This window comes from Nicotiana tomentosiformis, chromosome 7 (assembly GCF_000390325.3).
Source record: "Nicotiana tomentosiformis chromosome 7, ASM39032v3, whole genome shotgun sequence".
NCBI classification, from domain to species: Eukaryota; Viridiplantae; Streptophyta; class Magnoliopsida; order Solanales; family Solanaceae; genus Nicotiana; species Nicotiana tomentosiformis.
In genome coordinates, this window is record NC_090818.1 from 26,558,974 (window position 1) to 26,703,152 (window position 144,179).

Genomic DNA, 144,179 nt, shown 5'->3' on the forward strand with positions numbered 1-144,179 from the left:
GGTTCATTTGGCTCTTGCTTGAATGCCAAAATCTCATCCTGAAGTGTAGCCATGTGCCTCGGAGAGAAGAACTTAGAAATAAACTTTTCTGCCAACTCATACCAAGTGTGAATGGAATGGTTTGGCAAACGTTCTAACCAATCTAAAGCTTTCTCCCATAGAGAGAAGGGAAAAATCCTCAGTCTCAATGCATCCTCGGAGGCATTTGTTTGTTTTCTCCCCCAACAAGTGTCCACAAACCCCTCCAAATATTTGTATGCATTTTGACTTGGATCACCGGTGAAGAAACCTCGTTGCTCTAGCAAAGTGAGCATCATATTGGTGATTTGAAAGTTGCCACCCCTAATACGGGGAGGGACTATTGCACTGCATATCCTTCATTGGGTAACACCCTGTGTGGAGCCGCTCGTGGTGGAGATGGGGGTAGAACGGGGGCATTGTCATGAGGCACTTGGCCTCTTCTATTGGTTTGAGGTTCAAGAGGAACCTCATTAACTTGCTCATCCTCGACGTCCACACCCCCCAAAGTAATATTTTTCGAGCTCATTGTTTGCCATGATTGTACATACGATTTCTCAAACAAGTTAGTAACATGGAAGGAAAAGAATATATTCCAAAAACACACCCAAATATATAGCTAATACCTTTTTTAACTCCCCTACAATGACGCCAAAAATTAATCAAGTCCAAAGCACACCTCAAAAGAGATATGAAACGGTCGTATGCAATAATAGAAACTCAACTAAGAGTCGAGGTCAAATCCACAGGGAGCTAAGATAGGAGTTAGGGGTATATATTTCAATTTAAGCAATTGGATTATCTAGATTGCACTTGCACAACAAGGATTTGTTTTCTTTTTCTAATGTTACTCTAATGATTGCAAAAATAAATAAAGAAGACTAGAGATAATTATTTTTAAGGTTTTTCCAAATGGATAAAAAGCCTAGGGTTGTGACCATGACCTAGGTGTTTGCCTAATGGGCTAAAAACTTTAATACTTATATTTTCGATTGGGGTGTGTTATAGCTATCAACTCTAAATTACCCACTCAATACCTCTCGGGTAGAGAGTAGTTTTACCCAATTTGGCTTTCTCAAGACCAAATGGGTATCACCCAAAACAGTTGATAAGAGATCAAGTCGGGTTACTATTATCTCTAGGTTGAACTCTTTAATTGGGTTAATCAATCTCTCGATTGATCCAATTCCTTGTTAGCCTAATTATCCTACACTAGGTCCCTCTTTCTCAAGTAGAAACTAAGTTAAATAGGCATGAATTAATGTTTGCAACCATTAATTCTATAATTAAAGGATGAACTAAGCTAAATAATCAACGTCCAATCATAAACAATCATTAAATTAGATATCCATAAGGTTTACACACTAGGGTTGGGTCACAACCCCAATAAAAGTCTAGCTACTCATAATGGAGTTTAAAGAAAATAAGGAAGAAAAATTAATTAAACTCATAATCGAAGCTTAAAATGATTAAATCTATTGTAAATACACCAAAGCAATGTAAAACTTTCTAAAGTAATAAAGAAAAACGGCTATAGCAACTTCAGAAGTTCAAACTTGACCTAATTTTGTGAAACTAGTCTATTTATACAAGGCTGAAAATCTCTGACGAAATTGCCCCTCGGGAGGTTTTGCGGCCGCACAATTCCATGTGCGGTCCCCAGATTTCTTCATCTGGCAGGAACTGGAGTTCTGCAGCCGCACTTTTCTGAACTGCGGCCGCGAGGCATTCTTCCGAGGCCTCACATTTCTGGACTGCGGCAGCAAAGCAACTCTTCTCCGGCCCGCACAATTAGGACTGCGGCCGCAAAGCACTCTTCTGCGGCCGCACAATTCTTGTGCGGTCCGCAATTCACAGAGGCTCCTAGACTTGGTCTTTTTGCATACTCTCTCATCTTCGACTCTTAGCCCAGACTCGCGGCAACATAATTCATGTGCGGTCCGCACTTTGCGCAAATGTCTGTTAAATTCATCCTCCTGGTTTGCGGCCGCAGATTTTCATCTGCGGCCGCAATTTTTCCTACGGACCACACATTTGTGCTTCTGCGCCCTTTATTGCCTTGTGTTTCGGATTACTCCTTTTTAAGTCGGATTTCATCTCGGGAGACCAATTTGCATAATTTCATTAGTTTCGGAAATACAATTCAATACTTTTAGAGTAAAACAAAAGGTAAAAGGCGCTAATAAGCCGCCAAAATCCTCACTTATCATCAATCCGAATCCGTAGATTTGAGTAGCCGCTAAAAATCGCCCTAGTTCGATGCACTAAAATTTCTGTTATTTTTCTCTTGTCTTTCTTTTAGATTTGGCATGTTTTAGATGAATCTATGTTTCAGTGTGTGCTTGCGAAAATGTCCGCTTTCGCTTTTATTTTTTCTTTTATGTTTTAGACAGCATGACTTTAAGTTTTCGACATGCTTTGTTAAACTGTTAACTCAAGTTTGTCATTCTGTGTTAATTGCTTTTTATTTAAAATCGTGTGTTAAGAAATTAATTTTATAAAAGAGATCATGTTCTACTTATAGCAGAAACCATGTGATAAGAATCTTTTTCCTTTGCTAGTTGAAGGTTGAACTTTAGCTATTATTTGTATGGTAGAAAACGTGTTTTCTTAGGACAAGTTATGAACTATGAGATAATGTATACGGAAAGTAAGATCCAGAATTTCTTTTAATTATTTTAAAGTCTCACAACCACAATTTTATCACCTCATTTATTAAGCATGGAAATTGTATAGCTAAAAATAATTTCTGTAGTAAAGAATGAAAGTAGGAATATATAGTTCGGAGTTTCTTTCAAATATATCCATTGCTTCCTATAATATCATGTGCAGTTAAGTGTTAGTTTAATATTACACTACTAAAAAACTGTCAGAAAGCGTTCACAAAAACCGACCGAAGTCGGTCGGAATCGAACAAAAATCGACCGATTTCAATTCATCGAAACAAGAATGGTCGCAATAGGGTAGCGACTGCAGTCGGTCGATATTCGTCAACGCACTTTGACCAAATTATTTGACAAAAATAATCATACCGACCGACTTCGGTCGGTAGTTTTAGTTTTAAAAATAATTTTAAATTATTTTCAAATTAGCGACCGACGTCGGTCGAAACTTTAATTATTAATTTTTTTAAAAAATTGTTCAATTCTGACCGAATTTGGTTGGAATGTTTAAAATATTTAAAATGTAAAATTAAAAATTTCGACCGCAGTCGGTCGGAATTGTTAAAATATTTAATATTTAAATTCAACAATTCCGACTGAGGTCGGTCGGTAACTTTGAATTTCTGGGAAATTCAAATGAACAGTTCCGACCGACTTCGGTCGGTAGGCGGCCGGTTTTCTAGGTATTGTTTTGGCAGAATACAACTGTTTTATAGTTGCACCACCTGCCAACAACCAATCACCTATAATGGCAGCATTACATTGCTGCCATTCAACCAATATCAACAACAATAACAACAATAATAACAACAATAACAACAACAATAACAAATATCAAAACTATATTATTAACAAAACATTATCTCCATCTCCACTAAATTATATTAACAAAACATAATACTCAACGACAAAACATTTCACACGTTAATAGTTCAAACATCATTCAATGAGTGATTTGTATTGCATCACCTCTATCTTCACTACTAGAAGCTTCATCGTCGGCATGATTCGAAGGATCACTATGAGAAGGACAAGCATCTAGGGAAGACTGTAAGGCCACATGAAATTTTAACTAAAAATCGGGGTTCCGTGATGCCGGGGTAGGCGTAAAGGTCCGCGATTCGGACTTTTTGGATTGAACAATACGCTGGGGAATTGAAAGAAAATATTTTGCAGGGTTGGGCATTTCTGTGACCCATTATGCAGCCGCATAATCACTCTGCGGACCACAGAATGGCCAAAAAGTGAAGCAACTACTTGGGCCATTTTGATGTCAATTTCGCGGCCAATTATGCGACGACATAACCATTTCGCGGGCCGCACTTTTGTCGCACAATCAACCTTGGAATTCTTGCGGAGGGAGGTTCTGCAATGCATTATGCGACCGCAGAACAGGTCTGCGGGCCGCATATCTACCGCAGACCTATGCAAATTTTTTCCAATTTTTGGCACCATATTGTGCGGCCATAATGCGGACCGCATATCCATTTTGCGGTCGCATATGAGACTGCATATCTTGTTCCGTAGATTCATTTTTGGATTTTTAAACCCGACCCTATTTCGTTAAAACATATGCCATAGTCCATTTTTGAATATATTTCTAATATTTTTAGAGTGAGAAAGAGTTCTTAGAGTGGGGAAGTAACCTTCAACCTAATATCCAAAAATTTTTGCTCAATCCTTGAAGATTATCAAGGAAAGTTATCATTCTAAAGGTAAGATTCTACACCCTAACCCTCAATTCCGAGTTTTTTCTAGAATTGGGTAATTAGTAAGATATGTTTTAGGCATGGGAGTTGTTATCTTGCATGCATGTGTTATCAAAGAATGTGGGAGGTTGTGAGCTAAAAATGGTAGATAATGGGTTGGGAAATATTGTAATCCTTCACAAAAGGGCCTTAAAAATATTAATGTGCACCTAGTGTTCGATAAAATACTCAAATGAGCTAGAACCATGATCATCTTCTTAATTTTAGTCCAACTTGTTATATTTCTAAAATAGATCGAAATGCTAAGAATTCTGGAATGTTTTAAAGTTTAAAGGAAGCTCAGTTGAGGTATGTTGGCTAAACCCCCTTCTTCTTAGAATCGAACCCCACGGTGTTCATGTAATTGGTGTAAGTCCCAAATTGATCATAATAGAATTGGCTATTCCGAATGTGCTTATGTTGAAGGATATATGCTCAATATGTATTGTAAATGCTTTATCATGTCATCTTATCATTTGAGGATGTGTTTAAAATATGGAATATGTGTTAACAATGTTAAGACTTCAAGTCAAGATCGAATAAATGATGTTATGCTAAATTGTATGAAAAGCCTATATGTACCTAAGATTCCCTAATTGTTCATATGTGTATTTAATGTCTTGAATGGAAAGCCTTATTGTTGTTGATGATGTTAATGATGTTTGAATGTGGAAAGGGGAAACTGGAATTATGAAAAACGGCCAAGTGCCGAGAATGAATTTATAATTGTGGCCACTTGTGCCAATGAATTGAAAAAAGGTGAAATATGTATGAAGTGAGATGATTGACTGAAAAAGGTAATGTCTCGGGTGAGACGGGCTAGCCGATTAGGCCATGATCGGACGCCATGCCGCACACATAGTGGTAATTGTGCTGGAAATTATAATGAAATTGTGGTTATGGTTGATGTCTCAAATGAGACGACCTAGCCGATAGGGTCGAGATCTGATTCTGTGTAAGAATACAGATGTATTGTGAATCATGGTATATCGGCTATAAAGATCACCCAACCTAATAACATGGAAATTGACTTGAGAACTTATGTGAGCCTCACTTGATGTTTTAGTATTGTTTGAAGCTCTTATTGAACTCATGACTATTTCCCCCTTGTATTATTATTCATTCTATTGATATGGTGTTTAGTTTTACATACTAGTACTATTCGACAGTACTAACATCCCTTTTGTCGGGGGTGCTACATCTTTAAATAGATGCAGGTGGTTTCATAGCAGGCAGTGTTGATCAGCGATAGTGGTACATCCTCTTCCCAATAGATTTGGTGAGCCCCACTTCATCTCGGGGTCATGTATTGTATCTTTTGTTCATATTATTATCACGTTTGAGGTATAGTCGGGGCCTTGTTGCCGTCACTATCATAACACTCTTTTGTATCTTTTAGAGGCTCCATAGACACTATGTAGGTTGTATATGGGTGCTAGAAAAGTCAAACAGATAATGTTGTGTGTTTGATCTCGTGTTCCACTCGAATCATAAGAATGTGTGTATCTTGAAACTTAAAAATGATGTAACCAATGAGACAATTTAGTATTGTATATATGATCGCCATACTGTCTAAATTAATGAAATCATATCTTCTCTTCATCATGGGTGAGTTGGGTAAAAAGTATCTAACAGGCTTGCTCGACCGAGTTCACTCGGTTGTGCGTCGGTCGCGCTCCGCGAGGTTGGGACGTGACAAACTTGGTATCAAAGCCTAAGGTTTTAAAGTGTCATAGGATGTCTAAGAGTCGTTTATAGTAGAGTCCTCTTTATCGGTGTGTTGTCGACCACATCTATAAGTTGGAGGCTACTTGGACATTTAGGAATAATACCCTTTTTTGATATTCTGGATCGTACGATGAAACTGATTGTGAAACTGTTCCTTCTCTAATTCGTGCATTACTTTAACTTTGAGTACATGGCACCTAAGAAGAAAGCAAGAACTGGTCAAAGAGCCAATGCCGCCTCAGAAGTGGCAGTTGATCCTTTATTTGGTGATGCGGGTGAATACTCGAGGGGTGAGGATAATCCCCTGATTGCTACACTGCCTGATTCCACTATACCTGACTAGGCCATACGAGTTCCTGCACCTACTGAGGGTGCGGTGGTTCTTCCAACTGATATTTCGGTTCTACCTCCAGCCCCATCTTCCGATTTTGGTATTTCCGACGGGGATCTTAGGGGATCTATCCAGATGTTGACACAAATAGTGGTTTTTCAAGCCCATAGATCAAATGTTGCACCCACTTCTTCTAGCCAACAAGGGGATTCTAGTAGTTCCAAGGTGAACAGGTTTCTTTTGTTGGATCCTCCGGTGTTCACGGGTGCTAATCCCGAGGAGGACCCATAGGACTTCATTGATGAGATGCATAAGACTCTCCGGGTTATGCGTGCTATTGAGACGGAGGGAGTGGAGTTGGCTGCCTACCACCTGAAAGGGGTGGCTTATTCTTAGTTTGAGCTATAGGAGGACTTTCGGGAGGAGGGGAGCGGGAGCCCTTCAGCGAGGTGGAGTGAGTTTGTTGACGCTTTCATAGACCATTTCTAGCCGGTCGAGACTAGGACAGCCCTTGTCGTAAAGTTTGAGAACCTTAAGCAAGGAAGTATGAGCGTGTGGGATTAACACATGGAGTTCGCGCGTCTGTCCAAATATTCCATTCTCATGTTGCCTGCTATGGAGGCTAGAGTGTGTCGGTTTGTACAGGGCCTTAGCCCGTTGGTTATCAATGAGGTCGCTACAACTGCCTTGAATTCATATATGAACTATGGGATGATGGTAACATTTGATCAAGCTACAGAGAACCGTAAGTTGAAGAACAGAATGGAGGGAGAGGGTACCAACAAGGCCCGGTCTGCGGGCAACTTTGAGGAGTCATTTGGTGGGGGAAGATCAGCTTTTAGGGGAGGGTTATCAGGGCCATCCTAGTCTTTTACTCAGTCTTCAGTCAGTGCACCGCCAGCAGGGCCCAGTCAGCAGCAGGGGGGTCTTTTCAGGCCCAATCAGGGCAGCATGGGACCCCACCAGCAAGGCCGATCAGGAGGGAGATTCCAGCAGCAGCGGAGGCTCCCATGCCCCAGGTGTGGGAAGATGGACTCGGGGATCTGCTACATGGACCTACCCATATGTTATGGGTGCAGATTGATGGGTCATATTCAGAAGAAGTATCGTTCATCTCGCCAGGGTGCGGGCAGGGGCACAACACATCCATCTAGTTCTACAGCTGCTACATCTTCAGCACCCCCTCCAGCTCGAGGTACTCCAGCACCAACATGGTGTGGTGCAGCTAGGGGTGGTGTGCATAGTTCAGGAGGACCCAACCGATTCTATGTTATGAGTGGTTGCCAGAGTGCAGAGGCTTCTCCAGATGTTGTCACAAGTATATTGACTGTCCAATCTCATGATGTATATTCTCTTATTGATCCCGGTTCCACCTTGTCCTATGTTACCCCTTATGTTGCTATGGAATTTGGGATAGAACCGGAATAGCTTCCTGAGTCGTTCTCTGTATCTACCTCGATTGGCGAGTCTATTATGGCCGCATGAGTTTATAGGGGTTGTGTTGTCACGGTGCGTGGTCGGTACCATGGCCGATCTCATTGAATTGGGGATGGTCTATTTTGATGTAATTATGGGAATGGATTGGCTTTATTCATGTTTTGCCAAGCACAATTGCCAAACTAAAACTGTGAGGTTTAAATTTCCAAATGAGTCAGTTGTTGAATGGAAGGGGGATAATGTGATGCCAAATGGTAGGTTTATTTCTTACCTTAAGACCACGAAGATGATTAACAAGGGGTGTATCTATAATTTGGTCCGGATTACGAATACCGATGCTGAGGCACCTACACTCGAGTCTGTGCCGGTGGTGAATGAATTTTCAGAGGTCTTTCCTGATGAGCTACCTGGGATTCCACCAGACAAGGAGATTGATTTTAGGATTGATGTTATGCCAGGCACGCAACCTATATCTATTTCGCCCTACAGGATGGCACCAGCAGAATTGAAGAAGCTGAAGGAACAATTGAAGGATTTCTTAGAGAAGGGTTTCATCCGATCGAGTGTGTCAACATGGGGCGCACTGATTCTCTTTGTGAGGAAGAAAAATGGATCACTAAGGATGTGTATTGACTTCCAGCAGCTCAACAATGTCACAATAAAAAATAAGTACCCATTAACAAGAATAAATGATTTGTTTGATCAGTTACAGGGTGCTAGATACTTCTCCAAAATCGATTTACGGTCCGGGTACAACCAATTGAAGATCAAGGAGCACGATATTCTAAAAATATCTTTCAGGACCCGGTATGGGCACTTTGAATTTCTGGTAATGTCTTTTGGGCTAACAAATGCCCCGACGGCTTTCATGGATCTTATGAATCGGGTTTTCAAGCCTTTTCTTGATTCCTTTGTCATAGTATTCATTGACGATATTCTTGTATATTCACGAGTTCAAGAGGACCATGCCGATCATCTCAGGGCAGTTTTGCAGACTCTTCATCAACACCAATTGTACGCGAAATTTCAAAATGTGAATTTTGGCTCGAATCTGTCACATTTTTGGGTCATGTTGTCTCCAGAGAAGGAATTAAGGTTGACCCTCAAAAGATTTCAGCGGTGAAGAATTGGCCTAGACCTACAACGCCAATCGAGATACGTAATTTTTTGGGCTTAGCAGGGGATTACAGAAAGCTTGTGGAAGGGTTTTCTACTCTTGCCTCTCCGTTTACTAAATTGGCGCGAAAGGCAATTAAGTTCCAATGGTCAGATGCTTGTGAAAAGAGCTTCCAGGAGTTGAAACTGAGATTGACTACAGCACCAGTGTTGACTCTACCAGATCGTACAAATGGGTTCATAGTATATTGTGATACTTCGAGAATCGGGCTTGGGTGTGTATTAATGCAACACGGCAAGGTTATAGCTTATGCTTCTAGGAAACTCAAGAATCATGAAAAGAACTATCCAACACATGACTTAGAACTTGCGGTTGTGGTTTTTGCATTGAAGATTTGGCGTCATTATTTGTATGGGGTCCATGTGGATGTATTCACGGACCACAAGAGCCTTCAATATATTTTCAAATAAAAGGAGCTGAATGTGAGGCAGAGAAAATGGCTTGAGTTACTCAAAGATTATGACATCGATATTCTATATCACCCGGGAAAATCCAATGTGGTGGCGGCTGCTCTTAGCCGGAAAATCTATGGGTAGTTTAGCTCACTTGGAGGCATGTCGAAGGCCATTGGCCAAGGAAGTTCACCGATTGGCTAGTTTGAGAGTTCATTTTACGGACTCTAGTGAAGGAAGGGTAATTGTGTAAAATAAGGCTGAATCATTGCTTGTTGTGGAAGTCAAAGAGAAGGCTTACGACAAACCATTTTTGGTGCAATTGGAGGAGGGGATTCATAAGCATAAGACTATAAATATTTCTCTCGGCTTAGATGATGGTACGCTAAGTTACCAAGGGAGTTATGTGTTTCGAATATGGATGGTCTCCGAGAAAGAATCATGATCGAGGCTCACACTTCTAGGTATTCCGTTCACCCAGGTTCTACAAAAATATATCATGATCTTGAAGTCTATTGGTGGAATGATATGAAGAGAAAGGCGGCAGACTTTGTGGTAAGGTGTCCGAATTGTCAGCAAGTAAAGTCCAAATACCAACAGCCTAGTGGGTATGCACAGAACATAGAAATTCCAATGTGGAAGTGGGAAATGATTAATATGGATTTTGTAGTAGGATTACCACGTACTCCGTGCAAGTTTGACTCAATTTGGATGATTGTGGATCGACTCACGAAATCAGCACACTTCTTGCCAGTTAAATCTATCGACATAGCAGAACAATATGCTCCGTTGTATATCAAGTAAATAGTCATGCTGCATGACACTCCGGTTTCTATCATTTCCGATCGAGGGGCTCAGTTCACGACAAATTTTTGGAAGAAATTTCAACAAGGTTTGGGTACTCAGGTGAATTTTAGTACAACATTCCATCCACAGACCGACGGGCAGGCAGAGCGAACTATTCAGACACTTGAGGACATATTACGTGCTTGTGTTCATGACTTCAAGGGTAGATGGGATGACTATTTGCCACTCATAGAGTTTGATTATAACAACAACTTTCATGTTAGTATTCAAATGGCACCATTTAAGGTATTATATTGTAGGAGATGTAGATCTCCCATTGGGTGGTTCGAAATTGGGGAAGCTGAGTTTATAGGACCAGACCTCGTGCATCAGGCTATGGAAAAAGTTAAAATCATCAAGGAGCGGTTGAAGACTACTCAGAGTCGTCAGACGTCCTTTTCAGATATTCGTCGTAGGGATTTAGAGTACAAAGAAGATGATTAGGTATTCTTGAAGATTTCCCCATAAAGGGTATAATGTGGTTTGGAAGGAAAGGAAAATTGAGTTTGAGGTATGTCGGGCCGTACAAAATCATTCAAAGGATTAGTCAGGTGGCGTACAAGCTTGAGCTACCACCTGAGATGTCATTAGTTCACCCGATGTTCTATGTGTCTATGTTGAAGAAGGTAGTTGGAGATCTGTCAGCTATTGTGCCGGTTAAGACCATTGAGATTAATGAAGAACTGTCATATGAAGAAATTCCAGTTGCCATTCTTGATAGGCAAGTCCGAAAGTTGAGAAATAAAGAAATTACCTCTGTGAAGGTGTTATGGCGAAATCAGGAGGTTGAAGAGCTTACTTGTGAGGTCGAGGAAGAGATAAAAAAGAAGTATCCTTACTTGTTTGTATAAGCTATGTAACCTTTTTATAAAACTGCCGCCAATGAATTTTTTTTGTATCACTTGTTAAGTTAATGTAAAGGTACTTATTTATAAATATATTGTATGTGAGGCCACAGTTGGTGTTGTTATGAGTTATGTTACGTCATTGGTTTATGTATATGTTTTAAGGATATGTTTCTGGGGCTCTCTGACAGGTGGATAGACCTAGTTACAGGGGAAACTTTGGCAAAAGTTTTGAAAATTTAGGGAGTTAGTCAAATTTGGGGTTGCTGGTGTGTGGTATGAAAACTGAGTTGCATAAGATGCTAATAGTGAACCTTGACCTTCATTCGAGAACGAATGATTTTAAGTAGGGGAGGATGTAAGGCCCCGTGAAATTTTTCCTAAAAATCGGGGTTCAGTGAAGTCGGGGTAGGCGTAAAGGTTAATAATAGTAGACTGCGGCCGCGAGGCATTCTTCTGCAGCCGTACATTTCTAGACTGCGACCGCAAGGCAACTCTTCTGTGGTCCGCACAATTAGGACTACAACCACAAGGCACTCTTTTGCGGCCGCATAATTCTTGTGTGGTCCGCAATTTACAGAGGCTGCTAGACTTTGTCTTTTTGCATACTCTCTCATCTTCAACTCTTAGCCTAGCTTCGCGACAGCACAATTCTCTGCGGTCCGCACTTTGCGCAAATGTCTGTTAAATTCTTCCTCCTGGTTTGCGGCCGCAGATGAAATTCTGTGGTCCTCAATTTTTTCTGCGGGCCACACATTTTTGCTTTTGCGCCCTTTATTGCCTTATGTTTCGGATTACTCATTTTTTAATCGGATTTCATCTCGGGAGACCAACTTCCAGTATTCCTGCAATTTTGCAAAATTGTATTAGTTTTGGGAACACAAGTCAATGCTTTTAGACTAAAACAAAAGATAAAAGGCGCTAATAAGCCGTCAAAAATCCCACTTATCATCAATCCGAATCCGGAGATTTGAGTAACCGCTAAAAATCGCCCTAATTCGCTGCACTAAAAGTTCGGTTATTTTTCTCCTGTCTTTCTTTTAGATTTGACATGTTTCAGATGAATCTATGTTTCAGTGTGTGCTTGTGAAAATGTCCGCTTTCGCTTTTATTTTTTCTTTATGCTTTAGACAGCATGACTTTAAGTTTTCAACATGCTTTGTTAAACTGTTAACTCAAGTTTGTCATTCTGTGTTAATTGCTTTTTATTTAAAAATCGTGTGTTAAGAAATTAATTTTATAAAAGAGATCATGTTCTAGTTATAGCAGAAACCATGTGATAAGAATCTTTTTCCTTTGCTAGTTGAAGGTTGAACTTTAGCTATTATTTGTGTTGTAGAAAACGTGTTTTCTTAGGACTAGTTATGAACTATGAGAAAATGTATACGCAAAGTAAGATCCAGAATTTCTTTTAATTATTTTAAAGTCTCACAACCACAATTTTATCACCTCATTTATTAAGCATGAAAATTGTATAGCTAAAAATAATTTATGTAGTAAAGAATGAAAGTAGGAATATATAGTTCAGAGTTTCTTTCAGAGATATCCATTACTTCCTATAATATCATGTGCAGTTAAGTGTTAGTTTAATAATACACTACAAAACAAACTGTCAAAAAGCATCCACAAAAATCGATCGAAGTAGGTCAGAATTGAACAAAAATCGACCGATTTTAATTCATCGAAAAAAGAATAATCGCAATAGGGTAGCGACCGCAGTCGGTCGATATTACTGACCGATTTCGGTCGGTATTCGTCAACGCATTTTGACCAAATTATCTCACAAAAATAACCATACCGACCGACTTCGGTCGGTAGTTTTGAAAATAATTTTAAATTATTTTTAAATTAGCGACCGACGTCGGTCGGAACTTTAATTTTTTTTTTTTAAATTGTTCAATTCCGACCGAATTTGGTCGGAATGTTTAAAATATTTAAAATGTAAAATTAAAAATTCTGACCTCAGTTGGTCGGAATTGATAAAATATTTAATATTTAAATTCAACAATTCCAACCGAAGTCGGTCGGAAACTTTGAATTTCTGGAAAATTCAAATGAATAGTTCCGACCGACTTCGGTCGGTAGGCGATCGGTTTTCTAGGTATTGTTTTGGCAGAATACATCTATTCTATAGTTGCACCACCTGCCAACAACCAATCACCTATAATGGCAGCATTACATTGCTGTCATTTAACCAATATCAACAACAATAACAATAATAATAACAACAATAACAACTGTCAAAACTATATTATTAACAAAACATCATCTCCATCTCCACTAAACTATATTAACAAAACATAATACCCAACAACAAAACGTTTCACAAGTTAAATGTTCAAACATCATTCAATGAGTGTTTTATATTGCATCACCTCCATCTTCACTACTAGAAGCTTCATCGTCGACATGGTTCGAATGATCACGACGAGAAGGACTAGCATCTAGGGAAGGCTGTAAGGCCCCGTAAAAGTTTTACTAAAAATTGGGGTTTCGTGATGCCGGGGTAGGCGCAGAGGTTCGCAGTTCGAACTTTTTGGATTGAACAGTGCGCTGGGGAGTTGAAGGAAAATATTTTGCAGGGTTGGGCATTTCTGCGTCCCATTATGCAGCCGCATAATCATTCCGCGGGCCGCAGAGTGAAGCAACTACTTGGGCCATTTTGATGTCAATTTCGCGGCCAATTATGCAACCGCATAACCATTTTGCGGGCCGCATTTTTGTCGCACAATCAGCCTTAGAATATTTTTGGAGGGAGGTTATGCGGTGCATTATATGACCGCAGAAGAGGTTTGCGGGCCGCATAACTACTGCAGACCCACACACATTTTTTCTAATTTTTGGCACCAAATTGTGCGTCCAATATGCGGACCGCATATCCATTTGGCCGTCACATATGCGACCGCATATCCTGTTCCGAAACTTCATTTTTGGGTTTTTAAACCCGACCCTATTTCATTAAAACATATGCCATAGTCTATTTTTCAGCATATTTTTGATATTTTTAGAGTGAGAAAGAGTTCTTAGAATGGGGAAGTAACCTTCAACCTAATATCCAATAATTCTTGCTCAATCCTTGAAGATTATCAAGGAATGTCTTCATTCTAAAGGTAAGATTCTACACCCTAACCCTCAATTTTGAATTTTATCTAGAATTGGGTAATTAGTAAGATAAGTTTTAGGCATGGGAGTTGTTATCTTGCATGCATGTGTTATCAAAGAATGTGGGGAGGTTGTGAGCTAATAATGGTAGAAAATGGGTTGGGGAATGTTGGAATCTTACACAAAAAGGCCTTAAAAACATTAATGCACACCTAATATTCGATAAAATGCTCAAATAAGCTAGAACCATGATCATCTTCCTAATTTTGGTCCAACTTGTTATATTTCTAAAATAGATCGAAGTGCTAAGAATTTTGGAACATTTTAAAGTTTAAAGGAATCTCAATTGAGGTATGTTGGCTAAACCCCCTTCTTCTTACAATCGAACCCCACGGTGTTCATGTAATTGGTGTGAGTCCCAAATTGATCATAATAGAATTGGCTATTTCGAATGTTCTTATGTTGAAGGATATATGCTCAATATGTATTGTAAATGCTTCATCATGTTATCTTATCATTTGAGGATGTGTTCAAAATATGAAATATGCGTTAACAATGTTAAGACTTCAAGTCAAGATCGAATAAAGGATGTTATGCCAAATTGTATGAAAAGCCTCTATGTACCTAAGATTCCCTAATTGTTCATATGTGTATTTAATGTCTTGAATGGAAAGCCTTATTATTGTTGATGATGTTAATGATGTTTGAATGTGGAAAGGGGAAACTGGAATTATGAAATACGGCCAAGTGACGAGAATGACTTTATAATTGTGGCCACTTGTGCCAATGATTTGAAAAGAGGTGAAAGAGATATGAAGTGAGATGATTGACAAAAAAAGGTAATGTCTCGGGTGAGACGGGCTAGCCGATCGGGCCGCGATCGGACACCAAGTCGCACACATGGTGGTAACTGTACTAGAAATTATAATGAAATTGTGGTTATGGTTGATGTCTCAAATGAGACGACCTAGCCGATCGGGTCGAGATCGGATTCTGTGTAAGAATACAGATGTATTGTGAATTATGGTATATCGGCTATAAAGATCACCCAACCTAATAACATGAAAATTGACTTGAGAACTTATGTGAGCCTTACTTGATGTTTTAGTATTGTTTGAAGCTCTTATTGAACTCATGACTGTTTCCCCCTAGTATTATTATTTATTCTATTGAGATGGTGTTTAGTTTTACATACTAGTACTATTCGACAGTACTAACGTCCCTTTTGCCGGGAGCGCTGCATCTTTAAATAGATGCAGGTGGTTTCATAGCAGGAAATGTTGATCAGTGATAGTAGTACATCCTCTTCCCAACAAACTTGGTGAGCCCCACTTCATCCCGGGGTCATGTATTGTATCTTTTGTTCATATTTTATCATATTTTGAGGTATAGCCGAGGCCTTGTTGCCGACACTATCATAACACTCTTTTGTATCTTTTAGAGGCTCCGTAGACACTATATGGGTTGTACATGGGTTCTAGAAAAGTCAAACAGATTATGTTATATTTTGATCTCTTGTTCCACTCGAATCATAAGAATGTGTGTATCTTGAAACTTAAAAATGATGTAACCAATGAGACGATTTAGTATTGTATATATGATCTTTCTACTGTCTAAATTAATAAGATCATGTCTTCTCTTGATCATGGGTGAGTTGGATAGAAAGTATCTAACATGCTTGCTCGGCCGGATTCACTCGGTTGAGCGCCGGTCGCGCTCCCCGAGGTTGCGACGTGGCAAAGGCTCACGAGACCGAGAAATGGGGAAAGCACCTCTAGCAAGAAGATTGTTCAGCTAACCTTGAAGGGGATTGAATTGTTGGTCCTTCTTTTCTAGATGAACTTGAAGGGTATCAAATTGTTTATTTCTCTTTTGTTCTCTAGCCTTTGTCTCTTCAAGCTCTGTTGTTAGCTTTGCGATCTTCTTCTCCATAGACGAGATAGCCGACCAATCAATTGCCTCGCCTTGGGCGGAAGTCCATATTCCTTGCATTCCAGCCCTGTAGCGCCGAAATGATCCCTCTGGAAAGCCGTATGCTATCCCCTTTTTAGGACCACCGATAACATCCAACCATATCTTCTGCGCTTATTCGTCGGAAACGGGTGGTCGCTCACCTTGCTCATTCGGTGGCAAGCTCGATTGTACTTCTCCACATTAATCTTGTAGCAACTCTTTATTTAGAAGATAGAAAATTATTAACTATATAATATTGTAAACATTAATTTCAAGTTATAGTAGTTACTAAACTTACATATATAGTCTCCGCCCGGTCTCTAGTTGAATATGTCGGTGCCTTCTTCTTCCAGATGTGAGTCTCCATAAAAAATTCATCATGAGTCATCTTCCACCCATATATTTTTCCTACAAATATAATAAAACATGTTAACTAAATTAAAATATATAAATATAGTTTGATATTTATAGAATTAAATGTTTTAAGGAATTACCAGTAGTCTGCTCGCAATCCTCATGCTCCTTGCACCCACATAGTGCAAGGAGCCACCCTTCTCAGATACTCGAGCCTTCTTTCCTTATTCACTCTTCTTCTCAAACTTCTCAGTGGTCCACTGCCTCAGAAGATCCTCCCATATGTTCGGTAGAACCCATGAAGGCTTCTTGGCCTTCTTCTGAGCAGAATAGAAGGAATCAGATAGTCTCGTATTTGAACTCAAAATTTGCAAGAATGACACTGTTATGCCGGTCCTCCCAAGCACACTTAGTCTACAAATGAAGTGTGTAACGTTAGATGAAAATATTAATAATATAATACTTAAATATATAAGAATTGTATTAAAACCTTAAATTGGTTGAAAATTTGCTCCACGAGCTTCGGTGGAGAGTCACTCCAAGTCGCATAGGCTGCATCATACAACCGGCCAAGAGCTTCAGTGATTATCTTTGTAGTCTGCTGATTAGGTATGAACTTGCAACATAGCAATTACATTAGATAAACAAGAGTAGCTATTATAATTCAGCAAAAACAAAGAAGTAATAAATAAATCTTACCCATTGCCCTCGGGCTTGATGATCATCCTATGATAACGATCATAACGCATTTCCTCTGGATCATCTTCCTCCGATTAATCGGAAGCGTGCGCATAAGGGGAGGCATCAGGCTCAGCACTACAATCCCGAAGGCGAAGTCTAGAAATGCTAGGAGACGAACTCCATGGAGAGAGAGACAGGGTCGCTGATGAAGATGGTTGTGATCCACACCCCTGCTGTGATCCGGCTGGCTGAAATCTAGATGGATGAGATCCAGCTGGTGATGAAGCAAATGGAGCAAATGACGGGCGTATCACCACATGGCCCTGTGATTGATGACTCGATGGACCAATGAAACTATATGCAGGATCATGTGGAGGAAGCTGGGTATATCCCTGTGGTGGAGAATGGTAAGAATACTACTGGGAGGGCGAATGGTAGATAGTCTGATGAGTAGATGGATGTGGTGGAAAAGATGTGTTCCTAGAAGATTGTTTTCGGCCATCAGCAGCGGAGTGATGCAAGTGTGGAGTGGAAGTAAGCAAGGGTGTAGCACCGTCATCATGATCAATAGGCCTCTTATCCTTCCTAAACCTACCTCGACCCCTACTGATCATCTGCATAAATTAAAGAAAATGTTAGAATTGAGAATATAAATCTATATAAGTTGAGAGCACTTGAAAAAACTAGCATGCTATTCGTCTTCGAAGTATCCTTCCTCGTCCGAAAATTCTTCCTCTTTACTTATTTCATTTTCATTAGATGATTCTTCATCCTCATTTTCTGTGATTGTTATTTCCTCTATAGCAACTTCTTCTAATATGCGTTGAGGATGCTCCAAGTTATTTTCTAACTGATCATCCACTATTTGGTTAACACTTGAAGTATCGTTTTGGTAAGTAACATCTAGCACATTCTCAACTTCCACCCTATCAACATGCTTAGTTTTGATTACAACCAACCAATCAGCCTTATCCCTCCGCAGTGGATATGGAACATAATACACTTGCCTAAATTTTTCTGCAATTATAAAAGGATCATAGCGATCACACTCCCTCTTTTTATTAACCTCAATTATGTTGTACTGTGAGTGTACATTTGTACCTCTTCTAGGTGTTGGGTCAAACCACTTGCATTGAAAAAGTATGATCTTTTTATTTGGTCAACCTGAATATGATAATTCTAGAATCTCTTTGACTACACTATAATAATTATTTTTCCCATCCTGGTTGCCTTCACCACCTTTGACACACACCCCACTGTTATTGCTTTTTTTAATACTTGGAGCATTCCTCAGTGTGAAATTTGTAACCATTCACAAAATACTTAGACATAGTTGTAATCGTAGGTACAGGTCCCCAAGATATATCTTTCAAAAATTGATTAACACTATTGTTTGGATTATTGACCTACATGTAGTGTTAAATAAATCACAAGTGAGCAAGTATATTCACAAGTGACCAAGTATGTATATTCACATGTGAGAAAGTATGTAAGATGCACTTACACACTCTTTAAACCATGCCTCAAATGTAGAATATACAACATCATGGCCAAATTGACTCACGAAGTCACTGAGCGACACATTAAAAAATTTGTTAGTCCCATCAACCAAATTAAATAGTAGTGCGTGCAAATTAATCTTACGTCAACACTTACTTAAGAAAGGGTTGAACTTTCGGACAATTTAGCAACACATGATTTGAAGTTGATTTGTACTCCATACTACTTAGGTCCATTTTTGTTCGATCTTTAGAACCTCAGCCTGATTGATTGAATATGGACATTGGTGGATATAATGGATCAATATCAATCACGACATTGTGCCAATTGTGCTTATTTCTAGCACATGGCACATTACTGTCGAAGTAGGAAGAACAAAAATGGGCAGTTTCCTTTGCAAGATAGGCTTCGCATATGGATCTTTCAATCATATTTGTCTGTTTAACAAATCGTTTACACTTGCCGATAGTCCTACACATTGTCACATATTAAATTATTATGTTAAAGAAAATTACAGGAATAAATCAAAGTTTGATCATTACCTCTCGAATGGATACATCCACCTGCATTAAACCGGCCCTCCAAGTCGCGCCTCGTGTACAAGGTGAATTGGAAGGTGTTCCATCACATCAAAGAAACCATATGGAAGAATCCTTTCCAGCTTATTACTGATTACAGGAATGTTCTGATTCATTTGAAATAGGTTTCTTCCCTTAATATGGTAGAACATAAGTCTTTGAAGAGCAAACTTATCTCTGTGATGGGTTTTCAGATATTTTCAGGAACACCACAAAATGCAATAGGGATTAAGGTTTCCATGAAGATATGACAGTCATGACTTTTCATATGAGTGAGCTTTCCTTCAACAATATCGGTACATTTTCCCAGGTTTGAAGCATAGCCCTCGGGCATCTTTAGGTTTGAAACCCACTCACAAATATGTCGTCTTTGTTCTAAAGTGAATGTGTAGCTGGCCTTGGGCTTGAACAACTTACCATTATTCATAGACTGCAAATGTAATTCAGGCCGCCTACAATATTGTTGTAAGTCCAGTCAAGCCTTCGGGTTATCTTTTGTCTTATTCTTATCATCCATCACTATGTTGAATAAATTGTCAAAATAGTTTTTCTCAATATGCATGACATCAAGATTGTGTCGGAGAAGATTATCCTTCCAATATGGAAACTCCCAAAATATGCTCTATTTTGTCCAGTTATGAGTAACACCATATCCAGGAAATCTAGAAGGTGGGGCCTCGGTAACTTTAGTGAAGTTCTGAACCCTCTCCCACATTCCCCACCGGACAAAATTGGAGGTGGCAAATCACGTTCAACTGTATTATTTTTGAATGCGTTCTTCATCCTTCTGAACTCATGATCAAATGGCAAGAACTGATGATGACAATCAAACCATGTCTGCTTTCGACCATGTCTTAAAGTGAACGCTTTACCATTTTCCATGCAGTAAGGACATGCTAACTTTTCAGCAGTCATCCACCCAGACAACATTCTATACGTAGGAAAATCATTAATGGTCCATATTAAGTTAGCACGCAAGTTAAAATTTTGCTTAGCTGATATGTCATATGTCTCAACTCCATCATACCATAACTGTTTTAGCTCATCAATCAGAGGTTGCAAATATACATCAATCAAACTCTTTGGATTGCGAGGACCGGGAATAACACAATTTAAGAAAATATATGGACTAGTCATACACATTTCAGGCGGAAGATTATACGGCATAATAAAGACTGGCCAACATGAATATGGTGTTGCATAAACATAAAATGGCGTGAAACCATCAGCACACAAACCCAACCGAACATTCCTCGGTTCACTAGCATAATCCGGATACGTCCTATCAAAATCCTTCCAAGCTTTCCCATATGAAGGATGACACATAACACCAGGCAGCCTTCTATTTTCATAGTGTCATCTCATATGAGGAGCGGAACTCATCGATGCGTACAACCTCTTTAATCTAGGAATAAGAGGTAAGTAATGCATCGACTTCACAGTAACCTTCTTCCCACTGGAAACCCGCTTAAAACGAGTTTTTTTCACAAAATTTACAACTTTCTAAATCTGCATCACCCTTATAATACAACATGCAACCATCCTCACAACAATCGATTCTCATAGACGAGAGTCCTAACTTAGAAACCAATCTTTTAGCCTTATAGAAATCTTCAGGTATGTTGAAAGTTGGGTCAACTAGTTCATTATAAGGCCAATGAAAGAATCCATTCCCACTTGAGAAATATTGGTATATGATTTGATACTTAATAGTCTAACCGCAACAGACAATTGAGAGTGCATACTCCCTTCACTTAATGGACGACTCGTGGCCTCTAATTGTTCATAAAAATTATTTTGCCTCTTCGTTAGGAGCTTGTTCAACACTTTTACAGGATTCAAACTAGAAGTGCATCCCAAAAGCATCCGCAACCATTTCATGGTATCTAGAATGTTGAACGTTATTCCCCACCGACCTACCACTTTCACCAACAACTATGCTATGAAATACACCATCACTACCATCAACCTCTCCATGACTAGTCCACACAAAATAATTATCCATAAACCCTATTTTATAAAGATGAGTCTTAACATCCTCCGAACCAAAATAAATGCAAACACTTGCACTTCACACAAGGACACCTAATCATCCCTTCGATTTGAAATGGTTCAAGTGACATTGCATGCCTAATAAATTCATTAACTCCTTCTATAAATTCCTCCCTAAAAATCGACGATTAGGATAATTCCTATTGCACATCCAACTACGATATTTCATCTACACAGAGAACAAATAAATTGAATGTTATATTAATTTGAAAGTTCATATATATCTATAAATGAATTCAATTAGCTTAGATTGTATCATTACACTTAGTATTAGATTGAGAACTAACTTAATATATCCTTGTAATTTATTTTAAGTTTGATATAATTTATTTAAAAGTCCATATAATAAGATTGATATATCCTTGCAATTTATTGTTCAAACTCTATCATTAATCATATAATTAGACTCGCTAGACAATGAATTAGTTAAGCCATTCAATTATACTAATTCGATTAGACTAACTCAATTAGATTAATTGATATTATAGCTAATAATTTATATATTAAATAATTTAAATGCATTAATTTGAGTTCTATTAAGAACTATAAGTTCATAACCTAAGGTAGTGCGTTATTTAATCCTTAAGTCCATAATTTATACCTTAAATTAATTTATACATTAAATAATTTAAATGCATTAATTTGAATTCTATTAAGAATCATAAGTTCATAATTTAAAGTAGTTCGTAATTTATACCTTAATTCTAAATCTAAAGTAGTTCAAACCAAAAACCCTAAAAAATTATAATTTTAGGTAGTTCAATTCTAAATCTAAATCTAATGTAGTTCAAAACCCCTATTTAGTGACAAAAATCCTAAATAGACAAAACCCTAAATAATTGTATAAAATTATATTTCAAAAACTAAAAATTAAAAAGCTAATAAGGTAGATTACTAACCTTGAACAACAATGGCAGTGGTGGTGCCACCGAGGAGGCAAAATGGTGGTGGTGGTGGCAGAGCAGCAGTGGTGGTGGTGGAGTCGCGGAACAGTGGTGGCGGCGGCTGGGGGCTTAGGCGTGAGAGAGAAGAGGTGGGGCTTCATTGTTTGGGGGTGGGTGGCTTGATTTTGGGTGGGCTTATGCCAAAAATCCCTAGGGAAGGGAGATAAAAGAGAGAGAGAGAGAGAGAGAGAGAGTGAAAAGATGAAAAGGGGGAAGAAAACCGTCTGGTCTGGTCTAATTAATAGATTTCCGACCATAATTCGACCGATTTCGGTCGGTATTATTAAAATAATGTTTGACCGTTTGACCTCACAAATACAGACCGAATTCGGTCGATATTTCAATTTTCTTTAAAAAAAATATTAATTTAATGAACATACCGACAAAAGTTGGTCGGTTTTAGTCAAGTTATATAAATAGTTTTTAAATAAATAATATTTAATACTTAATCGATATGTGTGTGTATTTAAATTACTTTTATATAGACACTATACATATATGTATATAATATTTAATTGATTTAACATCCTATATTATAGTATTTAATATTTAATTAATTTTGTATTTATACATACACACACACACATCACCTTATTAGTAATTAATTGAAAATTCAATTATATTCGATTAAAACTTACTATAACACATTTAAAAATAAAGTGTATAGTTCTATAAGATGTAGTGCTATATTAATATTTAATTTTTAGCAACAACATATGAATATATCATATATTAATATAGCATATGTTAATATAGCATTAATATGTATACATATGTTGTTGTTGCTACAGCTTAAGTATTAAGTTATAACAACAACAACATATTAATACAATATATATATATACTAGTTTTTCGCACGCGTGTTGCACGTGTATGTCGTGTCTTATAGTGTACGATTTTGTATTGGCAAAATAGTTATGCGTGAAAAAATAAAGTATAGAATATGTGGTTGATTAACGTGGATTGTCATATGGTGACTTGTTTGTCGAGATCAAGATGATTGGTTATTGTCTAAACTTACAAAGATAAATAATCAAAGTTTTATTAGATACATGTGATTTATTTTTTTTATTTTGATTTTTATGAGGTACGAACGTACAAGAAAATGCTTCTCACCTAATACTTCCTTATAGACGACATTTCTAGTGTATGTTCTTTTTATAAATTTAAGTTACTCTATAGTAACCAAGACATAGAGTAAAAATTATTTATGTTCACACCTCGATTGCCTTTTGTTTAATCGAGCAATATTTTGCTTCAAATAAATTATTAAATTCAATAGTTAATACTCAGGACAGGGACTCTGAGAAGAAGCACTTGCACCGGAAGCAGACCCGATGACACTCGTTTGGGTGAAAGCCTCCTGCAGCAACCTCGCCACATCAGCAGGATCAGCCAAAACGTCCTCCTTGGGGACGGTAACAGAGCCCTGCGGAAGACCTGAATTTAACAGGAAAGAAAATTTAACCAATTTTTCTATACGAAAAGAAAAAACAAGATAAGTTCAACCTACTATGATTTTTTATCTTCCACCCATATTTAAGGGTCAGTTCTTTCCACTTGCGGGTCTCAAGCATAGTGACATCCAAATTCTTCTGGACCCACTGGTCCAAGCTTTCAACCCTTGGTGGTGTCCACCGAATTTCTAAAATAGTGAAATAAGAAGGATTAGTAATAGCATGGGACGATCTTTAACTAGAAGAGAAGATAGTACGGTTTCATGATTCAGGAAAGGATGGATTTGTTGCCGGGATGATGTCCCGGGTGGCAATTGCAATGAACCGTTCCATCCATCCATGGTCGTTTTCATCGTCCATGCTGCTGAGTAAAGCATGGTGAACACGTTTTCTAAAGTTTATCATTCCCCCACGAAAAATCTTGGGGGAATAATGGTTCATCAGTCTAGCTAGGGATAGCTCTTCCCCTATCTTCTGACATAGATGCTGAAGACATGCGACCGTTCGCCACACAGAAGGGATCACCTGTGCCAAGCAGACTTAGTAATGGAAGCAAAACTCCAAGATAACGGAGTCAAGTTCCCCGATCAATGAGAACGGGCCCGAAGTGAAGGGGTACGTATAAACATACGTAAAAATCCTTCTTGGAGAAAGTTACCCGCTTCGCTAGGTCAGGAGCGATGATGTTCAAATCTTGTCAACCACGGTCTTCCTTCACAGCAGGGATTCTAGAAGGACGGATAAAAGAACGATATATACCAACACCCATGTGCGGGGGTTAGCAGAAGGGTACTTCTCTTCGAAATCTTTAGTTGTAGTAAGCCTTCTGGGGATAATGATGATCACCGTAGGAAGAGCAACATCATCAGTGTTTTCTTTGTTCTTTGAAGCACTGGAATTTCTTGAAGAGGAGGCCATTGTTATCAGAAAGAAGTAAGGGTTTTTTCTCTGAAGAAGAAGATTAAAGGAAGTTGAAAACAAGTGTGAGTTGAGTAAAGAGAGTTTAAAAAGTTATGAAGTGTAAAATGAGAAGATTGATGCGTATAAGTAAAGGAATAGGCGGCTAAAATCATGGCCATAATTACCTCGAGAACCAGTGAAATTATTGCTGAATCATGAGATGATGCGTGTTCGAGACATTAAATGCAGAGAGACATATGTCTAATCAACCGTCAGAAACTTTTGAGAGGGGGTTAGAGAATTTTCCGCCAAGAAAGGTATCTTCACCAACTTTCCGATGACACAAAGATGTGTCACCGTAAAGCAGGGGGACTATCTGTATATGGTAAAATATGTTCATATTAAATGCTCGCATAATAAAGCGACACGTTAAGCCGAAGGCAAACGGAAAGCGAGACAAATGGCAATAAGGTCTGAGAGCAGCAATCTTGTTTGTCCCCAAAGGGAATGTTGTTCATAAAGACAAAATAATTGTCTATCACCCTGTAGTATTTAATTGAGAATATTTTATACCATTAAGTACGTAGTCCGTTACAGAGAATTTGGAATTCATTACCTACCGTTACACATTCTTCAATGGCCTCCATTATTATCATTTAAGAGGGGCTTGATCCTAGAACCTTGCTCCCTAGGAAGAACTATAAATAATGACCTCAACAACCATTGTAGGACACGAATTTTCTAACAAGCTTATGTTATATACTGTTCAAAGCTCAATAATATTTAATCTTATTGCTTATTAATATTGTTACTACTGCCTCCGGAAGCTCTGCTCCCGGAACCAAGATTTATGTTGTCTTATCTCAATCTTTACGCTAAGTCTTATATTTTTATTTAATTTATTTATCATTATGGGATCAAATTGATTCACTTATATATAAATCACGTATAAATTCAACTGTATCGTTTTACGGGTAAACAATTGTAGCGCTTGAAAGATGGGCATACCATGTCCCATGCATACCTTGTTCATTGATTGGCTTAGAAGGTCTTTGGTTATTACTTGAGTTGAAGAAAAAAATATATATGTACGTGAAGTTGAATTAAGTTGAAAGTTTTGGAAATAGATTTTTTATGTTTTTACAATAAAGAATAAATTGTGTTGCAAAAAAGAGAAAAACAAAAATATTCGCCGTAACTTTTTCGTTATATAAACGAAATGTAAATACCACTTTTAAACGGACTAACAATGAGATTATTTTTTTCAAAACAGAAACAGACAAGTACTTTAGGAAAACATTTTTCAAGAAGTGTTAATTTGACAGCATGAGATATTCTCTCAGATTATCAACATATTCCCAAGTGTAATAATTTGAAGTGTCATATCTACATATCCATTCTGATCAACAACTATTCACTATTTTTTTAAATTTTAGATATGATTTATTAGTAAGAAAATCTTGCCACATGGCCACTGGCCACAACTATTGTTATATGTTGTTCCCTTGTGTTTCCAGAAAAGCTCTTATCATGATCATTATGTTGAATCATTTGAAAAAAATTATTGAAGACATATTATTGCTAGAAATATTTTTGCTAGGTAGAAGAATATTAGGAAATATACAAAGAAAAACAAAGGTTATATCTTCAACGAAATTTGAACTTGAACTCCCTTAATCCTAACATCTCCAGCTAGACAGAGATAGTAAGCCATGTTAGCTCCACATGAGAGCCTTTTAAATAGAAGCTAAAAAACACTCACCAGTCAATTCGGCCCTTTTCTATTTGTATTAAAATGCGTATTATATTTGCGCCTATTAAAGGTATAGGTAAAAATAAAATAAAAATAGTAAGCCGACTCATTGATCTTCCAAAGGCCAAAAATAAGAGTTGACAAAAGCCAGCAAAAATATAGTTTAAAATCTCCATTTGTGTATAGACCAGTTTGATCTGCAAGGGCTAGTTTGGTACTAGAAATAAGGGATAATTAATTTCGGGATTAAATTTGAAATAAATTTATTCCACGTTTGATTGAGATAAAATCATGGTATAACTAATCATGATTCCGGGATTGTAGTATTTTTTATTCTCGTTGGAGGGTAGAATAACTAATCCCCGAATAACTAATCACGAGATAATTAATCATGCATTAACTTGTTTCTCAATCAAACGACCTGTAAGTCTAAACCAGGGGCGTATCTATGTGTTGAGCATGGGGTAGGTGAACCTATGCTCCTCTCTCGATACTATTTATGATAATATTATACTTCTTAAAAATTCTTTAAATACACGTGTGTGCACCCAAGTTCAAAGAGATAATTATTGAATATACCTTTACAAGTGAAATTAGAGGTTCAAACATACAGTTTGTAGGCATCTTCAGTGTCCCTCTTGTATTTTAATTAAGTATTTCTTTTTTTCTTCTTTCTTTTTTAGTTGATTTATTCATTCAAAATTCCCATATCTAACACATTATCGCAATCATTGATCTCCTTTTGTCATCGCAAAAGTTTATATACTTAAAAGTAACAACAGTAGATGATATAGCATGGTTCAATGATTCCAACATTTTTGATATGGAGTATAAGTGTTTATATTAAAAAGGGGAAAGGCTCAAAATTGCCATCGTGGTCTTCGAAATGGCTTATATGTACCCTTCGTTTGAAAATAAGGTTACGTGTAACCTTGCCAGTAAACAAGTGGTCCACTGATATCCTTCTTGACAAATGGTTGGACCTTTTGTTTTTCCTCAAAAAATTCACATCACGGCATGTGTCCTCCAAAATCACCCTCAATTTTTTTTTACATGCCCCCTCACTTATTTTACCCCATTTTCCCACCCATTTAGCCCATCCGCATCATACCCCAAACAATACTTCACCACAAAAATTACTATTCATTAGTCTTTCATTTTTGTCGAAGCAGAGTCACTTTCAATGGCGAAGCCACATTGAACCAAGGGGTGTCAAGCGATAGCCCTTCGTCGAAAAATTACACTATATTGCTAGATAATTTTTTTTATTTTATATATATTTACTATACGTTGACTCCCTTTGATTTTTTAATATATCTAATTATTTATATTTTGACACTCTTGATGAAAAATTCGGGCTCTGGCACTGGTTACTTTATCTTGATAATTAATGAGACCTAAATATTTGCAAGTGAAATTGCATGTAATATAATTCAACGGGGCATAATGGACATAAATGGGGGAGGGGGGTATAATCAACGGAAGGTGGGTAACATTTTTCAAGAAGTATTATTTTGGAGGACACGTGCCGTGATGTGGATTTTTTGAGAAAAAAACAAATGGCCCAAAACGGAGCCGTTAGTCGAGAAGGATATCAGTGGACCACTTATTTAACGGCAAGGTTACACGTGACCTCATTTTCAAACAGAGGGTACATATATGTCATTTCAAAGACCACGAGGGCAATTTTGAGCTTTTTCCCTATTAAAAATTACTAAAATTGCAGGAAATTATTTTAAATTTTAACCTATAATTTTAAATGATAATAGATTCATGGTAAGAACCTAAGGTTGAACTGGTCAAATATAGATTCTAAATTCACATCTTTGTAATAGTGCACCCATTTTGTTGAAATTCGGGATCCGCAAACAATGACTTCCAAGTTCATGGCCCTCTCATGTACCAACTAAACCAAATAATGACATTTTTTAGTTCTCCAAGTTAAGGCTGCGTGTGATTTTCTTTTAAATCAAAACATGTTTGTCAATATTTGATAGAGAAAAATCAAGATATTTCAAAGCATTATATTCCCACCCTCCACCACCTAAAAGTAAAAAAGAAATGGATAACAAATAAATAAAATAATAAAACCAAACACAGCTGTATTTTCAAGAGTGTGTACAACTGTAATACTTATATGAAGAAGAAATTACAGCACAAAAGAATGAAATAAAATTGACAAACAACAATCAAACTTGAAGAAGATAAAGAAAAAGAGGAAGATACAAATGGCAAGAATGAATTTTATAAGCAAATAAAATATAAAAGATATAGTTTGCCCTCAAGAAAGTGCTCCCATGCAAAACAAGAAAACTCCAGAAACCAAACCAAAAGCTCCAACATTAATCCTCTTAGCACCATTTGGAGCAGGAGATGGTACTTTAGCTTTGGTTTTGTCAGCAGTAGAACCACTTTTAGCAGAATCATTACTAGGAGCAGGTGCATTATCAGAAGATGGAGTCTTAGCATCAGTAAATTCCAAAGGAATCAAAACCTTATCCAATTGGTAAACAGCCAAAGGAGGGTCTTTTCTTATAGCATTATAAATATTTGTTTCCACAGCTCCAGATGAGACATTCACTTGATTATTCTGTCCAGTAAAGTTAAGTCCAAAAGGCTCACCTTTTTGTCCTGTTGCTTGTGTTCTAACAGGATTGCTAACTGTTTGTAAATCATCAAAGCTGTAAAATTTAGGTAGTACATGGTACTGAATAAGTTGTACTTTTTGTTGGTCATTGAGTTTGTTGAGAGTACCACCTGGGAGATTGGTAAATGCATTGTCTGATGGTGCAAAAACAGTCATACCTTGGTTTGAATTGTTGACTTGGTTGTTGATTTGCATTCCTACTTGTGTTTCGTTAAGGAATTTAATGAATGTGTTGTATTGTCCTGGTTTTTTGAGAATTGCAAAAATGTCTATTGGTCCCGTGGGTGCTGGAGCTGGAGCTGTTGGAGATTGAGCTTGAATTTGTGGAAAAAGAATAAAGAAAAGTGGGATTAAAGATAGAAAAATGAGAGGAAGAGATCTTTGTGCCATTGTTTGGAGGAGAAGTGTGAGATAGAGAATATGGGAAATGGAAGTGTTGATTAGATGAATGGAAGTGGGAATTTATGGGATAAGCTTTGTGGGGTAAGCCTTGGTGGAATGAGCTGGCTATGGACTTGAAAACGAAAATATAACAACCAATAAAAAGACTATAAGAATAAAATATGCTATCACTAATAAAACCCCAAAACATACTTTGCCTTTTCCATAATGCTAACGTTAAGAAAATAGACGTTGGGCAGACTGCCGATGATACAAGGAGAAACCAACTCATTCTTTTAATCAATATAGAAACTTTAACACTCCTTAACCTGGACAAATAAAGTGTGAATAACATAATATTTGGGTCCAACGTTAAGAAAATATAACGACATGATCTAGCTCTGATGTTACGTAAAGAAAAAATAGACTTTGGACCTAACTTAATTTTAAAAATTAACTAATGTAAAATTGTCAAAGATCTTATAAGAGACAATATCTCATTCCCTCCTACTTTAATTGTTAATCTAGTAGTTAAAGTGTACAAATCGAATCTCTGTCAACTGATTAAGACTACGAGCAATTGGAATTAGTGTGGTAATGCAATAAAAGATATGGCTGACTCTAGGAGCAAAAAAAAATTTAAAAAGAGGCCAGGCTAGAGCTGAAAAGAACAGATTCAATTAACCCAAGTTGCATTACCAACTACAGAGCTGAAATGTGAATTTTATAATATGAAGATGAGATAATAAAGATATTTTGACAGAGTGGCATAACATGACATGCGACATAGGTGCTAAAACGTACTGGATGTCAACTAAGAAACAGAGCAACTTAGTTTGTCATCCTTTAGGTAGGTCCATATTCTATGTGGAATGTCTTTATCACTTCTCATCATTTATTAGTACAGAAAGGAGCCAGTAACACTTTTGTAATTTCCAGTATGGTTTCCCACTTAGAAATACTTTTACAGACAAGATGCCACTATGGCAAGTCTTAGGGCCAGCCATTTGGGATTTGAAAAATACAGTGCATAAGCTATCTCACGTTCACGCGGGACGGTATTCGAAGAAGGGCCGCACCAAACTTTGATATATTAACTTCGGATATCAGTAGAGTGATTTTAACTGTTATAGTTTATAGTCAAAATTCCACTATTCTTAACCAATCAAAACAATGAAAGTAGATTGACAGAACAGAGATCACACCCTCAACGAAGAAATAAGGTTACCAGCCGGAAGCCTTTGAATTCCTAACAATATTTTATATAAAAAAAATCCGGAAAGCTATCAAGCTTTAAAAGAACAGGGAAAATACTATTTTGGGTTAGTGCTTACCAACATAACAAAAGTTAACCTTTTGAACTTCTCTCTTCTCTTCATTTCTCTCATATGAATAGATATATCTCATTAATAGAAATAAAGATAACAAGTTGTCGCTCAGTTCCTTCCTATTCTAAAGCTGAGGTTTGTAGTCCAGCTCTTGCAATAGTCATTACACTAATAAATCCAATCATCAAACAAGTCCTCAATTAGTGTTAAAGTCTTGCACTTTTTGTAGTTAAAGAAGGTGGTAGGACAATTGCTTTGGCCCATACATTAAACCATGTACCATTGGGAACTGATAAGCCCAATTTTGTTGGTCTCCCACTTTTCAAGGGCTAAATAGGGTAGTGCACTACTATAATTTCGATACCTACGGCCCAAGATTGAACTGGAGATCAGGTTGCTCCATTAAGTGTTTTATGTCATTGTTGCAATTGATGGAATCAAGCATAGAAGGAAAGTCCTGGAGCAACGATAAACTTGTTTATGCGTGATCTATAGGTCATGGGTTCGAATCATGTAAGTAGCCAATAATGTTTGAATTAGGGTAAATTATTTATATCACACTTCCTAGGAGCGTGACCATTTCCTGGGCCCTACATAAATACGGGATATTTTGTACACCGGTCACCGGGCTATAAAAACATGAAAACAAAACTGAGACATAGGGAGTTCCAAGTTTAGACATTTCATATAACTATACTCGTATAACAATAATTTAGCTATTAAGTTATGTGAAAGATATTTGACGAAGCATCTATACTTATATTTGCCATAGGGAGTCCAATAGCTCTGAAAGCACCTCAGTCATCTTTCATTGATTAGTAATGGCGAAATACATAAATCGCCCTTTTAAGTTGTTCCCAATGATCATTTGAACACCTCAACTGAGGCCTTTTTCATTTAAACGTTTCACGTGACTAAAAAGTAAACTCAATAAACACCCGACCTCACCAGCCCCCGTCGCGTGGGTTACACCTCCGGTGTCTATTATAAGAACGAATAAGAAGCTGACACGTGGATAAACAATAAGAAATAAAGAATCAAAAGGCATCTAATTAAAAACATAAAATATAATGGTTAATTTCATCGTTTCTTCCGTCTAACTCTCTCTCTCTCTCTCTCTCTCTCTCTCTCTCTCTCTCCGAATTCCACCCATCTTTATGTCTTCGATTAAACTTGGTTCAATCGGCATTTTTATTGCAAAATTCAACATCTCTTTCACTTACTAAGTAGGATTAGTTGCGTTTTGTTCGAATTGATTATTGGTTCAAGATTTATCACCTGAAGGAAGGTCGTCCTAGGGTTTTCACAGTGGAGTTTTTGTGAAAAGGGGAGTCAGATGTCAAGTGGCTTTGATTATTGCATAAAGATATGTTTGGATTATATATTTTTATATTTTATTGCTATATGTCTGTTATGGTGTTATTAGATGAGGGTTTTTTTTCTTCTAGAAAATTGAAAAGGTCATGGAATATTGACTGATTTTCTTTTGTTATTTTCAGTACCGAGTCACATGGACGAATATATTGGTGTTGTTTTTCGTCATGAAGGTCACTTTATTGATGGAAAGTATGTGGGGGAGGGTGAAAAAACAGGGCATGTGGTGGACAAAGACCATTTCTCTTTGCCCGAGCTTCTGTCGTATACAAAAGAAACCCCTGAAATGCGCTACAACTCAGTTTGTGGGTTCTTTGTTCAATGTCCTAAAACTCATAAGTTCTTTCCAATTGAAAATGACTATCAACTACTAAATTTGATTAAAGACCTGAAGGATGGGGATTTCTTTGATGTCTATGTGAGTCATGTAATAAATAATTTAGAGGTTGTGGAGGAGGATGTACCTGTGGGATATTTACCTTCCTCACATGTTGGTGATAGTGACCAAGCTACAACTAATATAGAAATTAGGGGTGGTCCAAGGGTTAGTGTACATGTTGATGATGGCATTGATCTAAATGTTGATGAGGGCATGGGTGTAAATGGTGATGAGAATATTCAAGTAAATACTGATGAGGGTATTAATGTAATGGTTGATGAGGGTATTGGAGTAAATGTTGATGAGGGTATTGGTATAAGTGTGGTTGAGGATATAGAAGTAAATACTGCGGAGGGTAGTGCTGTAAATGCAGAACAAACTAGGGCTATATTTTCAAATGAGGATATAAATATTGAAGAGAGTGCAGCTGCAGAGCATGACAACACAAATGAAACAGATACAAATCTGTCTGAAGATGAAAATTTTAGTGAAGATGACCTTAAAGATATTCCAGAAGAAGATGACAGCGAGATAGATGATGAGTTAAGATCTGTGAGGAATACTGCCAGGGAAGTAAAGAGAAACAGGCTGAAGAAGAATGTGAATGATGTTGGATCACAAAGTAAGAGGAAGCAGAGGAAAAAACATATTTTTACAGAAGAGGTAATTCTTGATGTGGCTAGAATTGATAAAGGGTTTGAAGATATAGGGATAAATAAGAAGAATAAATATGTTGGAAAACTAGGTGGGGATGAAGAGTATTTGGACATCTCAGATGTTGGGAGTGTAGACAGTGATGAAGAGTTAGACCTACTTGTTGGACCTAGTGTTGATCTTCCTCCTAGAAGAAGAAGTCAAAATATCAGGTATGACTTTGATGCTAAAATTCCTCTGTTTGAGTTGGGCATGATCTTTGATAATGCAGAAGATTTTAGGAAAGCTATTGCTGACTATGCTATTCAATATAACGTGTCTTTAAATCTTAGACCTAATGAGAAAGATAGAGTAAGAGTTAAGTGTAAGCATGAAAAGTATAAGTGACAAATATTTGCTAGTAAGGATAAGGATTCATGGAACTTTACTGTGAAGACTTATATACCTGTCCATAAATGCCCAACAAAGAATAAGAACAAACTTTGCACAACCAAGTACATTGCAAGAAAGCTCCAAGATAGAATCATTTCAACTCTGAACATCACAGTGCATGAGTTGCACGAGGTTATAAGGGTTAAATGGGGTTTGTATGTAGGAAGATCATTTGTATGTAAAGCCAATATGAAGGTAATTAGTCATTTTATGGGTGACTGAAACCTTGAATTTTCAAGGTTGCTGGACTATACTGACATGATTAAGTCTACCAATCTTGGAAGTTCATGTTGGATGAGAACTGATACAGAAACAGTTCCTGGGAGACATCTGTTTAAATATTTTTATGTATGCTTTGAGGCTATGAAGAAGGGATGGATGGTTGGTTGTAGAAGAATCATAGGTTGTTTCCTAAAGGAAACTTGCAAAGGTGAATTATTAGTGGCTATTGGGAAAAATAGAAATAATGAGATGTATCACATTGCTTGGGATTTGGTAGATCAAGAGACTACAAATTCATGGAGTTGGTTCATCAACTATCTCAAAACAGGCTTAGAGTTGAGGAATGGTGAGGATTTAATAATCATGTCTGACATGCAAAAGGTACTGCAATCCATTTATTATGTTATTTGTTTGTATCATTATTATTTCCAGATCACTCGATGTTGTATCTCACTAATATTGCATGTTGTTGCTGTTATTATTAGGGTCTGTCATCTGTTGTTGCTAATTTGCTACCTCTTGCTGAAAGTAGAATGTGTGCAAGACACATTTGGGCAAACTGGCAGAAATCTTAAAGGGGAGAGGAGAGAAGAGAGAAAGAAGAAGTTTTGGAGATGTGCTAAGGCTCCTTTTCAGGTAAAGTTAAAAGAAGAAATGAAGAAATTGGATGAATTAGAAAATGATATTTGTGAAAGTTTACTGTCCTATGATAAAGAATACTGGTGTAGGGCATATTTCAATGAGAAGGTTAGATGTAATATTGTAGAAATCATGTGTGAAACATTTAATTCATGGATATTGAGTTTCTAGGCATAAATCTGTCATCACTATGCTTGAAGAAATTAGCCACAAAATTATGAGTAGGAAAGTTGATATGATCAAGTTTGTTGAAATATGGGCCTCTGATATATCACCTATGGCAAGACTAGTTTTAGAGGAAAACAAAGAAATAGGAAGGAAGTTGAAAGTACAGTGGAATGATGACACTAGATTTGAAGTGAATGAAGGCATGTATAGATACATTGTTGATATACAAAAAAGAGAATGCAGCTGCAGATTATGGCAGTTAAGAGGTATATCATGTCAACATAAAATATGTGCCTTTTATAAGATTGGGAAGGAAATAGAAGACTATGTTGAACACTAGTATAGGAAAGACACTTTCCTGGCTGCTTACCAATACTATATTCAGCTAATTCCAAGAATGCAAATGTGGATTGAGTCTACCAATACATCAATTGAGCCTCCTAAAGTTGAACCAATGCCTGGTAGGCAAAAAAAATGCAAAAAAAAAGGACAAGAATGAACCAAATAAGTGGGGAAAACTGTCAAAGAACGGTGCTAAGATGTCATGTTCAATTTGCCATCAAGTTGGTCACAATAAGTCAGTATGCAGTTTAAGGGTAAGTTTGATGACTTCCAATTCAATTTGTTTTTATTGTTTTAATAGTACTTGATTAATGACATAGCAATCATATACTAGGGACAAACAAACACATAATCAAGAAGGTCAAATAGAACAACACAATCAAGCACACAAGCTAGTAGTCAAAGTAATACAACCCAAGCTACAGGTACATCAACTACCACAACCCAAACTCCAAGGTCCCCATCTTCCATGTGTGCTGAAATATCAAAGATAAGAAGGAACACCACCATCAGTAAGAGGTAGATGAACTATAGGAAGTGGTGGTAGGGAAAGAAGTGGAGGAGATGGTAGGGGAAGAGGTGGAAGATCAGTTGTTGCTTCTGTTACATCTGGTGCATCTATTTCTGCTACTGCCAGATTACTTGCTGCTTCTGTTGAAAAGAAAAGAACCAGAAATTCTGGTTTTGGTTTGTACACAGACACACAAACAGGAACTAGTATCCTTAATGTGAGTGTAAGAAGTATTATTCAATATTAGTTAACTGTATTTTCTATCCTTATGCTTATGCATGATTCATTACTGACTAAGTGTATTTTCTAGCCTGGTAGGCCAAGTGAAAGATTTATTTCAACCGGTGCAAACTTGATGAATGCTGCACAAACTAATGTAGATCTTAGATTTAGACCAAATAGTCTCAAGTGGAAAGGGAATAGAACTGTGACATGGAATCAACTTCAAAAGCAAAGGGATGCTGCAGTTTCCAACAAAAAGATGAAAGTCGGAACCTCCACTTCATCTACACCAATTGACTCTTGTCAAAGTCAAATTTAGGAAGAAGTTTCTTGTATTTTGTTGGTCATGTGTATGAACCATATTTTTTGAAGTATTTTGAACCTACTTATGTTGGTCATTTGGTCATATGTATGAACCTTACTTTCGTATGAGATGTATATGGACCTGCTTTTGTTAGTTCAGTTTTTAAGATTATTCAACCCTTGGTATTATGATATTGGCAGTATAGTTTTTTGCTATTATGAGATCGGATTATTCCACCTTTGCTTTAGCAGTCTAATTTTTTTGCAGAAACTAAAACACATTTGATCATTGAAAATTTCATCATACACATTATAAATTTCAACTACATTGAATAGGCAATATTGGCCATAAATCAAAAACAATATTGCAGTAAAATAAATGGGGTTACATGCCCATATACATATACCATACACCTAAATAATAGAAGATTCCCTCAAAAACCAAGTCAGAATTACAATTACAAGCAACCACACCAAAATCCTGTGTTTCTTCATCAACTTCGACGTTTCTTCTTCATGATTTTTTACCCTCTTTAATAATCCATACATGACTTTGGTATAGTGTTCGGACAATTCAACATCATACCAACGGAAAAAATCCCATCTACCATCGACAGCTTTCCCAAATTTACAGCCATAGAATCTTCTACCCAGATTAAATGGTGACCACGAAAGTTTTAAAGGAGCAATTTGGCCACATTTGTAATTAACAACATGTTCCATTGAAATAGAAGAAGTAGAGAGAGAGAGAGAGAGAGAGAGAGAGAGAGAGAGAGAGAGAAGAAAAGAAATTTTGCTGCTTTGCTAGGGAAGAAGAAGATATACGCGGCCGGAGAGGTGAGATAAGTGAAATAAATTTTTAGGGTTGGTTTTGGGAATTTAAATTAGGGACTTCATTAAGTTTTTTTTTTTTTTTTTGGAATTTCACAAAAAATCCGCTACATTACCATTGGGATTACTTACACACGCGCGAATCCGGAGGTGTAAACACGTGACGGGGGCTGGTGAGGTCGGGTGTTTATTGAGTTCACTTTTTAGTCACGTAAAACGTTTAACTGAAAAAGGCCTCAGTTTAGGTGTTCAGATGATCGTTGGGGACAACTTAAAGGGGCGCTTTATATATTTCGCCATTAGTAAAATTAACTCCATATCTACATTTAATCTGAGCTTTTTTCATTTTCCATAATTTCATTACCACACTCTTGAATCATTAACTATTATTTATGTTGATTGTTTGACTTAGATTGTTTATTTACGAAATTATTGATTCGAAGTGGACCCTAATTCATCGAATTTTATACTGATGAGTCACAATATTTTGCCAAAATACACTCAATACTCAGATTTAAGGTTACTGTTCATAGGTCAACATTTAAAAAACAAAGCCCCAATTAATCAAGTTAATTCAAACTGGTTAAACTTCAAGTAATTGAAACCTTATCCATTAGCTCTGGTGCAAGAAGTTATGTTGTCTTTGGCAAATTGTTTATCTTTATAAAAAGAAACTAGTAAATATGTTCGCGCTTCGCGCGGTTGAATACTTGTTGAATTTATGGTTTAATTTCTTTGTGACATCTGAATATTAAAAATAATTAAAATATACTTTGTGTAAACAAAAAGTCACCTTTAATTTTTCTTTCAAAAGCTAACATGGGCATACAAGATTACATTTCAATCCATTGCATTCTGCATAAAATGTAAACCAACTTAAAGAATACACGAGAAACAAAAAATGTAGTTTTACAGGTCCAAATAAAAAATACATAATCAACCTCACAAGTACAATCCCCGGCTAAAAACTTATTTTGAGTATTAAAGGAAGTAATGTCAGACATCTCTATAACATCGCTATATAACAATAATTCACTATAAAAGTCAAGTTATTTATAAACTTAATTTTCATGCTATGTTATAATATATATATATATATATATATATATATATATATATATATATATATATAAATATAAAATATCACTTCGCTATAATAGCTAAAAATATTCTGAACAAATAAATATGTTATAGAGATGTTGAACTGTAAAACGAAAATCAATCCGAAAAAGAATACTTATAAAGATAAATGAGCAAGTTTAAGAGATTTCATATTAGAATACTGTGGCAAACTTAAAATACAAAACTACTTGCAGATAATTGAAATAGGAATAGATCTTTAAAATTTTAGTTGGTATTTAAACTGCGCTAAACTCCTAGTAAAGGTAAATTGAATACACTAATTTCCAAGTATGGCCTACCTTTTTCCTAAGCAAGTAGCTCAAAAGCTATGGAAAAAAATAAAAGACCAAATCCAAGTAGGAGTCACTTTAAACAGAAGATACTCCAACTTGAAAGTTGCTAAATAATTTATCCTTATAAATCATAGAAATAAATTGAGCAAGTAAAATATCTATGTTTTTTTTTTTTGGGATCAAAATTTAGAGCCAAACGCACAGACTCCTCCTTCCCTACAACAATTGGCCCCTATCATTCGATCAAAATAACTTCTTTGACCATTGTTGAGGGGGAGTTGGAGAACATATTATCAATCTTCTGCTATGATTAACGAAGAATATGTCTCTTTATATAGAGGAAATGTTATCCTGACCCTTAATATTCTTCTATACTTTCATCCGTTTTTTGGCAAATTAAGGACTTTAAATACGTACTAAAATACAATAATAATTTTATCAGTTTCTTGGCAAATTAAGTAATTCAAAAGGAACTAATATAATTAGAGATCTTTGGGCAACGGGGAAGAAAATTAAGAAGCAAAATTGACAAAAGAAAAAAAAAAGGAAAAAAGAAATAAATACAATTGTTGGACATAGAAAGATGTCATATATTCCCAACTTTATATTTATATATAAATATAGGTATAGATTATAGATATTAGTCACCCTAAACATATCAATATAATACCAAAAGGAATCTTGACCAACGCCTAGTGAACTAAATACATACGCCTCTTACTGTTGCCAAACTATAGGATCAAGTTTGTTATGAATTGAATTGCAAGGAAAAAGAACAAAAAAGTCAACTAAAACGATCAAAGGACTCCAAGTGTTCCTAACCAAAAACAGTTTCTAAAAAACAAAAGAAACCAAAAAAAAAAGGGGGAGAAGAGAAGAACAAGATTGCCACAAACACCCAAAAGAAAAGAAGTGCAAAGTGGCATAAGATCTAGACCCTGTAATCAACCAATCAACGTCAAAGGAATATTTTCGAATTTTTAAGAGTGTTTTGTTCAGATTTTATCTTTACAATAAAAAGTGATTAAATTTCAATTACTTTTAAAACTGTGACTATTTTTCAATTACGAATAGTAAATTTGACTATTTTTGAATTTCACCCGAAACCTAAACCATTGGGGATATTAAGCCCAACTTTGTTGGTCTCTCACTTGTCAAAGGGCTATGGCCCAAGATTGAACTGGAGATCGAGGTTGCTCCATTAACTGTTTTATGTCATTGTTGCAAATAATGGAATCAAGCATCTATTATGCACTACTTCATCGCTAAGTTTCATTTGTTTTCCTCTCACTTGTCAATGGCTAAATGAGTAGTGGACTACTTTGATGTAATATTTGAATATTTAAATTTTAATTTAAAATGAAAGTATGGTGCAATTAGCTTTCAAACTTCGATATATTAACTTTGGATACAAAAATAAAAACAAAACTGAGACTAAGGGAGTACCAATTTTGGACATTTCATATAACTATACCCGTATAAAAATAATTTAGCTATTAAGCTATGTGAAAGACATTTAAGTGAGTGTATACATAGCTATGAAGACACCTCTGTCATCTTTCATTAATTAATAATATTAACTCCATATCCACATTTGATGTGAGCTTTTCTCATTTTCCATTACAAACACTCTTGAATCCTTAACTATTGTTTGACTTGAATTGTTTATTTATGAAAAATTATCAATTCGAAATGGACCCTAATTTATCGAATTTTATACTGATGAGTCACTATGTTTTGCCAAAATACACTCAATATTCAGGTTTAAGGTTGCTGTTCATAAGTCAACATTTAAGAAAAAGACCCCAATAAATCAAAAAATTTCAGACTAGTTAAACTTCAAGTAATGGAAACCTTATCCATTAGCTCTAGTGCAAGAAGTTATGTTGTCTTTGGCAAATTGTTTATTTTTATATATAAAAAAAAAGAATATTAGTCATCCTAAACATATCAATATAATACCAAAAGGAATCTTCACCAATGCCTAGTGAACTAAATACATACGCTTCTTACTGTTGCCAAACTTTAGGATCAAGGTTGTTTTGAATTGAATTGTAAGGAAAGGAACAATAAAGTCAACTAAAACTAGATAAATGACTCCAAGTGTTCCTAACCAAAAACAGTTTCTAAAAAAAAACAAGAAGAAGAAGAGAAGAACAAGATTGCCACAAACACCCAAAAAGAAAAGAAAAGTGCCAAGTGGCATAAGATCTAGACACTTAAATCCAGACCAATCAACGTCAAAGTTATTGCCACGTCAGAAATTGTCCATAACAAGCAACGTCCTCACCGACTCCACAAATTTAACGTGCACGTCCCCACACTTTATTCCGCCTTCCTCCACTCACAGATCCAAAAGACTCGATCGTAAATATCAATTTCACACAATATTCCCCACTTTCCCAGCATCTCTTTTCAACTGCATTTCATTTTCCGATCACCGGACGTGACATTTCTCCACCCTAATTTCCTCCTACTACGGCGGAACGCGGCGGTCGGTGGATGGCAAGAACCAATAAATATACCTCCCTTAACTTCAACGACATCTACGAAAAGAAAACCACTAGCAGCAGCTCCGCCACCTCCGGTAGACCGCACTCTTCTTCATCATCTTCTTTTAATGGTCCCAATAAGACTATTATCTCTAACTCTCGTATCCATGGCCACATGCTTGTCCTGAGCCGGCCCACTCCCAAGCCCATCTCCATTCCGCAACCCCAGCCTCAGCCTCAGCCTCTTCCGATCCAGCAACAGCCCAAGTTACAAAGCCCACCGGATCAAACCCGAGCTGAATCGGACTCCATTTCGCTTCGTCCACAGGGTCGTACTGGTTCCGGGCCCACTACAACACTTTCTTCGTCTCCTGTGAACCCGCCGTCACCTTTGCAATCGCCTTTGCCGAAGTCGAACAGGTTCGTGCCGCCACATCTTAGACCGGGATTTGTAGGCCGGGAGGAGAAACCGGTCCCGGATGGTCAGGGGTTGAGAGCTAAACAGGACGTTGGGCCTGGGCCGCATCGTCAGGGGGCACATCTTGGGTCGTCACCTAATCGGTTCGGAGAGAACGGTAGGCCCAAATCGGGAGGTGGGTATGAACGAATGAGGAGAGGATTTGGTGAGGCTGATGCGGTGGACTTCATGAACCGGCCTGGTTCTAGCGGGGCTCGGCCCAGCTCTAGTGGATGATGTCATCATGGTAAGATGCCTCATTTTCTACATCTCTCGTATTCATGTGGATTTAAGTTATATGCACGGATGATGTAATCCATTTTTAATTTTTATACTGATAGTGTAATTTAATTTATCAATCAATGTTTATTAAATATAGGTACTTGAAATTACCTTTTAAATGATCTCATATTGCAACTTAAACTTCATATTCATAATTACTTAAGGGCCTGGTCGTTTAGCTTTTCCGTTTATATGCTCGTAGGAATTTCTCTAGAAATGTGGTACTAATGACTGAACTTTGCTTCCTTATCCAAAAAAATAAAAATAATAAAGTAAAAATCTTCTCAAAATGAATGAACTTTGCTTTCTTTTTGTGGACTATGCTTGAAATTTCCATGTTTTTGGTGCTAGTTTCTTTTTGGAGTTCCCTTGGATTTACGTTCAAAATTTGTTTCATAAGTGTGTGATTTTGTTTATTATGAGCGTTGTGACTAGCTAGAGCTGCCCAGTTGAAATGAACTTTTGTGTGATGGATGGTGCTGCTTTCCTAATCATTTGAGATTGTTTGGTGAAAAGAGTATCTAAGCTTGGTTTGTTTTGTGCCTATGTTTGGAGTTATCTTTGTTATTGCCTTATTGGTTGGCAAGTACCAGTTCCATGCTCGTAAGACCATGCATGTCTTGTTGCATGCGAATTCAGGCCTTTGTCATGTTCTTGAGATGCTTGTAATAAGATTTTTTCGAGTTATATTCTGCTCATGTACAACTTCTCTCTTATGCCCGATCCATTCTTGAGCATTGAGTTGATCTATAATTCCAGGCTTCCAGCCATATCATTTATTACTCATGTAGTTTGACCATTCTCCCAGAAGGTGAAGAGTACTTGACGAGTGGCTGTCATTTTATCATCGCCTGTTTTTTGAGCAGCATGCAAAACATATTCTTTTTTACTATTTTTGAGCAGCATGCAAAATATATTCTTTTTTATTATGTTTGGTTGGAGAGAAGCACAACCATATAATTGTTAACAAGACCGTTTACTTTTTCATCACAATTTTCATAAAAGCGTGCAGGTTCAATTTGATTGTTGTTGGTTTATGTGGTGCCTGATACCAAACTCTAGTCTGTAAATGTAAAAGAAGATTTTTTTTTTCTGCAATAGGAGGAATGCTAGCCGCTGAACAAGCTGAAATGTTCTCTGAAGAACGTTTTGTACAGTGTAATACAAACCATTGAGGTTGCTCATCATCCTGCATTTTTCTGTGTGTGATTGGGGGGGGGGGGTATGCAATGTATTTCAGTTAGCTCATGTGTGTCAGCACGAAAGAATATGGTGTTCTATTCTTCTGTTTGCATTATGCAATTTCTAGAAGCGTCTCTCTTAGAAAACTCCAATTTGATGCAGTTAGTTCATAAACATCACCACTAGAAGTATAGTATTTTATTCTGCCATTTGCATCCTGCAATTGCTAGTAATATCACCTGCAACCTTTCAGCATTTTGTAATATGATCATTTGTCATATGATATTGAGGGAAGAACAAATACATTTTGTTGCTCCTCCCATAGGGAGAGTTGAACCAAATCCTTAGGGACTGCAATCTTGCCACTTAAGTTGTCATCTGCAGTTGATTTTGCATGTGTAAGTTAGAGGTTGTCAAACATTAAGTGTGTTGTATAATGATGGGAGTCAATGATAACTGTGTCAGTTTCACCACTTCCCCTGGACTGTTAGGAAACAGATGGAAGATAATATAATAGTGAGAGGGCTGTTTTTCTGATCCATATTTTGATTTTGGTATACAGATCTTGATGGAGCTTTGGGCTCCACTTTGCCGATGAGGGTGGGAAGGTCTTTTCAGAGGCAAAAATATGCTTGCAAGATCAGCAGCGGATGGATGTTACTTACTTTCAGGAATGCAGTGGTTATTGAAGTCATGGAAGTTGGATTATGACCAGGTTGCTCCTTTAGTCTGCAGTAACTCCAGTAACCAAATAATGTCTTGCTGGTGTTAAAAGAAGACTCTCAAGGATCAAAGCTCGATCGAATTGTTTCTTTCATTTCTTGCCTTGTAATTTTCTTTTGCTTTCCACTACCTACTCTCTGAGAAAGAGAGAAGGTTTAAATGGAATTTAGTGTACTGTATGTTTTTCTTTACACGTTATATTGTGCAAATACCATAAATTGGTGTATTCTGATGGTTTGCTACCACGATCACCATATTGCACTTTCATACTGTCTGTATTACAGTGGATATGAATTTGTTTCTATTTTCAGGGTTTCTTCTCTTTCTAAGTGCTTTTTGCCGGTTGGCCATGCCCCTACCCATTTTTGTTGTCTAATTTACACCTAGTAGGTGAATATAATCAAGCTCGGGTCTAAGAGGTTCAGGATCACTTTCATACATTGAGTCAATCACTTCTTTAGTCTGTATGTTCTTTTGATAACTCAATGATTTCACTAATATAAAACACAAAGTTACTCAGAAATTGAATCCTTAATCTTTTAGTCTTTTACTTTTTACTTGTTTTCCCACTTAATTCCGTTACACTTATTGAAAGTGAGTCTGCTCTTTTTCTTTGTAATGAATCTCAAAAATTTCGTTTTGACAAGCAGTGCCAGACGCTGTGGCTGAGATAATCTTCTACAATATATAGACACAACTTTGTGATGTTGGTGCTCTTGTCCTATTCATCACTCAATGCAGGAAGAAAGTTATTTCAGTCCTAGAAAGCTGAGGTAAAAAATTAAACAGTTAAACATATTGTTGGATAAACATTCGGTTTAATAAAAAATATTTATAGTGTACAATTAAATTTGCAACTCCCATTTCTAAGTTAACATTCAATTAAAAAGAAATGCAAAAATTTCTGTTAAAAAATAAAAAAATTTAACCCAAATAGCGGCCTGCCTTTATAAAAAAAGAAAAAAAAGAAGAAGAGAATTTACATACTTTAATTTCATTAATTTTGGATTCTTTAAAACATTAAAAAGGTCTACATAAAAGCAATGATATCTGTCAGTTTGTGTGACAACAAGATCCAAGTGGACTTCAATCATTTGCGTGCAAGCAAAATCTTAGTTTTAAAGAAAATTAAAGTCAAAGTCAATTTTATTACTATGAATTACACACAACATTATCATATTTTTTATATCTTCATTTAGTAAAACAATTTGCTTAATTTTAGAACAAAATTTTCTGTCTAGATATTGCTAATATACTTTTCAGTGCATAAACTATATACAATATGCTAATCAATTGTTCGATTAATGATATAGAATTTTATACTGATACAGTTCTTATACTATTTGCGACTCAGAGAGGAACTGCAGGAGGATGGTGTAAAAATCTAAAATTGTTATAAAATAAAGGTCGTAAAGTAAAGACAAGTATAGAGAGAAATTGATATATTATTCAACTTCAAACTTATGTACATAATGAACTGAAATCTTCTCTATTTATAGAAGAAAGCAAGTTGTTGTGTAAGATGCTTCTGCAAGCTGTTGTGTAAGCTCCTATTGTACCAGATATAGATAATCTTCTACCGGGGAAATGTTTATCCATAACGAAATACCAAAAAGATAAGCTCATTGTACCAGATATAAATAATCTCTACCGTGGGTACAGTTTATCCATAATGGGGTACCGAAAGGATAAGCTCATTGTACCATATATAGATAATCTTCTATCGGGTGTGATGTTTATCCATACCGGGGTACTGAAAGGATAAGCTCATTGTACCATATATAGATTATCTTCTACCGGGGTGATGTTTATCCATAACGGGGTACTGAAAGAATAAGCTCATTGTACCAGATATAGATAATCTTCTACCGGATGATGTTTATCCATAACGGGGTACCGAAAGGATAAGTTTCTTCAGGAGACTAATTTCCAATAGAGTACTAAATAGATAAACATATTTACGACGGAGTCTCATATAGATAAACTTCTCCAGGAAGCTTATTTACAACGGAGTACTAAATAAACATCCATACTATAATATATTTATAACACTCCCCCTTGGATGTTCATTAAAAGATAATGTGCCTCATTACAACCTTATTAGGAAAAATATCGTGGAAAAAAATTATAGTGAAGGAAAAAGAGTACACATATTTAGTAATACACATAACTTGTTGTCTCATTAAAAACCTTATAAGGAAACCTCTGTGGGAAAAATCTTAGTAAGGGAAAAAGAGTATAGCGCGTATTTTACTCCCCCCAATAAAAATTATATTTCAAATATTTGAGTCTCCGCATTCCAATCTTGTATAGCATCTTCTCAAAAGTTGAAGTTGGCAAAGATTTAGTGAATAAATATGCCGGATTGACTTGAACGGATTTGTTGCACATCAATGTCACCATTTTTCTGAATATCATGTGTGTAGAATAATTTTGGTGAAATGTGCTTCGTTCTATCTCTTTTTATAAATTCTCCCTTTAATTGGGTTATGCATGCAGCATTGTCTTCGTATAAAATTATAGATCTTTTATCACATTCCAAACCACATTTTTCTTGAATAAAATGAATCACTAATCTCAATCATACACATTCCCTACTTGCTTCATGAATAGCTATTATCTCAGTATGATTTGAAGAAGTAGCAATAATAGATTGCTTTGTGGAGCGTCATGATATGACAGTACCTCCACATGTAAACACGTACCTAGTTTGAGATCGACCTTTATGTGGATCAGATAAATAACCTGCATCTGTATAACCAACAAGATCTGCACTACCTTTGTTAGAATAAAATAAACCCATATCAAGTATTCCCTTTAAATATCGCAAATATATGTTTAATCCCGTTCTAATGTCTCCGTATAGGAGAAGAGCTATATCTTGCTAGTAAATTAATAAAAAATATTATATCAGGCCTTGTAGCATTAGCAAGATACATAAGTGCACCAATTGTACTAAGATAAGGTATTTCAGGACCAAGGAGTTCATCATCCTCTTCTGGAGGTCGGAACAAATCCTTATTCACTTGCGCTTTGTCCATGTAAAAGTATTTTAAGACCCTTTCTGCATAGTCAGATAGATGGATAAAGATCTCGTCTACTAAATGTTCAATTTGCAGACCAACACAAAGTTTTGTCTTTCCAAGATCTTTCATCTCAAATTCTTTATTAAGATATTCAATTGCCTTTTGGAGCTCTTGTGGAGTTCCAACAAGATTTATGTCATCAACATAAACAGCAAGTACAACAAATTCTGATGCCATTTTCTTTATAAAAATACATGGACAAATAATATCATTTATGTAACCCTCTTTCAGCAAATATTTACTAAGGCGATTATACCACATACATCTAGATTGCTTTAAACCGTACAAAGATCTTTGTAATCTGATTGAATATATTTTCCGAGATTTTGGATTTGCTTCAGGCATTTTAAGTCCTTCGGGAGATTTTTATATAAAATTCATTATCAAGTGAACCGTACAGATAAGCTGTAACTACATCCATTAGATGTATTTCAAGCTTTTCATGTAGTGCTAAACTGATGAGATATCGAAATGTTATAGCATCTATAACAGGTGAATATGTTTCATCAAAATCGACTCCATGTCGTTGCGAGAATCCTTGTGCAACAAGGCGAGCTTTGAATCTTTCAATTTCATTTTTATCATTCCTTTTTTCGCACAAAAACCCATTTATGATCAACTGGTTTTACACCAGTAGGTGTTTGGACTACTTGTCCAAAGACCTCTATTTTAGCAAGTGCGTTCAATTCTGATTGAATTGCCTCTTGCCATTTTAGCTAATCAGATCTTTGTCGACATTCTTCGACAGATCGGGGTTCAAGATCCTCACTATCTTTCATAATGTTAAGTTCAACATTATATGAAAAAATATTATCCACCTCTATTTCAGATCGATTTAAATTAATCCCTTCGCCAGTAGAACTTATTAAAAGCTTCTCACTCACTTGAGTCTCAGGTTCATTGATTTCTTCAAGAATCTCAGAACTAATCAGATCTTGGGTCTCCTTAGGGGATCCCTTCATCGTATCGTTTTGATCATTTGTCGATTTTCTTTTTCGAGGATTTCGATCCTTAGAACCCAAAGGTCTACCATGCTTCAGGCGTGCTTTAGGTTCACTAGCTTTCATGCTAGTAGATGGTCCTGTTGGAACATCAATTCGGATATGCACATTCTCTGCAGGGATATGTGACTTAGTTATCCTTTTCAAATCAGTAAACGTATCTGGCATTTGATTTGCTATATTTTGTAAATGGATGATCTTCTCGTCCTCCTTATTACATATAGGGGTACGTGGGTCAAAATGAGATAATGATAAAAATTTTCACACAATTTCTCTTTTGATTTCCTTTTTCTCTCCCCCTAATTGTGGGAAATTTATTTCATCAAACCGACAATCTACAAATCGAGCAGTAAATAAATCTTCCGTCAATGATTCAAGATAGCGAATAATAGAGGGTGATTCAAACCCAACATATATTTCTAACCTTCTATGTGTGCCCATCTTACAGCGATGTGGTGGTGCTACTAGCACATATACAGTACATCTAAAATTTTGTAGATGGGCAATATCTGGTTCATGACCAAAAACTAATTGTGATGGAGAATATTTATTATAATGTATCGGTCTGAGACGAATAAGTGATGATGCATGCAAGATAGCATGGCCCCAAACAGTAGTGGACAATTTTATTTTCATAAGTAGTGGTCTTGCTATCAATTGCAGGCGTTTAATAAATGGCTCTGCAAGGCCATTTTGAGTATGAACATAAGATACAAGATGTTTAACATTTATCCCAACTGATAGACAATAATCATCAAAAGTTTGAGATGAGAATTCTCCAGCATTATCTAGGCGAATAGCCTTTATAGGATAATCTGGGAATTGTGCCCTTAATCGAATTATTTGGGCTAATAGGTTGCGAGATGATAGTAGACACACATGAAACTATCTTAAAGATGCATCTATTAGGACCATAAAATATCTAAACAACCTACTTGGTGGGTGAATAGGTCCACATATATCCCCATGTATACGTTCTAAAAAGGAAGGGGATTCAATGCCAACCTTCATTGGTGATGGTCTAGTGATCATTTTGCCTTGATAACAAGCATCACAAGAAAATTCATTATTTGTAAGAATCTTCAGGTTCTTTAATGGATGCCCACTCGAATTTTCAGTAATTCATCTCATCATTATTGATCCAGGATGGCCCATACATACATGCCAAAGCACAAAAATATTTGAATCAGTAAACTTCTGATTTACGATAGAGTGTGCTTCAACTGTACTAATCTTTGAATAGTATAAGACAGAAGATAAAGTTAGTAATTTTTCTACAATGCACTTATGGCCAAAAACATTCTTTGTAATACAGAGATATTCTATATTTATTTCATCTATCGTCTCAACATGATATCCATTTCGACGGATATCTATAAAACTCAACAAGTTTCTTCGGGACTTGGAGGAGAATAATGCATTGTCTATTATAAATTTTGTTCCCTTAGACAGAAATATAGTGGCTCTTCTGGAGCCTTCAATCAAACTTATATTATCAGAAATTGTTGAAACATTTGCTTTTTCCTTATGCAAATAAGAAAAGCATTTATGATCTTTGAATATGGCATGAGTTGTTCCACTATCAATTACACAAATGTCTTCATGATTGGTCTTTGATCCAAACATAATTTGAGGATTATCCATAATCTTCAAAATGACATAAACAAAATAAATATGATAGTAAACATCATTATCAAAATATAAATTTTTATTTATGTACAACAATTACATAACCATACTATCTACTACAAACAATAAAAATTTAAATATTTACATTTCTACAAATTCATCACCGATCGCATAACTTGTTTCCCCTTCTAGGAGTGCAAAGTAATCAGTTACATCCAAATGCATGAAGTCTAAATTATCTTCGAAAATAAAATTTATTTCAGCATTTTTCTCTGTCTTCTTCAGGGAGGCTTGATAAAGCTCAACCAGGTGCTTTGGCGTACGACGTGTACGTGACCAGTGCCCTTTTTCTTCACATCTATAGCATGCATTTTCTGCATTTGTTGCTTGCACCGCTTCATGCTTTTGTTCTTTTTCCACTGCTGGTGGTGAGAAAGGTTCTTTGGTGCATTATTATTACCATGATTAAAGTTTCTTCCCTAACCACGACGATGACCACGACTGGTTTCACGACCTCTTCCACGCTTAGCTTGGTGGAAGTTCATCTCATTTACTTTAGGGAATGGATAAGAACCAGTAGGTTGGCTTTCATGGTTTTTCATTAATAGCCCATTATGTTGCTCGGCTATAAGAAGATGTGAGATAAGTTCAGAATATTTTTTGAATCCCATCTCTCGATATTGCTGTTGCATGAGCATATTCGAGGCATGAAAAGTGGTGAAAGTTTTCTCTAACATATCATGATCAGTAATATTATCACCACATAATTTTAATTGGAAAATAATTCTGAACATAGCAGAATTATACTCACTAATAGATTTAAAATCTTGTAACATTAGATGAGTTCAATCATAACGTGCATGTGGAAGAACGACCATCTTTAGGTGGTCATATCTATCTTTTAAATTATTTCTCAATATGACTGGATCTTTAACATTGAGATATTTCATTTTCAAGCCTTCATCAAGTTGATTGTGTAAGAATATCATTGCTTTGGCACGATATTGGTTTGATACTTGATTTTTGTCATTAATGGTGTCTGCCAGACCCATCGCATCATGATGAATTTCAGCATCAAACACCCAAGACATGTAACTTTTGCCCAATATATCTAGGGTTACAAATTCAAGTTTAGAGAGATTTGACATTATTTAGAAAAAGAAAGTTCGTACCTCTAATACTTTCAAGGTATTTGCTCGAGATGGCAGAGTTTTGTGTTGATAACGTGTTATAAAATAAAGACTATAAAGTAAAGACAAGTATAGAGAGAAACTGATATATTATTCAACTTTAAAATTATGTACATAATGAACTGAAATCTCCTCTATTTATAGAAGAAAATAAGGTATTGTGTAAGTTGGTTCTGCAAGCTGTTGTGTAAGTTGCTTCTGCAAGCTGCTGTGTAAGTTTTTACTGTACCAAATAGAGATAATCTTCTACCGAGGGTAATGTTTATCTATAAGGAGTACCGAAAGGATAAGCTCATTGTACCAGATATAGATAATCTTCTACCGGGGGTAATGTTTATCCATAACGGGGTACCGAAAGGATAAACTCATTGTACCAGATATAGATAATGTTCTATCGGGTGTGATGTTTATCCATAATGGGGTACCAAAAGGATAAGCGCATTGTACCAGATATAAACAATCTTCTACCGGGTGTGATGTTTATCCATAATGGGGTACTGAAAGGATAAGTTCATTGTACCAGATATAGATAATCTTCTACCGGGGGTGATATTTATCCATAACGGAGTACCGAAAGGATAAGTATCTTGAGGAGACTTATTTCCAATAAAGTACTAAATAGATAAACATATTTACGGCGAAATCTCATATAGATAAGTTTCTTCAGAAAATTTATTTACAACGGAGTACTAAATGAACATCTATAATATAATATATTTATAACAAAAATATCCTATATTTTCAACGCCTAGCAGTGGAATAAATCTACGCAGTATGGTATTTATTTAGAGTTTGGTTTTAAATGTTAATTGCTCACATAATTTGTATATTTCCCTTGAAATTTTCCATCTAAAGTTTAGTTTTTCTGCTCACGTAATTTGTATGTTTCTCTTGAAAATTTTCCATCTAAGGTTTAGTTTTTCAAATTTGTTATAATTTATTTTAACAAATTTATGATTCAACATTATTTTTAAAAATAGTAAATACTAAATAATTTGTGATGTCTGCTAAGCTAATTATAAATAAGCAAGTTTGATAATGCAATCAGCGAAAGACAAAAAGGGATTGTGATTTATGAATGTTTAATAACATTAGCTAATTTTTTATAATGGGTTGCCAACATATCATTTATTTGAGTAAGGAAAATTATTTTGATTGTTAAAGTAGCAATAAAATATTAGTTAGAAATAGAGAGTAGATAATAGGCAAGAGAGAAGTTAATTCTATCAGTACAACCACGTGTCCACCATAAAAGCAAATCATAATGAGGTGTGAATGTAAGTGCAGATGGGGTCCACTGTCCAGGGCTAAAATGTCTGCCTGCTACAGTAACATTTTATGTGGACCAATTAAAATAAGGAATTCAATTTAGTTACCAAAACTACCCTCGTCAACAAGCAGACATGTTGACGGAGAGCTCTCTGCTAACTAGTAGAAATATCCTATATTTTCTTAATTTTCTTTTGGACAAAAGGCACATTAAAGATTTATTTAAAAAATTTATTAAATCCAGTAATCAAATCTCGCATTAGCAGAAAAAGAAAAAAAGTGAAAAAGGAAAGAAGTCTTGCTGTAAGCCTTTTACCCGCAGATTACTTTTTCTACAAGCCACGACCAATATCTATACTTCCCTTCATTTCCTTCAATGATTGAGAGATTGCCCGCCACAGACTCATCATTCATCAAAACCCTTGTGTTTCCATCAATTTCTTCACTTCTTTTACAACTTTTACAGAAATCTATTTTCTATTTTGGGGAAGATATAGTAAGTAAGTAAGAATGATACTACCAGTGTTTAAGCTAGGGGCACTTGCCCTCAAATCTTTCTGCAAACCCATCGGCCGTCGCATTAAGAAAGAGGCTGGCTATCACCCTAGGTTCCGAAATTTCATCATCAACATTGCCCAGGTTTTGTTTCTATTTCAATTTCTTCAATTTTACCAAATGGTCAATGGTAAATAATGTAAAAGTGAGCAATCGTGAAAGAGCTGGAGTTTTCATTAGAGGAGGATTTTCAGAAATTAAACGTAATAAGTAGTCAAGTTTTCTGAGATAACAGTAGCCCCTTTTAAAATTTAGTGAGATCGCTGTGAGTTTAAGCAGTTACTTATGTGGTGAAACTACATAGCTTCTCCACATGTGGTTACTTGATCGGAAAGTTCTCTTGACTGAGCTCATTTCCTGAATTGGAAGATCAATATCGTAGGTGGATGAATAATTGACCGTAGGTTGGAATTACCTAATAGATTTGAATCGGTGAAATGAAAAATGGTTATGCTAAAAAAATTAGAGGGAATATTTTCTTGATAACAGACAAATCCCCAAGGACCAGTGGTGCACAGTTGGATCAAGGGGCCACCTCTATTCTACCCTTATCCACTTAACTACAAACTATTGTATGTCCCAGGGTTCAAACTCGTGACGTGTAGGGGTGAGCGTTCGGGCAATTCGGATTGAATATAGAAATTTCGGTTTTCGGATTAAAAAAATGACAATTCAAATCCAATCCAAATAAACTTGGATTGGATCGGATTTTTTAAGTTTGGATTCGGATTAATCGGTTTGGATATTTTGGATTTTCGGTTTTGAGTTTATAAGTTGTGATGTTCTTCTTTCTACGATAATGAACATCCAAATAAGGTATTCATGTTAAATTGCCTAAAAAGTTCTTCATTTTCACCGCAATCATCCAAATAAAGTATTCAAGTAATGAAATCATCATCAAGGAAATACAATAAAGATATTAGTAAGGCCGATAAGAAGTAGCAATAGTAAGATCATGTCCAGATAGAAAGTATTATGATAGTAACTTAATAATTAGTATTGAATATATGAGATTATGTCTCATGGTTAGGATATTGGACTTGTTACTATTGGCATATGGAATAATGGACTAAATATAAAATATAAAAATTTCGGATTTTTGGATATCCAGAAATCTGAAGTACCAAATCCAAAATCCAATCCATAATCCGAAAATCCAAACAATTTGAATTTCGGGTTTGCCCAAACTATGCCCACCCCTAGTGACGTGCGGCTAACTACAAGGACCATTACTCATATGATCACTCAACTATCCAAAATTATGGACTAAGCTCAACAGGAAAGTCACTCAACTATTCCTATTGTACACAGATGGTCACTCAACCGGAATTGTCAAACTTTTCGGTGGAAAAATGTGACGTGGCAGTCCACATGGACTTTTTATATTTTGGATCAAATAAAATAATTAACACCCAAACAAAACATAGAAAATTCACTTATACTCCCAACCTGACCCACAAAAAATAAAAATCCACTACTAAATAAAACCATACGCTAAAATGCATCCCTGTTGTAAATGCATCTCTTTTCTTCTTATAAAAAGTAGATTTCTTCTTTTTTTTTCCATGGTTTTTCTCTAGTTTTATAAAATAATAATGGGTACGAGATTAAGAACTAAGAACTAGAGTGACCCGTGTTCTTCTTTTCTCAATAACATGTATTCTTCTTTTGACGGTTTTTCTTCTACTTTTTATAAAATAATAATGGGTACGAGATTAAGACTAGAGTGAAAGCATGAAAAAAATGTGCTTTTTTAAAGAATAAGAGAGATGCATTTGTAATAGAGATGCGTTTTAGCATTTGATTTTATTTAGGGGGTGAATTTTTATTTTTAGCGAGTTAGGTTGGGTGTATGGTGGATTTTCTATGTTTTGTTTGGGTGTTAATTATTTTATTTGGTCCAAAAAAATAAAAAATAAATATGGACTGTCATGTCACATTTTTTCACATGAAAGTTAGATAATTTCAATTGAGTGACCATTGTGTGTAATAGGAATAGTTGAGTGACTTTCTTGTTACAAATGATAGAAAAGTGACTTTAGTCCATAATTTTGGATAGTTGAGGGCTCTTACCACTAGGGCCTAAAAGAATAGCAAATAGAAAAGCATTCTAAGTGTATTTAGTTAAGTACAAAAACTGTAATATGGATAGATACATTTTTATTCATCATGTTTGACTAGGGAAAGGGATTATGATTCTATAGGAAATTGAAAACGTCAATGTAAGTTATGGTTTATAAATTAGAAGACAAGGAGATAAGTGTCGAAGGCTGATCATGATAGTATTTTTTGATAAAGAGGCTGATCATGATAGTATTAAGAAATTCTTGTTTGCAGTATTCTTCGATACACTCAAAGTAAAACAACTATTTAGCTTCCATATACTTGTTAAGTCACATTTAAAATTGCATCACATGGGTAGCCTAGTAGTCAATGAGGTGGATGTTGATCTTGGAAACCACGTTGCAAATCCCAACAGAGAGAAAAAATACTTGGTGATTTCTTCCCATATGCCTAAACCTTTCCGGCAAAGTTACCCATTACCTGTGTTGGTGGGAGGTAGCAGGTACTCGGTGGAATAGTCGAGGTGCTCGCAAGATAAGCCTAGATACGGTTGTTTAGAGGAAAAGAGAGAAAAAAATACATGCAGACACACACTCAAAATTTGTCACATCCATGGAACTTAATTTCCTTGAGCTTGTGTTTCAGTCTCGCATTATTTTTCCGGGATGTGTGATCTAAGTTGATATATTCCCTCCTCTTGTCCATTAGAACTGAAGGTTACTGGAAATGGTAATTCATGGAAAATATGCATATTTGATATCTTTCTTTCTTTTTTCTTTTTTAATGCAGGCAAACCATAGATTCTCAACGAAATTGCAAAGACGTATATATGGTCATGCAACTGATGTTGCAATTCGCCCTCTAAATGAAGAAAAGGCAGTTCAAGCTGCTGCTGATCTTCTAGGTGAACTCTTTGTGTTCTCGGTAATGTTGTCTCTATGTCCTTAATTTGTTATATTGCACATATATTTTCTCGTATGGGATAATGATTATTGATCGTCATGATAATGTGGTTGGAGAAGCTGATTTATTTATTGATGAGAGCACCCTTGTTTATGTCCTATTCCACTTGTGATGCAACCCACAAATTCTTTTACATATTTTCATAGTGGACCATAGCCAGGATGTTAGTAATCCATAACTTAATCCAATATTCTAGGTGTAATGGAGAAGGCATGACATCTTTTGCTACAGAATGCGGGTTTGTCATATATCAAACGGCTAATTTTTAAAATTGAAATTTGAACACGGATGTCTTCTGCAATCGGTATCACTAAATAATCCAAAATCACTGAATTCTTAAGTACCTGATATATTAATTTGTTGTAACAACCGAGTTGCCTCTTTTATACATGTGCACCAAAACGTAAAAGATGTTGACTATATTCTATGGTCATGTTACTGGCAGTATGTATGTTTCAATTATGTTTTTTTTAAGAAAGAACAGCACAAAGATTGTGCAGTTAGAAGTGACAATACTTACTCCAAGGAAAAAACAAAAAGATAAGAATCCCCCTACAACAAAAACTTACATATTCTATGATGTCAAGTATGGAGTCACTATCATTTACAGGGCATTCTTTACACCAAAAAAGAAAAAGTACCAAGCAATTCATTTTTATTCTCTGGATGGAGTTCCTTTCTCCCTCAAAACATCTGGAGATCCTTTCATTCCAGACAGTCCACCAAATACAGGCTGGGATCATCTGCCACCATTTCTTCAGCCTAACACCATCAGTCACACCACCCCAACATCTAAAGAGGTCAGTTGTATCCTTTGGCATGACCCAATTCATTCTGACTATACTCAGAAACAAGTGCCACAAATGAGAAGTAACCACACAGTGTAGGAACAAATGAGAGTTATCTTCAGCCTCCCTTTCACTTAGATAACATCTGGAACTCAGATGATAACCCCTCCTCGTTAGTTTTTCATGGGTCAGACAAGCTTGTTTAGCCACTAACTAGACGAAGACTAGCACCTTAGAGGGTGCATTTACCTTCCAAATCTGTTTTCAAGGCCAGCCTCTACCAATGTGGATGTTGTCCATTTGACTTTTGTAAGCTGAATTCACTGAGAAAAACCTAGTGCTTGACCTTTCCCATACCAGGGATCTTCGCATTCTGTGAGGCCTTGCAAATGATCAAGTTGATTTAACAATGCAGCAACTCTGTCATCCCAGTCATTGAGCATCCTTCTGAAGTTCAAATTACAGCCCTGTTGTCCCCTTATTTCTTCCACCTTGGCCTGTGTGTTTGATGCTAGCAGAAACAGATCAGGATACTGATCTTTTAGAGGACCATGTCCTATCCAGTTGTCATCCCAAAAGGCAGCCTTCCACCTTGGCCTGTGTGTTTGATGCTATGTTTCAATTATGTTATATGTTAATATTTATTAAAGTATGTTAATATAGTTGTTAGTACTCCATGTGACCGAAAATCTTGCTTTACATTCCTTTTTCAGTTGTCTGAAAATGTTCTCCACTCCTGATTAGAAAGTTTGAATACAAAAGTTTCAAGATTCCGGCCTTGTTTTAAAACTCTCAGTACTATTTTATCATCTTCTCCGCCATTTTTTAATTCATTTTAATAACGGTGGTGTTCAGGCTTAGCTTACGCTCACCTTGACTATTCAACTAGATACCTGCATCTTTCCACCAATATAGGTAGTGAGTAACTCTACCTGTCAAGGTTTAGGCTGAACAAATGAGAAGAAATCACCGTGCCTTTTGCCTCTGCTAGGATTTGAACCTTGTGCTCTTATGGTTCTCGTTCCAGCTTCATTGACCGCTAGTCCATGCCCTGGATGCTCATCTAGGCCACTATTCTGCAGCACAAAATAAAAAATGGCCTCACATGTTTCTTTACAATAGTAAATGGTTCACGTTTCAGCTTTTATCTTAATAATCGAGCCAAATCAAACTAATCAGACAAACTGAGACGAAGGAAGTGTTGATTAAATGTATCAATATGGTGCCTTTTAATTGTGAATCTACTGTTACTATTTGATATCTGATCGGTTAGAAAATTTTATATCTAGTGACAAACTAAAAATTTGAAAGCATTTGAAGTGGCATCACGTGATCGTATGTTTCTGTTACGGAGCTCGTCTAGTTGGGTTATCAAACTGACTCCCTAGTATGATGGAAACCTACAATTTATGAATCCAAATCCCAACTGCTCAAAATGGCTTGATTTGGTTGAGTGAAGCTAACTTGAAGAAGGGCTGGTGTGGCACCTTCTTCGTTTTCCTTCTCTTTTTTTTGTTTCCCATACATATTTGGCATCACCAAAAACACTAGGTGTATAGATGTGAACTGAAAAGTGAAGTTTTGATTTACTTGATCTGCAGCAGAATGTCGTAGATGCTCCTTTTAACCTGATATTCCCTCTTTCAGTGCACAACAAGTCAATTATTTATGAATGTATAGTGTGGAGATGTCTAGAATTACCTTGTTCAGTCTTCTCTTCTTTCTCCACCAAAGGCAGAATGCCATCAACTTATGCTTCTTTTTTGTTAAAAATCTGTTTAATTAGGTGGCTGGAGCTGCTGTTATCTTCGAGGTGCAAAGAAGTTCCAGATCTGAAGCTAGAAAGGAGGAACTTCGAAAGCAGGAACTAGAGGTGCATACCGATATTCGTAACAATGATCTTCTTGTGCCTGAAATATTTACCAAGTCCTTCCTCCCTATGTCCTATTTCCTTTACGAAAATAGATAAAATATTCTCCTTAGAACTCATTAAAAACGAAATTTAAAGATCGAGAGGAAACATCTCAACTGAAATGCTAAATAAGCGCGTCTTGAATTAGTGTTGCTCTCCACATCGATAACATCAGGTTTAGGTGAGTGTCTTCAGTATGACGTATGTGTTAGTTTTTGAGTTAACGACTTAATTACCTGTCGTAAGTTTAGGTTGTCTGAGATTTTCTCCACACTGCACCTAATCAGAAACAATTAACATTGAACTTATATAGTTTTGAACTCGATAAATGAAACCATAAATGAATGTGAATTTACAACCCAAAAGTGTAGCTTAGTGGTCAAGGGGGTTCAAAATCTTTGAAAGGTCATAGGTTCAATTCCAACTAGCTACGATTTTCCTTATAAAAAAAAATGAATGTGAATTTACCTTTTCACTTGTTGGTGTGCTATACTTGAAACTTTTTAGAGCTGTTTTTTTTCTTTCTTCACCTCATTTACTGTTTCATCCTTGTTTTCCTTAATACTGCAATGAGCTAAGCATTTTACGGTTGTCATGGTTAATGAGCACAGATACAAATATTATGTCTTAGATTGAGGAGATATGTTACTAAAATTTTCTGTTACAAGGAACTAATATCACTGATATCACAGCCCCCTGTTATATTTCCATGTTAGAACTAATTCATAAATTCTTTGCTTTCCTAGGCAATGAAGCAGCGAGACGAAGAGCTGAGTAGAGAGATTGAGTTTCTTAAGAACAGAGTTATTGAACTGGAGCGACATGCCAAAACACGAGGATTGAGTAGTATCTTTAGCATCGGGAATGCAGAAAGTACTAAAGATAAAGTAAAAGCTGGTTGATTATCTGCTGCTGTTGTGCTAACATACACATCGACATTGTAAGACCCCTCTACAGTTGAGTAACTTAAAGAGTTGATGTCTGTTTTCATCAACTCCTTGTTTGTACTATTTTAGCATTCCTGGAAGAGAATGCAGTAGTTTCTGGGAGTAGAGAAAACTTAAAGCAACTCTGACTAAGATGTTTCTCAGGACATTCTAAGTTTGACAGGCCAAAGCCATTAGAATACTACTAACCAAATGGGTATCCATGGTGGTCAGCCTTTGGTCTGCGTAAAAGGCAAACATATTATATTGTAAAGGAGTGATATATTTTGGACAATGTTTGCACCTAGCCATTGAGGCAGTTCTGATGTCAATTTTACTTGTTCTGGCTTAGTAATAAGGATTGTTATTATGTTAAGAGTTCAGCTGTTCAGGTGTCTCCAATTTGTTACTCCCTCTTTTTCAATTTATGTGTCTTACTTTCTTTTTTAGTCTGTTTAAAAAAGAATGCATCTTTTTATATTTAGTAAATCTTTAACTCTAACATTTCACTTGGTATATTTAATCTGTTTCAAAAAGAATGCATCTTTCTATATTTAGTAAATCTTTAACTCTAACATTTCACATAGTATATTTAAGACCACAAGATTCAAGGATGATACATTATACACATCTTTAGTTTAAGATCACAAGATATAAAAGTCTTTCTGGCTTTTCTTAAACTAAGTGCATGTATTTTTACCTATTGTGAATTTGTCATGTGGTTATACCTATTGTGAATTTGTCATGTAGGTGTAGGAAGTCTGTTCAGGTGGTGTTCATGTCGTTTAGCCACCGATTTGTAAACTTGGATGGATATTCGTTCTCAATCATAATGCAGTTTTATTTAAAAATTTGTTATTTAAAATGTAATTTACTTCAAAGGTGTTACGAAAACGAAATTATGATGGATCTCAAAAATTCAGTTATTCAGTTCCAACAGGAAGGTGACATATTCTCACGAAAATGATTAATAAGTATCTGAGAATTTATTATAAGATTCACAGCATGCAAACATGAAACAGTATATGTATATCAATTATAGTGGTTTTGCAATATATTTTATATTTAGGAAGAATAATTTAGTAAAGTAAAATATAAAAGATGATTTCGAATAATTTTTCTTACTTTTTCCACCAAAGAGTCAATAGATAAGAAGGGCAGCTTTTAAGACAAGCAGCAGATTCGCACATCAGAAAATTAACTACATCAAACCTTCCCTGATTTGAGGTGTCAAATCGACTCATTAATGCCAGAGAAGAGAGAAGAATATCAAGGAATTTGCATGTTGGATAACCAATAAATCGATTAAATATCCTTAGTCTACAATGACTAGTGAAACAATAGGGTAGGTGGGTACACAGGTGAAATAATCTATTCAAACATGCCTCAGTTCAATCTTTGCAATCAAATACACCCTATCCTAGAGATTCATAAGAAGCTATACTACAATCATACACTAAGCTAAGAAAAATATAGAAACAAGGATAAAGAATGCTGAGGAATCACTCAAGGAGGGGGGCTGCAGCTCAAATCCCGACTTGAGCGCCAGTAAACCAGAGCTCTCACGGCTAAGCAATTCATGTGGTTAATTCCTTGTACAGAAGGAGAAATTCCCCTGTCACACGATAATTTGAGCTCAAAAAGAAGAAAGAACATCGTCCAACATATAGATTAGTCCTTGTTTCAAGTAGAACAGCACCCAACTTTCTTTACTGCTGAAACATCATCCTTATTTCCGACATTAATAGTCTGCCCCTTGGGCAATGCTGCCGGGTCATCTCCTGCTTCAAGAGCTTTCCTGCTCACGACACGGTGTATTTGAGTGAGCACTTCTGTGAAGGCATTTTCCACGTTCATGGACTCCAGAGCAGATGTTTCCATGAAAAAAATACTCTCCTTCTCAGCAAATGCTTTGGCATCCTCGGTGGAAACAGCCCGTAGGTGACGCAAATCTGCCTTATTCCCCACAAGCATTATGACAATGTTGGAGTCAGTATGATCTCTGAGCTCCTTTAACCACCTCTCCACGTTCTCGAAAGTCACATGACGAGTGACGTCATAAACCAGCAATGCACCAACAGCTCCTCGATAGTAGGCACTTGTGATTGCACGATATCTTCAAGAAGAAGCATCAGCTAAGATTATGATTATGATATAATGATGGACTCGTAACATTTCCAAACAGGAAACCAAAATATTAACATTGTAACCAAATAGAGAAGATGAATACACAATGCATGGGTCCACTGAAGACAGTAGAAGTCCAGATTTAATCCAATCAAAGCACGACATCTACTTTTCAAGAAAATAGACTTGCATCTTGTGTCAACTTTTAGCTTAAAAGCAGACCTCTATAGAGATATAGAAACTCAAAAAAAGCCTATGGCTAAGAAATAAGGAAGCAGTATCTCACCAGCATATCCATAAATTATTAATATCGTTTCCCACAAGTCATCAACACAAACAGACAGCAAAAACAAAGAACAAAAGGGAGTAGAACTTCATATAATACCCGTCACAACTCACTCATCAAATAATAAAAAGAATACTCGCAACTCATATGGCAAAATCTATAGAAGAATAAGACACTCTAGACTAGAAATGGTGGAACTAGAAGTCTAGGAGAAAAGAAAGCATGAAAAGACATTCTCCTAATGTATCAAAATTATTCATGACAACAACCTAATCATGTTGCATTTCAGCCTAAAAATTGGACGAATAAAGATGGTAGAAAAAATTCTAGAAATCCCTTTTAGCATAATGAATCAAGCTTCGGCAAGTTTCATTTTCTAGATTCAAGCAGTCAGCACAGACAGAAACTGACCCCCAATTGTGCCACAACCATAAAAAATTGGTTTGGAAAAAACCACATGTAAGCCTCAAACTCTCCAGAATCTTAAAGCATGTAAGAATCTAGAATCATATACTTTCTCCAGACTTAGACAAGTGTAAAATACATTTGGCTTGAAAAATGACGAGAATGAATCTCTGAGGATTACAATTTCTTCCAAACCACCAAAGCACATGTAACAGCATCAGCTATCCGATGATACAAACATCAACTCATTCCTAATTAGTTTAAGGCTTTAAGCCCTCGCTAATTTACTTTAGCTTAAAAAATTAACTCATCCTAAATCGATATAAACCTAGAACAGATGAAACAAAAGCACTCTCAGCTCCCTCATACTGAATATAGCTGATTTACCAAAAGATGAGATCCACAAACTTAACCATAGTGATGACCAGGAGCAGCCACAGTATAGTGCAGCAGGTGCGTCTACACCTACTTAAATTTACAGACAAAATAATTTACATTTAAGTATGCCTAATACTGGATCTAGCCTCCATCCTTAACTTAAAAGCGGATTACAACCGCTCCTACACTTTGCACTCTCAATATACATAAGAGACGTATCAGATCTAATTTGACACAAAAATGACATTCCGTAACGTAAATAAAGCTCAAATGTATATCAGATCTCAAAGTTCCAAACAATTCGGCAACTACTATAACTTATATCTATACAAATTGAAATGAAATAATAGGAAGTGAGTAGGAAAAAAAGGAAGATACCGTTCCTGGCCGGCGGTGTCCCAAATCTGAGCCTTAACGACCTTATCCTCGACGCGGATGCTACGAGTGGCGAACTCAACGCCGATGGTGGACTTTGACTCCAGGCTGAACTCATTGCGACTAAATCTTGACAGCAGGTTCGATTTTCCAACACCGGAATCACCGATTAGAACTACCTTGAACAAGTAATCATAATCGTCGTCTGCTCTGTATGCCCCCATTTTTTATGCTTTAACCAATAAATATAAAACCCTCTCTCTGTAGCGTTATGAGCTGTATATATTATAGAGAGAGGATAATGGGGATTGGGGGCACAGAGTACGATAAATATTGAAGGAAGAAATGCAGAGAGGGAGATTTATTCAAAGCATTACTATTCAAACTTTTTAAAGTTCTTTTCTTAGGCAGAAAGAAGGTTATTTTACTTTTCTAAACTAATAAACCCTCCTTAAGTCTCTCTCTCTCACCTTCATTTTCTCAACAGTTCAAAATAAACAATTTGAAAAAGAAGGGAAAAAGATGAAAAAAGGTTGTTTTTTTTTCTCAAATTACTTTTTTTTGGTATTACATCATGGACAATAGTCACAATATTATCGGGCAAAAATTTGCTTTGGCTTTGTCATTTGACATGTGAATTAAGATAATTTGTTAAAGTTAATATCTCCGTGATAATTGGTTTCTCGGGTATTAAAAGGCAAACTTATTTTTACGTATTGGATAGAGCTAAAGAAGGTTAACACTAAACGAAATTCGGTCTTTTGTGACACTGGCATATATTCTGATATCGATGGCAATTGCCAAGTAATTTAAACTAACACACTAATAAAAACATAGAAATGGTGCCTTATGTTATTCAATTTAGATCAAGAAAATTGGCACATTATTGCATTTTATAGTAGTTTTTCTTAAGTAGTTTGTTTTTGAAGACCAAAGAGAGTTGGTGAAAATCGAAAGTTGCGGCTAACTGATGCAAGGGTTGGTGCCTCTGGAAAACTACTCTTTTTTTAAAACTCAAGTAGGAGACGAATTTTTAATTAGCGTGGAAACAGAAACAGTAAAAATTGGTTAGGAACATAATAACGACAAAACAGAAAGCAATAGGTAGGTAGAAGGCAAAGAAAGAAAGCGGACAGGTAATTTGAAAATGCGACCTTATTGCTCATTTGCAGCTTGACATGAGTTGTATAGCATTTTTACTAGAAAGACATGAACACAAGTAAAAGATAAAATATGTAGTTTACCCATTCAACTTACATCCAAATCTCAGTTCGTTTTTTTTTTTTTTTGCGGAATTATTTTTTACACACTTAATCTTTTAAAAGTATGTCTAAACCACACATTTTTATTACTCTTTTATTTTACACACATGATAGGCGAGTGAACAATTAAAATTTTGTGTCTAAAGGCTCATTTTGACGCCAGTTGTCCATCCTTTCCTTTTTTTCATTTTTCTAAATTATTTTCTTTCGTTTTTTTGAAAAAATTCTACCAAGTCTTTTCCATCTTCTTCCAATTACTGCACTATCACTTTCTTCTACCACCGTACCACCAAATATTTTTTGCCAAGATTTAAAGGAGGATTAAAAAAAAATTAGAGTTTCACATTCAACACGAGGAATTGTTGAATGACGGCGTCACTGGTGGTGCTTCGTGGGTGGTCAAATTTGAAGAAAAAATTCATGGAGTTCTTCATATGTGTGTCGTGAGAATTGGGTCTGTGGAATTTCTTCTATTTCACCCATTGATGGGTTGGAATTTTTTGGTTCTTTCCTGGTCTTATTGTTATTGGTGTAAGTAACTTTGGTACTCAACTATATTATCAGTTAGGTCAATCTGAAAGAGGGACGATACAAATACGAGAAACTTTAGGAAAATATTTAATCGGTAATGATGATATAAATTCAATGCCATCCTAATATTTTAAAAACCGAAACTAAAAATAAAGGTTTCATGGTTGATGCTGGTGCAGAAGTACTCACTTGGGAGGGGGCAGCCACGGTGGTACAACTTGGGGAAGATGAAGAAGATGGATATAATTGAAAATTCAATTTTTCTTTTAAAGTCAATTACGTTATTGTTGGTGCGTGACTACACTTGCTTCAAACACCAGCTGCCTTACCATTTTATCTTTTTTGTGACTTATGAAGGTGCTGTAAATCGATACTAAAACCATCACTAAAGGAAAAAAATAATTAGCATAAATAAATGAAACAAAACATTCGAGGGTATCACGAAAAAGTAAAACATTAATTGAAAGTGAATTGGTTGAACGATGAGAAGGGGAAGAGTGAAAAGTTGGACAAAATTTTATTGCGTTCGAGCATTTATTTTCAGTAACTCTGCCTTTACTCAGGTGTTACAGCGAAATACATTTCCTGGTATCCAGTGTTTGAAAAGGAATATTATATGATACATTTTTCTTTTCTATCTATATAAGCGTAAAAATCTATAAATGAGAAACACCTAAGTAGAGGTGAAAATAATTAAGCTTCACTAATACAAACGGTGGCACAAGCTTTGACAGGTATCGAGGAAAGGTAAAGAAAAAGGCTTCAATCCTTGGGTCTCTTGCTCATTTGTTTTCTTTTGTTCACTTCCAGGTATCTTTTCCTTAGTCTAATGGCTTTTGGCGTAACCTGCATCAAATTATTTTTACAAGAAATGAGCCATTAGCATAGATTTATTTCCTTTCGCTTAGTAATATATAATTCCAAATCAGTTCTGTTTCCATTGCGCAAGTCAGTAAAGCTTTATTGACCAAGAAACCCATGATTCAGAATAAGTAATACTACAAGTTACGTCATTTTATCAGGTTTGAGAAGTTAAAATACCAAACATACCTCAATAAGCTCGTCTGAAGCAACGTATCCTATGGCTTCTTCAAGACTCATCTGCAACAAAATCAGCAACATGATCAATACAACTCAGAGGAGCACAACATAACACCCGTCAAAATCCTTTAGCTAAGACATCTCGAAGATGGACAATCCAGTGAAGAATGAAACTTATCACTATTGGAGAAAACTAATATAGAGGATCATTCCACATAGATACTAAACTATATTTCCTGACATCCTTTAGCAGGGATCTTCATTGTGGACATTCTTTAACCACTTCACATAAGGAAATATGATTAAGAGTGGCATATCCAACAGCACAAAGTTTTGTAACTAGATAAAGTAAAATGCAACAACAACAACAAACCCAGTATATTCCCACAAGTGGGGTCTGGGGAGGGTAGTACGTACACAGACCTTACCCCTACCTAATGAAGGCAGAGAGGTTGTTTCTAATGAACCCTCGACTAGAAGATAAAGTAAAATGCAAAATGAGATATTTCTCGACCCAAAAAAAAAACAGTAAAAGCAAAATGAGATACTTACAAGGCGGGGAGGAGTTAACCTCACATTCTCATCCTTGCAAGCAGCCCTTACATTGGTGAGTTCTTTTGTCCTAACCGGGTTGACCTGTTTCATGCAATCACCCAAGAGTCACAGATGCACATGACAAATACACTAAGATAAGAAACAATAGCTCCTTACATCAAGATCGGTATCTCGAGAATGCTCTCCAATAATCATGCCATCATATGTCTGCATATTATCCAAGACAAAGATCAGAATATTTTTATATTGTTCATAAAAGCATGTCCATTTTGCTTTCTTCATTTACTTCGACATTTCAGATTTTAAAAGCCTTCACGTTACGAGGACTCTAGTACTATAGTCTATTATACATTCCACGCCTTAAAACATATCCCCCTTTTTTTATGAATAAGTAATCACAACTTAAATGGCAACAACATCTCAGAGCCATCAGCCCCAGGTTGTACATATTTGAGTTCCCAAAAGGAACCTAGTGTAAGGAAAGAAACTAAAAGAAAAAGTTGACAAACAGTTCAGTTGAACCACCTCCATCCCAGGTGCCACAAAGAGAATTCCACGAGCTTCTAAATTCATAAGAGCATGAGCAGTGATTAACCCGCGGCCCATCGATACCTGTTCAACCAATAGAGGCACAATTACCCACAAATGGAAAGAGGATATTATATCGAAATACAAGTGGTGTATATAGATTTTCCAGACATTCAAATCTGAAGCTAAACTGCCTCAAAGTGTAAGAGGGAAGCTGAATTAGATGTACTCATAACAAATATGCTAAAGACAATTGGCAATAGAATAAGGTCCAAGGGAATTCTGGGTTCAACGAGGATGCTTTGCAAATATTTTCAATGTTACAATTTACCGAATTGTCATCCGTGAAAATACTATGAGAAAATCTAGAGGAATGTTTTTTATATTTTTTCAAACCTAGCATCCTTAAGCAGGTAAGTAAACGCATCTCAAGGTGGTACTATGAAGCATGAAGCAAGAAAGTCACAAGTTGTAAAAGGACAATAGACAGAAAAACACTGAAATGTCTGGCCAAGTGACACCAATTCACACAACACTACATAGTAACAATGTTTAAAGTGAAAATTGGCTGAACAAACTTAAGATGTATAGAATGGGAGATGAAAAAAAACATTCCTGGCAGAACAGAGGGACATAACCCACCATTTATACTTAACAAAGATGAAACATAGAGCAACATTAAACAGAACAAGGGGACTGAAGAAAAGATCTCAAATGTGTCTTTGCAGGGTAACAAGTGCTTACTAGTACTCCTTTCCTGACATTTCCAAGAGGACCACGGTATTTTTCATAAGCTGCACCAAGAAGAAAAATGCTAAGTTCAATGAAACGTTCATTTAACCATATGTGAGTATTCAACAAGCATGCGTCATAAGAAGTCGAGTAAGCAAAGAAGGAACAAAGCTAAAGAATAACTCCAACAGAACCAGAGACTTGGCAATTGCTAAATGAAAATTTGCTTTATACACATGTATTTGGGAGTTGATCGTGATTAAGCAAAGATACATCCTCGCTTGCATCTATTCAAAACAGAAAAAGAGGGCAAAAACTTATTTTGAAGTGCCATTCAAAAATCAGCACACAAGGACAAGTTTTTCCTTATTCTTGACTGTTCAATAAAAATTTAGAATCCACACGTTCTGAAGACTTTCCTCAAATCTGAAAATATAGTTAACACTGTATTCCCTGTCAAAGAAAAAACAGGCCCATGAAGAACCTCAGCCACCAAAAGCTCAGAAGATCAAAAATAAGAAAGAAAAGGACGGAATGGTTAGACAATGTGGATCTGAGGAAAGAACAAGGATATAAAGAGGACTACATTTGCAACATACGTGTAAATTCTGAGACCTTGCAATACCAGACAATTTGAGCTGATATACTCAGGATCCACATATTGCTACAGTTACATTTTTGCATAGTCTACTATTAAATTGTATTAAAATAGGAGAGAGGACATAATTGCAGAAGTACACAGAAATATCCTATTGTAATGTGCAGCAGGAAATTGAAGAAATGGTCAGATAAACTTGTACGATAAAAAGTATTAAAGAAAAGTATACTTAGAAATGCCCGGTGCATAAATCCAGCGCCACGGGTGTCACTGCTGAACACACTTCTATAGCCAACTAGCCCTCTGCATTAGGTCAGGGAATGTTAAAAATTAGACAAACTAAACAATGGAATCAATCAGACAAGCTTGATGAATATGCAGTATATGGAGAATGTCTGAATACAGAAAAGGTAACATGAAACTGAAATCCACAAATTTGCTGGTTGCCTTCGATAAAAAGATTTAAGAAAATTCATTGATTAATCATTTCAATAAATTGACATTTACCTTTACAAATGCAGTAACCAAATTATCCAATAACTTTTAATTTCACATTGTTTCAGGGTTTTGGGGGCACACTAGAGAAACAAAGACCAGATAAAAGGAACATGTTTTTGGCAATACTTAGGATGTCTTGGACCATGCCAAAATCCACTTTTGAGCTATTGCAATGCTGAAACAAAGAGGGGTTGCGCAAGAAATCCCAAAGATTTGGTATGCAATTCCTCAAGCCATTTGGTGGACTGTTTGGCTTGAAAGAAATAGCAGAATTTTTTAAGGCAACAGGAGAAACATACATAGCTTTAAACAAAGATGTATTTGTTTGCTAGCTTTTTGGTGCAACCTGCTTATTGTACATGATGAAGTTGGATTTCTAGATGCAATAGAGGAACTGCAATTTTTTGTAATTACGTCTTTTAGCACTGGCTTAGTGCAAGTATTTATTTTATTTTTTTTTATTTGCACCGGGTGTTCGAGTCTCTTTGAGCCCCGACTAATCCCGGGGGTGCACAGGCCCTCGGCAAGGAGTTTCCCGCAAGTGCACCACGGTTAATTCAGGTTTTACCCAGTCCGATGGCCCTCAGAAATTGTTTGCACCCAGTGGGTTTCGAACTTGAGACCTTGAAAGGGAGCAAACCCCAAGGCTCAAGTCAATTGCCACCAAGCCAACCCCTAAGGGTTAGTGCAAGTATTTATAAAACTCATTGATTACTTATCGGAAAAAAGGAGGATGGAGAACAAAAATATGCTCAGATAACTAACCTTCTAGTATATACTAGAAGAGAAATCATTATTGACATTTTAAATTATATCAGTAACACGATGTATCCAGGTAATGCAAGGGAAGGATGAGCAGAATACTATTTCACAAGGCAAAGAGAGAGAAGAGGGGGGGGGGGGGGGGGTTAAAACCAATCTTCTAATTATGTATCATCATTACTCGATGTTGTAATAAAACCTGCAAAGAAGAAGTGAAAAAAATACCTTGAAGGACATGTAAGACACATTCTAGTCCTTCCCGTGTTGCCAGGAACAGGGCCCATGTCAGTAACTTCACCTCGCCTATGAGAAAGCGCTTCCATGACCAAACCTACATGCTCATCATCTACCTGGAAATAGAAAACATGGCCTAGAGGTTTGGCATAAGTTCTAAATAAGTAAAAAAAAATATCATAAGCTTATGCATTTGACTTGTGCACCTCAATAGTCACTTCTTCAATTGGCTCAAGCTTCACACTTTTCTCTACTTTGTACCTATGCATACAGACATTGCAAATGCAATATTATCAGCTTATCGCCTAGATTACTGGTAAATAATCGATATTAATAGCAGGGTGATCATTAGACAACTCAAGACACAAAAAGATACTTGTCTTAAATGAAGCTATACATGTCTACCGTATATATGCATGTGTATGTACTGGGATGTGCATGTAAGCATGCTTGTATAGTTATGGTAAACTTCAATCTACAGACCATGACATAATCCCCCTGCTCTTTTTGGCTAAATGCTCTATATATTCCTGAAGTATTGAGTAATCATAACAATATTTACCAAGTCACCAAGTTTGCAGTACAGAATTAAGAGTATGCAGGCATATCAAAGTGTAATTCCCTAGCAAACCAGCCTAGAACAATAACAAAGAAACTCACATGACTTTAGGTGGTGAGACAGAGAGCTCAAATCCTTCACGTCTCATGTTCTCAATTAAGATGCCTATTTTGGACAAGAAAACAGAAAGAAGAGTTAGATTGTATGTAAAACTCTAGAGAGATATTTCAGGTGGCATGCTTGATCCGGTTAATTATTGTCCCTAAAGCATATCTGAGGAGATAAGCAAGAATATTAACATTGTTAGAAATTGTTACACCTAAACTACTCACCTAATTGGAGTTCACCTCTACCCTGCACTTCATATGATTCTGACGTACTGGGGAGAACATTTATGGCGAGATTTGTTTCTGCTTCAGCTAGCAGCCGGTCACCAATTTTCCCTCCAGTCAACTATAAAAAGTGCAAGGCATTTTAGATGACATCAAAACACACAGAAGAACCTGCAGTTTTAGCAAATCCTATTGCCCAGGCAATTTTCACACACAAAAATCGAAGATACCTAACGGAATTCTTGAAAGCCAAAACTGACAAATTTGTCCTAAAAAATTCAATTAATTTATGGACACTGGTTCCAAAATGCTCTATCTCAAAATGGTAATAAAATTCTTATTGGTTACACAAGGAGCAATATATAGGTTCACTATTTCTCACCCAAATATCAAATAAACAAGAAAATTGAGACATTAGCAAGCCCCACCAATTCCTCTGTGCATGCAAAAGCATTACAAGATGCCAAATTCTTGCAACTTAATAGCAAAGAGAAGCAAAGTAACATCTTCACTCTCTGTCCCAACTGTATGTCTCTTATTTCCAGAACAAGTTATTGCATAGTACAATAACGAGTATATTCCTTGGATGGTCACCCAACTTATGGGAACATTCTACCAAAGTCACTTTTGTTTCTTTTACGAGAACAAAGTCACTCAACTATTGCATTTTGACTCAAAAAATAATTACCATACATTTGACATGCCATGTAATATTAAAATTTTATTTTCTGATACTAAAACTCATTTAACCTATGACCCTTATATCGATCTAACCCCCTTGAAGTTCATTACCTCTTTATTTTGACGACAATTAAAAAATTTAAAAAGTAATAAAAGTTAACAACATATCTATTTACTTTTTTCAAATTTATCAATTTATTAAAACTTCAAGAACTTTTGAAATTTTACTTAACAAAAATCAATTCAATGTATAGCAAAATACTCAACTCTATATACTCATTAAATTAAACAAATTTACAAAAGTTAACATGTTTAACTAATCATTTCAAACAACATCGATAGACAAGAATAGAATTATAGACTAGAGTAAATAGTTTTAGGAGTATAAGAATTCTACAACTATAAAAACAAGAAATATTAAAACAAATACTTCCTTCTTTTCAATCTAAATGACACACTTTCTTTATTAGTCCGTTAAAAAAAATGACACATTTTTATATTTTGAAACACTTTAACTTTAAGTTTTTTATTTTACCCACTTTACCCTTAATGAGAAGCTTTTATAGCCACACAAATGTCATGCCCCACAAAACTTTTGCCCCTTAAGCTTTTAGGATCACATGTTTCAAAAGTTTCTTACCCATCAAAAAATAAAAAAGTTTCAAAAGTCTTCTTTTTATTCTTAAACTTTGTGCCAAGTCGAACTACATCTAAATTGAAACGGAGGGAGTAATAAAAAAACGATGGGGGCGACGTGAGGAGGAGGAAAGCAGAATGGTTCAAAATATTTGAATCATTTCAAATAAAAAAAGTATAAAATTGAGATAAAAGAATATTTGAAGGAAATATAATAATAGCAATATAATTAATTCATTAAATTGTATGATATATCGTTGGGTAGGTTAGATGGGTATAAGGATCATGGGTTAAATGAGTTTTATCATTAAAAAATAGGATTTTAATATGACATGATATGTTAAATGAGTGGTATTTATTTTTTGGATCAAAATATAATAATTGGGTGACTTTGTTGTCCTAAAAGAAATAAAATCGGTAGGATATTCCCATAAGTCAGGTGACCATCCATTTAGACGTGTTTTTAGTATCACATAGATTATTTGTTAGAGAATGTAAGAAAGAATTAATATCAACTTCATTTTTAACTAGTAAATAGGAAAGGGAACAGAACTGGCATAGAACATGAAGAATGTCATTTTTATTCTCTAACTAATGAATTATTTTATTTCAGACCATCATGCTCTTTTCCTTCTCATTTTGAAAAAAAAACTTCTAAGGCTAATTATAGACAGTGGTCTAAAAAACAACTTGACAATATTATTAAATTTAACATAGAGGAAAAAGATAATGGCAGAGGAGATTTTGTTGTAGTCAAGCACACAATTATCGTCCAAGACCATCTAAGGAGACTATAACCCATTCCGTCAACCAATGAGGGAGTTAACACTCCACCCAGTGTTATCAAAAGGGAAAAGCGCAAAAAACTCTAAGGTCAGTTGGGGCTTTAAGCGCAAAGCGCAAATAAAGCGTGGGCTTTAAAATGAAGAAAGTCGCAAATGGAGAAAAACTACAAATATGTATGTGTAGTACAAAGACTAATATCTATAAGCATGAATACCAAATATATGGACAAAAAAATTAAAGAAAATTTACGATAAAGTAAAATATTAATTATTTAGTGTCACCTCTTTAAGATTACGCTCATTGGCAAGGAAAAGTATGTCTTAGAGCCTTGATGACAACACTAAAGCACGTGCTAAGCGAGGCAAAGCGCTCAACATGTTTTGAGCCTCGCTTCAGGGTTGAAGTGCACGTTAAGCGCACCTTTGATAACACTGACCCCACCACACACCTAGGACTGAACAGCTAGAACTTGGATAACATAACACGGGGGCCCAAAATTGAGAAACACAATAACATGGACCGATGTGCCTGGCTCTAATTACCATGTGAAAAAATGGACCTTGGACCAAACCCAATCCAAAAGTAAGCTCGTGAGGAAGGATTCCCCAACATCATATAAGGAGACCACAACTCATGCCCTCAACAAATGTGGGACCTAACACTAGCATTTGATATTTTCGTTAAGTTTAAAAGAGACCTCACCTTCAGAACCTAGCTCACAACTACAACTCATCAACCTCAGTCACAATCAAAAGTAATGATAAACATAAAACATAAGTGAAATAAAATATGGTTTCTAGCAGTGGAAGCAATTAGGGTAGGCTATCTACGTCACACCCCTTGGGTGCGGCCCTTCCGCGGTCCGTGCGTGAATCCGGGATGTTTTATGCACTGGGCTGCCCTATTATGATCAAACATACAAAGATCATACATGTTTAAACACAAAAATAGTGCATGAGATGAGTGTCTCTTTTAGAGATATTCTCCAAGTATTTTTGAAAACCACAGTCTCGGAGTATTATAGGGACAAAAGAGTATCAACTATCATTCACCACAGCAGTCGCAGATGGAAAGCAGATCCAACTAGACGTCTAGACACAGAGATCGCACAAATAGGAAATGAGCGGAACAAAATTACATACTTACATGAATACCGTCAGAACCAGCCAAGGGAGAATCATTGACACCAAAAGTCATGGAGATGGTAGGGGGATCAAGCTCAACAGTAGGTAATGCTGTCATAACCTATCAAATTTGAGAAGTTAAACTCAAAGAGTTCAGGGTCACTAAAATGTAACACCGATCAAGAACCATATACCATGCGGACATAAACTAGGAAACACATACAGGAAAATATAGTTAAACAAGTCACAAGTACTAAAATGTATCAACCGCCAAACATAATAAAGACTAGTCAACATATAAAGGAAAAGGAAGCAAAACAGCAGTAACATAATGAATTAGATATCAACTCTTGCTTGGTCTGAATCAACTGACTAGAATGTACATTGAATTACACACCTTATCACTAGTAGCTTGTTATATCCGATCCCAACATGTTTGGGACTGAAGCATAGTAGTTGTTTTGTGATCACTAGTAGCTTGTTAAGACTTCGACAATCATCTACGTTGGATATCTCAATACTTTGATTTTAGTTTTAAAGATGTACAACTTAAGATTTATAAAAGGAGCTACCTGTCTATTTTTTAATAAATCTTACTCCCTCTGTCCCAATTTTACGTGGCAATATTTGACTGTGCACGTAATTTAAGTAAGAAAGAAAAACTTTTGAAACTTGTGGTTTAAAAACAAGCCATAAACATTTGTGTGGCTATTGATTATCACATTCAGGGTAAATTGGGAAGTTTACAGTTAACCATTTTTAATTATAGAAAAGGTGACATTCTTTTTGGAACAAATTAAATAGGAAGGTATGCCACATAAAACAATTAAAATTTCATTGGATCCCAAAGTGATAACAAATTCACATACCTCCACATTTGCAACTGTGTGTCCAATTGTCGGACTAGACAACCCTGCCATTGACACTATGTCACCTGCACCAGCACTATCAACTGGATCTGCTCGCATACCCTTCTTTTTCATCAGCTTTACAATCTATAAAGCCGCATGTTTGACCATTAAACATGGAAAGAACACAAAGTGAACATTAGCGGATAATATCAAGGCATGGCACTAGTTCAGGCTTCCTATTCCACCAATAGGTAGGTAAATAAATAAATAAATAGTAGGATCCTGAATAGAATCCTAATCATTCACGCTTGAAATAAGTTGTCCGGATACTTAGCTTAGTAAACCATAAAATGAAATACCTTAATCCAGATCTAGATGAGCTATCTCCAATTATAGCTTTCCTCTAAAAACTTGACATAAAATAAAGCTGGCATCGACATTACAACCAACACTCTAACAACAGATTCTTTAAGTTATTAATCTCCTATGTTAATTAAGTATCAAAAAACAATACCATAATATCCCATGATAAAACAACACCTAATTCTCTACTTACATGGTTTTGACTATTTGACACCAAAAAGTTACCAATTTTGGATTTCAGTTTAGGTTGAGACTAACTCAAACTTTGACAAAACTTGAAACTTTGAAAATTAATTTAATGGTTCCACATACAGTAATTTATTGGATTTTTCAAATATTACTCTAACATCTTAAAACATATTAAGATAATAATAATAATAATAATAATAATAATAAAGCACCCAAGGGTGTGGCCTAGTGGTCAATGAAGTGGGTGAGAACCTTGAGGTCTCAGGTTCAAATCCCAACGGAGGCAAATACTAGGTGATTTCTTTTCATCTATCCAAGCCTTGGTGGATAGAGTTACCTGGTACCTGTTGTTGGTGGGAGGTGGCAGGTATCCCATGGAATTAGTTGAGGTGCGCGCAAGCTGGCCCGAACACCACGGTTATCAAAAAAAAAAAATAATAATAATAATAATAATAAAGTTTGAACAGATGAAAGATTTTCCATTAATTGTTTAGACAACAAACCTTTCCTTCTTCGAGTTTAACAGTTCCATCTTCTGTCTTCTTAAGCCCATGTACTCTATCACCCACACGAACAACTCCATAAGATACACGGCCCGTCAAAACACGACCAAGGTAAGGATCTTTCTCCATCATGGAAACCTGAAAGCAACTGTTAAGCATCTTCTCAATGCTCATAAAACATAGAACTGCAAAGATTCTGAAATGATTCAGAATTAAAAATCATCAAAAGAATGTGACCAGAAAAAAGAGAGATCAACCTGGTGCTTCAATGGTTCAGTACATCTAATGAGGAACCCCAACCTAAATGTTTGGACCCAATGAATCACATAAAAGATGAACTTATTTCTTAAGTTGAGATCACCTTTCAAAGAAGATAGTACCAGAAATCTAGACACTATAACAGGCTTTAAAACTACCTCATCTGTTGTACTTAATTAACGAATTGGTCGGAGGAATATTGGCTCTTCTTGTATAAATCCTAAATCTTGAGCCCCTTAACACCTGAACACCCCCCCCCCCAAACAACCTTTTTCCTTCTATTTGGATTGCTTTCTCACCTATTGTTAAATCCAGGCTATATACCAGCCTGCCTGACTTGTTCCTAAGCTGGGCTTCTTTGATTGATTGTTTAAACAACTCATTTCCCACATATAAAGCTCTCTTTCCCAACTCATCTTGCAGTGTTATATCCATCATAGATACATCCAGCTTAGCTCTGTATAGCAAAACAGCCCAAACTATTTAATCTGTTCGCATACACCGGCCTCCAAGATTCTTTGACTCTAAGAGTGAGCATCCGATTCTTTTTGAATTTTATAAGCTCATAGCCATATGATCATGTGTTCGCTTCTCTCTTCCATCTCCATTGCTAACTCATCAAATAAATATTCTATTTGCCATTACTTCAATTGTCCTACAAAATAATGCTCTCAGAACAAACAATCATCTGCACTTTCTCATCGACAATACATCCAAATATGAAGGAATTCAGTCTACAATCTCGTTGGGAAAAAAAAGATGGATGAATTTCTTACTCATGGGCCATGGCTAAAAGTAATTTGAAAAAACGGATAAGGGTCTGATTTGCCCCTCTACTATCATAAATAAGCCTTATTTACCCTCCGTTTAAATTTTCTATCACAAAAATATCCTTACCGTTATACATTAGGTTCATATTTACCCCTTACACGTTAAAACGGGTTACATTTGCCCTTCGTTATACTTTAGGATCATATTTACCCCTCTACTCTTAAAAAAGGGTTACATTTGCCCTTCGTTATACATATTTATCCTTAAAATTATACTTTAGGATCATATTTTCCCCTCACCCGTTAGATCGCCATGTCCCACCTTTGTTTTCCTACATGGCGCCTATGTGAATTTCTTTTTCTTCCAATTTAAATATGGTCACCTATTTAAGATAATTTAACTCGCCCACCAAATTTAAATAAGACACACTAACTAAAATAAATAAAAATCATAATTCCCAATCCCCCCCATCATCCATCTCTCTTCTCTGGGTCAACTCCATGTTTTTCGGAGAGCGAGAAAATTTGGACAGTGAGTGAACGAAACTATAGTGTTATCTCTAATTGATTTATTTAATTATTTTACCTTTGTCTATGTTAATTTGTTTCCCTTTAATACTTAGGAGTTAGGAGACATGAATCACTCAATGATGTTTTGAAATGTTTGTAGTTAGTGTGTCTTATTTCCATTTATTTTAGTTAGTGTGTCTTATTTAAATTGGGTGGGCGGGTCAAATTATCTTAAATAGGTGATCACATTTAAATTGGAAGAAAAAGAAATCCACATAGGCGCCATGTAGGAAAACAAAGGTGGGACATGGCGATCTAACGGGTGAGGGGAAAATATGATCCTAAAGTATAATTTTAAGGATAAATATGTATAACGAAGGGCAAATGTAACCCTTTTTGAAGAGTAGAGGGGTAAATATGATCCTAAAGTATAACGAAGGGCAAATGTAACCCGTTTTAACGTCTAAGGGGTAAATATGAACCTAATGTATAATGGTAAGGATATTTTTGATAGAAAATTTAAACGGGGGGTAAATAAGGCCTATTTATGATAGTAGAGGGGCAAATCAGACCCTTATCCGTTGAAAAAAATGAAGATATCTTAACTAAGTGCAGGAAGTTGTACAAGAGCTAAATGTATGTAAGCTTTAATATATGAGACCTGTTACCAGCTTTTGCACTTGCTACGCTTTAAATTCTGCGCAGTGGCATATGCAGCTATTCATCTAAATCATTTATTTCATGCAGATGTAGATTCATAAACAAAGTTATCCAAATGTGATACTAACCAACATCTGAAAAGGGGCATCTATGCTGGCACTTGGAGGAGGAACATGCCCAATAATCGCATCAAGCAATTGTGACATATCCTTCACATCATTAGGACATTTTGTATATGTGGAAGATGCCCATCCTTCTTTCGCCGAGGCATAAAGAACAGGAAAATCTAATTGTTCCTCTGAAACAAAAGAATACAAGCTTGATCAGAAAATAGTTGGAGGTTAAATTTAAAATCCATCACATAGAAGATATAGAGTTTGCATGTATGTGTGTGTGTGGAGAGAGAGAGAGAGAGAGAGAGAGAGAGAGAGAGAGAGAGAGTGTCCAAGCAAAAGATTGGAAAAAAGGAACTTCGAATTTTTATAAAGGCGATGTGTCTAGAACCTGAAGCACCAAGGTTTGCGAAAAGATCAAATACAAGGCTCTCGACTTCATTACATCTCTCTTCAGTCACTGCATATGTACAGTTGAACAGTTAAATATGAAACTACTAAAAGAGCTTGTGATGACTGAGAAATTGAGAATCACCTTAGAAACCATAATACCTGCAGGTTTGTCTACTTTATTGAGAAGAAGAATGGGGCGTAACCCATATTTTAGGGCCTTGGCAAGAACGAATTTTGTCTGAGCAAGTGGACCTTCACCAGCATCAACAACTAGTACTGCTCCCTCAACCATCCCAACAACCCTCTCAACCTGTAAGCAAAAGAAAAGTAAAGCTTATAATTGTCATGTCAACCTAAAAATATGAGGTGACACTCAGTATAAATTCAAAAAAACACTTCCGTCAAAACAGTAAAACACTGCATGACAAAGTCAAAGTTGATGGCATTTGACAGCAACCAACTGCACCATATGTTTTTAGATGAGGATGACATAAAAACAATAGAAAAGCTATTGCCAAGTCACTAGGGTAAAATGGACTATTGTTCTTATATTTCACTCCCATTCAATATCCAGTCTTATCAGCTTTTCTACAACCTACCAAAATTTAAATTAAAGTTTACCACAAAGAAATTGCTTTTACAGCAATCATACTTTAAAGGATGTAAGGAGAAGAAGACTAGAATTACAGCTTCAACTGGAGCCTGACGGACTTCCCAAAATCTTGAAATTATTGTGATTCTTTAACACTATACCAGCTGATCCATTTATTGATTATAGACAATCCGACACCGGAAAACTTCTTACTTGAGAAAGAAATTACAGTGGTAATTCTATTTTGAAGCAGACCAATGTTTTCTGCTCAATTTATCACTTTTCCCTCAAAATCCAAATAATTTTCAAAATTTTCAACACTTTCACGCTTTTTATATGTAATGTTCAATTTATCTTTAACACTTTTTACACAATTGGATCACAAGGTAATAGTCTAATTACCAATTCTTGTGGCAACTTCAATGTGATTTATATATCGGTGATTTTACATTATAAGGAAAATCACAAAATTTACAACAACAAAAAAGTACTTACTTCACCACCAAAATCCGCGTGTCCAGGAGTGTCCACCATGTTAAGCTCTTTGTCCTTCCACGAGATGGATGTAACCTTAAAGGTGTTAAAAGCATATCAGAGCTCACCCAAATTTTGGTCCAAGTAATTCTATTAATGGAGATTCACTTGAAAGGACACCAGGAACGCTACCTAATCAAAACAATGTTTAAACTAACATGTTGACCCAATTTGTAGTCACAAAAATAAAAAAAATTAAATCAAAAGAATATGGCCCCCAAATAAGTCAATCATAACCTCTTCTTCGGAAAGTATAATGACATCTTTAAGTTAGACCCCTTGGTCTAAACTTCATTCCTCCCAAATTGATGACCTCAAATTACTCAGAACAAAAGATAAATTCTCTTTCACCATGATTTGTCAACAACTGTTAAATATTTTATAATTTTTAAGCCTATATACTTTCTTTGAAGAGAATAATCAATGAACATCTCGCTTAAACTGAAAATAAATAAACTAACCTTGTAACTGAACCAAGTCATTTATTTTTAGCGTAGAAGATGTAGATAAAATACAATATTACCCAAGCACATCACACGTTATCCTAAAATCTGTATTTGCTTTGTTAATTAATGCCTATAAACTTTTCAGTATTAGATCGTCATCCAAAAATTCATCTCATCCAAAGAATGAACTTGGGCAATGACTCCGCAAAGAAGAACACAAAATGAAACCTCCACGGAAAATTTCCATTCGGAGGGGAAAGGACCAAAATAAAGAATCATGCACTATATTCCAGCTTCTAACTATATATGCGCACCATATTTCGATTACCCCCTTTTTTTCTTTTTATATGACGGTATTACCCCATTTAGGGAAACTACATTTTCTTTCTTCCAATTTTACCCTCTTCGAACTACTCAATCATACATTTAAAAGTGGTCTAACAACTTGTAAGTCCAAAATGCTTAACGATAAGACAAAAGAGGAGCAAGAATTTGCTATAAATTTGCCATAAAAATGACAACCTAAAAATCATAAGAGGATACAATATTACTTCAAATTTTGATACCCATAAAAATGACAGTACTTTTAGCTGACGTGTCCAGGTCTTCCAAGACTTGTTAAAGTGAGTGCACGGTCAACCGTCACATAAAGTGGACAAAAGGGGTATCATATCAGGGCATTCATAATACCTCTCAGTTTGAGGAAAAAGCAAAGCAATATACAGATTAAGTATGGGGACAAAGATAAGGGTGAAGAAAACCAACTATTAATTAGAACTTTCTAAGACCAATATCATCCATATCTGGCTCAGAAGATATACCTTGGTGTAAGTTTCATCACTCTACTACCAACCACATGGTAGCAGCCGTAAGTCCGGCCTTTCTTTCATCATTGCCAAAGGAAGCAGTAGCTTGCATTTCACATAGTAACAAGCTCTAGATTTTTTATATCCTCCATCACCATATGTATTTTAAAAACAAGATACATCTTGAAAAATCAAAATCACAGAAGTTCCTAATCCACGACTGTCAAGCTAAAGAATTATATTGGTGGTCATCACGAAACCTCTTAGTCTTAGAAGGAAAAAATCAAATCAATATAGAAATTAAGTACTAGGCTTGAATGGGAGAAAAAAACCAACTCATCAGCTAAAACTTTCTAAGATTAATATCATCCATATCTGGCTCAGCAAATATACCTAGCTGTAACTTTCATCTCTCTACTACCAACCACATGGTAGCAGCCGTAAGTCCGGCCTTTTTTTCATCACTGCCAGTGGAAGCAGTAGTTCGGACTTCACATAGTAACAACCTTACAATTCTGATATCCTACATCACCACATGTATTTAAAAACCAATATGCATCTAATGAAAACCGGGGGAAAAACATGCATCTTCAAAATCACAGAGCAACTCTGAATACCACGAACATTTAAGCCGAAAATCTGGTTGAATCAGGGTACAAGCTACTATAGTGAGTAGTGACTCAAACTCATAGAGCATCTTCAAATAACAGAGGAATTCATGGTCTAATTACTGTGATAATTCCATCTGAAGGTTAGCAACAAGGGTTTTTATCTTAATTTAATAGGTGTAAGGGACAATTGGGTGACTTGAACATAACATAAAATATTGCTATCAATGAAAGGAATACAGTGAATACTTAAGGAAGAGCACATAGGGAGCTCCATGGTATTACAAATTGAAAAACGAACGGACAACTCTGAGAGAAAACCTTTGTCGTTTATCTGGGCGGCAGAAAGTGGACCTTTTCCTAAACCATTTTTACATGCTTATGTGTCTTTATTCCACAAAATCGATCCCCTCCTAATCAATTCAACTGATATAAAAACTAAGGACCGAGTCGGCCCCAATTTAAAATTTATAGTTGAATCCATTTCCAGCTACACTATAACAAGAATGCTAGAAAAAAGACCCTCCTTTCGAACTATCAAAACTGATGAAACAGCGCCTTCTTCAAGTCCACCATCACATGCCCTATTAATTATAACTTTCTAAGACCAATATCATCCATATCTGATTATCTGGCTCAGAAGATATACCTTGATGTAAGTTTCATCACTCTACTACCAACCACATGGTAGCAGCCGTAAGTCCGGCCTTTCTTTCATCATTGCCAAAGGAAGCAGTAGCTTGCATTTCACATAGTAACAAGCTCTAGATATTTTATATCCCTCATCACCATATGTATTTTAAAAACAATATACATCTTGAAAAATCAAAATCACAGAAGTTCCTAATCCACGACTGTCAAGCTAAAGAATTATATTGGTGGTCATCACGAAACCTCTTAGTCTTAGAAGGAAAAAATCAAATCAATATAGAAATTAAGTACTAGGCTTGAATGGGAGAAAAAAACCAACTCATCAGCTAAAACTTTCTAAGATTAATATCATCCATATCTGGCTCAGCAAATATACCTAGCTGTAACTTTCATCTCTCTACTACCAACCACATGGTAGCAGCCGTAAGTCCGGCCTTTTTTTCATCACTGCCAGTGGAAGCAGTAGTTCGGACTTCACATAGTAACAACCTTACAATTCTGATATCCTACATCACCACATGTATTTAAAAACCAATATGCATCTAATGAAAACCGGGGGAAAAACATGCATCTTCAAAATCACAGAGCAACTCTGAATACCACGAACATTTAAGCCGAAAATCTGGTTGAATCAGGGTACAAGCTACTATAGTGAGTAGTGACTCAAACTCATAGAGCATCTTCAAATAACAGAGGAATTCATGGTCTAATTACTGTGATAATTCCATCTGAAGGTTAGCAACAAGGGTTTTTATCTTAATTTAATAGGTGTAAGGGACAATTGGGTGACTTGAACATAACATAAAATATTGCTATCAATGAAAGGAATACAGTGAATACTTAAGGAAGAGCACATAGGGAGCTCCATGGTATTACAAATTGAAAAACGAACGGACAACTCTGAGAGAAAACCTTTGTCGTTTATCTGGGCGGCAGAAAGTGGACCTTTTCCTAAACCATTTTTACATGCTTATGTGTCTTTATTCCACAAAATCGATCCCCTCCTAATCAATTCAACTGATATAAAAACTAAGGACCGAGTCGGCCCCAATTTAAAATTTATAGTTGAATCCATTTCCAGCTACACTATAACAAGAATGCTAGAAAAAAGACCCTCCTTTCGAACTATCAAAACTGATGAGAAACAGCGCCTTCTTCAAGTCCACCATCACATGCCCTATTAATTATAACTTTCTAAGACCAATATCATCCATATCTGATTATCTGGCTCAGAAGATATACCTTGATGTAAGTTTCATCACTCTACTACCAACCACATGGTAGCAGCCGTAAGTCCGGCCTTTCTTTCATCATTGCCAAAGGAAGCAGTAGCTTGCATTTCACATAGTAACAAGCTCTAGATATTTTATATCCCTCATCACCATATGTATTTTAAAAACAATATACATCTTGAAAAATCAAAATCACAGAAGTTCCTAATCCACGACTGTCAAGCTAAAGAATTATATTGGTGGTCATCACGAAACCTCTTAGTCTTAGAAGGAAAAAATCAAACCAATATAGAAATTAAGTACTAGGCAAAAGAATGGGAGAAAAAAACCAACTCATCAGCTAAAACTTTCTAAGATTAATATCATCCATATCTGGCTCAGCAAATATACCTAGCTGTAACTTTCATCTCTCTACTACCAACCACATGGTAGCAGCCGTAAGTCCGGCCTTTTTTTCATCACTGCCAGTGGAAGCAGTAGTTCGGACTTCACATAGTAACAACCTTACAATTCTGATATCCTACATCACCACATGTATTTAAAAACCAATATGCATCTAATGAAAACCGGGGGAAAAACATGCATCTTCAAAATCACAGAGCAACTCTGAATACCACGAACACTTAAGCCGAAAACCTGGTTGAATCAGGGTACAAGCTACTATAGTGAGCAGTGACTCAAACTCATAAAGCATCTTCAAATAACAGAGGAATTCATGGTCTAATTACTGTGATAATTCCATCTGAAGGTTAGCAACAAGGGTTTTTATCTTAATTTAATAGGTGTAAGGGACAATTGGGTGACTTAAACAAAACATAAAATATTGCTATCAATGAAGGGAAGACAGTGAATACTTAAGGAAGAGCACATAGGGAGCTCCATGGTAATACAAATTGAAAAGGGAACAAACAACTCTGAGATAAAACCTTTGTCGTTTATTTGGGCTGCAGAAAATGGACCTTTTCCTAAACCATTTTTACATAGTTATGTGTCTCTATTCCACAAAATTTATCCCCTCTTAATCAAATCAACTGATAAAAAAAACTACGGACCAAATCCATTTCCAGCTACACTATAACAAGTATGCTATAAAAAAGACCCTTCTTTCAAACTATCAAAACTGACGAAACAGCACCTTCCTCATGTCCACCATCACATGCCTCCCCCCCCCCCACACACACACGGAAAAAAAATCTCTCTAGCAACATTTCACGTCCACTAGCAGATACATCTAATATGTATGGACATAACCACGTATATGTACATATATTGCATACACATATAGCTTAGTATAGGTAAGCAATACAAAAGAAACCACTAAATTAACATTTTCTAATTTAATTTTCAATGACACAATTTGGATTTAAAAGATTTGATTGATCTAGCGCATTTCTTCTAGCATGAGAATCCTAGTGAGGCTTGCAGCAACTGTGATTAGCCCCAACAAACGCAAAGAGTTAATTATTCAAAAAGCACTTCTTTGTCCATCCAGATTTAAATGCAGTGATTACACCTTTTAACACATACACAAAGTAGCAAGGTTAGCGTGTGTGTGTGTGTATATAGAGTCCTATACCTTAGAAGCAATAGTGATGCCGCGCTCCCTTTCGAGGTCAATAGAGTCTAAGGCACGCTCGTGAGGTATATCGGCGCCACACTGGCGGAGGAGCCTATCCATGAGAGTAGTCTTGCCGTGATCAACGTGAGCTATAACCGCGACATTCCTGAGCCGCCCAGGATCCAGAGCACCGCCGGGGGCGGACTCGGCAGCGGTGGCGGTGGCAGTGGCGGTGGAAAAAGCTCGAGCATAGGATAAGGGTTTGATACGGGAATAATGGGAAGAAGGGGAGAAGGAGTTTCGAGTAGTGGACCAGAGAGACCGAAGCAATGGACCGACCATTTCGAACTCGGATGAGAGAAATGGCTGCTTCTGCTCCTTGCTAAATCTGAGTCCTCTGTTTATAGGGGTTTAGGGTTTTAGGGAAAAGTAGAAATAGAAGAAAAAAAGAAAGAAAAACTTATTTTCTTTTTATAAATTTTAGGCGCGAGCCTTTTTTTTTCTTTTTTTTTTCGGAATTGCTTTTTTTTTTAAAATACTTTTGACCAGAATCAATTTGTATTTGGCTAATTAATTTGAAATTTTTGAGCATGAATAATTATTTGACCAAGTTTTTAAAAACTGATTCTAAGTGTATTTTTCTCCAAAGTACTTTTCAAAAAAGTGATTTTGGATAGAAGTATTTTTTTCTATTTCTTCAAAATTGCTTCTGCTTACACTTCAACTTTAAATAAAAGGTACTTTTTTTAAGAAAAAAAAATATTATTGGCTCTAATGAAACCTGGTCAAACATGCTATAAGGCTTGTACATATTAAAGAAAACACTAATATTTTTTTAACTCAACTAAAATTTGAACATGATTCTTACTCGCTTCACATTAGGCAACACCCAAGTTATAAAATATTTTTTTATTAAACTATGGAAGAAAATGATGGAAAATTTTTTGAAGTATAATATATTGGTAGATCTATATATTTTACTACTTATAAATAAGCTGCTAACAAGAGGAGCATCGGGTCGTAAGAATATTTTGGAGTTATAGTTAACCGATTGAATATTATTGGAACATATAAATAAGCCACTAACGAGAAGAGATTCGGATCGTAAGGGTATTTTGGAGTTGTAGTTAAGCGATTGAACGTTGATGGAACTTATAAATAAGCTGCTAACGAGAGGATCTTCGGGCCATAAGGGTATTTTGGAGATGTAGTTAACCGATCGAATGTAATTGGATATATATATATATATATTTTTTTTATTATTATTATTATTTTGATTTATCGTTGCACCGCATAATTGCATGAGTTAGACACATGCTATCCCATTCGCCCCCGTGTTTACACATCTAAAACTGAAATCAAATTCTTCCAATTAGATCAAACTCAACGATCTGCCTCTTTACTTTTCTTTCTTCATATTTTGATACTGTCTCAACTAATCCTTTGTTTTTCGTTCATTTCAGTCTTTTTTGTTGCACTTCTCAATTTATTGTACAATTATACTGTCAGTTTTGTTTTGTCTGGTTTATTCCTTTATTTATCCAAGTTTTTTTTTTGGTCTGCACGCGTTTACTATTGTTAATTTTATTTTCAAAATTCCAGTTCTACCATATTGAAATTGTTTAATTGTGTAAAATTGTTGACTAGTTTTTTTTTTTTGGGTGGGATTGGAATGAGGAATACAAACACATTCTCTATGTGAAATTTTGAATTTTTTGGAATGCTTTTGTTGGTTTGGTACGATGGCTGGTTGGGGAACATAATACATAAACCCGAGATCTCGAGACGATTGGCCAAATGGGTCGTAGAAATCAACGGGTACGATATCAAATATTGACCCCGAACCGCCATCAAATCTCATTTTTGGCGGATTTCATGGCCGACTTCACGCCGGCCCTAATACCCGAAGTTGAAAAGGAATTGTTGTTGAACCTGGGTACTTCCTCCGGAATCTGGACCCTCTTTACGGACGGTGCCCTGAACGCAAAGGGGTCCGGATTTGTCATCGTGTTGAAACCTCCGACGGGTAATGTAGTTAGGTAATCTATTAGAACTGTAAAATTGACTAATAATGAGGCCGAGTATAAGGCCATGATTGTAGGTCTTGAACTGGCTAAAAGCCTGGGGGCGAGGTGATCGAAGCTAAGTGTGATTCCCTCATCGTGGTAAATCAAGCCAATGGGACGTTCAAAGTCAAAGAGGAACGAATGCAAAGGTACCTGGATAATCTACAGGTAACGCTACTTCGGTTCAAGGAATGGACCTTGCAACATATACCTAGGGACCAAAACAACGAAGTCGATGCTCTTACTAACTTGGGATCATCGGTTGATGATGATGAATTCAGCTCGGGAACGGTCGTACAACTCATGAAATCGGTAGTGGAAGAAGGCCACGACGAGATAAACTCGACAAGCCTGACCTGGGACTAGAGAAACAAGTACATTGATTACTTGAAGACCGGAAAGTTGCACTCGAATCCTAAAGAATCGGGAGCTCTACGCACAATGGCGGCCAGGTTCAGCATGTCCAAGGACAACACCCTATTTAGGAGAACGTTCGATGGACCACTCGCCATATATCTAGGAACCGGGAGATACCGAATATGTTTTTAGGAAGGTTCACGAAGGCACCTGCGGGAACCATTCGAGCGTCGAATCGTTGGTTCGTAAGATAATTAGAGTCGGCTACTACTGGATCGACATGGAGAAAGATGTAAAGGAGTTCGTGCAAAAATGCGATGGGTGTTTGAGGCATGCATCGATGATTCATCAGCCCGGGGAGCTACTATATTCGGTCTTGTCACCCTGTCCATTAATGAAATGGGGAATGGACATCGCCGCCCCCCTGCCATGGGCTCCCGATAAGGCTCAATTTATATTATTTATGACTGATTATATTTCTATATGGGTGGAAGCCCGGGCATTTGAGAAAGTCAGGGAGAAAGAATTTATTGATTTTATTTGGTACCACATAATATGCCGATTCGGAATGGAGGCTGAGATCGTATGCGACAATGGGAAGTAGTTCATCGGTAGTAAGGTGAGTAAATTTTTTGAAGACCATAAGATCAAAAGGATGTTATCAACACCCTATCACTCTAGTGAGAACGGGGAGGCGAAGTCTACGAAGAAAACCATACTCCAAAATCTTAAAAAGAGGTTGGTCGATGCCAAAGGAAAATGGAAGGAAATTTTACCCGAAGTTCTATGGGCATATCGTACAACCTCAAAATCTAGTATAGGGGCCACCCCGTTCTTGCTGGTCTATGATGCCGAAGCGCTAATACCGGTCGAAGTAGGATAATCGAGTCTCACATTCTAATATGCGATCGAAGAGTCAAACGATGAGGCTATGAGCACGAGCCTGGAACTGTTGGACGAAAGGCGCGAAGTCGCCCTCGTCCGGTTGGCCGCCCAAAAATAACGGATCGAAATGTATTATAACCGAAGATCCAACCCCCGACACTTCAATATCGGGAACTTGGTGTTAATAAAGGTGACACTAAACACCCGGAACCCGAACGAAGGGAAGTTGGGACCAAATTGGGAAGGTCCATATCGAATTATCGAGGTCACCAACAAATGATCATACAAACCCAAAGTAGTGAACGGTGAGTGACTACCGAATAACTGGAACGTAACCCACTTCAAACGATATTACTGCTAAGGTACGACCATATTCATTATTTTCCTTACATGTGTTATGAATTGGAATGACACTTGCAAGCAACGACCAAACAATGATGCGACTTTTAGGCCTGAAAGCACGCGTTGCACTTTTTTTTTCTTGAACCGGTTTTGTCCCAAATGGGTTTTCCTGCAAGGGTTTTAACATATTATAATCGAGTCTTAGGTTCTAATATGCAGTCGAAGAGTCAAACGATGAGGCTATGAGCACGAGCCTGGAACTATTGGACGAAAGGCGCGAAGTCGCCCTCGTCCGGTTGGCCGCCCAAAAATAACGGATCGAAATGTATTATAACCGAAGATCCAACCCCCGACACTTCAATATCGGGGACTTGGTGTTAATAAAGGTGACACTAAACACCCGGAACCCGAACGAAGGGAAGTTGGGACCAAATTGGGAAGGTCCATATCGAATTATCGAGGTCACCAACAAATGATCATACAAACCCAAAGTAGTGAACGGTGAGCGACTACCGAATAACTGGAACGTAACCCACTTCAAACGATATTGCTGCTAAGGTACGACCCCATTCATTCTTTTCCTTACATGTGTTATGAATTGGACTGACGATTGCAGGCAACGACCAAAGAATGATGCGGCTTTTAGGCTTGAAAGCACGCGTTGCACTTTTTTTCCTTGAACCGGTTTTGTCCCAAATGGGTTTTCCTGTAAGGGTTTTAACGAGGCAACGGTAAATCGTGCTAATTTAGAATTAAAGACCGGTTATGAACCGGAGTTGAGGATCACATCAACAGTATCCGGACCCTTTCTACGATCGGCCTCGAATACTAGGGGCCATTACCCCCGGATAATGATTTTAGCAAGGAAGTAAACTTTGTACTTGAACAGTCTTGGTTCGGTGGATAGGATTTATTGTAAGATCCAAACGGTCAAATGAACTGTGCCCACATAGACCACTTGAGCCATAAAACTAAGCTTGTACATATTTTGTAATCTTGTATGTTGGGCACAAAAATAAAAGAAAGTTTCTACCTTGTGGATACAAAATTTTGTCCTTTAAGACTATTATATTTTGTTCCTTAAGGATATTGAGCCCAAGGGTCGCCTCTATCCAGATCTAAGAGATCACCTCACTCGGTGACTGTCGTCCAAGGATAACTTGGATGGATCAGGTTATCGAAGCCTGGGGGCACAAAATCCTATTGGGTAGTGCCTACACTTTAAAAGCTACGACCACTCCCACTCGGGGATGGTCGTCCTAGGAAAGCCTTGACGGCTTGGGTATCAAAGCTTGGGGTACAAAGCCTATTAAGCAAAACCTGAACTCAAAAGGCAAAGGCCTTCAAAAATTCTAAACCGGTTTAAAGGCTACCCTCAGCAAAATTATAATCTAAAAACATCTAAGTAAGTACTTTGGGGAAAGATTCCGGTCATACCAAGCCCCCACAAGCTTTTAAAAAAATTACATTGAAAAATGAGCCTTGTTTGAACGTCCGAACAAGACCATATGACTACGATTTATTCCGTGCAAAGGCATTCAAAATCTTTGCAATCATAAAGAAAGAGCCGAAAGAAATAAACTCAAAAATTTCCGAAGGGAAAAACACCTTATATACGAATATTCCAATAAAGATCTTTACAAACTCTAAACAGCCTCAACAAAATATACAAAACAAAGAAAATTCTACAAGGCACCTAAGCATGATCCTCGCCGGAGCCCGCCTCGTCACTGGGGCAATCGAGGTCTTTTCTTTTTGGATTCGCCGGAGCCCTCGGAGCCTTCCTCGTCCTAGGTATCGACCAACTTCTTGGCCTCGACCTCGAGCCTCTTAGCATTTTTTATCTCGGTTGATAGGTCGAAACTCCAGGCATGGACCTCCCCTAGAGCCTCCCTTTAGGCGATCCTGGACTGCCTCAGCATCGACATTGGTCCTGATTGTTTTGGTCACTGACTTAGCTATATAATCTCTTTGCCAAGGGTATCCCGTTCAGTGACAGTCAGGCCCAGTTGAGATTGGAGGCCTTCAATGTTTTGGGACCGGCCTCAGTTTTCCCCCTCGTCGCTCGAAGTTGGGCCTCCGCCGAGGCCAGCTGCTCCCGGGCAGTCTCCTCTCTGAAGCGAATTGGTCCATTTTGCCCTTTCACTCTTCGACCATGGCCTTGACCTCGTTCATCTCGGCTCGAAGCTGGTCGATTCAGTCAAGCTTATGTTGGACCTGCGAGTTTTGACCGCTAGTCGCCATGTCTAACTCAACATTACTAACTTCAAAGATCTTTAACTGTTCTACCAGGTCGGCATTTTCTTTCTGAGCCTCGTCCAACTCAGCCCGGAGGTTCGTGACTTCTCCTTAATGTTGCTCACTAAGAAGCTTAAACATGTCCCTTTTCTCAACAACCTCTTTGACCTCGGCCTCGAGTTGGCTAAGCTCGGCCCGGTACAGGAGAAAGGTTTCATGGTGGTGTACCGAGGCCTGAAAAAATGTGAGAAAGAAAAGGCATTAGAGTTATCTAAAACTAAATTTGAAGATAAATAGTGTAATAACACCTTACCCAGTTCAGCGTCTGTTGTGCTTTGTTGAACAAGCATGACACATCCACCTCGTTCATTTTCGCTTAGTCTTCTTCCATTACCAGGCACCGGAGGTCTACCCCGATAGGGGTGGAAAAAACCTAGGCATCCTCCGGGATAGTGATAATAACTGATCGCTTTTGTCCAGGATCCACGCTCGAAGCAGGGAACCGGCTGATCAACCTTGGGCTCGAGTTCGGCCTGCCGGCCTCCGAGGATGGACTTTTCCTCGACACCTCTATGTAGCCCAACCTGGAGAAGTCTTCCAGGGTGGTTGAGTCCACACCATCAAAGAAGCAGTAGATGGGATCGTTCGCTCCATGAACCCTTTTATTGGATCGCCCCTTCGTCGCTCGGGCTTCATCGAACATGGACTCTGTAAACGAGGGCGATCCCGAAATTTCTATTACACTGGGCTGGGCTGAGACAATGTGTCGATAGGTCTCGGTCCTCACCTAAGCACCGTCCTCATAAACTTTGGGGGGATTAGCCTTAGTTGTTTCCCCCTAGCCTGTCATCCATTCCTCGGGGATAGACGGCTCACAAGCCACAAAAAGTTCGCCCTCCTTGGGCTCATACCTGAGCTGGTAGAGTAATTCCGAGTCAATCACTTGGGAGTTGGAGATTTCTTTTGGCTTACGAGCCAACCTTCTTCTCGGTTTCTTTTTTTTCGAGCTCGGGACACGGAGCCCTCTTCCTTTTCTTCTCTCCTGCTGCGGCTTTGGGCTGCCCCAAAGCGGAAGGACCGGTAAATAGTTCTTTGCCCCCTACCAAGGGCATAAGCTCGATGGTGTTAGGCAAGCCTGCAAGAAAGATAAAAGAAGTGGTAAAGACATAGTGTTGAAAAAGAAAGTCTGGTGCTACTTATTCAGGAAAAAGGAATCTTTCCATGAGAACGGGCCTCCCAACGGCCCTTTGATAGCTCGTGACACGAGCGATCGGCATAAGGCATATGCAAACAAATGCCATCGATCCACTATTTGAGCTGAGGAATGGCGTTTGGGACTCGATTGAGGGCTGCACCACAAAAAATACCGGTGAGAAAAAGGAAGATAAAACATAAAGTCGACATTTAAAAGAGAGTTATACCGTTCCACTTCTCGGGGAATGGCCTCCACTCGACAGGGATCAAGTCTACAGTCCTCACCCGGACAAATCATCCCTGCCAGCTTCAATCTCGGTCCTCGTCAATACTTGAAAATAGGGCTTTGATGGCTTGGCGTGCAAGCTTTATCAGTCCCCCATGAAAGATTTGGGGACTATACAAGCAGAGTATATGATCAATGGTGAACGTGCATGAATCAAATTTGTTCACAAAAAGTCGGAGGAGAATCACCATCTTCCACATCGATGGGTGGATCTGGCCAAGGCATACTTATACCTCCTGCAGAAGTCTAGGATGACTGGGTCCACCGGGACCAATGTAAAAGGATTCCTCAACATGGGTAGTAATGTCGTCATCAGCCCGAGAATCACTATGTCCTTATCCGTCCAACTGTAGTCCTTTCGAACCACAGGAAGAATGGCCTCAGTAATGAAGCTGATATACCGTGACATAGCCTTACCTCGGCCTTGGACAAAATAGGGTTTTTCGACCTTGAAGTCGTCATTAATCGAACACCCCCCAGTGGCTGCATCCGGAACCGACGTCTCGAGGATGACCACATTTGGGACGGTCTCCTCGACCTCAGTGGTCGACTGTAAGGCAGAAGAAACACCTTTCTGGGGAATGATTTTGGAAGTCTTCGCCATTTTTATCTTAGTAAAAGATTTGAAAGTGTAAAGGAAGATGAGGAGATGAAGAGTAAAAACTTGTTGAGAAAATCAAGCATGCTGGCTTAAGTGAATGGTAAAAGAAAGATTGTAATTTGAAGAACGAAGGTAAGAATGTTGAAAAATGAAGGAATGCGGTGATATCTTGAAGGATCGAAGGTTGGATCTTGGGCAAAAGTAAAAAATGATAGAAGGAAGGAGTATTTATAGAGGTTGTGTGCCGTTTCGCATCCAGGAATGACCTGCTGATGGCTGACACGCGTTTGGGGTCAGTACGACGCGACTGACGAGATGTTTTAGTTTCTTTGTCATTTTGTGTCACAAGTTGTAGTTATCTAAGGGCAATCCCCTTCACACTTAAATATGATGCAAAGCACTGGCTTTGAAGTTTGACTCATGGGGCAATTAGAACATGGGATGAGATGACTAGAAAATTTCTTGCTAAATATTTCTCCTAAGCTAAATCGGGCAAGTTTAGAAGAGAAATCCATAACTTTTGCCAGAATGAGACTGAAACTGTGTTTGATGCGTGGGAGTGATTTAAGGAGATAGTGCGAAAATGTCAACATAGTGGAATAAAACTCTTGATGCAACTCCAGGACTCTTAGGATAGATTGACGTCGACCTCACGGAGAACATTGAGTAATGCAGCTGGAGGCCCATTGATCAAAAAGACTCCAGAATAGATAGTCACAATTCTAGATGAGTTGTGTGAGGATGCGAATAAGTGGCCCTATGAATTTGCTGAAAGAAAAAGAACGAATGGTATTCACCAAGTTGACGCTAAAAGAACGAATGGTGTTCACAAGTCGACGCTAACACATCTGTACGGGTACAACTTGATGTCATGGCAAAGGAAATAAGGAAGCTAACTTTTGCTTTAATACATAGTGAGCCCCATGCAGAATGTGACATATGTGGAAGATGACACCCTATTCATGAGTGTCAAGCCTCGATCGAGGGAGTTAATGTTATTGGTAATTACAACTTTAATGCAATGGGTAAGAAGCACCCCGGTGTTTCATGGAGTTCACCTGGGGGTTACAATAAATGCATTGCAACAAAATAACTCCAGATTTCAAGGAGCTCCTAGTTTTGTGAATCAGCAGAGGCCGCAGTTTCAGCCTCAACAACCAATTCAGTCTGGGTTAGAAGATCTGATGAAGTCATTCATTGTCAAGACATATGAAAGGTTAATGATCATGGTGCAACTATCAAAGAACCTGGGACAGGTTTGCGTAACTTGGAGAGATAAGTGGGACAAATTACAACTATATTATCTGAGAGAATCCCGGGTACTCTGCCAGTTGATACTGAAAAGAATCTCCAAGAAACGGTAAATGTTTTGACCTTGAGAAGAGGACAAGTGTTGAAAGATCCCACTCCAATTCAAAAAGAAGTTGCGCCTGAAAAAGAAAGTGAGAAAGAGCTGAAAATTGAAGATGATAAAAAGACTGAGAAGAAAAAAGGCAAGAAGGGAGTAGAGAAAAATAGGAAGGAGGAAACTTCAAGAAGGGAGAAATATGATGATGTGAGCAAGCACATGCCTAATCTACCTTTCCCCAAAAGCTCTATAGAGAAAAACTGGACAAGCAGTTTGAGAAATCTTTAGATATGCTGAGATAGGTTAATGTAAACCTGTAGTTCACTGATGTGCTCTCACAAATGCTAACTTATGCAAAGTTCTTGAAAGAGATCCTCACAAAGAAAAGAAAGATAGAAGAGACCAAGTTGGTTAAGCTCACAGAGCATTGCAGTGCAATTTTACAAACAAACTCCCATAAAAGTATGGTGATCTAGGGAGTTTTAAAATACCTTGTTCGTTAGGCACTCTTAACTTTGATAAATCTTTATGTGATTCTGGTGCATCAATTAATCTAATGCCTTTGTCTATTTACAGGAAGCTGGAGAACGAAATTGGAGAGATAAGGTCAACACCAATATCCTTGCAGTTGGCCGACCAAACAACAATAATACCCCATGGGATAGTAGAATATGTCTTAGTGCTGGTAGATAAGTTCGTATTTCCTTTAGATTTCATAGTGGTGAATATGGAGGAGAATAAGGAGATACCCTTAATCTTAGAAAAACCATTTTTAGCAACGGGTAGAGTTATACTGGATATACATGAAAGGAAACTCATGCTTAGAGTGAGTGAGGAGATGGTGACGTTTGAGATGAATGTAGCAACTAGGTGAAAAAGGAGAAGCCAACTGCAAGTGTTAAGTGGAAGCTGAAGAGTTTAAAAGAGAAAGCTACAGTGATTAAGAAAGATAAGTGAGGGGTGTACCCCAAGAAGGCTGAGAAGAAGTTGTCCGCATGGATGTGTGCACTAGTTCGGGCGTGTGGCCCAACTTCGACTCAGACCCCGACTAGATATTTAGGGAAGTTTTCTTTACCTTATACTCTTTAATTGTGTGTTATGGGGACATGCCACAACTTAAAGTGCGGGGTAGGGGGATATTTGTATGTTGTATGTATATGTATTTTAGTTTTCGTTAATATTAGTAGTTAGAGATAGAATAAATTGAAAAGAACATAATTGTTTTTTAAATTTCAATTTTTCCCGACGATGGATATCATTCGACGGGTTTCTTGGGGGAAGTAAGTCAAAAGAAAAATACAAAAAAGATTTTCTTTTGTTAGGTAGTTTAAGAATATTCCCTTAGTTTTTCTTTGTGCCGCAGTTCTTTTTCAAGGGTTTTGTTTGAACCGGGTATAGTTAGATTTTTGTTTTTTTTAGTAGTAGATATGATTTGAAATGAAATCAATATATCTTGACTTTGTTAGGCCTTGAGAATAGTGAGTGATTTAGTTGTGACGCTTATGCTCAGTTGTTGACTCTTGCATAAGTACCTTAAATTGAATGATCTTAACTCTACTTAACTGCTTTGACTAAAGTGTCGTGATAATCCAATCTTGAGTGAGTTATGTGTCATGTGTGTGTGAGGTTTCGTGTCATTCTGTGCATAACATTGGATGTCTAGAACTTATCCCGTGTGTTTGCAAAGCGAAATAGTAGTTTAATTCACTCTTGGAAGTAATATAGGAATTTCTTTGTTGAACCAGTTATATGTTATTACCCACCTAATTGTTATGTTTTATAGTTAACCCCTTTGAGCCTATAATCGTGTTCCTTTGGCAATCACATTATAAGCCTTACTCATTTGTTTGAATTGACCATCTATTTGAACCTTAGACCTCTCACGAGCACTTGAATTGTTATGAACGTTGTAAAAGTTGAAGTGTGGGGTGGTTAATTTGGCTTTTGAGTGGAACTATTGAAATAGGAAGAAAAGTGCAATGTTTTGAGAAAAAAAAGAGTCACTTAAATTGAAGAAAAAATAAAATAAAATAGATTAATTGTATGATGGTGAAAAATGATCATTGATAAGTGGTAACTCTTGATGTAATTGTGCTTAAAGAAGTGGGAGTTAATGTATAATGATGTTAAGGTGGAGTTATGGTTTGACATAAGTGTGGGGTTTTGAAAGGTAAAGTGTATGTATTAAAGTGCTTAGGGAGGTGTAGTCACTCTTATATCTAAATATATCATACCCGTCCCGCAATCTACATTACAACCAATAAAAGTCCTACTTGATCATTGATTAAATGAGCTCAATTAGTAGAGTAGTACATTACGAGCAAGCTTATGGTTCATATTTTGTGGCATGTGAATGTTATTTCTGAGAGTGAGTGAATTCTTTTTATCTTGAGTTCCTAGTTGTTCTTAATTTTTATTGTGTGTGGAACTACTCTCTTTTTTTTGTGTGAGGATACTTGATTCATGAAGAAAAGGTAATGTCGTTGACCTCTATGTTAGAGTAAGTGAGCAAGTTGTGAATAATGTGCGGTGCTTGTGAGTCAATTATTGAAGTGAGGATATTACACTATTGTGCTTAGTCTATTTTAAATATTCTTGGTATGATGAGTTATGAGAGCTGTTTAAAAAAGCCGTGTCATTATGAAGTGTAGTTTGATTGCTCGAGGACGAGGAATGGTTTAAGTGTGGGGTGATGGTAGGCTATAATCTCATATTTTAGTCGATTATTACACTCTAATATATTTCACTTTAATTGAGTTGGAGCTTTAATCGCTAGTGTTTTGTACTAATTATGTGTTTTATGCCTTGTAAAAGTGATTCCGATCTATGTAGATGTTATGAAATGAATTCAAGCTATTAGGGAGCTTTGAAGTCTGAGTAAAAGCCCAAGGATTAAGTCGAGGTCGTATTCGGGGATCAACGGATGATAGTGCATTTTAAGAACGAAACGAAGAATCGAGCAGGCATCTTGCGCATTGTCCAGTGAAATGCATATAACGTTTCGTTCAGAACTCCGTTTAGGCTCCACAATATAAAGTTGGAAAGATGTTTAAAAGGGCTACAACTATCACGTTTTACATTTTCCCAAATTCACAACAAAACACCATCAACGTTCCCGGCGCATACTGGTCACACATTTGGTGTGCACTTGAGGCATATCAGGGTGAAAAATGCGCGACCAAGTGCGCGACTGCGTGGCCACGCACGTCCTGTCCGGTAAAAGTGTCCTATTTTGCATAGGAGAAGGTGTATTTGTTTGGGCCTGACCCTACTTGGTATATATACATGGAAAAATGATTGTTTTAGGACTTTTGACATAATTTAGACCTAAGGAAGCTAAAGAAAAGAGGGAGAAACAAGAGCACAAGGATTTCACCATTCATCCTCACTCAATACAAGGGTTTGGATGTTTTATGTTTTTCTTTGACTTAAACTTAATTGTGATGAATTTCTCCATATCCATGGAGTAATTCTTCCTTAGGGATTGATGGATTTGGTGCTTTGAGAATTGTTTGTGCATATTAACTCTAGTTTTTATGTATTGAATCATTTTATGTATTTTTATTGTTGCATATATATTCACATATTTATGTAATCGAAAGAGGCATAATTTTTGATGTTTTGCATTATCTTGTTGGTTAAATTCGTTGATTCTTCTTAGTAATCGAACGAGAGATGAATTATTGTTTAGACCTAATTAGAAGGATAATCGAAAAAGGTTCTCCTAGAAATTAACCCACTACGAATTCTTGCATATCTTCACCAAGTTTAACTTAGTAATATCATAGGGTTGAGACTTAATCGATAGAGGAGTTTCTACTTAATGTTTGAACATAATAGAGTGAGTTTGAGAGACTTACTTGAACCATAGAAGTGAAGTAACTAGAGTTGATTCCCAAACAAGTATCTTGCATCTATCCAATCAAACCTTATTTCCTCCTATTGATATCTTCTTTGCTTAATATTGTTGCAATTGTCATTAGCCAATAATTTAAATTTTTAGTTAATTTTAGTTTTAATTCACACAAATCTAAATTGTAGATCATCTTGAATAGCAATAAAGCTTTAAAATATGAAAATCCTGTTTAACTCCAACCCTTGTGGATACGATATTTTCTATACTATATTCGACTAGCGAGCATAATTTTGTGTTGTATTTTTAGCTCGTAACCTACCGCGACCCCGATCTCTCGTGGCCCTAGCCGGCGGTACCGGTGGCTGTCTATCTGGTTTGGTAGCATGTGTCCTCACTATTTTTGAGAGAATAGAATAACATAAGTTTAGTTCCCAGAATCAACAAATTCGCACGACAAAAATACAAAAATGTGAAGTTTTCCTAAGGGTTCGGCAGCCCTCGAAGATAAGTACAGACTTCTCCATACTGATCCGCAAGACTATACTAAACCTGCTCATGAGACCTATGTAACCTAGGTTCTGATACCAACTTGTCAAGACCCAAAACCCGACCTGTCGTGAAGACGCATATCGTGATACTAGGCAAGCCGATAACTCATACATACCAACTCCTTCAAATTCAAAATATACTAATGCAGATTTAAATAAGTGAGAATTTCATAAAAACCATATGAAAACGTCACAACTCAATATAGAAGTTTCCCAGATCTAGGGTGTCACCGAGTACATGAGCATCTATATAATACTAAGTCTGATACACTATCTAAGAAAAAAATAGAAACTGAATAAGTAAACTGAGGGGTAGGGGAGGTGAGTCAAGATCTGCAGACGTCAAGGCAACTACCTCGATAATCTACGAATGACTGAAAACTCTGAGAATCAGCTACCGCCTTGACCAGAAAGCCAGAAACACCTGGATATGCACACGAAGTGCACAGTGTAGCGTGAGTACAACCAACACAATAAGTAACAAATCAAACCTTTGGACTGAAAGTAGTGGCAAGCTCGAACATTACAGCCTACATACAAAATTAACAACATGGAAATTTACAGAAAATTATGATAGTAATATCTCAGAAATTCATAAGCTACAGATAACGGTACGTGAATTTAGGCATGCTTCTAGGTTTAACAAATAAACTCAGAACATATAAAATATGTCAAGCCTCACTGATATAAGGAATATGACATATCTATATCTACATGCTAATATGCATATCGTATGTGATGCAACACAATAAAAGCCTCGCGTACTTACACCCTCAGAGTACTCAAACTGACGGTCTCAATTCTCACTCATCACACTCAATCACTCGGCACTGCGCATGGCAGATCCAACCCAAATGCAAATAAGTCGAGGGCAGATCCAACCCAAATGTGAATAAATCCAAGGTAGATCAAACCCAATGCAAATGAATCAATAGAAACTGTGCTCACTGTAGGTGTGCAGACTCGGAGGGGCAGATCCAGCCCAAGCACTATAATAAGCTAAGTCTTGGCATGAATCAATTAAGCTTGCTATAACGTGCAGTCCGATCCCATAAATATCACTTATTGATAAGACCTCGGGCTCACAACACTCATGCTAAGCATCCTAAATCAATGATACATGATGTGACAATATACGATAACAGAGACTGAGATATGATATGCAGTGATGAATGCATCTGAGAAAATAATTGCAATTAAGCAAATAACTCAACAACAAAGAACGACCACAGTGGGTCCCAATAGTACCAACATATAACCTAGACATGATTTCTAGCATAAATCATAACTCAAGTGTTCTAACACACATAGTTCAGTAATAATGTTCAGATAAGATAACCACATAGTTTCATGGAATCAACTAAATCACAATTACTATAGTGCACAACCGCACTCCCGTCACCTAGTATGCACGTCACCTCAACATCAATCACATAGCATGAAATTCGGGGTTTCATACCATCAGAACCTAGATGGGTTACTTACCACAAATCTTGCAAAACACTACTCCAACAAGCCCTTGCCTCGCGAATCGGCCTTCAAATGCCTCGAATCTAGCCATAAATAATTCGATACAATCAACACGAGCTAAAAGAATCAGTTCTATATGAAAAAGCTAAGTTCTTAATCAAAAGTCAACTCAAAAGTCGACCCCTAGGCCCACGTCTTGGAATCCGATGAAAGTCACAAAATCTGGAAGCCCATTCAATCATGAGTCCAACCATACCAAATTTACCAAATTTCGACACCAATTTGTCACTCAAATCCTCCAAATTAACTCTCCAAATCCCTAGCCACAAACTCCAAAAATTCCACCTCAAAAACACAAAACCTAGGTGTGAAATGCAATGCGGATACATGATTATTGAATAAAAATGATCACAAGTAACTTACCTCAAGAAACCCCTCGAATCCTCTCAAAAATCACCTTGGTCCGAGTTTGCAAAGTCCAAAATGAGAAAAATCACGAAACCCTTCGTATTTCAAACTACAGTGCTTTGGCACCTTTGACCCACTTAATCGCATCTGTGGTCTCGCAGGTGTGGACACTTCCTCTGCTTCTACGGTTATACCTGAAGGTCCCTGCCTTCGCTTCTGCAATCACACATACGCAGATGTGAGTCTGCATCTGCAGAACTTCCTCCGCACCTGCACTCCACAGCCTCCTCACCGAGCTTCGCTTCTGTGCCCATACTCCGCATCTGCGACCACGCAGATGCGGAAATACACTCGCACCTGCAACCCTTGCACACCCATTTAGAGGCCGCTTCTCCTCTCCTCACATAGCTTCTACTGGCTCGCACCTGCGATCAAAACTCTGCATGTGCGATCACACCAGACCTGGTGCACTTCAGCAGTCCTTCAATTCCAAACTTTGATCTGTTAACAACCAAACTCCACCCGAGGCCCCTGTGACCTCAACCAAACATACTAACAAGTCCTAAATCACGATACGAACTTAGTCGAGTCCTCAAATTACATCAAACAACCTCAAATATAAGAATCACACCTCAATTCAAACCTAACAAAAACTAATAAATTCTAACTTCTACAATCAATGCCGAAACCTGTCAAATCAAGTCCGATTGACCTCAAATTTTGCACACAAGCTATAAATGACACAACGGACCTAATCCAACCCCCGAAACCAAAATACGAGCCTGGTAACCACAAAGTCAACTCTCAGTCAAACTTCTCAATTTCCAACTTTCGCCATTTCAAACCTAAATCAATTACGGACCTCCAAATCACTATCTGGACACACTCCTAAGTCCAAAATCACCCAACAGAGCTATCAAAGCCATCAAAACTCCATTCCGAAGCCATTTACACATAAGTCAATATTTGGTGAACTCTTTCAACTTAAGCTTCCGACCTTGAGGCTAAGTGTCTCAACTCATTCCGAGAGATCCCCGAAACCGAACCAACTACCCCGACAAGTCACATAATGACAATTAAGCATAAAAATGTGCAGTAAATAGGGGAGCGGGACTCAAAATGACCGGCCGGGTCATTACAACTTTAAAGTCTCCATAATAATACTCGATCATGTATCTAATGAACAACACGCCCGAGGTACCTGGATCTGCACAAAAGAATATGCATCAAGTGTAGAATGAGTACACCACAGCGGTACCCAGTAAGTATCAAGATTAACCTTGGTGGAGTAGTGACGAGTAACTGTCAAGACACCTACTAGATATAATAACCTGTACAAGTGTGAATATAAAACTAACAGGGAAATATATAAAATTAAATATGGTAAGAATAGTGTTACAATACTTGTATTAAGAACTAAAAACAACAATTAAAAACAAGGACCAATAAGTAATAACGGCGTAATGTAAGTGGAATACAATTAAAGTGTGATGAAACCAAGCAAGTGAAAACAAGTAACAATCCAATAAAATAACCGCTTTGACACAAGGTTTATACAAGAATTTCCCTGAGGTATCACACCTTATAATCACAGGTCCCAAATCACGAACCCAAATCACTTGAAATCTTGTGCCTACATTACAAATCATAATCGTACGGACAACTTACGTGCTGCACGGACAACTCACGTGCCAATACCCTTAATACTTCATTACTGCACGGATAACTCATGTGCTAAGAGAGTAACATTATCCTACATCCACACGGATAACTCACGTGCTAGCAGTAATAATTTCTCATATCCGCACGGACAACTTGCTAACAGTGCAACTCATGCACATAAGGCAATGAATACAAGAATACATGTAAATGATCATCAAACATCAAGGTTCATATTCCTAGACTAATATATGTGACAGATTATGGTGTATGCGTGTGCAAGTATACTATTATAGCTCGAGTCAACAAGTAAGATCAGAGACAACGAATGGCACATGGGAAACGACACAACAAAACTACAATATGCATGACTCACACAAGGTAGGCACACCACTACACAAATATCATCAATAACAATGCCCCCGGGCTATCACAAATCATCCTCGACATAGCCCCCTTATCTCGCCGCATGCGCAATAATAAGGTAAATGTCCGTATTGTCTCGCCACATGCACATAATAATATTTCCACCTTGTCTCGCCACATCCCCAAACCCATATATATATAGCCCGTCTTATCACGCCGCATGTGCAAATATCAATGATAACAATAGCATGAACAACTCACGTGCGAACACTCCGATAATCCTCTCAACAATACCATATGTGCCAAAACATAATAACACAATATAACAACTCGCACCATATGTGCCCATATGCCACTATATTTCCTTAAAAATAATTCCAACACCACAACCACACATAGGTCTCGGCTCAACAACACTAAGTATAACATCCACAACAATAACACAGGAGTACGACAAGTAAATCAACAAGAATTACAAAAACACAATAAAATGGAAGAATAAGCTCACAATGAAAGACATTACAAGTAATAATTGCCTCAAATAAGAATAACCCAACAATGAGAGAGATAATGTATTACAACTATAACAAATAAGAATAACTCAACAATAAAAGAGATAACATGTAACAATGATTTCAATTAGGAAATAACACAACAATAAGAGAGATAACATGTAATAACAATTTCAATTAAGGATAAATTACAATGGAAGATATAACATGTAATAATGACTTCAAACAAGGATAAGTCAATAATGAAAGAGATAACACGACAATAAAAGATACAACAACTTCAATTAAAGTATATAAGAGTATAATTGACAATAAATGGTAGAACACGAACCAATCACTACAAGAAAATGAGGTTATTACGACGGTTATTGTAACATATAATGGCGGTTTCAAACCGCCCCAATACACATTAACGACGGCTTTTAAAAGCGCCACAATCCCGTCCGACAAAGTTATATTATGGCGGTTCTAGGCAAACCGCCGTAATTACATTTGAAAACCGCCGTATTTTAACCGTTTAAATGTGGCTTTTTGCTTTGCATATTGTGGCGGTTTTAAACCGCCATAATTTCAATTTTTACTGCTACTATAGCCGAGGTCTGTTCAGAATCCTATTTTTTCACATTTACAATCCTATTTATTGAATGCTATGCTTTGAAACTTCTGTAGCACTTCATAATCATTTAAACCCAATATAGAAGATTAAATAAGAAAAATATTCATTATATAAAACACAAGTATGCTAAAATTACATCATCCAAATATTAATGCTTCAAAGTGTATTTCAACAGTAATATCCAAAAGATTCATAGTTGATCCTAGAAAATAATCACAAATTCACATATACACAAGTATACCAAAATTACGTCATCCAAATATTAATGCTTCAAAGTGTATTTCAACAGTAATATCCAAAAGATTCATAGTTGATCCTACAAAATAATCACAAATTCACACATACACAAGTATACCAAAATTACGTCATCCAAATATTAATGCTTCAAAGTGTATTTCAACAGTAATATCCAAAAGATTCATAGTTAATCCTATAAAATAATCACTAATTCATACTTGGACGATCATCATTGTTACTTTCATCTAAAGATCTTCTTGGTTCAATTGTTGATGGTGCACCACTTCCTAAATCTGGTGCCTGAAAAATAAAATACAGTCAATAAGCATACTAAAATTTTAACTAGTGAGCTGAAGTAGTAGAACTTCCTAAGTGTTGAAAGAGTTCTGCAGTATTATTAATTTTCATGCTCTTGAGTCTTCAGGACTTGATCAAGCACCGATCAAGTCCTAAAATTCCAGCATTGTGCACTCATGACTTACTCCACAACACTAATTTCAATTCCTCTGAACATTCGTCATCCATCATTTATTACTTACACATGAAACAAATTACCAGGAAGGAAAGCCAAAACTTCACGCACTTTGTATACATAAAAAACAGAATCATAAATTCTTCAAAGACAACAAAATCACAGACCAGAGTATTCTTATTCTATCAATTGCATTCACATAATGGAGAGTTTTAACCTATGCCAACAAGCGAATTCTACTAAAAACAGGCATTATGAATTAAACTACCATGATTCCACATATTTCAAAGCATTCTATCATGTAACTAGGACTGGATATACAGAAATCACATTGAAATAAATGAGTTTAACCACCCAAAAATGTAACTACATGGCTTAGAAAACCACTTTATGTTAAAAAAGAACCGTAAGAAAAGCAAATAACTAAAATTTTGATGTAGCAAGAGAACTTATACCCGTGAAGGAGTGAAAAATAAGTGAGCAAACTCCTCGGGGATATTCCCTATGTTCTCTTCATATAAGCTAATTAGTGCATTTAATTTTGATTTCACATCCGTCATCTCTTGCTGCCACTCCGGAGTTGGAGCGGTAGTGCTAGATGTTCCCACATAACCACGACGATATCTCGTAGATGTCTGTTTAAATGTTACAATTGGAACTACACCCAAGCCTAAACCTCAAACATGTCCGGGGTGCTCGGGACCTAATACTATGCCAAGTGCATCATTTTGTGAAGGTTCATCAAGACTTTCTGCTCTTTCACTTCGAATTTCTTCAACTCTTTCCTACAAAATTTGAAGAAGCATAAATTAAGCAATATGAAGGTGCTTTGGTTGGATGATCAGCTGGAATCAGATGTTAGGCTTGACTCGATTATTACTGTGAGTTATGTGTTGTAATGATTTAAAACTTATTTTATGAAGTTTTCAGAATTTTCCTTTTTTTCTCTACACTTCTCTGTGGATGGAGAAAATAATATTTTCTGAAAAGTGCAGCAGTTTAGATTTTGTAGTTTTATGTGTTTATTCTTACATCAGCAATATGCAACTAAAATTTATCATGTTGGTTAGATGTGCATTAAGGAATTACTTATTGACTTCATGTCCATCCTTTTATTGTACCTTCTTATATGATTAACTTCATATGCTATTGATTATGCTATTTATTGTTCTCAATAGCATTTTGGTTCTTAAAAACTTGTCACTTTATTTTCCCATAGGTTTTAATTGATTTTGCTTCTGTAACAGACCGGTGATGGTTCCATTGAGTATCTACCCAACAACTTGCGTTGTTTTGTCTGGACTAAGTATCCTTGGGAGTCATTGCCATCTACATTTGAACCCAAAATGCTTGTTCACCTTGAACTCCGAAGTAGTTCACTGTGTTATTTATGCATGGAAACAAAGGTACAACAATTTGAATTCTATTTTATTGCCATTTATTTTTTTCTATAACTATATTTATCCTTTAATTTAGTGATAATGAACAAATATTATTGCTTTTGTCACGTATTATTTGAGGTACTTCCTAATTTTATCTAGAATTATGATGCATATCTTTAAATGAACAGAAGTTAGTCCCTTCGATCCATAATAAGTGATTTGTTTGCCTTTTTTTATTTTGGTCCAAAATAAGTGACCTTTTACATAATCAAGAAGAATTTAATTTAATTTTTTCAAACTTTGCCCTTTTTTACAAATCTCAATATGTTAGGTTAACAATATGCTAATTTTAATTAAAGGTAATTTCGTCAAAGTACTTTTTTTAGGAGTTAGTATTTTCTTAAAGGGTGTGCCAATAGCCAAAATGTCCCTTATTATGGACCGGAAGGAGTATTAATTAATAAGCTGAAATTAATGTATTTCCATATAAAAAATAATTATTGTATTTTATATTATTTGATAAGAGTGAGTTGCTCTAGTGGTGAGCACCCTCCACTTCCAACCAAGAGGTTGTGAGTTCGAGTCACCCCAAGAGCAAGGTAGGGAGTTCTTGGAGGGAGGTAGGCGAGGGTCTATCGGAAACAGCCTCTCTACCCATGAGTAGGGGTAAGGTCTGCATACAAACTACCCTTCCCATACCTCACTAGTGGGATTATACTAGATTGTTGTTGTTGCTTCTGTAACAGGTTGTAGATTCAAAGAACCTTCAGTATCAGCTAAAACCAAATCCTAACTCCTCTTCATTTCCTAAAGCTTACTTACAAATAGCACTGGCAGTAATTGATATGTTAGTCTCTCCGTTCAATTACTAGTGGAACACTAATATTAAAATTGCTGGTTTGAAATATAAGTGGACAAGATCCTTCAACACGTCTATGCTAGGCTACTATCATACAACATCATGGACATGACACTTGAGGCCGACAAAAATATCCCGTAAAAGCTCGATGTATACCAAAGTTTATAACAACTTTAATAGATAACTAATAACGCTAATCTACTAACATAATCCAAGCACGTTTCAAACTCGAAAGAATAGTTTCGAGTAAGTATAGTCCACACAAAGAACAATATAGTCCACACAAAGTATGATAAGAGAAGGCATATGAGTAACACTACAAATTGTCACCAACATCCTGTCATGCATCTCAGACTATCAAAATGCTAGTGGAAATAGTTGTGGAAACCCACTAGACAAGCAGTACCAATCTGAAAATAAAATAGCATTTCACAGCATAAGGCCATTTCTCAAAGCCAATAGGAAAGTACATAAGATTTGTTGCAAGCTGCCCTAAAATTCCAGCAATTGGGCCAGCCGATTTCCCAATTGCTGATATTCATCAAATTCTACAATTATACGCAATCCTTTATCCAAGTTATGGACATCCTTAACCTTCAATCTAATTATTTTTATTACTTTACGTTCATCTACAACAAAATAAAGTCAATATAAAACATTAAACGAGGAAAACAAAAAAAATACTCAATCACTTGAAATTTATATGTACCTATAACATCGACAAACCAATGAGGCTCTTCATTGCTAGTACTACGTCAAGTTTGTCGTGAAGAGACTGGATCAGATGATGAAAATGGAATGGCGGGCTGAGAAGATACTCCATCAGATGATGAAGATGATACAACATGATGCGAAGAGACTCCATCAGATGATGAAGATGGAACACTGTGCTGCGAATAGACTACATCAACTGAAATAACAGGCTGTGTAGGTTGTGTAGGTAGTGTAGAATATAAAGAGACTCGATAAGATGTTGAAGATGAAGCTTGAGCCTATGATGACTGCCTTAGAACAAGCGAAGATCTCTCTTTGACTGATTTGAATTGATTTTTAACCCTATTTTGCTTCGGCATATCTACATACATAAAGGTATATAAAGCAAAACAAGAAAACTTTGATACCAAATCAGTTTAAACTTCAAGACAAAAATAACTTAAGCTTAGTTAGTGAAAGAAAGTAACTAGATGCAAGAACATAAAGCAAGTCAAGAACAAAAAAGGACATAGCTATAATCTAAACTAATTTGAAACGAAAATATATTAAGATGCTTCCTTCTAAAATGTGAAAAGGGTTGGCAATGACTCTTCAAATATGTTCATCTTTGCCAATCTCATTTTCAATATCGTGATCACTTAATATTTCATCAGTTTCATCCTCCCTATACAAAATCAGATCATTAACATCCCCAAAGTGTTGATCTAAGTCTTGCACCGGGAATGGCTCATTCTCAGGAAATTCATTATCTCCTTCTCCTCCCATATCATATAAGTCTCTTGGTTTCAAGTGAATAACATTACTCCAACCTTTATTCACCTCATCATCCACATAATATACTATTTGAGCTTGTGAAGCTTCAATGTATGGATCATGCTCTTCACGATCGCCACTACGAATCAATCATGAAAAATTAACGGAAGAAAATCCCCATGCATCTGTTCTAAACCCCCTATCCCTAGTTTTGTCAGCCCATTTACACTTGAAGAGTGTAACCCGAAATCGACCATAGTAGTTAAGTTCAATGGTGTCTTCTAATTTACCATAATATGGCAAATCGTCTTGCCTCAGGTTTCTATCAGCACCACTAGTAATACAAGATGTGGACGAAGTAAAAAATACTCCACTATTTTAAGTTTTCAATCCATTCTCTCACTCTAAAGTCCGAAATTTGAACCCGTGATATTAAATGATGTAAACCTTCTAGCATGTGGTGCTGGACCATCTACTAAAAACTTTAGATCATCTGATACAGTATTCGAAATGTCTGGGTTCACAATCTGAAATAAGAATTAAAAAAATATGTTAGGCATAGTTTTAAATTTGTAAAATTCTAATACATTTGTAACAAACCTTTCGGGGAAACCAATCAATGAAGTCTTTATTAACTATCTTCTCAATCTTCGTACTAGTAGGCTTTCGACCCTTCCAGCGCCTTCGTACATGATATTTAAATTCACTACATGAAATGATGATACAAATATTAATCATTAATGTAAGTTCTACATATTAAATATATGTTTTATTTTGATTTGCATTAAATACTCACTCAATGAACGACATGACTTGTGGACAATTTAGTACCACATATCGATGTGATTGACATTTCACTATAGGTGACTACTCAAATGTTTCTGTTGCTACTCTTTTACCAACTGATGGAAAAATGCTAGATGAATTCGTCGAGCCTCTATCCTCCGGATAATCATCAACACGACGGGGCCTATTAATTCTTGTCTTAATCCCTTCAAAATACTAAGAACAGAAAGTGAGAGCCTCTTCAGCTAGGTATCCTTCAGCTATAGAACCTTCTGGTTGTGACATGTTCCGCACATAGGACTTAAAATGTCCCAAATACCTAAATAAAAGACCAATGGTTAGTTAACAGTTACAATTTAACATCTTTGTCTTAAAGAATAAACTACCATTAAGAAATAAAAAATCTTTTACCTCTCCACAGGATACATCTATCGACACTGTTGCAGTCCCCCAAGTTTTGCTTCACCAACTAGATGACAAGTTAAATGAACCATGATGGTAAAGAATACTGGAGGGAATAACATTTTCAAGTGATTCATAGTGAGAAAATGTCGAGTTTGAAGCCTATCAAGGTCTATTGGACCTAAGATTTTGGCACATAGTTGTCGGAAGAACGAACTCAACTCTATTAACACTACAGTCACTTTGTCAGGTAAAATATTTCGTATGGTAATTGGTAACAAGTGCTGCATGAGAATGTGAAAATCATGACTCTTCATATTAAAGCTTTCGTTGTTTCAAGTCGATACATCTCGAAATGTTGCTCGCATATCCATCAGGCATTTTGACATTCTTTAAGGTCCGCAAAAATATATCTTTCTTAAGTCCACCTTTCTTTGTATTTAAAATAGTAAACAAAGATGGACAATAACTTCCATTCTCATATGCCCAAAGTTCCTTCCTTATACCCATTTCTCTAAGATCCTTCCTAGTTTAATATTGTCTTTTGATTTTTCAGAATCATTGAGTAAAATGTATATCACATCCTCACACACATTCTTTTTAATGTGCATAAGGTCTAGATTATGACGTAACAAGTTCGTTTCCCAGTAAGGAAGATAAAAAAATATGCTCTTCTTTCTCCACTGTCTCGATCTATCTTCATTAACAGTTTGTCTTCGAGCTCTTTTACCTTTATCATTAAAAACATGTACTTTCCCAAAATTGACATTAATTCCCCTACTTGTTTCAAGATGTCTGGCCCTGATAATGCAATTGGTGGCTCTCGTTGCTCGATTTTTCCATTAAAACAAACACATTACAATCTAAATCGATGATAACTTTCAAGAAAACGACGATGACCCATAAAATATCACTTTCTACTATGCTTCAATCTGTAAGAGTCGGTATCAAAGTTACATGTGGGGCAAGCAAACTGAGTGTATATGTTCCATGTAGATAATGTACCAAGCCAGAAAAATCACTAATTGTCACATCAATGCTCCTCGCATTTTAAATATTTCATTCTTTGAATAATCTAATGTTTGTACTCTATCGTACCACAATTCCCTCAACTCTTGAATGAGAGGTTGTAAATACACGTCTATGTCATTGCCCGACATTTGTTTTCCTGGAATGATCATTGAGAGTATGAATGAAGTTTGTTTCATGCACTTCCAAGGAGGACAGTTGTATGGAATAAGTACCACTGGCCAGATACTATAGTTAGTTGCCATTGCTCCAAAAGGATTGAAAGCGTCACTAGCTACGCCTAGCCGTACATTTTGAGGATCTGCAGCAAATTCAGGATGAAGCAAGTCAAAAGTTTTCCAAGCCTGAGAATCCATAGGATGCCTCATCAATCCATATTGGCTACCCTCTAAAGAATGCCATCTCATAGACTCGGCAGATTTAAAGCACATAAACAATCTTTGCAACATTGGCTTTAGTGGAAAGTAGCGCAATATCTTTGCAGACTGCTTCTTCTTATTATTATTCCACCTAGATGTATTGCATCTTTTGCATTCTTTTATGCCTTCATCTTCGCTAAAATATAACATACAATCATTTGAGCAGGCATGCATTTTTGTATAATTAAGACCAAGTTTGTTGATGGTTTTATTGGCCTCATAAAAAGAACCAGGAATCTTGGCATCTTCAAAGAAATCTTTTAATAATTCTAATACCATACTCATCGCTTTGTCAGTTATTCAACAAAGACACTTTATATGATACAATTTTATTAGAAAGAACAATTTGAAATACTTCGTACACCCTTCGTATAATAGTTGATTGCCATCTTCGACCAATTCATAGAACTTTGTATAATCTTTATTATGCCCCTCAATGTGCCTTTTATCAAATATTTCTTCTCTATTTATATGATTAGAATACACACCAGGCTCGTTGATATTATTTCTGGTGAACCCAAACGCATCATTAATCATAATTTTTATTAGATCTTGGAGCTGTAAATTATCTTCTATGACATGGGTGCTCTGAGAAGTCTGTTGCACGGTTGCATTTGATTCTTCACCATGTCAATACCAAAATTTATAATTTTTTGGGAAAGGCTTAAGAATCAGGTGCTCTTCAACTACATCTTTCTTTTGCCACTTGTTAAAATCACATCACTTAATTACGCACCCATCAACTGACCCGTGCTCAAAAGCAAAATCCAAAAATCGTCTTAGATCATATGTATATTCAGGTGTGTTTCGTGGTTTACTAATCCAAGATTTATCAATTGGCATGGCTAGAAAGGAAGACATAAGATACCATCACAATTTCAAAATTGAAAAGATAGTTCAAAAGCTTATATGTGAACAACATAGCCTGTGAAATAACATCATTTACAGAGGACGAAACATAGGACATAAGACGTTTTAAATGAAAGTACTCCTGATGACCAGTGGTCAAACTTCAGCAATCAGTTTACTCCTATTAATATTCTCAAAGAAAAACTAATGTAAAACTGAAAAAAGAGGGAGAAAAAGGAAGTTGTCCATAGAATTTTAGTGGTGCCGTGTGGGGAATCTGTTATGTTCGTTCGCTCTTTTCATATTTTGGATGTGGGGGGATTATTAAGACAACATCTAGTGGTGCTTTGGGGGAAAAAGGATTTCTTCTGCTCATTCATCTCTAGCAATGAATTAATTGTTAATAAGACGCAGTCGTGACAGAAGAGTTGAGCTCATACTTTGCCAAGTGATGGCATTCAATGGGTCATGGAATAGTGTTTTGTTAAAATATTGAAGCACACTTTTCAGCTGCTGGCATTCATCATAATGCTTCAGTTTTAAAGTATTGCATAGTTTTAAGCATTCAATTTTTTTTCTTAATGTATTTCCTTACCCTTTTTCTCTTTCCACTTACTTTTCTAGTATTTTCTGAGTAGTTTCTTAGCAAGTACTTTAATAAGTTTGATCTCGTAACTTAACAACCAGGCGTCAAGAAATCAGACTTAAACAAGAGAAACTAATCGACACATAATTAACTATTATAGCAGAAAGATCTGCTAATACGCTAGTGACAAAAGAAATAATCAATCTACCTTTTAATAAATAGAAATCTGCTCAAAAGAAAGGACAAAATTAAACTGAAATGAGCTATACCTATCAAATGTTTTACTGTCAACGTCGATCCCAATAATATTTAGGTTAATATTAGCAAGAACAACAAATTAAAATATCAAAATTAAGTGCATGCAATCAAAATACCAAACAAAGCAGCAAACATTTAAAGAAATACCAAACTAATTGAACAGAAGAATAACAAAAAATGGACTCAAAAATAAAAGAAAGAAGAACTGAAACCAATAATAGCAATCGTCATTTCTTTTTCTTTTGTATTCTTCTAGTAATAGATTACTATTTTGGATGTTATATATTTAATTGATTGAATGAATCATTGATTATCGGACTGAGGAAAAACAATTAGAACATAATTGGGGAAAATAGCTACATGCATGAACCCTAATAAAGAGAAAAAGAACTTTTGGTACTAAACAAGAACCCTAATCGCTACATTACCTGAAGATTATTGAAGCTGCTAAATGAATGTCACGTACTTTTTCTGATTTGAATCTCGATTTTTCTAGCCGGAGAAACAGATTGGGTGAAATAGAAGAATCTGAAGTTAGAAAATTGAGAGTTCGTAGCCTATTGAGGGAAATAGATCGCTTCTATTTCAATTTGTGCTAAAACTCTAAATGTTTCAGGAATATGTTTGGAGAAGGAAGTAAAGGCAACTTGTTTCTAGCGTTATTAGAGGGGAATGCATTGCCTCAGCTGCAATTGTTTGGAGATTGTGAGTTTTACATTCCATCAGCCTTCAAGAAGAATGAATCTGGAGGGAGTCTCAAAATATGAGGGGGAAATACTAAAACTTATTGGGGGAATAGTATTAATTGTTGTGATTAAAACTTTACGGCGGTTCTAACCGCCGCTATAAATATTTTTAATCCGGCGTCTAGTAAAACGCCATTTTTAATTAAATTTTGTGGCGGTTATTTGGAAAATCCGTAATATAACCGCAACAATAATTTTGATTTTTTGGAGTGAATCAACTTCAAATAGGGCATGTAAGGGTAAATTTAATAATGGAGGATATACATGACAAGGCAACTTCATTTTAATATACATACAAAACCTACGAGTCTAAAACAATACATTTCCACATATAAGCCGTATACACTAATCACCTCGTGTACATGTCTTTCACGTAGTTTAAATAGTGCAAACAAGCCAATCTATTCATGGTAGTTCCCACTCACAAAGTTAGACAAGATACTTACCTCAAAAGCCCTCAATCAATATTCTAAAATAACTTTTCCTTTACAATTCACCTACGCTCGGCTCAAATCTAACCAAAATCAACTCAATAACATCAAATAATTCATGAAAAATCAATTCCAATAATTAAAGCTATGATCTTTACAAAATTTCTCAAAATTTAACAAAAGTCAACTCTAGGCTAGCTCGATCAAAACCTAGGTCTAAGGGTGGATTCCAACTACCTATAACCCCACAAGTCTATATATGTGTTCTGTTTCAAAATCCGATTCCAAATCGACTCTCAAAACTCAAATTCTCATTTTTCAAAACATAGACAAAGTTTTCTCAAAATTTCACTTTGGTTCTCATAATTTTGATATTAAATCTCATATATAATCATGTAAAATAGTTGAAAATTGATGAAAATCACTTATCCAATGATTATAGATGAAAATGCCTCTTCAAAATCGCCTTTAGCGACTCTAGGGTTCTAAAATATGAAAATGAGACCAAAACTCCAAAATCTTATCCCTCATCTTTTATGTCCAGTCTCAGGTGTCGCAATTGCTACCTGGGGTTCTCAAATGCGAACCTCGCAAATGCGAGGAAACAATAGCAAAAGTGATTCCCCTGCTGTCAACACAAATACGATAAGTAGTTCACAATTGCGAACAATGGACCACCGCAAAGCGATCAAGATGATCACAAATGCGATCATTGCGATCATTTGCTACACAAGGTTCGCAAATGCGAACCTAGCAGACTCAAGCGATTCTTGTAAATGCGACTCCACACCTCACAAATGTGGGTATCACAAATGCGAACAAGTTCTCGCATTTGCTAGACCTGCGACACCTAATCAGAAACAACAAACTAAAACTTCTCCCAAACACTCTGGAACGCGTCCGAAACTCACCCGAGCTCTCGGGGCTCCAAACCAAACATCAACAAAAGTTTAAAAGTATAGCACTAACTCGCTCGCGCGAGCAAATCATCAAAATAACATCCAAAACTATGAATCGGACCTCCAAAACACATGAAAATCAACATGAAACTAAAGAATTTCTAAAAATATAATCGTGCGTCCGATTCATATCAAATCAACTTGGAATGGAGCCAAACTTTGGGGACAAGTTTCAAATGATGAAACAGACCTATTCCAAGTTCCAACACAGAAATCCAAATATGATAGCTATGAAGTCAACCTAAGGTCAAACTTATCAAAATTCTAAGTCAAACCTCGGTCAACATTTTTAACTTTCGGCATAACCACACAAATTACATTACGGACTTCCGAATTTGATTCCGGGAATACGACCAAGACCAAAATTATGATACGAGCCTACTGGAGTCAACAAAACACCGTTCCGGGGTCATTTCCACAAAAGTCAAACCTCAATCAACATTTTCAACTTAAGCTTCTATAGAGAGAATCACCCATCCAAATTCATCCCGAAACATCCGAAAATCGAATCCGACTATGTACGCTAGTCATAATACACAATATGAATCCACTCAAAGTCTCAAGCTATTGAACGAAGCCTTTAAACTCAAAACGACCAGTCGGGTCGTTACATTCTCCCCTATTAAACAAACGTTCGTACTCGAACTTGTCAATATTCTTTCCCAAACCATCAAATCACCGTATAAACTCTCCATACACAAACACACAGGTGATTCTATGTCACCTCAATCCATATAAGCCCGAAAACATCATCCCAACCGAAGATTGTTCTTTCCACGCATGCCGATAATCCTTAGAATCAAATTTCAACGCCAATCAGGGACCCGATTCTCACATAATCACACTATAACATCCTCAATCAGCTTCAACAGCCTATGCATATACCCAAAAGGTATAAACACACACCGTAATACATCACACATATGCCTATAGCAACAACTCTAACCACAATATCTGTCTATAATCAAATTCAACACTAGTAAATAACCTCATATTAGCTAGTACTCCTTTCCAAACCTTCACAATACTAACAATGATGTAAGAAAACATGAAGATTTTATAACCACTCACCCAACCAACAAGTCACACCCAACGCCACCTGGGAACTTACCTCGCAATCTAAACCCAATAAGCACAACTCGAATATGACTGAATATCGAAAGGAAAACACATGAGAGAACTACCGAACATGTCCAATGGGTACAACTCCCCACTAATACCATACTGTGAATCCAGTCCACAAGGAAGAAACAAGACACACAACAACCATAATAAATCTTACCTTAATATGACCTCACTGCGACACATAGCCCGACACAACACACTTATTTACAAGGAACACCAGGTCCTCATTATCCAATCGGAATAACGAGTAAGATAAACATCACAACAACTAAACCATTTTACTAACTCAACCTCATAAAACCAAAACCACAACACGTAATAACTTTCCATACATGTAGTGCACCCAAACCACAAGTCAGGGCAAACCATCCAGATATTGCATCAAATCCTATTGTATTTAACTAATAGAAAGTCCACCCAACCCTCATGACCCTCAATAGAAACCAAACCCGGACGATAGACACATGCTATCACAATAGAATTTCCCAACTGGTGTGAAAATATGAACATAGTAAAAGAATCACAAAACACAACCATATCTGAAGCAAGTAGGATGAATCTTACCAATCAATGGGACCGGATCGAAATAACATAAATGCATCTCTATAATCAACTAAAATCATACCTATAATGACATCAACTGTGCATCATCCTCCGCCCAACTAGGACAAGTATAACAATGGGCCCGGCCTCCCCTATAGGATGACCTCTACTCGCCTGACCTCCACCCCTAATTGGCGGTGCAGGTATAGCAACAACTCGAGCAGAACTCGTAGCCTGAATACCATGTTATGCCATATTTGTCTAGTGTCTAGGATAATCTTTCTACGTGTGGATGGTATCTCCACACTCAAAGCAACTTCTCTGCTGATGTGGCTATGGAACATGTCCGATATGGGTACTCTGAGACCCATAGATATCTGAAAAACCACATGAAGTCTGAAGTACAAACTGAACTGGATGACACACAAAACCTCTACCATCACGTACCCTGTCTACAAAATAGGGATCAGTAGATCCTCCCGGTCCATGAGGCCTCTTAACCTCGCTGTCCTATCTTTCCTAGCACCGCATACCCTCTAATCGGCAAGCGATCTGTACCTCTTACTGAAACGGAACATCCATCTCCAACTCCAGAAACACACTGAATCAGATACCATAATTGAGCCCCTTAATGAACTTGCAGACTCGCTATCTAACTGTAAAAATCAAATCAGGTGCGTGGCAGAACAACTCACTAAATCTGATGTCGTACTCTAGTACTATCATAGTGCCCTAACATAACTGCTCGAAGTATGTGCGCCATCCATCCCGAAGGGTATGTGAAACAAACTCCCTCAGTACATCTCTGAAAAATGTGTCCAAGTGGGTGGTACTGCATTCGCTGGTCTACCATCCTCATAAATCTGCCACCACTAATATGCTGCTCTAGACAACTGAAACGTAGTAAAATCAACTCCGCTCGTCTCCACAATACCCATGGTGTAGATAATACAGTGGAACTTCTCTACAAAAAACCTCTGCATCCTCGGTATCTTGGTTACTGTAAGTAGGAGGATGATTGTTGCACCCTATTTTGCATGAGTCAAAATAAGATCCAACTTGTGGTTTCTTTGTTATTGATGAAAGAGAATAACCACCTAATTTTTAAAGGTATACTAGGGTACTTATTTAATTACTAAAGTCATATTCTTTATTAGTCCGCATACTAGTGAGATTTTGGATAAAAGTTTTTGTTCTTTTAAGGGAAAGGTGTTAGGTACCCCTTAAAATATACCTAAGATAGCTCCATATGACTTAGACTAGGTTTAAAGGGTTAGTTGTTTGTATTATGCTTAATTAGTATTAGAGAGGCATGGATTACTATTTATCTAAGTGAGAGTATGGTGTTAATAATGAGGGATCTGAGATTTTTTAAACAAAGGGTACGAGTTTAGAAAGAGTTTTGAAAGCTACTGTTTAGTGTAATTAAAAGAGTTTTAAAAATGAGTGGTTTGTATGAAGCATGTAGAAAACCTTTTGTTTTAAAAGAATGGATGTTCATGTAATTCTAAGATATTGTAAGCAAATAAGTCCAAGATATACCTTGACTTCTGAAATTACTTAAATATTAGGCTTGAGGGGATATTTAAAAGTTTTTGTTGGGCTGCAACACATAAGTTTTGAAATAGTCAATTTCTTTTTAAGAGGCTAGTCCTGCGATCCGTTTCTGATTTTGAAAAAAAAAGGAACTGTCGCCTTGGCTAAGTTATTTTCAGCTTCAAAATCTTTATGAAAAGGTTAGTAAAACATATCGGATTAACAACATGAGAATCACATGACATATGAATTAAAATAGTTACTACCTAGTATTTCTTTTAACCCAATGTTCTTTAAGGTTTGCCTAAGTTATTTATGCAATTCAAAAGGTAAAGCAAAATACTAAATCAAATATGACGAGAGCAATGTTATATATATGTAAGAGAATATAAATAACGAGATGTAATGATGCAGTAAAGGGGTAAGGAGTAACTCTAGTTTGCGCCTGAAAGATGTAGGTCCAGCAATCAACATGGATGAAAAATAATAAACTCGAGACTTTCGGATGCACTAGGACGAGGTTTGGGCCTGAGTTATTTGAGAACTCATCTGGCCCAATGTACATGTTCAAAAAAGAAAGAGAGAAAATCATTAGACATAATGCTCTATAGGTACAGTCATACATGGAGTGTGTAAGAAAATGACTTGAACAAAAATATAATAAACAAACAGTATTTAAATATTATGAAAGGTTATACTAATATGTGGTCACATATGGTTAAGTAACTTACATTGGACACTTTTTGCTGTCATTAAACACTAAACCCAAAAGGAGTAATGAATATCAATGGATTAAAGGCTAAGGGTAGAGATATACTTAAGGTCAAAGCCCCCTTTGAATCCCCTAACACTTCAAAGTTCCCAAGGGTCTCAAGGGCCTAGAGCAATGCTTGTGCCACGGAGAGCAGCCCAACCAAGAATTAAGCTCTACTCCCAAATACCCTTAACCATTAATGACTCACTCTTCCCCACAAGTTTAAGTACCAATAAGGCACTTTCAATGTAAACCAAATCATCATAACAATACCATACCACATAAGTATATACATTTCATAATAGGGCCAAACAGAATGTCATAAGGGCACAAGGCAGTTTTATTTATATTTTTTTATAACCATGTTTCCAAACCAAGTAGATAATTAACACATTAAACATGTCCAAAAGGCTAAGTTTCTGACACACAAAGAGGCAGAAATATTATTGTGCTACCACTGAAGAACCAAACACCTAAGATCGGGTATCTTAAGGATAGAGGAAGAGCGCACAGTTCAAATATTTAACAGTTTATGAATACAAATGTATTTGCCTTGACAACCTTTATTTAGACTAAGCACTGATTGGTTTAACTCAATTCTCGTCTTTAGTACACACAAGTTATCAATACTACTACCAACAAGGATTTAGGCAAACATTCATAGGTAGAACCTCTATAGATACTATTAGATATACCAAAATACAATCCAAGTTTCAACAAGACTACATGTTCACAAATTTAAATGGAACTCCTAAGAGTGCTTAGCAGAATCTCATGCCACCAGTAATACTTATCTTTTTAAAAATTAATGACATGATCACCTCTTTCTGAGAACATTAACTTCACACTAATCTCACTAAGAAAAAGTATCATGTTATATCCAAGCAGTAGTAACACGAGATTTTCTTAGAGTTCACAGACTATGTTCAATTCATTTTGAAAGAAAGGAGAGCTTAATGCAGCTTCAAGACAATGCAAACATGCATGAAATAATTGAAGAACCAGAATGAGTGCAAGATCACAAAAATATATACAAAGGCACTTCGCAGAGATCATAAACTAGGTCTTGACTTATATCATATGATGAGTTGTTAGTTTTATTTAGGGATCTTTTAAAGAGCATTAACAGAGAGGTTTGTGCTGATTGATATGCCAATATTATCCTAAGAATATGACATAATTACTTTCTTTTCAAAGAGGCTCTAAGTCTCACATTCATACAGACTCTATTTGAAGGTAAAATTACATTGCAATATTCAGGCAAATTAGATGATCTCAAAGTCTTTCATTAGTTCGAATAACAGATTATAGTAGACTCAGATAAAGTCATCATGTTTTAATGATACCAGATACACAAGCATGAGCATTAATGACAAATAGAGATGCATGAAAAACTTTCATTCAAGTACATACATAAGGTGTTTCAGCCAAGATTATGATTTTACAAACAGGGTTGAGTTTCAAACTTTCTGAAGTCACGTCAATAATATCATTAAGGAAGTTCAATACATGGGAGACTTTATACTAAGTAGATCTAACTTAGCTATACAGATTAAGGGTGAATAACTAAACATGAAGAAGTTTTGATCAACCTACTGTCACAATAGTTATTGTCCAGTCATGGCAAACACAACTGAAGCTTAATTCATAAGAGATAATATGATCATGACAGAATACATACAAGAACAACTCCAGGAGTTCATCAGAGTTAGCTTAGTTATCTTAAGAGACTGTTTCATATAATAAAACTCATAGATGTGATTAACAGTTAAATAAAGATACAGTACTTTCACAGTAATGATTCAAGGCTGCTTCAGAATTAACAAATATTCATGTGAAGAAAGAAAGCAACTTAAAATAATTAGACTGACATATTCCAACTAAGTGATAAAGTATTAAACCTTAAGCATTCATGCATTTTCTTGTTAAAGTCATCAAATAAAAACCTCAACTATAGAACAACAGACTACACTAAACAAAATTAGTGTGATAGATATGAAGACCACAACATAACATTAAAGAAATTTGAAGTCTATATAAAATGAGAAGCCATTAAGGCACATCAAGGAGCTTAATTGTATAGGTTGTTTGATTCAGATTTAATAGTCATTAAGGTCACATAATAATTCAATCAATACTGATTCGAGACATATTAAAAGGATAACAGTCAGTCATAAATCAATAAAAAATCATTATGTGCAGGAACAAATAGTCATAAACTAATGACAATCATCTTAAACGTAAGCAGTCAATAGAAAGACAATATTGTATTCATGATTTCAAATAAGACAATCAAAAGAGAAGGGGTGGAGGTTTACTGACCTCCTTCTATGCAGCAGACGAAACAAAGGTTTACGTAGTCTTATAGGAACCAAAGTTTCAAGCTTTGAACAGTGAACGAACTCGAAAATAAAAGAGAAACAGAAATTAGTAAGAGAGCCTAAACTTTGAAATCTTAATGTGGTTTTTTGGTCTCATATTAGGTTTCTTAGCCCTTGTTATGTGAGAACATTGAAGGCTCTATTTATAGAGCCATTCAATGCCTTAGGTTCACAGATCCATACTAGATAGTGGAAGATGAAGGGGAGTTGATGATGTGAGCACGATTGAGTGAAAATCAGAGACGAGTAGAGGTGAAAATAGTGATAGATAATTATATGGGCATGGGAAGTGAGAGATCGACCGTTTAAGCATGTGAGACCATCGATCGAAATCCTAATACCAGAGGTCATTGCATTTGACCTATGGATATCGAATATCAATGGCGAATCCAGTTAATGTCTTCATGCTTGCTTCAATTTGAAATGTCATGAGAGAAAATCAGACGAATTCAAGTTCCACATTTTGGTATATGACTCCATGATTATGGCTTTTGAAATCAAACAGCGAAAACAGAAAGAACAACAAGATTTGAAGTACAAGAGCAAGATGGATGGCCATGCATGCCATGAATTTGAAAGATCACATGTGATTTGAGGTTTCGTATTTGGGGTTACGGTTTCAGATTAAGATATTTTGAATCTCATTATCGAAAATGGAAAGAGGACAGCAAGATTCACGGATAGGGGAGCAGATTGAGTGTTTGCGGTTTAATTTTCGTGACCTTGCATCGATTTGTGCAAGGTTTCTCGACTGATGGGCATGGGGGATTTGAGAGAACAAAGAAGAAAAGAGGAAAGAGAGGTGGTCGTTCAACGTAAGAATGATTAGGGTTAAGAGAATAGTTTGGGTCGTCTCTTAGGTTAAGCTTAGGGGTAGGGATATGTGCCATTGATTTTTTAGATCAACGGTCTTGATAATTTGGAGTTTAAATATTTTTATGGATGAAGTTTGAAGGCCATTAGATCCCTTGGTTTCAACGGCCAAGATTAAGTTTGTTGGGATATTAAAATTATAAGAAAAATGCACACAGATTAAAAGCCATTGATCTGTGGGATGTACGGCTCAGATCAATTGTGTTTGTTATGTGAGTGATTGAGACAGGTGACATGGCGCACAACTATTGGTTTAAAGAGAGTGGCAAGGATTGCCAAGGTGGATTGGAGGGATAGTTTGGACTGGGTCAATTCTGGATTGGGTTTGGGTGTTGGGCTAGAAATAATTTAAAATATAGCCACGTGATCTTTAATAGAGAATTGCAATTATAGCCTTTAGCCTCTTTTGATCCCTTTTATAATTAAATTAAATAAGATTAATAATTTTTAATAAAATACAGTAAAAATATAATTATTTTATACATTACTAACTATTGTAATTAATTTTTTATAAATACTTCATTTCTTCGAATTATAGCATTAGTTTCAAATTATTAACACAGTAGTTTGATTAACTAGAAATTAAGGAGTAATTCGTTTAATTAATTATAAAGCCTATGTGATGTATATAAAAGTTATTTTAATAATCTTTATAATTACATAATACTAATACTCGATTATTAATTTCAAGGCTATTAATACTTAGTTAATTTTGTAAAATAGGTATTTATTGATTGAAAATATTTTCAAAACATTCATTATAAATTATTAATTCTAAATAAATTAATTTTAAAAGGGAGGGTCAAAATTGACCGTCAACAACTGTCCCTCTTTGACCGGAGATGATGAAAGAGTTTTCGGGCAAATAAATTGAACCAAAGATAATTTTGTCCCGACTTTAGGCATACATTGTAGGAATGACACGGAGATTATGATTCGTAGGATTAGGAGTCAAGAAAGATTTCGAGGGCATTTTTTGGGGACTTGGGGCAGCATTCTTGCTTTGAATTGCCTACATACTCCGGGCTTAATAAGGATCAAGCTTCATGTAGTTTTGAAGTGAAGACTTTTGAGGGAGCGATGTATGCAGGAATTGCCCAGTTCTGAAGTGAAGACTTCGAGGCAGAGGATTCGCACTCATGATAGCTTTGAATTTGCGGCTTGACTCGAATGATTTGAAGAGTTAGAGTTCTACTCATCATTTTGAGTTTGAGCTCGGATCCTTGGCTCACTAGTGAGTTTGTTGTCTCTCATAGCATTGTAGTTTGGTTTTCTGCTTAGAAGGAGTTCCACGTTGCGATGTTTGTTCCTGCAAAAAAAAACGAAATACACACATATCCATATATTGCAATGCAGAATATGTTAAGATGTGATGTAAAAGATGCATGAATGATGATGTATGGCTACCGACAAGTCGTTATTTGGGATCAAGATGATGGGATACTTGAACTTGACTCGATTGTTAGTCGGGTTGTGTACCATTCCGCAGCTATAGGGGCATTGAGTCTCTTCGCATCGGGAGTAGTTGTAGAATGCATCTCCGTTTATTGGGAGATTTTTTACGCTTGTTGGGAGAGCTTGACTTGTAGAGTGCATCTCCGCTTGTTGGAGAACTTTTCACTGAATATATAAAGTAATCTTCGCTTGGGAGCGATTGACTTGAGTACCTCTCCGGTTGTTGGGAGAGATTTTCACTAAAAATGTAAAGTAATCTCCGCTTGATGGGGGCGATTGACTTGAAAAAGAAATGTAATCATGTCTGAAGCTGCACGAACAAAACGTCAAAGCAATCAACATAGTAATAAAGGAAAAGCAAAGCATCCCCAAGAGATACTCTTGACTGCGAAGCTAAGTTGTAGTCGTCGATTGACAGAACGTTGGTGACGAGGTTTGCAACTGTCTATTTTGGCCTCTGATGTGACAGAGCAATGGTGTGGATTGTTCCCATTGTTGGAGCGAAATAGTTTGCTATATACCTGGCTTTGATTGCGCAACCAACGTTTGATTTGTACAGGCGCTCCGATCGATTGACCTGGCATTTTGAGAAATACAGGGCTCCAATTGGTAAAGCGAGCCCTTCGTTTTGTACAAGTTGCTCTGATTGGTTGAGCAAACGATTTGCTATGTAAAGGGCTTTAATTGGTGAAGTCGGAGACTCTTTTTGTGCAAGATGCTCTGATTGATTGAGCGGATGATTTTCTATGTACAATATACCTTATTTGCGCTAGCGGTCTGATTCCAAGATACCTGCAAAAGATTCACGAATTACTTTCAGTTATACCAGGAAAATTTAAATGAAGGAAGAGGGGTGATAATCCAGACAGAGTGGCGGATCCGTCATTTCCCCCGATTTATTCCCAACATTTCCTTGCGTTCTGCTGACCCTGCACTCAAAGAAAAATTCTTAGCGGGAGGGGAGTTGGTTTATGTTGACCATAGTACTTGCTTTGCCTTGGTCCTGGTAAGGTTATGCCACAAAGTACAATAGGTGGAACAAATCATGATATATTTGTTTCTAGAAAATATTTTTTTGAAAATCTTTGTTTTATGGCAAATGTCGTCGTTTCGGATTATGACATGTTTTGAAAGGTTCTCTGAATGTGAGTGTTGCTCCGATGATGCTTCTGATGATACAACTACTTGATGTAGTGATTGTGTCCTAATTTGAACTAATGCATTACAAAGGTTTCCTAGGGTTACGACAAACCCTTTCAGGTTGCCTACGTATCCAAAATGGAATCAGATCTGAATGTAGTTCGTGGATGATTATAAAAATATGATAAATATGACCGAATTTGACTCAGGCAACCTACGTATCCAAACAGAATCAGGTCAAGATGTAGTTTGATTACAATAGATGCAAAATGACGAGATTAAGAATGAAATGGCTGAGTCTGACTTAGACTGCTTATGTATCCAAATGGAATCAGGCCAGAACATGTTTCAATTACAAAAGATGACTGAAACTGACGAGGATTGCCTACTTATTCCTTCCCAAGGAAATCAAGTCGTGGCGTAGTTCCGGGTAACATACAAAATGATATTTGGTGTTTCTATTACAAAAGGAAGGGGGTGGGTGGGGTGGGGTAGGGTAGGGTAGAGAGAAGTCGAACCCTACATGGGTGGCTTACATATCCCTCTATAGGAAGTCAGGTTGAGCATAGTTATGATACAACCAAACCCTAACTCTATTACCTTCAATTGTAGTATCTCTTAATTACATATAAGTTGATGGGTTTTGTGCTAACTATTCAGTACATTTCTACAAAGATTAGAGCTTCACCCGATAACACTCGGTGAACCACGTAAGGACCTTGCCAATTCGGTGCGAACTTTCCTTTGGCTTCTTTGGTGGGGGAAGATTTTCTTCACAACAATTGCTCCGGTGTGAACTGGCGAGACTTCACCCTTTTGTTTAATGCACCGGACATCCTATCATGATACAGCTGACCATGACATATTCCATCCATTCTATTTTCATCAATGATTATGAGCTGCTCTTGTCTGACCCGTATTCGTTCCTCATTGTCTAACTTAGCTTTTTGGATGACTCTTAAGGATGATATCTCGACCTCTATGGGTATCACAACTTCGGTGCCATATACCAGTATGTATAGCATTTCTCCAGTAGATGTTCTCATGGTGGTCGATAACCCAGTAAGGCGAAGGATAGTTTCTCGTGACATTGCCTGGACAATCCACTATCTTCACAAAATTCTCTTGATATTCTTGTTGGCCACCTCAACTGCTCCATCCATTTGTGGTCTGTAGGTTGTGGAGTTACGGTGGACAATTCTGAATTTCTCACATACTTCGCTCATGAGATCACTGTTGAGGTTAGCTACGTTGTCAATGATGATTGACTCGGGTATCCCAAATTAACAGACAATGTTGTTTCAGACGAAATCCGTCACTACCTTCTTTGTGACAGCCTTGTAGGTAGATACTTCGACCTATTTGGTAAAGTAGTCAATGGCTACTAAGATGAAGCGGTGCCCATTTGATGCAGTGGTCTCTATAGATCCAATAACATTTATGCCCCAAGCGGCGAACGGCCAAGGCGAACCCATCACATTCAACTCATTGGGCGAAACCCGGATAAAATCCACGTAGATATGGCATTGGTGATACTTCTGCATGTAGCGAATACTATCGCTTTCCATGGTCATCCAAAAGTATATGTCACTCAATATCTTCTTGAATAATGTGAAATCGTTCATGTGGGGTTCGTACGTTCCCGCTAGCGATGGGCGTCGGTCGGTTCGGTCAGTTATTATGAAAGTACGGTTCAGTTTATCGGTTTTCGGTTTTGTAAAATTAATAACCAAATCAAACCAAAGTATTTACGGTTCGGTACAATTTTTTCAAAGTTCGGTTATTTTCGGTTTATTTTTTCGGTTGTAAATGGTTGAAGGAAATTTTATGTTTCTATGGCAAAAGGAAATAGATTGTCATAATGAATGAATAGAAAAGAAGATATTGGTCCAACAACCATAACACATAACAGATACGACATTAACAACCATTGAATAGAAAAGAAGATCTTGTCATAATGAATGAATAGAAAAGAACTAAAACACAAAAAAAGAAGCCTTATATTAATAAAAAATCAACCAAAGAAATCTTGAACTCCCTTTCCAGCAAAAACTCTATCAGAAAGTTCTGCCAAAACAACATTAACAGTGAGCAAAACTACAAAACGACACTGGACCAAACTCAACTCAAAACTCAGAAGAAGTCGCACTAACCCGAGGAAGAAGGATGTGCGACGAGATGAGGAAGAAGGCATCACAAACGAGTTGAGGAAGAAGGCAACAATCGCACATAGCTGAGGAAGAAGGCAACAGTCGCACAGAGATAGAGCTGAGAAAGAACCCTAAATCTAAGTTTTTATTTAGGTTTGGGAAATGGGAATTGGGAAGTAAGTGACTAAGTGTAACGTATCAGACTATCAGTAAGTTTGGGTAAATTGGACTTCAAAGTTCAAATGGGTATTGGACTATTGGGCTTCAGCCTAAAATGGGTAATACGTTTTGGGCTCATAAAATAACCCACATGTTCAAACCTATTTTTCTTAACTAATACCCAAAATTTCGGTTTTTCAGTTTAACTGATAACCGAAACACTAAAACTGTAAACATCACCAAAAATTCAAAAATTAATAATTTAAAAACCGTGCACCAACCAAAAAACCGATTAAACCGAAACCAAAAAACCAAAATTCACGGTTTGCCCTATTTTTTCGGTTCGGCGGGTATTATGCCCACCCCTAGTTCCAGCATGTATCTCTTATAATAGTCTAGTTGCCTCAACAACATCTACACATCTCAACAAACCTAAGTCTGGGGCCCTCCTATAAAGGACTTCCCCATTAAGGAAAAACTGATTTGCCAACCTCCTGAGCACTCGCTTCTGACTATTAGTAGCACTCTCCGGGTAATCTCTTGTTTCGAGGAATCTTTTGATGATGTGGTACCATGGTTTACCATCTGGCTCTTCATATACATGAAAATAATATGCATGTTGATCTCTGATTTCTACCTCGATAGGGTCGATATAATTCTTATCTGGATTCTGAATCATGGATGATAAGGTTGCAAGAGCATCAGCAAACTCGTTCTAGATCCTGGGAACATGCTTGAACTCAATATTTGTGAACTTCTTGCATAACTCTTTTACATAATGCAGGTGTGGAAGAATCTTGACGTTCTTGGTGGACCACTCCCCTTAGTGATGTTTTTATAGATCAGAATACCCTATGATCAAAATCTCTTTGATGTTCATATCGAATGCCATCCTAATCCTAAAGATGCATGCTTCGTACTCGGCCATGTTATTGGTATAAGGGAATATTATCTTTGCTATTGCTGGGTAGTGTTGTCTTGATTCTGAGATCAGGACTGTCCCAATTCCTACTCCTTTGAAATTCACCGCTCCGTAAAAAAACATTATCCATCCATGGTATGATTCTGTTATAATTTTTTTCCGGCGAACAATACTTCCTCTTTGGGAAAGTACGTAGTGAGAGGTTCATAATCCTTATCCATTGGATTCTCGGCAAGGTGGTCACCTAAAGCTTGTCCTTTGATAGCCTTTTGGGTTATTTACACAATGTCAAATTCGCTGATGAGAATTTTCCATTTAGATAACTTTCCAGTAGGCATCGGCTTCTGAAAGATATACTTGAGCAGGTCGAGCCGAGATATTAAATGTGTGGTGTACGCTGGCATGTAATGCCTTAATTTCTGGGTGATCCAAGTCAAAGCACAACAAGTGCGCTCTATTAAAATGTATCCGGCCTCGCATGGTGTGAATTTCTTACTTAAGTAGTAGATGACCTACTCCTTTCTTCCAGTTTAGTCATGTTGTCCCAACATACATCCAAAGGAGTTATCCAAGACTGACAGATACATTAACAATGGCTTCCCAGGCTCGGGAGGAACCAACACAAGTGGATTTGACAAATATTCCTTAATTCGATTGAAGGCTTTTTTACACTCTTATGTCCACTTTTAGGCTATGAAACAACTGATGTAATTCAGTCTACTTAGGAAACTCATCACATCTTTCTTACTCATGGGCGGTGGCAACTCTTGAATGGATTTGATTTATGATGGATCCAATTTTATCCCTTTTGTGCTTACGATGAAACCTAATGATTTTCCCGCAGGGATTCCGAACACGCAGTTTGTCGGGTTCAATTTTAAGTTGTACCTCCGCAAGCGCTCGAAAAATTTCTTCAAGTCATTCAAATATTCTGAACTTTTCAAAGACTTGATGATGACATCATCCACATAAACCTTGATCTTTTTGTGAATCATGTCGTGAAAGAGAGTTGTCACGCCCCAGTGTTTTCCCAACATTTCCTTGCATCTTGCTGACCCTGCATTCAAAGAAATATTCTTAGTGGGAGGGGGGTTGGTTTATGTCGACTATAGTACTGTCTTTGTCCTGGTCCTGGTAAGGTTATGCCACAAAGTTCAATAGGTGGAACAAATCATGATATATGTTTTTTAGAAAACAGCTTTTGAAAATCTTTGTTTTATGGCAAATGTCGTCGTTCCGGATTATGACATGTTTCGAAAGGTTCTCTGAATGCGAGCGTTGCTTCTTAAAAACTCTATCCCGTTGATGTAGATATTCCATGACACTTCTAATGATACAACTCCTTGCTGTTGTGACTGCATCATAATTTGAACTAATGCATTACAAAGGTTTCCTAGGGTTATGTCTGAATCCTTTCAGGTTGCCTACGTATTCAAAATGGAATCAGGTCTGAACGTAGTTTATGGATGATGATAAAGATATGATAAATATGATCGAACCTGACTCAGACAGCCTAAGCATCCAAACAGAATTAGGTCAAGACGTAGTTTGATTACAATATATGCAAAATGATGAGATTAAGAATGTAATGGCTGAGTCTGACTGAGACTGCATATGTATCCAAATGAAATCAGGCCAGAACATATTTCAATTACAAAAGATGACTGAAACTGACGGGGATTGCCTACTTATTGCTTCCCAAGGAAATCAAGTCATGGCGTAGTTCTGGGTAACATACAAAATGATATTTGATGTTTCTATTATAAAAGAAATTGGGGGGGGGGAGATAGAAGCTGAACCATACGTGGGTTGCCTAGATATCCCTCTGTGGGAAGTCAGGTTGAGAGTAGTTATGTTACAACCAAACCCTAACTCTATTACATTGAAACATAGTATCCCTTGATTGCATCTAAGTTGATGGGCTTTGTGCTGACTCTTCAGTACATTTTTGCCAAGATTAGAGCTTCACCCGACAATACTCGGTGAACCACGTAAGGACCTTGCAAATTCAGTGCGCGCTTTCCTTTGGCTTCTTTGGTGGGGGAAGAGTTTGTTCAAAACAATTGGCCCAGTGTGAAATGGCGAGACTTCACCTTTTTTTAATGCACTGGAAATCCTATCATGATAAAGCTGACCTTGGCATACTCCATCCATTCTCTTTTCATCAATGAGCATGAGCTGCTCCTATCTGACCCGTATTCGTTCTGCATTGTCTAACTTGGCTTCCTGGATGACTCTTAAAGATGATATCTCGACCTCTGTGGGTATCACAACTTCGGTGCCATATACCAGTATGTATAGCATTTCCCCAGTAGATGTTCTCATGGTGGTCCAATAACCCAGTAAGGCGAATGATAGTTTCTCGTGCCATTACCTATGATTGTCCACTCTCTTCATAGAATTCTCTTGATATTCTTGTTGGCTACCTCAATTGCTCCATCCATTTGTGGTCTTTAGGTTGTGGAGTTACAGTGGACAATTCTGAACTTCTCACAGATTTTTCTCATGAGATCACTGTTGAGGTTAGCTGCGTTGTCAATGATGATTGACTTGGGTATCCCAAATCAACAGACGATGTTGTTTCGGACGAAATCCGCCACTACCTTCTTTGTGACAGCATTGTAGGTAGATACTTCGACCTATTTGGTGAAGTAGTCAATGGCTACTAAGATGAAGCGGTTCCCGTTTGATGCAGTCGTCTCTATAGATCTAATAACATCCATGCCCCAAGTTGCGAACGACCAAGGCGAACCCATCATATTCAACTCATTGGGCAGAACCCGGATAAAATCCACGTGGATATGGCATTGGTGACACTTTTGCACATAGCGAATACTATCACTTTCCATGGTCATCGAAAAGTATATGTCTCTCAAAATCTTCTTGGATAATGTGAAATTGTTCATGAGGGGTTGGCACATTCCAGCATGTATCTCTTGTAATAGTCTAGTTGCCTCAGCGATATCTACACATCTCAACAAACCTAAGTCTGGGGTCCTCCTATAAAGGACTTCCCCATTAAGGAAACATTAATTTGCCAACCTCCTGAGCACTCGCTTCTGACTATTAGTAGCACTCTCCGGATATTCTCGTGTTTCGAGGAATCTTTTGATGTCGTGGTACCATGGTTTACCATCTGGTTCTTCGTCTACATGAAACATTATACATGTTGATCTCTGATTTCTACCTCGATATGGTCGATATAATTCTTCTCTGGATGCTGAATCATGGATGATAAGGTTGCAAGAGCATCAAAAAACTCGTTCTGGATCCTGGGAATGTGCTTCAACTCAATCTTTGTGAACTTCTTGCATAACTCTTTTACACAATGCAGGTATGGAAGAATCTTGATATTCTCGCTGGACCACTCCTCTTAGACTTGATGTATTAATAGATCAAAATCCCCTATGAACAAAAGCTCTTTGGTGTTCATATCGATTGCCATCCTGATCCCAAGGATGCATGCTTCGTATTCGGCCATGTTATTGGTACAAGGGAATATTATCTTTGCTATTGCTAGGTAGTGTTGTACTGATTTGTATTCGGCCATTTGTTATTTGTTATTGGTACATGGCTTCGTATTGCGAATGCTTGACAAACAATCAGATTTGACACATTCAGATCCGAAGAAACTTTTATTTTCATTGATAGTGTTTGGATTGAGATAAGTGGGAGCATAGGTTACATCATTGTTTCAAGCATTCATAGAATTGTATGGACTTGAACAACTTGACCTTAGTGTTGTACTGATTTCGAGATCAGGACTGCCCCAATTCCTACTCCTTTGAAATTCACCCCTTCGTCAAAAAAACATTATCCATCCAGGGTATGATTCTGCAATATCTTCTCTAGCGAACAATACTTCCTTTTCGGGAAAGTACGTAGTGAGCGGTTCATAATCCTTATCCACTGGATTCTCGGCAAGGTGGTCAGCTAAAGCTTGTCCTTTGATCAACTTTTGGGTTATGTACACAATGTCAAATTTGCTGAGGAGAATTTGCCATTTAGATAACTTTCCGATAGACATCGACTTCTGAAAGATATACTTGAGCAGGTCAAGCCGAGATATCAAATGTGTGGTGTACGCTGGCATGTAATGCCTTAATTTCTGGGTGATCTAAGTCAAAGCACAACAAGTGCACTCTATCAAAGTGTATCTGGCATCGCATGGTGTGAATTTCTTACTTAAGTAGTAAATGGCCTGCACTTTTCTTCCAGTTTAGTCGTGCTGTCCCAACACACATCCAAAAGCGTTATCCAAGACTGATAGATACATTAACAATGGCTTCCCGGGCTCGGGAGGAACCAACACAAGTGGATTTGACAAATATTCCTTAATTCGATTGAAGTCCTTTTGACACTCTTCTGTCCACTTTGTGGTAACATCCTTTTTTAGCAGCTTGAAGATAGGTTCACAAATTACTATAGACTAGGCTATGAAACGACTGATGTAATTCAGTTTACTTAAGAAACTCATCATATCTTTCTTACTCTTGGGCGGTGGCAACTATTGAATGGATTTGATTTATGATGGATCCAATTTTATCCCTTTTGTGCTTACGATGAAACCTAACGATTTTCCCGCAAGGACTCCGAACACGCAGTTTGTCGGGTTCAATTTCAAGCTATACCTCCGCAAGCGCTCTGAAAATTTCTTCAAGTTGTTCAAATGTTTTGAACTTTGCAGAGACTTGATGACACTTTCATCCACATACACTTCAATCTCTTTGTGAATCTTGTCGTGAAAGAGGGTCGGCATGGCCCTCATGTAAGTGGCACCATCATTTTTGAGGCCGAATGGCATGACTCTGTAGAAGTAAACTCCCCAAGGCATGGTGAAGGTTGTTTTTTTGTGTCTTTTTCGTGTATCAGGATCTGGTGGTATCCATCGAAACAATACACAAACGACTACAGTTCATGCTTTGCATAGTTGTCGATGAGGATATGGATATTTGGTTAATGAAAGTCATCCTTCGGGTTAGCTTTGTTGAGATCTCGGTAATCCACACATATCATGATCTTCCCAGTACTAGGATGATATTTGCTAACCAACTCAGATAATTAGTGACCCTTACTACATTAGCCTCTGTATTCTTAGTTACTTCTTCCTTTATCCTCAAACTCAGGTAAGGCTTGAATATTTTGGGTTTTTCTTGACTGACGGTCTAGCGGGATTAATAAGCAATTGATGCAAGATGATATCAGTACTTAATCCAGGAATGTCGTCATATGACCATACGAACACATCAATGTATTTTCAAAGGAGCTAAACCAGTTCTTTCTTCATCTCCGCTCCTAGATGGATGCTGATTCGAGTTTCTTTCACGTCTTCATGGCTTCTGAGATTGACCACTTCTTTTTATTCAAGGTTAGGTTTTTCTGGCTTTCCAGCTGTTCGATCTCTTGTGGGAGATTGTCTGACATCATACTCTCGTCGTATTTCTCATAATCTGGATCGTTTTGATCGAGGGTTTCATTACTTGTCACAATCGCGGAATGCGAGTTTTTATCGTTTTGATTACTAAAAATAAAAACTAAGTATAAATGAAACGGTAAATAAGGTTGCAATAATTTTAAGAAAGTGATTCTTTTTATTTCATCAAAAGAGGAACGTCTAAGCATTCCAATTGGAAAATGACAAAAAAGGTACAGACACAGTTCATGCCTCAATTGACCATGCACGTTATTTAAAAAAAATAATATAATTCCATACTGCCAAGACTCCCGGCGAACCAAAGCCGTGCTGGCGGTCCAATTTCGCAGTTCCTCTCCTAGTTTGGCATTTCGAATGGTCGGTTTCTTGATATCAATTCCTTCATAGTATTCTTCAATCATAGTCACGAACATCCTTCCCATCCCATCGATGATATCGTCCTCTAGTTCTGAGCTCTGGCCCTTGCCCGAAATATGCTCTGGCACAAAAGCCTTTTCCCGGAGCTACCATTACGAGTCTTCCCCATCGGAGACTGATACCATATGTCGGCTATTCCTTTTTTTGCCTATTTGGCTCAATTGGTTATGTAATCCCGTTTGATCGTGCTCCCAGTCCGGTTCCTGGTCTATATCCATATTTCATCATCTCCATCATGACCATCTTTGATCTATATGACGATTGCCTTCCCAGGTTTTGCTCAGTCTCTTCTGTTTCAGTGGTCTGTATGTTCTCTACTGTATTTAAAGAAACTCCGTCCAGCATTTCAATTAATGGGACTACGTGTTCCAGATAAGCTGATTAGTCCCATTCTCCATGGACCACGATCTCTTGACAACCCCACTCGATTTTCATGCACTGGTGTATGGTAGATGGGATGACCCCTGCCATGTGTATCTAGGGTCTTACCAAAAATAAGTTGTATGAAGAGAAGATATCCATCACTTGAAATAGTATGGGAAATTCGACTGGTCCGATGTGCAAGGCCAAATAAATTTCTCTGATAACATCCTTTTGCGACCCATCAAAATCCCTTACTCTCATGACTTTCCTTGACTTCTCTCAGGTTGATATCCAACTCTCACAGAGTAGAGAGTGGGCAAATGTTGACTCCTGATCCTCCATCAACCAGTACTCGGGACACTACCTTGTCTCCATATTTAACAGTGATGTGTAGAGATTTGTTGTGACCCACGCCTTCGATAGGAAACTCATCATTTTGGAAAATGATCATATTTGCTTTGACCATTTTTCCAATAGTAGCAGCCAACGCCTCACTGTTGGTATTGCTTGGCCCACTTAACCCACTTATCACTTCCATCAAGGTGTCCTTATGACTGACAAAACTCATTAGTAAATCCATGATTGATATTTATGCCAGAGTTTTCTTCAATTTTTCCTCCACAGAGTATTCTTTGGTTGACACCGTCTTCCATAATTCTGCGGCCTTGGGGTTTGTTATATTTCTCCTCTTAATTTTCTCTCTTCCCAAATTCCCTCGATTTGCATCCTCAGAAGCGTAGCATATCCCTAACTTAGTCATACCGTGGGCTGCCGCGGAATCTGTCATCTTGGCTTTCCCTTTTTTCTGATATGTCTACACGATAGTTTTGTATTCCCGATCCTCTTCATCCTTAGTAGCAGCGTCAAGTTGTCCCTGGTAAGTCTGAACCATCACCAAAGGTCTCAGTTGCATTGTACTAATCAGAATCTTTTGAGGTGGGACCCTTGCGGCCTTTATATTTCTTATCGTGACAATGGTTCCTTTCAAATTGTATTCTTCATCCAAGGTGATCGTGTTGACCCCCTATTTTTGGTGATTCGGCAGCGGATTGCGGTTTACATTAGGGGGAGCCTGAGTGCATTGAATGGCTCCGCTTTTGATCAATGATTCAATTTTATTTTTCAGCTTAAAACAATCTTCAGTATCATGCCCATGCACGTTTGATTGGTACACATACCTTTGGGTTGCATCAAAATACTTTGAGGGATACTCAGGAACCCTTCATTCTAGTGGATGTATTAAACCTGCTCTTCTCAATCTTTCAAATAGTTAAGCTAGAGTTTCAGCAATCAAAGCATAATTTCTAGGGCCCTCATCTTCAAACTTTAGGCGAGGTCCTGGTGCATAAGTGGGTCGGTTTTGATGAGTGGTGGTTTGGACATGAGTATATGGTTGTTGTGGGTTTGGGTAATTATGGGCTGGAGGAGGGTTATATTGAGGTTGGGGATGTTAATATGGATATGTTTTGTAGACTGGAGCATAGGCAAGTGGTGGTGAATGGTTGTTTGGGGAATAAGAAGTATTCCTATAATGTGGATTCCGTTTTATTTAGTTCACTTATACTAGATCTTACGGAGCCTGCTCATGTACAACATGATTCGGACCTGATCATAGAAAAGATTCTCTTTAAGCGAACCGGCCTATCCTCTTTATAAGGCTTACACGACGATTGGAACAAAGACACATTTGGTTGTGAATTCCCACGTGGAAGGCATATATCTACACAGACCAATCAATAGTTCAAGTCACACACTCCCATAATCCATTTTCTCTTTAAAATTTCCCTTCAATCCCCATGTTTAGTTGACATGAATAGTTAAAGGGAAATATCCAAATGAATGTCTTATTATTTTCAATAATCCATACTTGTAGCAATGAAATACTATACATTCCTCCACCAAGTGATAAATGATTGATTAAAAATATTTAGGATCTATTTTTATTTTCTCTATAAAGGCCCAGAAATACCTTGTTTACGTATCATTGGCAAATTTATTAACATAGATACGACAGTAAGAAGCGACAATACAAAAGTATGTAAACTATATGGGTTGATAATAACAGACGATTGCTGATACTTCTTCCTTTTTCTTCTTTCCGCTACAGATTGACCCTGATTGGATTGCCTTGCTAACTGTTTGCAGTGAAACCATGGATTGTACTTTGCCAGATTTTATTCCTTCTTCTAAGGAATCTCCCATTTTGACTAGTTCAGGAAATTTCTGTCCTATCATGCCCATCATTTTTTCAAAGTAAATCCCTTTCTAGGCCTAGATGAAATACTTAGTCAATTCACTATCTTCCAACGGAGGTTGTGCCCTGACGACCTTTGATCTCCATCGGCGTGCATATTCTTGGAATGACTCGGACGACTTCTTCTGCAGGTTTACCAGTGCGAACATATCAGGTGTGATCTATATGTTGAATCGGAAGCAATTCATGAAATCTTCCGCCATAGCCAACCATGCCCTCCAGTTTCACGGATCTTGTCGAATATACCAAGTAAGTGCTTCCCCCGTCAGGCTTCTTATATACAACTTCATCCTCAACTTCTCGTTTCTTCCCACTCCAACTAACTTGTCACAATATGCCCTTAAATTCACATGGGATTACCCGTCCCATCAAATATATTGAACTTTGGAGGCTTGTACCCTACTGTCATATCCACATCCGGGTGGATACACAGATCCTCATAATCTAGACTTTCACTTCCCCGAGCGACTTGGAGATTCTTCATTTGCTTTCTCAAGATTTGTAACTGTTCAGACACTAACTCCTCATCCTTGCGCCTAACTTCCTTTTCCATCTCGGCGTACTGGTCAATCTCATAAGGCACCCTGACCGTGACACGCGCTGTAAAGGTAGGTTCAGAAACAACATATACATGAGGAACATATCGCTCATGTGTAGTGGTATGTGCCATAGGTATGTGCTGATTTTGCTGAATGGTAAAGGTAACTCCTCCACGAGGAGGGGTGTGGATTATGTTGGTGGTAGCAGGTGATTTTTGTGGCATTTAAACGTAATATGGTACGTAGGGAGTGTGGATAAGAGGATTTGGTGGGTTTTCAAGGGCACTGGAGGTTTGATTTGTGTGGCGGGGACTGAAGTCGGGGTGTTGTTAGCCTGGTGAGAGGTAGGAGGAAAGTGGTCAGGGATTGAATCTAGAGAGGGAAAGCGTTGTCACAGACAGATGTGCTAGTTATATGATATGTTGTACTTTATCCCTTAAAGATTCCATCTCCTGGGCCATCCTGGCCTCATGCTCATCATTCCTTATATCATCCTTCTCTCCCGATCGCCCCGAGCTATTGGCTATTACCAGAGCATGTTTGGTCGGGTTATCTATAGCAGACATCTTTGCCTTTGATCTTATATTGTACGGTGGTTCCACCAGTTTTGAGTTGAACACAAACCAACTTTTCTTTTGGGGAGTAATAAAGTAAGAAATGAAAGAAAAAAGAAAAAAGAACAAAAGTCAGTTTCATCATTTATACAAATAGCAGGTCACATAGAGTGGTTAGTTCACGTATTCAGGCAATCACGTGTTCCTAGAATTTGTGGGACCTCTCTTTGTTGGAGGTAGACCTAAGTTGCGAATGCTTGACAAACAATCAGATTTGACACATTCAGATCCGAAGAAACTTTTATTTTCATTGATAGTGTTTGGATTGAGATAAGTGGGAGCATAGGTTACATCATTGTTTCAAGCATTCATAGAATTGTATGGACTTGAACAACTTGACCTTAGGGAAGTAAGAAAACTCGGGATAAAGATACAAAGTTGGAAAGAAAGGGAAATCAACTATCTTCTAGTAATCATCCCCGGAATCATTCCCCATTTCCTCTTCTTCCTCCGGATCTTCTTCAAATTCATTTCTATCGTCATTGACTCAGATTCTTCCTATGGTCTTCCTCTGGCTCTATTCTATCTGGATCCACTCCACTATCTAGTCATCATCTTCAGCGGGTGGCATCATGTGATCAATAGACCCCAGGACCACTTGACGGTGCATGGAGGTAGTAGCATGATAATATGGAAGGATCTCATGATAGATTTTCAAAGCCGCCATTGCGTCCTCCAGCTAGGCTATACCTTCCTTGCTCGGTTGGGTTAGCTCATCTTCCTCATTGATCCATACATAATATTTTAGAGTGCACCATGAGTTTTGACCTATCGGCATGGTGACCAGATAATTCCACTATTCTTAGAGCCTTCTTATCCTTGGTATTGGGATATGTCCGTTGTACTCGTCCAGAGAGGCACATCGTGGATCAACCCAAATAGTTTGAGAACCTGCAGGGGTGAGTATGGATGGATTCCCTCAAGTCCTATTAGCTTAATGAAGTATTTCTGAGGATTCCTTAGGATCACCCTTCCACCTAGCCATGACAGCTACCAATTGACCCATTCTCCACTTAGTTTGATCAGCATTTCCCTCCACTCTTCTTGTCCATGCGGGGACACCCAATGTCTCATCCTCTCGTTGTGGTTGTAGATCATGTTGCTGACACCCACGAAGGAGTCAACTGTGGCCTCTCGCTGGAAGAAATGTTTTGTGGCCCAGATTTGAAGAAGCAAGTTACACCCCTTAAAGAAATCATACCCTCGTGCACATGCAGACAATGCCCTTAGAATCTCATCTAACACCATCAGTACCAGAGTAACTTGGAGTTTTCCTAGAAATATCGCCAGAACCATGGGTAACAAATTGATATTGATCCGACCTCTCCTTTGCGGGAAAACCAATAATCACAATAGCGCTAATGAGAAAGTTATGGTCCTGAGGCTCTCCCATGTTACCTGATCACACTGAAATTCTCCCAAGTACCATTTATAGTTTTGACAGTGTCCGAACCTATCGAACAATTGATCCAGCCTTACCCACCAATCCTCGATGTTTCTCAAACCTCAACTGTTTGCCAAACCTAGAGCATCAAGTAACTTGTAGCCGTATATGATAACTGGTAGTATCGATTTCCTCCCTGTAAATGGAAGCTCCGTGAAACTGGTAGCTTTTTCCAATGTCAACACTAACTCATAATCAGCAAACTTGAACACCACCTTGGCTGAGTCCCAGAACTCTATCAGTAGGCGAGTAAGAACCTTGTCAGCTCGGATGTTTAGCAGAGCGGTCAATGCCCCTACGTGTGTCCTAATTTCATCTCCATTTTCTCGGCAGATATTCTTCCACCACAACTTCATTTTGTGTGGTGCTCCTATCATCATATTGATCTCGGGGATGTTTTGGTTGATTTCCATTTCTGAATTGGATAAAGAAAGGATTTGATAAGTGTTTACTTTGGACCTTTAGGTGTCTTGTCAAGTTTGTTCGCTTTCCACAAAAGTTATGTCGTAGGGTGCATGACCCGTTGACATTAGGGTGACTTTCCTAATTGTGTGTCGATGCCAATGACCGACTCACCTAAGGTTTATGCAATATAACAAATGTTAGCTAGATTATAGTGTTTTCGACTTTTGAATTTGACTAAAGACCGCGATAAGTTATGTCAGATGATCTGACAAATCCATTCTCTGAAAGTAAAGAATTTTGAAAAGACGGTCCGGAGGGGTCTAAAAGACAACCCTCACGTGCCATTGTGTGTAATAGTGTACGACCAAGATTCGATAGGAAGGAGTGTGATGAAAATGTATATAAAGTGGTAACAAATACAAGCATAATAATAGCAGGCATAAACATGCATAATAAACAAGTAAGGCAGGTAAGCAAGTAATTACAAGTTAAATACAGTTAATACAGTGTACAAACAAATCTAAGTTCCAGGTCTAGTCTAAGTCTGCTAAGGTCAGAACCTAAGTGTTATTCCCCAACAGAATCGCCATGTTGTTGCACCCTATTTTGTACAAGTCAAAACAAGATCCAACTTATGGTTTCTCTTTTTTTGATGAAAGAGAGTCGCTACCTAATATTTAAATGTATACTAGAGTACCTATTTAATTACTAAAGTCATATTCTTTATTAGTCCGCTAACATGTGAGATTTTGGGTAAGGGTTCTGGTTCTTCTAAGGGGAAGGTGTTAGGCACCCCTTAAAATCCACTCGAGGTAGCTCCATAGGACTTAGATTAGGTTTAAAGGGTTAGTTGTTTGTATTTTGCTTAATTAGTATTAGAGAGGCATGGCTTACTATTTATCTAAGTGAGAGTATGGTGTTGATAAAAAGGGATCCGAGATTTTTTAAACAAAGGGTACAGATTTAGAAAGAGTCTTGAAAACTATTGTTTAGTGTAGTTAAAAGAGTTTTAAAATGAATGGTTTGTATGAAGCATGTAGAAAACCTTTTGTTTTAAAAGAATGGATGTTCATGTAATTCTAAGCTGTTGTAAGCAAATGAGTCTAAGATATACCTTGACTTCTAAAATTTCTTAAATCTTAGGTTTGAGGGGATATTTGAAAGTCTTTGCTGGGCGGCAACACATAAGTTTTGAAAGAGTCAATTTTTTTTAAGAAGTTAGTCTTGCGATTCATTTTTGGTTTTGAAAAAAAAAGGAACTGTCACCTTGGCTAAGTTATTTTGAGCTTCAAAATCTTCATGAAAAGGTTAGTAGAGCATATCGGATTAACAACGTGAGCAGCACATGACAAATGAATTAAAATAGTTACTACCTAGTATTTCTTTTAACCCTATGTTCTTATTTCTTAAGGCTTGCCTAAGTTATTTATGTAATTCAAAAGGTAAAGCAAAACACTAAATCAAATATGACGAGAGCAATGTTAAATACATGTAATAGATTATAAATAACGAGATGTAATGAAGCAGTAAAAGGGTAAGGAGTGACTCTGGTTTGGGCCTGAAAGAGGTAGGCCCAACAATCAATATGGATGGACACCAATAAACTCTAGACTTTCGGATGCACTGTGACGAGGTTTGGGCCTGAGTTCTTTGAGAACTCAGCAGACCCAATGTACATGTTCTAAAAAGAAAGAGAGAAAGTCATTAAACATAATGCTCTATAGGTACAATCATACATGGAATCTGTAAGTAAATGACTTGAACAAAAATATAACAAATTAACAATACTTAATTATTATGAAAGGTTATACTAATATGTGGTCACATATGATTAAGTAATTTACATTGGACACCTTTCGTTGTCATTAAATACTAAACCCAAAAGGAGTAATGATTATCAATGGATTAAAGGCTAAGGGTAGAGTTGCACTTAAGGTCAAAGCCCCCTTTGAATCCCCTGACACTTCAAAGTTACCAAGTGTCACGACCCAATATCTGTATGTCGTGATGGCACCTATCTCAATACTAGGCAAGCCGACAAACTTAATAAAACACAATATCTTTTTAAGTTTGAAAAATATATATTTGAATTCAATAGAAAACCTTACAAATACGGATATAAAACACTCCCAAAACTCCTTATCACTGAGTACATGAGCATCTAAATGGTTACAAAGTCTGACTGATAAAAACTCTGTCTGAAAATATAGAACAATACAATAATTTAAAGGAAGAGAGACAAGGTCAGCGGACGCCAAGCAGCTACCTTGATAGTCACCAACTGGTAACACACCGAGGTCTAACAGTCGTCATGTCCGGAAGCTCCTGGATCTGCACACGAAGTGCAGAGTGTAGTATGAGTACAACTAACTCAATAAGTAACAAGACTAACCTTTGGGCTGAAAGTAGTGACAAGCTCAGTAGGTACATTCCAATATAGAAATAACAGTACAAAAATGTAGGCATGCTTTCAAGTTCAACAGTTAACCTTAGTACTGTATATGGCCAATCCATCCCAGGGAAGTTCCATCCCGTATATATAGACATTAACTGACAGTCAGTTACTCAGTACCATATAAGGCCAATCTAGCCATAGGGTAATTTATTACCAAATGTAAATGATTTGGACAAGATCCTTGTCTAGGGAAAATCATCACAAATGTAAATAAGTAAGGCTAGTCCATGCCCTGGGAAGTTTATCCCGAATATAAATCATCTACGCTCACTGTGGGGGGGGGGGCGTGCAAACTCCGGAGGGGCTCCTTCAGCCAAAGCGTGATATAAAGCCGATATGGCCTGCTATAGGCGGGCAACCCCGATCTATATAATGATATAGCCTATAAGGCCTGCTATATGCGGACAACCTCGATCCATAGAATAATAATATATATAAAGCCAATATGGCCTGCTGCAGACTAGCAACCCCGAGAGTAACTTGGTTCTGAGGGTATGAATTCCCGAATTTTATGTTATATCAATTGTTGGAGGTGACTCACACGCTAGGTGATGAGCTTGTGGGCGTGCACCATAGATATTGTGACTTAAATAAATTCCGTGGAGTTGTAAAAATTAAAGAATCATGTTATTATCCGAATATTCTCCACGTGTTAGAAAATTGAGCTGAGACTCGTATTAAAGATCATGTTTAGGCTACGTGTCGATATTTTGGGACCCTCGCGAATCGGCCTCCGAACACCTCGAATCTAATCACAATTAATTCGATTCAGTCAATACAAATCATAGGAATTTTATTTCCATATGGAAATACTAATTTTCCAACAAAGTCCAAAATTTAACTCAAAAATTTCTAGGGTGGCCCACGTATCGAAACCCAACAAAAGTTACAAAATATGAACGCCCATCCATCCACGAGTCCAACCATACAAATTTCACCAAATTCCGACATCAACTCGACCCTCAAATCTTCAATTAAAATCTTTCAAAATTTCTCCCATTTTCAACCCTATCTTTACCCATTTGAACTCAACAATCGTTCCACAAACCTTATTGGTACATGCATGTATAAATAATACTCTCACACCCAAGAATCATACTCCCAATCACTCTTCTTTATCCAAACTCAAAATTGAAGACTAGGGTTAGAAATTCTTACCTCTTTGAAGCCCTAACAAGATCCTTGTGAAATCTTCAAACCTTGAACAAGAGTTGATGGATTGTTGACTAGGTATTCACTTTATCTCTCTAAGATGCTCTCACCTCTCTCTAAAATATTAGATGAAACCCTTCAAAATGACCCCCAATGCTGGGATCGGTTAAAATTTTCAAAACTTAAACTTGCCGAAATAGGGTCTGCGATCGCAGACCGTACCGCAGAATCGTTATGCGGTCCATATAATGGGTAACAAAAAGGCCCTCCAGAACTGGGCAACAATGTTTCAGTCTGCGGTCATTATGCGACCCGCAGACCTGTTCTGCGGTCTCATAATGCACCGCAGAACTGGTATGCGGTCGGATAATGCTCCGCAAACCTGATCTCCAAACTTGCCTAACATTCTCCACTCTGCGGTCATTATGCGGTCTGCAGAGTGATTCTGTGGCCGTATAGTGGGCCGCAGAAATGTATTTTTATTTACTCACTAGTGCATTGTTCAATCTAAAATGTCCGATCCTCAAACATGTAAGCCTACTTCGGCACCACAAAACCTTAATTTCCTTAGCAAAAAATTTTCCAAGGTCATTACACATAAGTCAACATCCTGTCAACCTTTTCAACTTAAGTCCTAAACCTTGGAACTAAGTGTTCCAAATCATTTCAAAACCTCACTGGACCTGAACCAATTACCCGACAAGTCAAATAATAACCGTAAAGCACAATTTGAGCAGTAAATAGGGAGACGAGGTTGTAATACTCGAAACGATCGGCCGAGTCATTTCAACAAGGGTCTCAAGGGACCAAGGCAATGCTTGTTCGAGGGAGAGCATCCCAACTAAGAGTTAAACTCTATTCCCAAATACCCCTAACCATTAATGATTCACTCTTCTACATAGGTTTAAGTGCCAATGAGGCACTTTCAATGTAAACCATATCACCATAGCAATACCATACCATAGAAGTATATACCTTTCCTAATAAGGCCAAACAGAATATCATAAGGGTACAAGGCAATTTTATTTACATTTTTTTATAATAATGTTTTCAAACCAAATAGATGATTAACACATTGAACATGTCCAAAAGGCTAAGTTTCAGACACACATAGAGGTAGAGATATTATCATGCTACCACTGAAGAACCAAACACCTGAGATCAGGTATCTTAAGGATAGAGGAAGAGCACATAATTCAAATCTTTGCCAATTTATGAATACATATGTATTTGCCTTGACAACCCTTAATTAGACTAAGCGTTGATTAGTTTAACTTAAATCTCATCTTTAGCACACACAAGTTATCAATACTACTGGAAGCTTTTGAAAGTAGCAACAAGGATTTAGGCAAACAGTCATAGTCAGAACCTCTACAAATGCTATTAGAGATACCAGAATACAATCAAAGTTTCAACAAGACTACATGTTCATATTTTTAAATGGAACTCCTAAGAGTGCTTAGCAGCATCACATGCCACCAGTCTTACTTATCTTTTTAAAATTAATGAAAATACCTCTCTCTGAGAACATTAACCTCACACTAATCTCACTAAGAATAAGCAGACTGCTATATCCAAGCAGTAGTAACAAGAGATTTTTCTTAGAGTTCACAGACTAAATTCAATTCATTTTGAAAGAGAGGAGAGATTAATGCAACTTCAAGACAGTGCAAACCTACATGAAATCATTGAAGAACCAGAATGAGTGCAGGATCACAAAAACATATACAAAGGCACTTAGTAGAGATCATAAACTAGGTCTTGACTTATATCAGATAATGAGTTGTTAGCTTCATTTAGGAATCTCTTAAAGAGCATTAACAAAGTTGTTTGTGCTGATTGACAAGCCAATATTACCCTAAGTATATGACATGATTACTTTCTTTTCAAAGGGGCTCTAAGTCTCACATTCATATTGACTTTATTTGAAGGTCAAAGCACATTGCAATATTCAGGCAAAGCAGACGATCTCAAAGTCTTTCATTACTTCTAATAATGGATTATAGTAGACTCAGATAAACTCAACATATTTTAATGATACTTTATGCACAAGCATGAGCATTAAGAACAAACAGAGATGGATGCAAACTTTCATTCAAGTACATACATAAGGTTTTCAACCAAGGTTACGATTTTA

The 144,179-nt window shown here is 37.0% G+C and overlaps 7 protein-coding genes, 2 long non-coding RNA genes and 7 other non-coding genes across 19 annotated transcripts; 4 read left to right on the forward strand and 12 right to left on the reverse strand.

Moving 5' to 3' along the window:
- Positions 1-10,816: 10,816 nt before the first annotated feature.
- Positions 10,817-11,191, forward strand: LOC138895377 (uncharacterized). Its single transcript, XM_070180060.1, has one exon. The coding sequence runs from the start codon at positions 10,817-10,819 to the stop codon at positions 11,189-11,191; it is 375 nt and encodes a 124-aa protein (XP_070036161.1).
- A 17,345-nt stretch (positions 11,192-28,536) lies between these two features.
- Positions 28,537-29,557, reverse strand: LOC104086124 (fasciclin-like arabinogalactan protein 9). The gene has a single exon (XM_009590310.4). It carries the CDS (start codon positions 29,494-29,496, stop codon positions 28,741-28,743), a length of 756 nt encoding a protein of 251 aa, XP_009588605.1. The 5' UTR covers positions 29,497-29,557; the 3' UTR covers positions 28,537-28,740.
- An 11,088-nt stretch (positions 29,558-40,645) lies between these two features.
- Positions 40,646-43,772, forward strand: LOC104086125 (uncharacterized). Its single transcript, XM_070181408.1, has 2 exons — positions 40,646-41,503; positions 43,283-43,772. Exon 1 carries the CDS (start codon positions 40,810-40,812, stop codon positions 41,491-41,493), a length of 684 nt encoding a protein of 227 aa, XP_070037509.1. The 5' UTR covers positions 40,646-40,809; the 3' UTR covers positions 41,494-41,503; positions 43,283-43,772.
- Positions 43,773-51,903: 8,131 nt separating this feature from the next.
- Positions 51,904-59,202, forward strand: LOC104086126 (uncharacterized). Its single transcript, XM_009590312.4, has 4 exons — positions 51,904-52,257; positions 55,027-55,161; positions 57,775-57,861; positions 58,647-59,202. Exons 1-4 carry the CDS (start codon positions 52,129-52,131, stop codon positions 58,800-58,802), a joined length of 507 nt encoding a protein of 168 aa, XP_009588607.1. The 5' UTR covers positions 51,904-52,128; the 3' UTR covers positions 58,803-59,202.
- An 893-nt stretch (positions 59,203-60,095) lies between these two features.
- On the reverse strand, positions 60,096-62,887 carry LOC104086127 (ras-related protein RABA1f). The gene is made up of 2 exons (XM_009590313.4): positions 62,401-62,887; positions 60,096-60,942 (listed from the first exon to the last, which is right to left on the reverse strand). Exons 1-2 carry the CDS (start codon positions 62,619-62,621, stop codon positions 60,510-60,512), a joined length of 654 nt encoding a protein of 217 aa, XP_009588608.1. The 5' UTR covers positions 62,622-62,887; the 3' UTR covers positions 60,096-60,509.
- A 1,808-nt stretch (positions 62,888-64,695) lies between these two features.
- On the reverse strand, positions 64,696-84,710 carry LOC104098827 (uncharacterized). The gene is made up of 19 exons (XM_070181409.1): positions 84,312-84,710; positions 78,954-79,028; positions 78,026-78,176; positions 77,865-77,933; positions 77,489-77,658; positions 75,163-75,300; positions 74,126-74,251; positions 73,279-73,377; positions 70,030-70,150; positions 69,799-69,862; positions 69,345-69,399; positions 69,130-69,254; positions 67,874-67,947; positions 67,059-67,108; positions 66,312-66,398; positions 65,943-65,993; positions 65,784-65,867; positions 65,241-65,291; positions 64,696-65,036 (listed from the first exon to the last, which is right to left on the reverse strand). The coding sequence occupies exons 1-19, from the start codon at positions 84,633-84,635 to the stop codon at positions 64,953-64,955; spliced, it is 1,998 nt and encodes a 665-aa protein (XP_070037510.1). The 5' UTR covers positions 84,636-84,710; the 3' UTR covers positions 64,696-64,952.
- On the reverse strand, positions 80,242-80,336 carry LOC117277373 (small nucleolar RNA snoR113). Its single transcript, XR_004507642.2, has one exon. It is a non-coding gene; the product is annotated as a small nucleolar RNA snoR113 (small nucleolar RNA).
- On the reverse strand, positions 80,620-80,714 carry LOC117276452 (small nucleolar RNA snoR113). The gene has a single exon (XR_004506714.1). It is a non-coding gene; the product is annotated as a small nucleolar RNA snoR113 (small nucleolar RNA).
- On the reverse strand, positions 81,484-81,578 carry LOC117276450 (small nucleolar RNA snoR113). Its single transcript, XR_004506712.1, has one exon. It is a non-coding gene; the product is annotated as a small nucleolar RNA snoR113 (small nucleolar RNA).
- LOC117276446 (small nucleolar RNA snoR113) lies at positions 81,862-81,956 on the reverse strand. The gene has a single exon (XR_004506709.1). It is a non-coding gene; the product is annotated as a small nucleolar RNA snoR113 (small nucleolar RNA).
- Positions 82,728-82,822, reverse strand: LOC117276451 (small nucleolar RNA snoR113). Its single transcript, XR_004506713.1, has one exon. It is a non-coding gene; the product is annotated as a small nucleolar RNA snoR113 (small nucleolar RNA).
- On the reverse strand, positions 83,108-83,202 carry LOC117276447 (small nucleolar RNA snoR113). Its single transcript, XR_004506710.1, has one exon. It is a non-coding gene; the product is annotated as a small nucleolar RNA snoR113 (small nucleolar RNA).
- An 8,046-nt stretch (positions 84,711-92,756) lies between the features above and the next one.
- Positions 92,757-92,863, reverse strand: LOC117276445 (small nucleolar RNA R71). The gene has a single exon (XR_004506708.1). It is a non-coding gene; the product is annotated as a small nucleolar RNA R71 (small nucleolar RNA).
- Positions 92,864-93,278: 415 nt separating this feature from the next.
- On the forward strand, positions 93,279-94,484 carry LOC138895378 (uncharacterized). The gene is made up of 4 exons (XM_070180061.1): positions 93,279-93,518; positions 93,608-93,817; positions 93,931-94,016; positions 94,187-94,484. The coding sequence occupies exons 1-4, from the start codon at positions 93,279-93,281 to the stop codon at positions 94,482-94,484; spliced, it is 834 nt and encodes a 277-aa protein (XP_070036162.1).
- An 8,799-nt stretch (positions 94,485-103,283) lies between these two features.
- On the reverse strand, positions 103,284-104,617 carry LOC104094922 (uncharacterized). Its single transcript, XR_001969050.3, has 2 exons — positions 104,210-104,617; positions 103,284-103,582 (listed from the first exon to the last, which is right to left on the reverse strand). It is a non-coding gene; the product is annotated as an uncharacterized lncRNA (long non-coding RNA).
- A 1,824-nt stretch (positions 104,618-106,441) lies between these two features.
- Positions 106,442-111,876, reverse strand: LOC138896450 (uncharacterized). 4 transcript variants are annotated; one of them, XR_011409594.1, is made up of 5 exons: positions 108,660-110,008; positions 108,259-108,567; positions 108,063-108,168; positions 106,705-107,989; positions 106,442-106,624 (listed from the first exon to the last, which is right to left on the reverse strand). It is a non-coding gene; the product is annotated as an uncharacterized lncRNA (long non-coding RNA). The 4 variants fall into 4 exon arrangements; XR_011409593.1 differs by lacking the exons at positions 108,063-108,168; positions 108,259-108,567; positions 108,660-110,008 and adding exons at positions 110,835-110,943; positions 111,803-111,838 and having other exon boundaries at positions 106,458-106,624; positions 106,705-107,262; XR_011409592.1 differs by lacking the exons at positions 108,063-108,168; positions 108,259-108,567; positions 108,660-110,008 and adding an exon at positions 110,835-111,174 and having other exon boundaries at positions 106,464-106,624; positions 106,705-107,262.
- Positions 111,877-144,179: the final 32,303 nt, after the last annotated feature.

Bases quoted from the DNA above. Each gene is read 5' to 3' on its own strand.
- LOC138895377 (XM_070180060.1), top strand. From the start codon at position 10,817: ATGTGGTTTGGAAGGAAAGGAAAATTGAGTTTGAGGTATGTCGGGCCG.
- LOC104086124 (XM_009590310.4), bottom strand. From the start codon at position 29,496: ATGGCACAAAGATCTCTTCCTCTCATTTTTCTATCTTTAATCCCACTT.
- LOC104086125 (XM_070181408.1), top strand. From the start codon at position 40,810: ATGGCAAGAACCAATAAATATACCTCCCTTAACTTCAACGACATCTAC.
- LOC104086126 (XM_009590312.4), top strand. From the start codon at position 52,129: ATGATACTACCAGTGTTTAAGCTAGGGGCACTTGCCCTCAAATCTTTC. The intron at 55,162-57,774 runs GTAATGTTGTCT...CTGTTTAATTAG, and splicing joins GTGAACTCTTTGTGTTCTCG to GTGGCTGGAGCTGCTGTTAT. The intron at 57,862-58,646 runs GTGCATACCGAT...TTGCTTTCCTAG, and splicing joins TTCGAAAGCAGGAACTAGAG to GCAATGAAGCAGCGAGACGA.
- LOC104086127 (XM_009590313.4), bottom strand. From the start codon at position 62,621: ATGGGGGCATACAGAGCAGACGACGATTATGATTACTTGTTCAAGGTA. The intron at 60,943-62,400 runs GTATCTTCCTTT...TTCTTCTTGAAG, and splicing joins GACACCGCCGGCCAGGAACG to ATATCGTGCAATCACAAGTG.
- LOC104098827 (XM_070181409.1), bottom strand. From the start codon at position 84,635: ATGGTCGGTCCATTGCTTCGGTCTCTCTGGTCCACTACTCGAAACTCC. The intron at 77,934-78,025 runs GTATTATGGTTT...GTACATATGCAG, and splicing joins TAAAGTAGACAAACCTGCAG to TGACTGAAGAGAGATGTAAT. The intron at 77,659-77,864 runs GTTCTAGACACA...CTTTTGTTTCAG, and splicing joins CGCAAACCTTGGTGCTTCAG to AGGAACAATTAGATTTTCCT.
- LOC138895378 (XM_070180061.1), top strand. From the start codon at position 93,279: ATGCAATGGGTAAGAAGCACCCCGGTGTTTCATGGAGTTCACCTGGGG. The intron at 93,818-93,930 runs GTGAGCAAGCAC...GTAAACCTGTAG, and splicing joins GAAGGGAGAAATATGATGAT to TTCACTGATGTGCTCTCACA. The intron at 94,017-94,186 runs GTTGGTTAAGCT...GTCTATTTACAG, and splicing joins AGAAAGATAGAAGAGACCAA to GAAGCTGGAGAACGAAATTG.